General features: G+C 42.3%; 5 protein-coding genes across 13 annotated transcripts; 3 read left to right on the top strand and 2 right to left on the bottom strand.

The window, feature by feature from the left end:
• Window positions 1-24,534: 24,534 nt before the first annotated feature.
• LOC123998845 (protein phosphatase methylesterase 1-like) lies at window positions 24,535-39,852 on the bottom strand. 3 transcript variants are annotated; one of them, XM_046304043.1, is made up of 15 exons: window positions 39,578-39,852; window positions 37,434-37,527; window positions 37,141-37,233; window positions 29,788-29,845; window positions 29,629-29,680; window positions 29,394-29,540; window positions 29,024-29,178; window positions 28,746-28,836; window positions 28,574-28,639; window positions 28,329-28,455; window positions 27,961-28,090; window positions 27,784-27,828; window positions 27,540-27,604; window positions 27,308-27,375; window positions 24,535-24,962 (listed from the first exon to the last, which is right to left on the bottom strand). In XM_046304043.1, exons 1-15 carry the CDS (start codon window positions 39,661-39,663, stop codon window positions 24,959-24,961), a joined length of 1,281 nt encoding a protein of 426 aa, XP_046159999.1. In that variant the 5' UTR covers window positions 39,664-39,852; the 3' UTR covers window positions 24,535-24,958. The 3 variants fall into 3 exon arrangements, with proteins under 3 accessions (XP_046159999.1, XP_046160000.1, XP_046160001.1); XM_046304044.1 differs by lacking the exon at window positions 29,394-29,540 and having other exon boundaries at window positions 39,578-39,850; XM_046304045.1 differs by lacking the exons at window positions 37,434-37,527; window positions 39,578-39,852 and adding an exon at window positions 35,488-35,545.
• A 5,825-nt stretch (window positions 39,853-45,677) lies between these two features.
• On the bottom strand, window positions 45,678-61,232 carry dnajb13 (DnaJ heat shock protein family (Hsp40) member B13). 3 transcript variants are annotated; one of them, XM_046304049.1, is made up of 9 exons: window positions 60,373-61,232; window positions 59,734-59,840; window positions 58,935-59,038; window positions 58,650-58,811; window positions 58,376-58,533; window positions 57,886-57,999; window positions 50,792-50,905; window positions 50,393-50,469; window positions 45,678-49,514 (listed from the first exon to the last, which is right to left on the bottom strand). In XM_046304049.1, exons 2-9 carry the CDS (start codon window positions 59,748-59,750, stop codon window positions 49,361-49,363), a joined length of 900 nt encoding a protein of 299 aa, XP_046160005.1. In that variant the 5' UTR covers window positions 59,751-59,840; window positions 60,373-61,232; the 3' UTR covers window positions 45,678-49,360. The 3 variants fall into 3 exon arrangements, with proteins under 3 accessions (XP_046160005.1, XP_046160004.1, XP_046160003.1); XM_046304048.1 differs by having other exon boundaries at window positions 59,734-61,232; XM_046304047.1 differs by lacking the exons at window positions 59,734-59,840; window positions 60,373-61,232 and adding an exon at window positions 59,176-59,378.
• On the top strand, window positions 45,948-49,241 carry ucp2 (uncoupling protein 2). 2 transcript variants are annotated; one of them, XM_046304050.1, is made up of 8 exons: window positions 45,948-46,109; window positions 46,267-46,420; window positions 46,974-47,175; window positions 47,771-47,984; window positions 48,092-48,289; window positions 48,381-48,482; window positions 48,591-48,771; window positions 48,951-49,241. In XM_046304050.1, the coding sequence occupies exons 3-8, from the start codon at window positions 47,050-47,052 to the stop codon at window positions 49,063-49,065; spliced, it is 936 nt and encodes a 311-aa protein (XP_046160006.1). In that variant the 5' UTR covers window positions 45,948-46,109; window positions 46,267-46,420; window positions 46,974-47,049; the 3' UTR covers window positions 49,066-49,241. The 2 variants fall into 2 exon arrangements, with proteins under 2 accessions (XP_046160006.1, XP_046160008.1); XM_046304052.1 differs by having other exon boundaries at window positions 46,267-46,520.
• Window positions 61,233-64,886: 3,654 nt separating the features above from the next.
• Window positions 64,887-92,628, top strand: LOC123998854 (ras-related protein Rab-6A). 4 transcript variants are annotated; one of them, XM_046304060.1, is made up of 8 exons: window positions 64,887-65,172; window positions 77,423-77,481; window positions 82,073-82,126; window positions 83,238-83,343; window positions 84,416-84,527; window positions 85,583-85,676; window positions 90,375-90,441; window positions 90,654-92,628. In XM_046304060.1, exons 1-8 carry the CDS (start codon window positions 65,103-65,105, stop codon window positions 90,716-90,718), a joined length of 627 nt encoding a protein of 208 aa, XP_046160016.1. In that variant the 5' UTR covers window positions 64,887-65,102; the 3' UTR covers window positions 90,719-92,628. The 4 variants fall into 4 exon arrangements, with proteins under 4 accessions (XP_046160016.1, XP_046160017.1, XP_046160014.1 ...); XM_046304061.1 differs by lacking the exon at window positions 83,238-83,343 and adding an exon at window positions 82,967-83,072; XM_046304058.1 differs by lacking the exon at window positions 85,583-85,676 and adding an exon at window positions 85,137-85,230 and having other exon boundaries at window positions 64,899-65,172.
• Window positions 92,629-95,934: 3,306 nt separating this feature from the next.
• On the top strand, window positions 95,935-126,339 carry LOC123998850 (gap junction delta-2 protein-like). Its single transcript, XM_046304053.1, has 2 exons — window positions 95,935-96,389; window positions 124,674-126,339. The coding sequence occupies exons 1-2, from the start codon at window positions 96,313-96,315 to the stop codon at window positions 125,527-125,529; spliced, it is 933 nt and encodes a 310-aa protein (XP_046160009.1). The 5' UTR covers window positions 95,935-96,312; the 3' UTR covers window positions 125,530-126,339.
• The last annotated feature ends 17,840 nt before the right edge of the window (window positions 126,340-144,179 follow it).

The raw sequence follows: 144,179 nt of genomic DNA, 5'->3' as shown, positions 1-144,179 counted from the left end.
AATGCTCTTTAGGTTTTATCACTCGAAGACATCGTAAATCTCCTCTGTCAGTGCTATCTCATAGAGGCCAATCCTCAGTGGAACACACACACAATCTATTCTGTCAAATAAAACATCCATTATAATGCAATACAATCATTAAAACATAATCTTGCAATTTTCCACGACATGCCACGCTCAAAACAACTGTTAACCCGGAGGACCGCTGCACCACCTTCCTGTTCAAGTGAGCCGAGCACAACAATTTGAGTCCAAAAATGTTTTGTATGCTGCTTCAGAAATTATGTAATATGCCAGGGAGATATGTATACTGTAGGTAAGAAACTAATACTAAATGTATGTTGTGTAGTAAGATGTTAGTAGCCCATGTGCCTCACCCTAATAATCTGGTCTATTTACCCCTCTTAATTTCGCCTACTGTTCTGACTGTTCTACTGTAACCTATAACCTGTTTGAGAGAAATGTAATGATAAAATATTGTAAAAGCTTTCATTGTCTGCTTATATGTCTCCTTTATTTATCCTACTGTTCTAACGTGGTGTACAGGGAGAGCACTGTAAGAACGGCTCATGTTCTGAAATCCTTCGATGTACATTTCAAAAGTGTTCAACAAATAGTTATATTGACTAACGTTACGTCCATCCTAGCTCACTCATTGTCTTAATTGAAACTACAGATTGCCTCTTATCCTCTTGTCGTCCCCTTATGCCATAGTTGTGTACATCTCAATTGTCATTAGAAACCACATTTGTTTAAGCAAGTTAGCCATATCAGCAATGTTTTTTTTAAAGGCAGTAAATGAGGCTGAATGAATTGTTTTGCTGCAAGACAAGGCTCAGCTGATAGCCAGGTGTAGCAGTGATAAGATGTTGGGACTGCTTTATGTAAGCCCTAACAGTTTGTGGGTAGCGTTTGTCACCTTTATAGTGCAATTAATGTATTGTTTAGTATTGTGTTGTGTAGTGGCTTTGCTGGCATGCATTCAACTTGTTTTCTTTTGCCACCAAGATTTACATGCTGAAATCGCCACTTGCTGTGAGTCTTTCGGGGTAAGTCTGTAAGAGATTTCCACACCTGGATTGTGCAACATTTTTATTTATTTTTAATGTTACCTTTATTTAACCAGGCAAGTCAGTTAAGAACATATTCTTATTTTCAATGACGGCCTGGGAACTGTGGGTTAACTGCCTGTTCAGGGGCAGAACGACAGATTTGTACCTTGTCAGCTCGGGGGTTTGAACTCGCAACCTTCCAGTTACTAGTCCAACGCTCTAACCACTAGGCTACATTTGCCCATTATTAATTTCAAAATTCTTCAAACTCTGTCAAATTGACTGTTGATCATTGCTAGACAAACATTTTCAGGTCTTGCTATAGATTTTAAATTAGATTTCAGTCAAAACTGTAACATGGACACTCAGGAACATTCACTGTCTTCATGGTAAGAAACTCCAGTGTAGATTTGGCCTTGTGTTTTAGGTTATGGTTATTGTGTGTAGGCCAGTGACAAACAATCCCAATTTAATCAATTTTAAATTCAGTCTGTAGGGGTGTGATTACTTTCTGAAGGCACTGTCTATAATTCATTTTTAGTCCAAAAATGGATGTAGCAACTACAGATTCAAGCTTTAAGTATCAAAAGTAAAACTAAATTATATAATTAACTTGAAATTCCTTATATAAAGCAAACCAGGCAGCATTTTCTTGTTTTTAAAATGTACAGATAGCTAGGTGCACACTGCAACACTCAGACATAATTTACAAACAAAGCATTTGTGTTTAGCGAGTCCATCAGGCAGTAGGGATGAATGACTACGTGTTCTCTTAATAAGTGCCTGAATTGGACCATTTTCTTTTCATGCTAAGCATTCAAAATGTAACGAGTACTTTTGGGTTTCAGGGAAAATGTATGGGAGTGTCACGCCCTGACCATAGAGATCCCTCGGGGTTCTCTATGGTGTAATAGGTCAGGGCGTGACTAGGGGAGTTTCTAGGTATTATATTTCTATGTGTGTGTGTGTGTGTATGGTTCCCAATTGGAGGCAGCTGATAATCGTTACCTCTAATTGGAGACCATACTTAGTGTGTCCTTTTTCCCACCTGCAATAGGGGATATTGTTTTGTATGAGTGCCTATGTGCGCTACATATTTCGTTATATCGTTGTTGTTTTACTATCATTAAAACGTGGAAATCTACTCACACTGCGCCTTGGTCTAATGATTAATACGACGGCGTGACAGGGATTAAAAAGTACATATTTTATTTAGTAAAGAAAGGTAGTCAAAAATGTCTATAGTAAAGTATTGTACAGACACCCCCCAAAAAATACTTAGTACTTCAAGTATTTTTACTTAGTTACTTTACAAACTGTTTTATACTGGTTTCAAACCCATGACCTCTTGATCCTAGTTCATATCCATAATCTCAAATCCACATTACTGAATGTGTTTAGAAAATAGAGCATGAGCCTCTAAAACTATTGGTGTAAACCCTCTTTTAAAACATGCATCGTGTTACAGTTCCAGCGAAAAGCTGTCCTTTCTTAAAAATCATCATACATGTATCTAATTATTATTGCATCAGCCCATACTTATCTTAACACCAATAGCTGTTGGTGGCTGGCTCAGCATTCATGCGTCTCTATTTTGTCACCTGCACTTGTACATAGTGAACTCGTACAACTTATAAATAAATAAATAGAAAGCACTATTTGAGAATTTGACCTACCGCTTGCATGTCAATATCAGACTGGGAAGAATTGACATTCACTATCTCCCCCTATCTGCAAGCATAGCCAATGACATAACACCTTATTGACATCTGACTTGAACCAACCAATAGAAATGCATAAACAATGAATACATATTTCTGCAGTGGCAAGTAGAAACATAACCAACCCTGTTACACACATATAGAGCAGACAAGGTATTTTATGGTTGTTTATTATTTGAATTTCGGATACAATCCGTTTCCATAGAATTATGTTCACAGAGTTAAAGATGATATTGTGCAGTGACCCTGATGTCTGTGACAGAGGCCTATCTTCCATTTGTCTGTCCCTCTGAGCCCTAAGAGAGGTCAGCAGCCCCAGTGCCACAGAGGAGCTCTGGCTCCCAGTAAACACAAACACAGCAGACATTAATGATGTAATTATTGACAGAGCATTAATGATGGTATACACTTTAAATCATCACATTAAATATTAATATGTGGATTAATGAGGGTGCAGGGGAGAGGGTCAGAGGGGATATTTCTGATTGGCACCCTGGAGCTCTGCAGCAGTAGCAGCTCCCTCCCTCCTCTCACAGCACAGCATAGACAGACACAAAGGCCTGCTGCAATACATACTCTTGTGTGGCATCACACTCTCATGGTCAGGACTACAACTTCTTGTACTTTCACCTGCTTGGGTGCACCTCACTTTCCCGACCTATCATAAGCTCCGGTGCATGTAATTTACCTTTGACCTGCTCAGGGCACCACACTGTTGTGACCAATCAAACACACCGGAGCCTATGGAGCATTGCCTATGGTCAATCCTAGGATTGCCTATGGTGAATTTAGCCGAGGATCAATCATGTGGAGTAAATCAAGGCCCTCCTAATACCCATTAGTATAATATCATACCAGAAGACAGAAAGCATAACAATGAAAAGATCAGGCAGATATCTCTGCTCGCAGGCCTGCCTGCGACAGTGAATAAATCACTGAGTTCCATAGAACAAGGCAGTAGAGCCGCTTTTCTCATCCATGTAAAGTAGAACCAGGGGAGCTGATGATTATGTAGTTAGAATAATTATCTACTAATTTACAAAATTCAGATGGATGCTCTATAATTTTACCTCTGAGAATCTAAGTATTGTGTCTAATGCAGATAATACATTGTTTAATGAATAACAGAGTTAATTAAAATAAAGATTAAATGGATGGGAGTGACGATAAATGGTTACTATCCCAGCTATAGTCTAGGGAGAGATAATGTTCTTCTCATGTTACACATAATGTTCCCCTAATGTTTGAATGTCCAGATTTCTGTTAGTTAGGGGAACATTCTATATATGTTAGCAAAAACCCTCTGAAAAAACGTTTTAGCATTAGACTAAGGAGAACAGTCCCTTACAATATTAATGTATTTCATAAATGTAAATGCTTTCAGTACAGTTGTCTAATGTTGGTGGGGCATGTTAACCTGTTTTAATGATACTCCTGAATCACTATCATCAATAAAATAGTTTTTCTTGAATGTACTTTTAACAGAGCTGAGATTTACTGCAAATTGCATTCACCCTATTGCTTACATGTTACATCTAATCCTGCTCTCCGCCAGCCAGCATTCTATGTCCCCGGTTTACTAACCACCGGTCTTGGCAACCATCATTATGCGCACCAGCTCCTCATGTTGAGACACACCTGGACTCCATTTCCTCACTCATTACCAAATCAATGATGAGAATAGTCAAATTCACTGCTATCTGACACGGACCTGGTGACGTTGCGGGAAGATCGGAGTATCGTGAAACAAGAGGTTGTGAGTTCTTATCCCAGGCTCAGGTGAGGAGATGTTGAATAATAATGACTTTGCACAATGTTGTCAAATATGTATGCTCAAATGACTGCGTGAGTATCCCTAGCCAACAGACAAAGAGCTATGAACAAATCAGTGGTTCACCAATCAGGGCCTAGATTTGCTTGGCAAAAGTAACAAGGTATAATGAAACACATCTTTTGGGTTCAGAACGTTTCTTTGGGACCATCAGGCGACATCCTGACAACTGATACACAGAAATGTTCCTGCAACGTTCTCATGAAATGTGTCTAGAACATTAATATCTTATATTCTGAGAACATGGCAACCATGTTCTGTGTATGTTTGGTGGGATGTTGATAGAACATTCTCCAAACCCACATAAAACTGGACACACTCATGTTTTTACAATGTTCCCATGAAACATGTGTAGAGCATTAATATGGTAAATTATGATAATATGGTAACCAGGTTCTGTGTAAGTTCTATTTGACTTTAAAGGAATGGTCTCATGGAAACATTCCTGGCACATCACGGGAGCATTCCTATGGAAATGTTAGTTAATGACCTAATTAGATTCTTAATGGGATGTTCTCTAAAGTTGTGGGAACATTTGTTGTTAGTTAGGGTGGTCCGAGGGGAACTCATAGATCCTCCACACAGTGGGCCTCCGCAGATGGTTTCAGGAAAAGAGCACTGAATAAAGAACTGTGAAACTGTCAAAGAATGTCAAGCATACGAGCTGAACTTTACGTTTTACCAACCCAACCTTTAACTGCCCACTTAAAAAGATCATCAATACTTATACTCAGTATTTTGAGACTTGTCTTTGCCAGAACAGCAGTAGTGACCTTTGACCCAGAACCCGGAGTGGTAGGGGAGGCCTGCATTAGAAGTACAGAAGCAGACACACTTAAGTCTTTAGATTTTCATACTCTTTCCTTTTTCAAAAATTAATAAAATGTTTTTATTGAATATCCAAAACATACAATATACTTGCAGTGAAGCTGCTCAACAACTATACCATACCAGTCATCCAACAGACTCCCATTCAGAGCAACACACAGAAGCATCCAGGGTCAATGCCCTGCTCAAGGGCAGGTCGACAGATCTCCCACAAGGCCAAAAACGGGGACCCGAACCCTCCAAGAAATAATTCAAATGAAACTGGTATTAATTAAATACGAATACCAAAAGTGTTTTTCCGTGGTCTCAAACTGCTCTTAAATGCAAGTAAAACTAAATGCATGCTCTTCAACCGATCGCTGGCCGCACACACCCGTCCATCCAGCATCACTACTCTGGACGGTTCTGACTTAGAATATGTGGACAGCTACAAATACCTAGGTGTCTGGTTAGACCGTAAACTCTCCAGACTCACATTAAGCATCTCCATTCCAAAATGAAATCTAGAATCGGCTTCCTATTTCTCAACAAAGCATCCTTCACTTATGCTGCCAAACATAACCTCGTAAAACTGACTATCCTACCAATCCTTGACTTTGGCAATGTCATTTACAAAATAATCTCCAACACTCTACTCAGCAAATTGGATGCAGTCTATCACAGTGCCATCCGTTTTGTCACCAAAGCCTCATATACTACCCACCACTGTGACCTGTATGCTCCCTGTATGCTCTCTGTATGCTCCTGTATGCTCTCGTTGGCAGGCTTCATATTCGTCGTCAAACCCACTGGCTCCAGGTCATCTATAAGTCTTTGCTAGGTAAAGCACCGACTTATCTCAGCTCACTGGTCACCATAGCAGCACCCAACCTTAGCACGCGCCCCAACAGGTATATTTCACTGGTCACCCCCAAAGCAAACTAGTCTGGAGTCTTATATCTCCCTCACTAACTTTAAGCATCAGCTGTCAGAGCAGCTTACTGATCATTGCCCTGTACATAGCCCATCTGTAAATAGCCCACCCAACTACCTCATCCTCAAATTGTTATTGTTTGCACCCCAGGATCTCTACTTGCACATTCATCTTCTGCACATCTATCACTCCAGGGTTTAATTGCTCAATTGTAATTATTTTGCCACTATGGCCTATTTATTGCCTTACCTCCCTAATCTTACTACATTTGCACACACTGTATATAGATTTTTATATTGTGCTATTGACTGTATGTTTGTTTATCCCATGTGTAACTCTGTGTTGTTGTTTGTGTTACACTGCTTTGCTTTATCTTGGCCAGGTCTCAGTTGTAAATGAGAACTTGTTTTCAACTGGCCTACCTGGTTAAATAAAGGTGAAATAAAAAAAAATAAATAAATTACATGCTCGCTTACACATACACACCTGATCTCGCTCTCTTCTCGCACTCTCTTTCCTCTTCTCTTCCTCGCTCACCTCTCTCTCTATTCTCGAAAACTACTGTTTTATAATTTAATATGTTTCTTCTTTGTCTATATTTTTTATGTATTTGTCTACAGGTTGATATATGTTTACAACAAGCAAGGGGAAGATATCAGAATAGGGGCATTGGGGAATAATAACATATTGTACGGAATACATTTGTATTGTAGTGAAGCAGTCTCTATAGTAATGCAAGGTCTCTTTCATGATCATGTGAAACATCAATTGCTATTGTCGTGGAGGATCGTTACAAAATATAACGCTTACAAGAACTTGTGAATTCAATATAGGCTTTTAATACAAACATATCAGAAGCCTAGATGGTCCGCGGAACACACCCTTTTCCAGAGCACTGCCTCTGTATTTATACACATACAACATATGAGTCCATCACACATGTAAATGAAGTTACTTCCCTCAGTCCATCTGCCACCATTATCTTTCAATCTGTGCTTCCTGCTTGTTCACGCCCAATAACGCCCATATTAAGTTATAATGGTGACAGGACCTCTTCATGTCCCAAAAATAATACATGCCCATCTTATCCTATGGGCCCCTTATGTTTAGCTTGGTGTGTTCTTTGGTATGTCTGTCCTTATTAGGACTAGTAGACTATGTGTCTCTTCTCTTCCTGTCCTAAAAATATATGTCCTATGTCTATAGTCTATCCGTTGGTCATTTGGCTGACCCCCTCCTTTGTATGTCCCTCTGACCTTGGTATGTCCAGTTGTCCTATGCTCTCATGGCCTTACTTTGGTTTCCTGTCCTATACAATGGACAATGCATTTTACCCTAAACATAATGCATTATATGGCTTTGGCCATTACGTCATTTACATTACATTACATTTAAGTCATTTAGCAGACGCTCTTATCCAGAGCGACTTACAAATTGGTGCATTCACCTGTTATTTCTTGGTTTCCTGTTTTTACCAGAATTGCAAATGCACTCTGTGTATCTTCCTCTTGTGGTCTAATGTACACCTTTGCTCTACAGTATTATGTTTGTCCCTATATGTTCAGCTTGCTCCCACACTATGGAAATGCTGGGATGTGTTTTTCAATGATGTTAAAGGTAATTATGATGCAACTCTGACAGTGATACGATATGGATTACAATTATCATCATGAAAATTAAGGCTATACTCACTACATGATACACACAGACACTCATGCAAATTGGCAGAGTTATTACATATTTGGACAGCAAACATAGTCTTACTCCTATACAGACATTGTACACTCTCACTAAATCACATCCAATATCATACACATCAACCTAATCAGATTTATTACACACATAATATCTTGTCTCAATTTTCTAACATCTGTGACATGGGCTCACAGGCAAACAGGCAAGGGAGTAAAACAAATATTGCTAGAGCCTATGTCTTGAATTCTAAATATCAGACATTTGAAAGCTCTAATTTTGACCGTCATAATACCTCTCTTCACTGGGATTCTCTGCCTCTAACCCTATTACAGGGTCAGAGTCACTGGCTTACTGGTGCTCTTCCATGCCGTCCCTAGGAGGGGTGCGTCACTTGAGTGGGTTGAGTTACTGACGTGGTCTTCCTGTCTGGGTTCCCCCCCCCCCTTGGGTTATGCCGTGGCAGAGATCTTTGTGGGCTATACTCAGCCTTGTCTCAGGATGGAAAGTTGGTGGTTGAAGATATCCCTCTAGTGGTATGGGGGATGTGCTTTGGCAAAGTGAGTGGGGTTATATCCTGCCTGTTTGGCCCTGTCCGGGGGTATCATCGGATGGGGCCACAGTGTCTCTTGAACCCTCCTGTCTCAGCCTCCAGGATTTATGCTCCAGTAGTTTATGTTTCAGGGGGCTAGGGTCAGTCTGTTATATCTGGAGTACTTCTCCTGTCTGATCCGGTGTCCTGTGTGAATTTAAGTATGCTCTCTCTAATTCTCTCTTTCTTTCTTTCTTTCGTTCATTCTTTCTCTCGGAGGACCTGAGCCCTAAGACCATGCCTCAGGACTACCTGGCATGATGACTCTTTGTTGTCCCCAGTCCACCTGGCTGTGCTGCTGCTCCAGTTTCAACTGTTCTTCTTGCGGTTATGGAACCCTGACCTGTTCACTGGGATTACTATTATTTGACCATGCTGGTCATTTATGAACATTTGAACATCTTGGCCATGTTCTGTTATAATCTCCACCCGGCACAGCCAGAAGAGGACTGGCCACCCCTCATAACCTGGTTCCAATCTAGGTTTATTCCTAGGTTTTGGCCTTTCTAGGGAGTTTTTCCAAGCCACCGTGCTTCGATACCTGCATTGCTTGCTGTTTGGTCATTTAGGCTGGGTTTCTGTACAGCACTTTGATATATCAGCTGATGTAAGAAGGGCTATATAAAAACATTTCATTACATTTTTGATTTGATGGCAGTAACTTTACAAGCACTAATTATGGTCAATTTAGACTGAGAATAGTATCTAGTTATGGTAAGGGGTGAAATAATTATAGCCAGTTATAATTGTAACGGTTTACCAGATTATAAAAACATAAGATTGGTCTTAAGTGGTTAAAAGAAAAGGAATATAATGGTCCACTATTAGAAATAGTGGATATTTGGAACGATCTAAATGTTATCTATTACCATAATAAGTCAAACTGGATAGAATATGGGGAAAAAATGCAAACTTCTTCTTGAATCTCAAAAACAGGAAAGCTAACAAAAATAATTAGCAGAAACTCATTACTGAAGATGGAGACATCTATGATTCTCCAAATAATATTTTAAAAGAGGAAGCTAATTATTTTAGGCAGATGTTCTCTTTTCCGTTTCATCCTCTCCCACTGAATGAAGATTACGGTAAGGAATTCTTTCCAAATAATACAAAAAATGGAAAATTAACAAATATACAGAAAGATCAGTGAAAAGGCCAAATTACAGAGGAATAACTTTTTGAGGCTATTAAATCCTTTCAGTCTGGAAAACCCCAGGGCTTGGTGGCATACCGGTAGAAGTATATCAAGTCTTTTTTGATATACTAAAAGCTCCATTGTAAGATTGTTATAACTACTCCCATAGAAATGGTAGTTTGACAGTTACTCAGCAGGAAGGTCTGATTTCTCCATTTTTAAAATAAGACCCAGATGGCCAATATTTAGATAGACTGGATCTTTATAACTGGAGGCCCCTTACACTTCAATGTTGTGATGAAAAAATACTAGCGAAATGCAGAGCACTCAGAATTAAAATGGTTTTACCAGGTATTGTTCATCCTGATCAGACAGGTTTTTTACATGACTGATACATTGGAGATAATATACGACAACTACTAGAAATAATAGAACATCATGAAACATCCAAGAAGCCAGGCCTGGTATTTATAGCGGATTTTGAAAAGGCATTTGATAAAGTAGGACTGGATTTTATTTATAAATGCCTGTATTTTTTCAATTTCGGGGATTCTCTTATAAAATTTGTGTGAGCATTGAATGTGGAGTGGGACCAGAGGACTTACCTAGGATGGCGAGTTCACCATGGTCCGCAGCAGAGGCGAGAGACGCGGGACACAGTGGTGAGGACAACAGAGCAGCACCTGGGAGGGGTAGGCACCAATGGAGACGGTGCAGTGGTAGGATGGTAGTGATGCGAGGCGAGTTACAAGTGGATTGGAAATTCAGTGAGGCCTTTGGGAAGAAAGGTTTACATGTTGTGCACTTAAACATCTGAAGCCTACATGTACCACCGATGACTGAAGAGATACGCCTGTTGGTTCAAAAATCAGAGGTGTGTGTCTTGTGTTTTACAGAGACATGGTTGGATTCATCTGTTTGTGACTCAGAAATTGAGATAGGCAATCGATCTATTAGGATCGGAACGGTGGGGGGGATATGTGCCTTTGTAAGATCGGACATTGCTTATAACGTCAGATAGGATTTAAGCGATGATCTGGAGATTGTCAGGTTGGATATCTGCCTTCCCAAAACCAAGACGATTTTATTGGGGGTGTGTTACAGGCAATCAGAATGATTTCTATTAAGTTCTGAAAATTGTGTTGTCAAACTGTAATGATTCCCTGATGATGGAAATAATGATGTCTGCAAAAAGCATAGCCCAACCCACAATGTAAAAGATCCCACCAGGGTATGTGAAATAGTGCAAAGTACGATTGACTTAATATTGGTGTCTGATAAATCCAAAATATTGCAGAGTGGAGTAATAGTCTATGGAAAAAGTTATAATTTTATTACATTTTGCACAAGGAGGGTTTTTTAAGATACAGTTCCAGTCAAAAGTTTGGACACACCTACTCATGCCAGGGTTTTTCTTTATTTTACTATTTTCAACATTGTAGAATAACAGTGAAAACATCAAAACTATTAAATAACACTATTGGCATTCTCTCAACCAGCTTCATGAGGTAGTCACCTGGAATACATTTCAATTAACAAGTGTGCCTAGTTAAAAGTTCATTTGTGGAATTTCTTTCCTTCTTAATGTGTTTGAGCCAATCAGTTGTGTTGTGACAAGGTAAGGGTGGTATACAGAAGATAGCCCTATTTGGTAAAAGACCAAGTCCATATTATGGCAAGAAAAGCTCAAATAATCAAAGAGAAATGACAGTCCATCATTACTTTAAGACATGAAGGTCTGGAACATTTCAAGATCTTTTTTCAAGTTTCTTCATGTGCAGTCGCAAAAACCATCAAGAAACTGTCTCTCATGAGGACCACTACAGGAAAGGAAGAGCTCTGAGTTACTTCTGCTGCATAGGATAAGTTCATTAGCATTAACTGCACCTCCGATTTCAGCCCAATTAAATGCTTCAGAGTTCAAGTAACAGATCTCAACATCAACTGCTCAGAGAAGACTGCATTAATCAGGCCTTCATGGTCAAATTGCTGCAAAGAAACCACTACTAAAGGACATCAATAAGAAGAAGAGACTTGCTTGGGCCAAGAAACACGAGCAATGGACATTAGACTGGTGGAAATGGAGCCCGAGAATAAGGCAGATAGATGTCTTACGTGCCCCAAACCGATGGTGTTTTTTGTTTGTTTATTTGCGTTGCTTGTAACACATTTTAACATTTATTTTGTACATAATGTTGCCTCTTAAGACCAAAAATAAGTTCTGGACATCAGGACTGCGATTACTCACCATGGACTGGCAGAATCCTTTTTTTCCTTCAATGAGTGATGAGCCAGACGGGAACGATATACTGCTTTCTCGGGAACAGGCCCAGATCCTCATGATTTGCGTGAAGAGGAGGCAGAGAAAAAGGGGACAGAGGACGGGCTGCCTTCTGAGAATTTGTAGGCAATACAATAAACCCCCACTTCCTTCCATTCTGCTAGCAAACGTGCAATCAACAATAAAATAGATGACATACATGGAAGATTAAACTACCAACGGGACATTCAAAACTGTAATATCTTATGCTTCACGGAGTCGTGGCTGAACGACAAAACTATCAACACACAGCTGGCTGGTTATACGCTGCACCGGCAGGATAGAACAGCAGCGTCTGATAAGACAAGGGGCGGCGGATTATGTATTTTTGTAATAACAGCTGGTGCACGATATTTAAGGAAGTCTCGAGCTATTGCTCGCCTGAGGTAGAGTATCTCATGATAAGCTGTAGACCACACTATCTACCTAGAGAGTTTTCATCTGTATTTTTTGTAGCTGTTTACATAACACCACAGTCACAGGCTGGCACTAAGATAGCATTGAATGAGCTGTATTCCACCATAAGCAAACAAGAAAACGCTCACCCAGAGGCGGCGCTCCTAGTTGCCGGGGACTTCAATGCAGGGAAACTTAAATCCATTTGACTTCATTTCTATCAGCATGTTAAATGTTCAACCAGAGGGAAAAAAACTCTGGACCACCTTTACTCCACACACAGAGACGCATACAAAGCTCTCCCTCGCCCTCCATTTGGTTAATCAGACCATAATTCTATCTTCCTGATTCCGCTTACAAGCAAAAATGTAAGCAGGAAGCACCAGTGACTAGATCAATAAAAAGTGGTCAGATGAAGCTGATTTTTTTCATTTTAACTTTATTTAACCAGGCAAGTCAGTTAGGAACAAATTCTTATTTTCAATGATGGCCTAGGAACAGTGGGTTAACTGCCTTGTTCAGGGGCAGAACGACAGATCTTTTACATTGTCAGCTCTGGGATTTGATCTTGCAAGATGCTAAGCTACAGGACTGTTTTGCTAGCACAGACTGGTATATGTTCCGGGATTCCTCTGATGGCATTGAGGTGTCCACCACATCAGTCACTGGCTTGATCAATAAGTGCATCGATGATGTCGTCCCTGCAGTGATCGTACGTACATACCCCAAACAAAAGCCATGAATTACAGGCAACATCCGCACTGAGCTAAAGGTTAGAGCTGCCTCTTTCGAGGAGCAGGACTCTAACCAGGAAGCTTATGTCATGACGTTGCCCTGTTGGGGGAGGTTTATGACCCCATAAATACTTTCCCCCTTTCCTCTCGCTCTACTCTACAGGTGTGACTATTGGAAAGCCTTTGTTAACAGAGTCTAAAAACATCAAAAGGGTGGGGACCAGAATCATATTTCAGTAATCCAACCTGTTGAAAATATGCATTGATACTTAAAGAATATCATATCAGTTGTCATCTGAGACATTATTACTGATGATAGGATGACAAACTGTATATTGGAAAGTCTACACATTCTAGTTATCAGATTCAGATGCAATTGTTGTGCAATTTTACATTTTAAATATGAAACTATTTGTGAAAATATTAAATATAATTTTAGCTTCTAAATGAGAGAATTGTTTCCATAAGGTAAACTCTGTTCACTCAGTTGCCCCGCCCAAATGAACAGACATTGGTTGTGAACTATGAAATACGCACGCCCTGACCTTGGAGATCCTTTTTATGTCTCTATTTTGGTTTGGTCAGGGCGTGAGTTGGGGTGGGCATTTCTATGTGATGTGTTTCTATGATTTTCTATCTCTATGTTTTGGCCAGGTATGGTTCTCAACAGGGACAGCTGTCTATCGTTGTCTCTGATTGGGAACCACACTGAGGCGCCTTTTTTCCAACCTGTCTTGGTGGGAAGTTTACTTTCTTTATGACATTTTACCTTTGAGCTTTACGGTTTGTTTTTGTATTGTTTATTGTTTTGTCGGCATCATTTTGATCATTAAAAGATAATGTACTCTCACCAAACTGCACCTTGGTCCTCTCCTTCTAACAGCCATGACAGAACTTCCCAAAACCAAAGGACCAAGCAGCGTGGCCAGGAGAGACAGCCCCAATAATTTTTTGGGGGGTGTCACACGGGACGGAGTAGATCTATAGTAGATCTATAGAAGTAGATCTATATTTCTATGTCTAAGAATTGTATTTTCATCGACATTTATAATGAGTATTTCTGTAAAATGATGTGGCTCTCTGCAATATCACCGGATGTTTTTGGAACTAGTGAACGTAACGCGGCAATGTATACTGAGATTTTTTTATATAAATATGCACTTTATTGAACAAAACATACATGTATTGTGTAACATGAAGAGCTATGGTGTTAGTGATTCATTTTATCTATATTTGTGCTTTTTGTGACTCCTCTCTTTGGCTGGAAAAATGGATGAGTTTTTCTGTGAGTTGGTGGTCACCTAGCATTATCGTTTGTGGTGCTTTCGCTGTAAAGCCTGTTTGAAATCGGACACTGGTGGGATTAACAAGATTACCTTTAAAACGGTATAAAATACATGCATGTTTGAGGAATTTTAATTATGAGATTTGTTTTGAATTTGGCGCACCGCACTTTCACTGGCTGTTGTCATATCGATCCCATTAATGGGATTGCAGCCTTAAGAAGTCTCTCTTCCTATGGCAATAAGGGTACAATAATTTTTCTTTGGAGGGTTTCAGAGTAGTAATTTTGATCTGATTATGTTAATTGAAATGTTTTATCTTTTGACCAGTAGCAGTATATATTTATACAATAATCTCATGGAGAATTATGGGTTAAAAATAGGGTGAAGGTGGGTTTATAAACTGTCATAAGGTTATTTTGAAACTTCCACTATTTTGGCTTAAGTAATGTTTAGTAATATAGCAAAGTTTATTTTCCCTTAGGTAGTCAGCTGTTGTTGTATGCAGTGTAAGAAACACAACAAGGCTGTGAAATTGATATAATAGTATTACTATAGGTTGTTGTAGAATACGGTTATAAAGTTAGCAAGAATAATTTTAATGGTAGAGATGTTAAGTATTGTTAGGGTTGCGTCAATTTGAATCTGGTATCAGAACAAGTATGACACTGAGTCACCGATTGTATACTATTTTTTTAATTAGCTAAGCAATAAATGGTAAATGCAATTGTCGTATATACGGGCTCTCTGTCACACCTCGCAGGGCAAACAGAGAACTGACTTGTCCTGACAAAATGATTATAATATACTCTGACAGAAGTAGTTCCTGCTTCCGAGCCCGCCTGTCAGAGTAGAGACTGGGCGTGGATTAAACTCACTCAGCCTATCGTTGATTGTTGGCGCCCGAGCTGGTCCCAGCCCCTAGGCGCTTCAGCGGTCAGTCGTTGTAGTTGTGTAGAATATCTATGCGCCCATGCTCAATACAGTTATCACACACCTGGCTCCTGTTATCTAACAAAAGACCATTTGTTCTCACAACACTACGTTCTGAATGTGCCCCCACAACTCATTGCACAGTTCCTGTCTTCATGTTATTCTGTATTTTTCCATCATGAGAAAAAGGGCCCATGGCCCTGAAACTGTTAACAATGTCTCAAGTCAGCAATGTTGCATAACACATGCACTCACACAAGCCAACAGCAAATAGTATTCCATCACATATATGGTAACGGGCTATAGTGTATAATACAGAACCTCACAGTATTTAGGACATATTCTAAGTCAACAGGACAGGGATATATGACATCTGTGGTGATTCAGGATCATTGAGTGTATCGAGATAAACTTGATCAACTAGGTAATAATCTTAGAGATTACTACCATAGACATGTTGATTTTTCTAAAAATCCATGAGTGCAGACAGGGAGACAGTGAAACATTTAGTCAATATTTGGAAACAACCCATATTTGATACTGACTGTTATAAGAAAGAGTGACGGACAGATAGAAGGAAGGGCAGACAGAGAAGCCCTCCCCCGCACTGCTGAGACCTTGATGGTTTGGGAGTAGCAGGAGGAGAGAAGATAGAAGTGACACAGAATGGGTAGAACAGTTGCTGAGTGGAGACCAGCATAGTTAAATTATAAACAGGATTAGATGGCAGAGTGTAAGGCTCTCCCGAGAAATGGGGGACAGAAATAATACCGTGACAGACAGAAAAGACAGAATAAGAATAAAAGGGGAGAGAATTTGATTCGCTTAGCTTTAGGATATTAATTCATGGAGAGACTGTTAGCTCCATTGGTTTTAAAAATATGAAAAGTTAGGAGGGAGGCAGGTATTTTATTTTAAGTGGATGGTTAGTAATTTCGCTATGAAGAGATATGATTTTGTTGAAAGTTGTTGTTACCCTAACTAAAAGGGGAATGAAAGCTTAGTTGGTTTCAGGAACTAAGGTGTTAAGACACTGAACCATTGCCCAGAAATTATTCTGCACAGCAGGCCGAAATAGTAGCATTGACTAGAGCCTGCGAAATAAGAAAGGAGAGAGAGGTTACTATTTGCACATATGCATTTAAAATCATACATAGCAGCACAGATAAATCTTAAAAGTAGATAAGACACTTGACAGAGAATTGTTACAGGATAGCCAAGAACGAACACCCCAGGGAGAATTGGACAAGTGGAAAATGAAAGGGGAAATCCTACAAGATGAGGTCTGAACTAAGGATAATTGACTAATCTTACCAAAGACACTTTTTAGATATGCAGCAGAATTGACACATGGGCAGAACCATGTGCTAACAGGGAGGTAGGATGGTAGAGCAGGTTAGGAAACGCCAGGTGGTAGAGCAGGTTAGGAAACGCCAGGTGGTAGAGCAGGTTAGGAAACGCCAGGTGGTAGAGCAGGTTAGGAAACGCCAGGTGGTAGAGCAGGTTAGGAAACGCCAGGTGGTAGAGCAGGTTAGGAAACGCCAGGTGGTAGAGCAGGTTAGGAAACACAGCAGGTTAGGAAAGACTTAGTGGCCTAGAAGATAACTTTTTAAAAATTGGTAGAATATCCACTCCGACATTTGGAAATGGACTTCATTGAAATATTCCGAAGTGAGGGAAAGAAGGGGTGTTTAACAATAATAGATAAGTATATTAAATGGGTAGAAGAGTTCCCAACTTAAAATATTAGGTCAAGATATTATCCCTAGAGTGGGTTTACTAGGATCTATTTCTTTAAATAATGGATGACATTCTAGCTAATCAGGTAGAACAGAATAGAATGCCAGAATTAGGGACCAGAACAGGTAGACATAGACGTTGAAGATATACTAAAATAACACATGAGAAGACTGTTTGTTAACCAAACCCGTATGTCCAAGAGTTTGTGTCCAACAGGTGAATTACAGGAGAAGGTAATTCACCCAATCCAACCAGGAGATTGGGTGTGGATCCAGTCCCCGAGGAGAATAGACTGGAAGCAGCCCCGTTGGGAAGGCCCATACCAGGTTGTTAAACCACCGCCTTTGCCATTAGAATAGCTGAGAGGGTCACATGGGTCCACGTTACCAACTGCAAAAAGTTATGTACACATACAAGCACTGCTGATCACACACAAAGTTAGGAGAAGAACCGAGTACCAACAGGGTCTGGGGGTTACCTCTTTAACGAACATTCCCTATCCTGACCGTTCATCACTGTGTGTGTGCTCCTAGAGGTGTGAGTATGGGGTGGTACCTAGCAGACAGACTAAGGGCAGGAGAGGGTTGGCGGTTTTTGGGAAGAGTAGGGACTCTGAGCTGCATCATAGTCTTGGTAACCTTTCTGATACATCCAGATCCACCACCTTCCGGTACTAATTATATGACGCGGTTGTCATTGATAAGAAGTAATAGATAAACTATATAATACACTGATGAGTGACTTACAGAATAAGCAGTCAAAGAAGATCAAGATGTATGATTTAAGGTAAACATTAAACAATTCCCTAGGAAAGTAAATTACTTTACAGGGATTGGGTTGGCCAGATTGAAGTACTCGGCCAACCCACCTCGGTTCACTTTAACTCCTGATGAGTACCAGTGTTAGGTACAAGAATTGCACTGAGAGATTAGATGATTTTAATGGCTTTAAGGTAATCGTTAATGTGACTGATTTAGGTTTGGAAGTACAGGAGAAAATTCTTAACCTCACAGCACCTATAACTGATGTAGGGTGGGCTCGTACCAGCAATTATCATGTAGATGATAATACAAGTTATACACATGGAATTATAGATATACCTCTCCTTAATGCAACCACTGTGTCTGATTTAAAAAAAACTTTACGGAATAAGCCAGCCATGCAATAATCTGAGACTGCGCTCAGAAACATTAGTCACAATAGCCACCAAGTTGACATCAACATAAACAAGAATTTACATTATATATATTCCCTTATCTTTGATGTTCTATATCAGAAAGCACTCCAGGAATCCCAGGTCCACAATAAATGTTTGTTTTGTTCAAAAATGTCCGTTATTTATGTCCAAATACCTTCTTTTGTTAGCGCGTTTGGTATACATATCCAAACGCTCATTCTGGTCAGCATTACATCGGACGAAAACCTCAGTTATATTACAGGTCGATGAAACATTTCAAACTATGTACAGTATCAATCATTAGGATGTTTTTAACATATACCTTCAATAAAGTTCCAACCGGACTATTCCTCCTTGTCTTCATGAGCCATGAAACGCAAGTGACTACCATGAGGAACAAGCATGATCAGAAAATGGCTGACTGCCAGACACCTGACTGATTCTGCTATCATTCACTCCCACAACACCATAGAAGTCTCATTATAATTTATATTGATGGTTGACATCTAGTGGAACCCCTAGGCAGTGCAACATCATTAATATATCAAGGGGATTTCATTGGGGACTCTATACATCCAAAGCTCAGATTTCCCACTTCCTGTTTTGATTTCTCCTCCGGATTTTGCTTACCATATGAGTTCTGTTATACTCAGACATCATTCAAACAGTTTTAGAAACTTTAGTGTTTTCTATCCAATACTAATAATAATATACATATATTAGCAACTGAGACTGAGGAGTAGGCAGTTTACGTTGGGCAACTTATTCATCTAAGCTACTCAATACTGCCCCCCAGCCATAAGAAGTTAATTTTTCCCATCGTGTCCGATTTAAAAATGCTTTACATCTAAAGCACAACATATGATTATGTTAGGTCAGAGCCAAGTCACAAAAACACACAGCCATTATTCCAGCCAAAGATAGGAGTCACAAAAAGCAGAAATATAGATACAATTAATCACAAACCTTTGATCTTCATCAGATGACACTCATAGGACATCATGTTACACAATATGTATGTTTTGTTCGATAATGTGCATATTTATATCCAAAAATCTGTTTACGTTGGCGCCTTACGTGCAGTAACGTTTTGTTCGATAATGTGCAGATTTATATCCAAAAATCTGTTTACATTGGCGCCTTACGTCCAGTAACGTTTTGATTCCAAAACATGCAGTGATTTTGCAGAAATACTCATAAAACATTGATAAAAGATACAAGTGTTATTCACATAATTAAAGATAGACTTCTCCTTAATGCAACTGCTGTGTCAGATTTCAAAAGAACTTTACGGAAAAAGCATCTGAGAACGGTGCTCAGAATCTAAAACAGCCAGAGGAATGTCCGCCATTTTGGAATCAACAAAGTTAGAAACACCATAAATATTCACTTACCTTTGATGATCTTCATCAGAAGGCACTCGAAGGAATCCCAGTTCGACAATAAATGACTGATTTGTTCCATAAAGTTCCAAAATTTATGTCCAAATAGCCACTTGTTGTGAGCACGTTCAGCCCAGTAATCCATCTTCATGAGGAGCAGGCACTTCATCCAGACAAAAACTAAAAGTTCTGTTACAGTCCTTTAGAAACATGTCAAACGATGCATGGAATCAATCTTTAGGATGTTTTTAACATAAAATATAAAACATTTTCAAACCGGAGAATTCCTTTGTCTTCAGAAAAGCACTGGAACGAGAAGTAACTCTGTTGGGAGCGTGCGTCATGAGACCAAGGCTCTCTGCCAGACCACGGACTCAAAGAGGTCTCATGAGCGCCTCCTTTATAGTAGAATCCTCAAACCAGTTTCTAAAGACGTTTAACATCTAGTGGAAACCCTAGGAAGTGCAACCATATCTCAATGTGTATTCAGGAGGCCAAGCTTTGAAAAACTATAAACCTCAGATGTCCCACTTCCTGGTTGGATTTTTCTCAGGTTTTTGCCTGACATATGAGTTCTGTTATACTCACAGACATCATTCAAACAGCTTTAGAAACTTCAGAGTTTTTTCTATACAATACTAATAATAATATGCATATATTAGCATCTGGGACAGAGTAGGAGGCAGTTCACTCTGGGCACGCTATTCATCCAAAAGTGAAAATGCTGCCCCCTATCCCAAAAAGGTTAAACGTAAATCCAACAAGGTTCAGAAGAGATCTGTGTGTGTATGTGTGTGCTCAGGAAAATACAGAGAACAATTCAACTGTTTTTGACACGAACTAGCTAGAACTCTGAGAAGTTTATGATAGGACTGGGAGTCCTTCTCAAGTTTCCTCTAATCTCGGGGGAATGGAACTGTTACCTGGGTAGTGATAAACAGTAGTGAGAACTCTGGGGAAGGATACAACTCACCTACTGTTCGTGTGTATGATATCTACTGTTTGTGAGGAGGTATGTATGTGCGTAAGTGGGGAGCAAGTTATAAAATGGATGTCATTGTATTGTGGACTTCAGAATGTTCTCGTGAATAAACTGTATGAGCCTTTTGCATAAGCTGAGTCTTTGCCTAATTATTATTAAACCCAGGGTCTTACAAACTTTGGGGATTGGTCAAAGTTTGATTGTTAGTTATTATCATTGTGATTGAAAATTCTCGTGACACAAGTTTATCAACTTTCAAAGCAGAATTACTTTCCCATTGTTCCTCAACTGCTGTGGATGATATAGCATTTTCTAGTCTCTACTTTTATCCAATGTAAAAAACACGATTTTAAAAAATTGCTACATAAGACCGAATCGAGGCGGTCGGTCACAAATACACTATACTATTTAAGTTAGGGAATGTTGTAAAATAATTTGTATTACATTTTTAAGTATAGTATTTATAAATGGGACAATTCATGAAATAATAACATTTAACATTTACATTTAAGTCATTTAGCAGATGCTCTTATCCAGAGCGACTTACAAATTGGTGCATTCACCTTATGACATCCAGTGGAACAGCCACTTAACAATAGTGCATCTAAATCTTTTAAGGGGGGTGAGAAGGATTACTTTATCCTATCCTAGGTATTCCTTAAAGAGGTGGGGTTTCAGGTGTCTCCGGAAGGTGGTGATTGACTCCGCTGTCCTGGCGTCGTGAGGGAGTTTGTTCCACCATTGGGGGGCCAGAGCAGCGAACAGTTTTGACTGGGCTGAGCGGGAACTGTACTTCCTCAGTGGTAGGGAGGAGAGCAGGCCAGAGGTGGATGAACGCAGTGCCCTTGTTTGGGTGTAGGGCCTGATCAGAGCCTGGAGGTACTGAGGTGCCGTTCCCCTCACAGCTCCGTAGGCAAGCACCATGGTCTTGTAGCGGATGCGAGCTTCAACTGGAAGCCAGTGGAAAGAGCGGAGGAGCGGGGTGACGTGAGAGAACTTGGGAAGGTTGAACACCAGACGGGCTGCGGCGTTCTGGATGAGTTGTAGGGGTTTAATGGCACAGGCAGGGAGCCCAGCCAACAGCGAGTTGCAGTAATCCAGACGGGAGATGACAAGTGCCTGGATTAGGACCTGCGCCGCTTCCTGTGTGAGGCAGGGTCGTACTCTGCGGATGTTGTAGAGCATTAACCTACAGGAACGGGCCACCGCCTTGATGTTAGTTGAGAACGACAGGGTGTTGTCCAGGATCACGCCAAGGTTCTTAGCGCTCTGGGAGGAGGACACAATGGAGTTGTCAACCGTGATGGCGAGATCATGGAACGGGCAGTCCTTCCCCGGGAGGAAGAGCAGCTCCGTCTTGCCGAGGTTCAGCTTGAGGTGGTGATCCGTCATCCACACTGATATGTCTGCCAGACATGCAGAGATGCGATTCGCCACCTGGTCATCAGAAGGGGAAAGGAGAAGATTAATTGTGTGTCGTCTGCATAGCAATGATAGGAGAGACCATGTGAGGTTATGACAGAGCCAAGTGACTTGGTGTATAGCGAGAATAGGAGAGGGCCTAGAACAGAGCCCTGGGGGACACCAGTGGTGAGAGCGCGTGGTGAGGAGACAGATTCTCGCCACGCCACCTGGTAGGAGCGACCTGTCAGGTAGGACGCAATCCAAGCGTGGGCCGCGCCGGAGATGCCCAACTCGGAGAGGGTGGAGAGGAGGATCTGATGGTTCACAGTATCGAAGGCAGCCGATAGGTCTAGAAGGATGAGAGCAGAGGAGAGAGAGTTAGCTTTAGCAGTGCGGAGCGCCTCCGTGATACAGAGAAGAGCAGTCTCAGTTGAATGACTAGTCTTGAAACCTGACTGATTTGGATCAAGAAGGTCATTCTGAGAGAGATAGCGGGAGAGCTGGCCAAGGACGGCACGTTCAAGAGCTTTGGAGAGAAAAGAAAGAAGGGATACTGGTCTGTAGTTGTTGACATCGGAGGGATCGAGTGTAGGTTTTTTCAGAAGGGGTGCAACTCTCGCTCTCTTGAAGACGGAAGGGACGTAGCCAGCGGTCAGGGATGAGTTGATGAGCGAGGTAAGGGAGAAGGTCTCCGGAAATGGTCTGGAGAAGAGAGGAGGGGATAGGGTCAAGCGGGCAGGTTGTTGGGCGGCCGGCCGTCACAAGACGCGAGATTTCATCTGGAGAGAGAGGGGAAAAAGAGGTCAGAGCACAGGGTAGGGCAGTGTGAGCAGAACCAGCGGTGTCGTTTGACTTAGCAAACGAGCATCGGATGTCGTCGACCTTCTTTTCAAAATGGTTGACGAAGTCATCTGCAGAGGGAGGAGGGGGGAGGGGGAGGAGGATTCAGGAGGGAGGAGAAGGTGGCAAAGAGCTTCCTAGGGTTAGAGGCAGATGCTTGGAATTTAGAGTGGTAGAAAGTGGCTTTAGCAGCAGAGACAGAGGAGGAAAATATAGAGAGGAGGGAGTGAAAGGATGCCAGGTCCACAGGGAAGCGAGTTTTCCTCCATTTCCGCTCGGCTGCCCGGAGCCGAGCGGGCAGCCGAGTCCCCAAATACAAGGAACTGGAACACAAAAAGTAACCAAAGCCCAAAACGAGGCAGGAATCAACAAGGTAGAAAAAAAACCAAGAGGACATAAAAGGCATAGTATGTACGTGTGTATGTGAGGGGAGTGCGGGTGTGTTGGAAGATGTAAGGAAAATGGTTGCAAATGCCAGAGCCCATGTGTGTCTGTGAGCAGGAATGCTGACAGAGCAAGTCTTCACTTTTGCACAAATATAGGATATACATTTTAACATAAGTATCTAGTTTATTTTTTCCTAGCATGATGGAATGGTGCCAACCCTATATCCTAGACACCCACCTGAGCAACCCACCCACTAAGGAGAAGTCCTTATCCATTTTACATGCTTACTGCAAGTAGCCTAGGCATCCATGACAGAAAGGTGAACAAGGTCAGAGACCCACTAAAGCAGCACCGTCCCCTCAAAAGTCTGAGCCTGCCTGGCAGGGTAGGTCCAAAAGCACACAGCCAACTGATGAGTGAGCATAATATACAATTTTCTCAAAGCTGCTAATGAAAACCTTGACAACCTCGTACCAAACTGGAGAGAATTGTGGTGGAGTATGTCAAGAGTATGCAAACCTGTCAAAGGCAAAGGGTGGCTATTTTGAATAATCTGAAATATAAAATATATTGATTTGTTTAACACTTTTTTGGTTACTCCATGATTCCTGTGTGTTATTTCATAGTTTTGATGTCTTCACTATTATTCTAAAATGTAGAAAAAGAAAGAAACCCTTGAATGAGTAGGTGTCCAAACTTTTGACTGGTACTGTACATCACCATCATTGTAGCAGCCAGGTCTGCCTTTTTGACAAAACGAAAGCCAGTAAGGCCCACAAGACAGTGCTACTGCACATGGTTCAACTGGGCCTGTCCCTCTCTTTCCTGTACTGTATGCACCTTTAGAAAGAGCACTGGCCAGTGCAGGCAGTAGTGCTCTCTTTACTGACCTGCAGTATGTCAACTTCCTCATCCTGCTAAGACGTTTGAGCCCCCTCAAATATGGGCTGAGGGATGGCGCTGTACAACCGTACATAACTTGCAGGACTAGAAAAGTCAAGCCTGCTGTGATGGTACAATTGAAGAAAGCGTTGTTTCTTCAAGCCAATGAATCTGCCCATTTGGTTTTAAGACTATGGGGAGACCCCGTTTTGTACACTTGCAAAATACTCCATAATGGGTGTCTGTTTATCATGGAAATAAATAGTGCATATACCAGACATACAACAGAACTTAAAAATCGGGAGAAATATTCCTTTTTCATTTTTATTAATCATTCTTAAAATCCAACAACATTAAACACATAGCACAACAAGATGCAGCTGGCCAAAATGTAACAAGAAACAGGAAAGGCATCACAGGAAATTAAAATAAATGTTGAGTGGGATGGGTGAAACAAAATACCTGCTTTCAAAAAAAAGGGGGGAAAAAGGCAAAACCATAAGTGTTAATGTATAAGTAGTAATAATAACAATACATTTAAATTATATATTTTTAACAAGTTAAGTGCTGAGAATTTTGTATAGTGTTATATAGTGCTCATGAACATTATTTTATCGCAGTTGGGGGTAATTGGCAGAAGATGGTGTCCTTGAGGCTCCAGGCAACTCCTCCATGACTGCTGGATGGGTCCAGGGCAAAACTGGCACTCGTCTATGTAGTTGATTTGAGTCCCGTTAGCTGTTACAATAATACATTTTTAAAAATGTAAAAAACAAACAAATGCTTTTGTTTTCCTGTACCGGTTAGCATTCCATTTTGACATAAAAAGTATTACTTGTGTCAGAACAGACCTTATACAGTAACTACCAATATTGGTGGCAGCAATCTTTACAAAAACCTTATTGTATTATGTCCATAATTTGTTTATTTAAAAATATATATACACATACTGAGTGTACAAAACATTAGGAACACTGGCTCTTTCCATGACAGACTGATCAGGTGAATCCAGGAGAAAGCTATGATCCCTTATTGATGTCACCTGTTAAATCCACTTAAACAGTGTAGATGAAGGAGAGGTGACAGGATAAATAAGTATTTTTAAGCATTGTGACATGGGTTGTGAATGTGTACCATTCAGAGGGTGAATGGGAAAGACAAAATATTTAATTACCTTGGAAAGGGGTATGGTAGTAGGTGCCAGGCACACCGGTTTGAGTGTGTCAATAACTGCAACGCTGTTGGGTTTTTCCACACTGAACACACAACTGTGGGAAGCATTGGAGTCCACACTCTCACAGCTGAGGCTCTGCACATTCATGGACTGTATCCTATATGGTAGGCCGCTCCTACCAGGTGAAGTAGAGAGGATCTGTGTCTGCAGTACGTACTCACAACTGGTGTACCCCGGGGCTCGGTTCTAAGCCCGCTCCTCTTCTCACTATACACCAAGTCACTCGGCTCTGTCATATCCTCACATGGCCTCTATCATTGCTATGTAGATGACACTCACCTACTTTTCTCCTTCCTCCCTTCTGACACCCAGGTGGCGACACGTATCTCTGCGTGCCTGGCAGATATCTCAGCTTGGATGTCAGCCCACCACCGCAAGCTCAACAAGACGGAGCTGATCTTCCTCCCAGGGAAGGCCTGCCCGCTCAAAGACCTATCCATCACGGTTGACAACTCCAGTATCTCCTTCCGAGAGTGCAAAGAACCTTGGTGTGACCCTGGACAACACCCTGTCGTTCTCTGCAAACAAAGCAGTGACTCGCTCTTGCAGGTTCATGCTCTACATCATCCATAGAGTACAACCCTAACTCACACAGGAAGCAGCAGAGGCCCTAATCCAGGCACCTGTCATGTCCCATCTGGACTACTGCAACTCGCTGTTGGCTGGGCTCCCCGCTTGTGCCATCAAACCCAATAAATTTATCCAGAATGCACCAGCCCACCTGTTGTTCAACCTTCCCAAGTTCTTTCATTTCATCCCGCTCTTCCGCACACTACACTGGCTTCCAGTCGAAGCTTCCCTCCACTACAAGACCATGGTGCTTACCTACTGAATAGCAAAAGGAACTGCCCCGCTCTGCCTTCAGGCTTTGATCAAACCCTACACCTCAACCCGAGCACTCCATTCTGCCACCTCTGGTCTCTTGGTCTTCCCATCCCTACGAGAGGGCAGCTCCCGCTCAGCCCAGCCCAGGCTCCCGCTCAGCCCAGCTCCCAATCAGCCCAGGCCAAGCTCTTCTCTGTCCTAACACGCCCCTGAATCTAGGGCATCTTCCGAAAATATCTGAAACCCTACCTCTTCAAAGAGTATCTTAAATCATGCCACAGCACCCACTCACACCCCTTCCTCACCTGCTCGCACCCCCCCTCCACACCCTGACCCCCACAAAAAAAACTTTAAAAAGCCTTTCGTGAACTAACACTCACACTTTACTTTTTTCCCCTTCCCCTTATTAGCTAACTTTGCTGATAACTACTTTACTGAGCAAAAACGTACTTACTATGACGTGGTTGTCCCACCTAGCTATCTCAAGATGAATGCACTAACAGTAAATCACAAAAATGTCAAATGAGTCAACATGGGCTAGCATCCCTGTGGAATGCTTGACACCTTGTAGTCTATGCCCCAACAAATTGAGGCTGTTCTGAGGTCGAAAGGGACAGAGTTCCTCATGTAAGGACAGAGTTCCTCATGTAAGGACAGAGTTCCTCATGTAAGGACAGAGTTCCTCATGTAAGGACAGAGTTCCTCATGTAAGGACAGAGTTCCTCATGTAAGGACAGAGTTCCTAATGTTTGGTAGACTTAATGTATATTTTTTGGGGCTGAGAAGAGACAGTGAGAAAGATAGTCAGACATTCTAACCCTCGCCAACACCGGCAAGCATGTGTGCTTATAGGCGGTAGCACTAACCGCTAGTCCACAAATCATGTGGTTTTAACATTTAACAGTGCAGATAAGCGATATATGCTTATGTAAGTCTTCACAATGAGACTTTACAATGATTACTGGAGAAGCAAACTTAAAAGGTGATAAACAATGTGTTTCTATTCGTGCTAAATTAGTCTTACCACAGGAAACCCTCCTTAAATTCAGTGAACTTGTGACGGACCATGAACGAGGCCAGAGCATCTGCTACCTGGGGAAACAAGAGCAATGTCGGTTTAGTTCCCAGACATTGAGAATAGTATTTTGTGTGCAATATTACTTACATATTGGCCAGAAATTACTATCGCAACAAAATGGGAAACAACGACACATTTAACAAGCAGTTGTTCAGCCTCATACCCAGAACCCACTCACTTTTTCAGGGGCGTCCTCATGGACAGCATGGCCGCACTGAGGGAGCACCTGCATCTGGAACTTCCCTGAACACAAATGGAACACAAATCTTTATGTGCAATATGCTTCCATTGGATTTAGAAGATGTTACAGTAAAACCATAGGGAGTGGGGAACGATGTTAAGTGGATTGTCACAGTCACCATCAGAACCACAATTGTCAACAACAACCAACCTAACAAACATTAATCCGAGGCCGTCCTCACCTTGCATCTGTCCAATTGTGAGATCTTTGTCAAGCCTGTCCACACCTGTAAAGGGAAAAACGTTATACGCAACATTGTTGTAGTCCAATGTCAAAGACAAATGTATTTGAAATTATATTGAAAACACACAAGTGTAAAAATCATGTGGATTAAAATGTACTGAATTGAGGGACTCACCAGCGAGCAGGAGCAGTTTTGGCACAGGACAGGAAAGGAATAGGGCAGACAGGCCACTGAACCAGCCCTCCCAGTACTTCTCTGTCTTTGATAGATCAATCTGCCAGGTATAAAGGGTATCCTTCTTCACCTGAAGAAAGCCAAGAGACAGTTAACCTTAAATTTACTCTTCATGTACACACTACAACAGACTTTGTAAAGGTGGGAAATGACATACACACTCCCCCAAGATGACATATGCACCCAGATGTATACACCAACTACTAATGCCTAAGAAGACCCACGCATACAAACACACCCGAATACATAGGTATACAATATATTGTAAAAAAATAAACATTACCCCCCCCAATCATCCCATCCCTAACCTCTTGGTCATCCTCCTTCTTTCTTTTGTGGTTGGATTCTCCTTCCTCTTCTTCCTCCTCTTCCTCTTCAATGATGCCGTCTCTGATGCTCTTGGAGACGCCTGGACTGTTGAGGGGTTCCTCACATCTATGGAGGAGGTCAGAACTTGTGTTTAGTTACAGGTCCTGAAAAGTCACACCTTGAAGTTGATTAATTTAAAAGGTATTTTGCCCTCCGAGCCAGTTTTTCTCAGGTCCAGACGTACTTTTTCACCTGGCCTCCCATGGACACCCGGGCTGACTCAACGTTTCGGATCTGTCCACTCTTCACACTGATGGGGGAGGGACAAGATCAGAACACATGACTTGGAATATGCTCTATTAGTAAAGCATTTGCTGAGTATTTCTACACTTGTGTGTATGGACAGCATCTCACACCTCCACTCAATGGCATTCTCCACAGACTTAAAGGTCTTTGGCCGACTCCTGAGGAAATTCTGCATACTGTTTAAGGCATCCATTGCTGTGCCTGAAAAAACACAAGTGGAAATTTTATGAAATAATCACTCAATCAATGAATTAATAACACCGTGTGTCACATGATAGTTTAAAACAAATACATCAATTAATCTTCTGTCAGCTCCTCAACTGCTGCTTGTTTGATCATCAAATGACAAGTCCCGATCATGAGACAAACAAACAAACACCATAATCACCTTCCACAACATCAATCACACACAGGCCAAGTAAAGACGGCACGTGGTTTGCCGCAGCGGTATGAACTGCTATAGCTCCACCCATGCTGTGTCCAATCATCATGATCGGAGGTGGGTTTTCTCCATAGAGTGTTTCCACCACTTTGCCAATGTCCCTGGTGGAGAGATGAGACAAAACCAGCATAAATCAACTGCTAGAACAATCTCATCCATACAAACCAGCCTAATCTAGCTCCTCAAACAATCACACCCAACAGAAGATAGACAATATAGAAAGAGATGGAAAGAGATGTCAGTTTCTTCCCACTGGCACTTTGTCCATGTAAACAAGACTATTCTGGGGGTTGCAGCAAGCCTGTTCTCTCCTTGCATCAAACAGCAGATCAGTGTCTCAATGGGAGACAGCAGCAGCCGATAGCTCATCTGACTCAGTCCTCCTCGCTCTCCAACAGGTTCTCTCCACCCCCTTACAGTAATCCTCCAACACTGCCTCAGGTCCCGTCCAGTTTCCTCCCATCTAAACAACACAATACCTTCCCCATCACACACCCTGTTTAACACTCATCTCTGAATGATGACAGAAAAAAACATTCCTGACAACTTACTTGGCCATTGTTTCCGCTGAGAGATCGTCAGAATTCTTTACTTTTGTGTCACCTTTGTGGGAAAGAAAATAGTTTAAAAAATAATAATACTATTGAGACCATGAATATGAGGTAACCAGAAGGAATGTGTGTTATCATGAGGGAGAGTTAGCCACTCACCATGGGCCCGGAGGTCCATAGCCACCACCCGGCAGTTAATTCTGTTGTATATCACCGCCTGCAAACACAAACCCACTGTGTTAACTTAACTCTGGCCAGAATTCAGTGTCAGTCTGTGTTATTATAAGGCAAGCTCACAAACATACTGATCCATCTTGTGTGAATCCTGGTTTAGGAAGGCCACCAAAAATTCTGAAATTTCCATCCCCAACTACAACATTTTCCACCAACTGCCAAAGGGGATGGAGTTGCAATCTACTGCAGAGTTCTGTCATGCTATCCAGGTCTGTGCCCAAACAGTTCGAGCTTCTACTTTTAAAAATCCACCTTTCCAGAAACAAGTCTCTCACTGTTATTATAGACCGCCCTCAGCTGTGCCCTGGACACCATATGTGAATTAATTGCCCCCCACTTATCTTCAGAGTTTGTACTGTTAGGTGACCTAAACTGGGACATGCTAACACCCCGGCCATCCTACGATCTAAGCTAGATGCCCTCAATCTCACACAAATGATGAAGGACCCTACCATGTACAACCCCATATCTGTAAACACAGGCACCCTCATAGATATCATCCTGACCAACCTGCCCTCCAAATACACCTCTGCTGTCTTCAAGCAGGATCTCAGCGATCACAGCCTCATTGCCTGCGTCCGTGGTCAAACGACCACCCCTCATCACTGTCAAACGCTCCCTAAAACACTTCAGCGAGCAGGCCTTTCTAATCAACCTGGCCCGGGTATCTTGGAAGGATATTGACCTCATCTCGTCAGTAGAGGATGCCTGGTTGTTCTTTAAAAATGCTTTTCTCACCATCTTAAATAAGCATGCCCCAATCAAAAAATGTAGAACTAAGAACAGATATAGCCTTTGGTTCACTCCAGACCTGACTGCCCTTGACCAGCACAAAAACATCCTGTGGCGTACGGCATTAGCATCAAATAGCCCCCGCGATATGCAACTTTTCAGGGAAGTTAGGAACCAATATAAACAGGCAGTTTGAAAAAGCTAGCCTTTGCTTTCCTAACAGAAATTTGCATCCTGTAGCACAAACTTGAAAAGGTTCTGGGACAGTAAAGGGTTCTGTAAAGTCCATGGACCTCCTCCCAGTTGCCCACTGCACTGAGGCTAGGAAACACTGTCACCAACGATAATCGAGAATCTCAAGAAGCATTTTTCTACAGCTGGCCATGCTACCCCTACCCTGGTCAACAGCTCTGCATCCCCCACAGCAACTTGCCCAAGCCTCCCCCATGCATCCTTCACCCAAATCCAGATAGCAGATGTTCTGAACGAGCTGCAAAATCTGGAAAACTATAAATCAGCTGGGCTAGACAATCTGGAACCTCTCTAAAATTATCCACCGCAATGGTTGCAACCACTATTACTAGCCTGTTCAACCTCTCATCATCTGAGATGCCTAAAGGAAAGCTGCCGCAGTCATCCCCCTCTTCAAAGGGGAAGACACTCTAGATCTAAACTGTTACAGGCCAATATCTATCCTACCCTGCCTTTCTAAAAGTCATCGAAAGCCAAGTTAACAAACAGATCACCGACCATTTCGAATCCCACTGTACCTTCTCTGCTATGCAATCTGGTTTCCGAGCTGGTCATGGGTGCACCTCAGCCACGCTCAAGGTCCTAAACAATATCATAACCTCCATCGATAAAAGACAGTAATGTGCAGCCGTCTTCATCGACCTGGCCAAGGCTTTCGACTGTCAATCACCGCATTCTTATCGGCAAACTCAACAGCCATGGTTTCTCAAATGACTGCCTCGCCTGGTTCACCAACTACTTCTCAGATAGAGTTCAGTGTGTAAAATTGGAGGGACTGCTGTCCGGACCTCTTGGCCCGAGAATTGCCACTCTTTTCTCTGTATAAATCAATGTCGTCACTCTTGCTGCTGGTGATTCTCTGATCCAGCTCTATGCAGACAGCACCATTCTGGCCTCCATATACTTCTGGCCCTTCTTTGGACACTGTTAACTAACCTCCAGACGAGCTTCAATGCCATACAACTCTCCTTCCGTGGCCTCCAACTGCTCTTAAATGCAAGTAAAACTAAATGCATGCTCTTCAACTGATCACTGCCCGCACCCGCCCAACATCACTACTCTGGACGGTTCTGACTCAGAATATTTGGACAACTACAAATACCTAGGTGTCTGGTTAGACTATAAACTCTCCAGAATCACATTAAGCATCTCCAATCCAAATTTAAATCTAGAATCGGCATCCTATTTCACAACAAAGCCTTCTTCACTCATGCTGCCAAACATACCCTCGTAAAACTGACTATCCTACCGATCCTTGACTTTGGCGATGTCATTCACAAAATAGCCTCAAACTTTTGTCGTGGAAGGATCAGAATTTGCTCCCTCTAATGTTGTTTCTATCTTAACCTATAGCCTAACCTTTTTCTCTCCGTGAGTTTGTCCAGGAGTTTGTATTTAGAGTGGGTTGTATCTAAATGACAATTTGATATATGCCTGTTGATATGGAGGATTTGGTTTATGGTTATGGATTTTGGGAAAGGAGACAAAGCTGAACGATTAATTATGTCTATGTTGTCTGACTGTGTGTCTTTGCTATTAAAAGGAACTCAGTTGCATTGTAAGGGGGCTCTCAGAAAATTCACTGGGAGACACTGAATTTATCTGAGAGTCACAGGATTGTGGTAGAGCTTGTATAATTAAAGATGGACTTTAATAACTAACCCTGACGTGTGTGTGTGGTTTGCTCCCATGATTTGGTAAATAGAGGAAATTTCCACAACACTCTACTCAGCAAATTGGATGTAGTCTATCACAGTGCCATCCATTTTGTCAACAAAGCCCCATATACTACCCACCACTGCAACATTTATGCTCTCGTTGACTGGCCCTCGCTTCATATGCGTTGCCAAACTCACTTGCTCCAGGTCATCTAAGTCTTTGCTAGGTAAAGCCCCGCCTTATCTCAGCTCACTTGTCACCACAGCAGCACCCACCCATAGCACGCGCACCAGCAGGTATATTTCACTGGTCATCCCCAAAGCCAACTCCTCTTTTGGCCGCCTTTCCTTACAGTTCTCTGCTGCCAATGACTGGAACGAATTGCAAAAATCACTGACGCTGGAGTCTTATATCTCACTAACTTTAAGCATCAGCTGTCAGAGCAGCTTACTGATCATTGCACCTGTACACATCCCATCTGTAAATAGCACACCAAACTACCTCATCCCCATATTATTATTTATTTTTTCTTCTTTGCACCCCATGATCTCTACTTCCACATTCATCTTCTGCACATCTATCACTCCAGTGTTTATTTGTAATTATTTCACCAGTATGGCCTATTTATTGCCTTACCTCCCTAATCTTACTACATTTCCACACACTGTATATACATTTTTCTATTGTGTTATTGACTGTACGTTTGTTTCTCTCATGTGTAACTGTGTTGTTTGTGTCACACTACTTTGCATTATCTTGGCCAGGTCTCAGTTGTAAATGAGAACTTGTTCTCAACTGGCCTACCTGGTCAAATAAATGGATTTTTTTTATTTTATATATTTTTTTAAATAAAAATCTTCAACAGTCACTCAATACAACCTTACAGTACCCTTTCAGAAAGTATTCACACTCCTTGACTTTTTCTGAATGGGAAATGGATTAAATTTAGATTTTTATTTGTCACTGGCCTATACACAATACCCCATAATGTCAAAGTGGAATGATGTTTTTTGAAATTTTTACAAATTAATTAAAACATGAAAAGCTTGAATGTCTTAAGAGTCAATAAGTAATCAACCCCTTTGTTACGGCAAGCCTAAATGAGTTCAGAAGTAAACATTTGCTTAAAGCTGCAATAATGTAACCTTTTGGGAGACTGACCTAAAATCATAGAAAAGTGTGTTATAGATCTGCTATTCTCATCGAAAGCAAGTCTAAGAAGCGGTAGATATGTTCTATGTGCACTATTTCTATAGCTTCCAGTTCTTAAGCTTTGTTTTTGCATCTTTTACTTTCTATTTTGTACACCAGCTTCAAACAGCTGAAAATACAATATTTCTGGTAATGTAAATTTAATGAGAGTGAAGTAATGACAGTGAGTTTGAGACAGGTGGGAATTTTTGCAGAAAGTACATATTGGCTCATCAGATATAATTTCCCAAAACCAATGTTATGAGATCTTTGTGAGGATTTAAGACCTACTTTTGAAAGGGAAACACATACCATTCGAGTGCACATCAAGTGCTCGCTACCCTCGAGTATGGGCACTTTTCGGCGGGAGCTTGCCGACCGGCATTTCACATCCTTCAATGAGCAAATGTTTTTGGATTGAATCATCAGAAAAACAAGCTGAAACATACACCATGGCACAACAGGCTAAGAGGGGTTTCTTTGACATCACTGGGTTCCCAAAGAAAAAAAAACAGCTCCCATGTCACCATAAAAGCACCATTCCAAAACGAGTTCAACTAGGCTATGTTAACAGAAAAAGGCTTCCACTCTTAATGTGCAGGTGATTATGCAATGTGCAAAAAAGCACTACTGAATGTGGTGGCAAGGTTGCCAGGTGAAACTCAAGACTCGTTCATCCGCAGAAATAGCAATGTCGGCCTATACGCCTACCGGAGGGAGCTGTTGAGGATGGTGAGTGTTGCCTACTCATTTGAAGTATTTGCTTGTAATCAATCTGACACTAGCACCTCTATTCCAGTCTTGGAAAAGTGTTTATTTCATAGCTTTTTTTTGTTTTACCATTGTATTTCATCATACGGCCTTGTATATTCGCTATATGCTTAAAAGGGATGATTTTGCCCATATATGGCTAATTAGGGGCATTTCGAAATGCAAAATGTGCGCATGACGCTCGTAGGACTGTTTGATAAAACACACTTTTTCTATGCATACGAACATTTTAAATTCCATTCGTAAGTAGTATTTTATAATAGTGTCTATGCAATATTGATAAATGAGGCCCCTGGTTCGGTCTGCTTTCCATTAGACACTGGGAGATGAATTCACCTTTCAGCAGGACAATAACCTAAAACAAGGCCAAATCTATACTGGAGTTGCTTACCAAGAAGACAATGACTGTTCCTGAGTGGCCAAGTTACAGTTTTGACTTAAACATAGTTGAAAATCTATGGAAAGACTTGAAAATTGTTGTCTAGCAAAGATCAACAGCCAATTTGCCAAGAATTTTGAAAAGAATAATGGCCAAATGTTTCACAATCCAGGTGTGGAAAGCTCTTCGATACTTACACAGAAAGACTCACAGCTGTAATTGCTGCTTCTACAAAAGACTCAAGGGTGTGAATAACGTATTTCGTTTTCAATAAATTTGCAAAAATGTCTAAAAACGTGTTTTCACTTTGTCATTATGGGGTATTGTGCGTAGATGTGCGAGATAAGAAATCAATTTAATCCATTTTTAATTCAGGCTCTAACAACTAGGGCTGTTGCGGTGACCATATTACCACCAGTCATGACTGCAGTAAAATTCCAAGTGACCATTGAGTCACGGTAATCTCCTTTTATGCACTCAGGACATGGATTGGTAGAACCCAACTCGCTAATTGCCTAGTATGCAGGGCTCTGTTGTCCCTCTAACCACTCTGACATCAATGCAAATGGATTCGAAAATCACAATCAAAACAGTATCAAGCTATTAAAAAAATGTTTAAAAAAATAAAAAAATTAACTCACCTAACTGATTGATTTGAAGAAATAGAAGTGGAAAATATGGACGTTGTGCATGTTGTTCCTAAGAAAAACAACGAAATGGATAGCACTTTCTAAGGTGAGGATTATTCAAAACACACATATGCATAGGCCTATATATATATATATGAGCCCAAGACCCAAAATTTATCCTAAATTAAAATAATGATTCTGCTGTTATACAATATATAGCCTACCACATACTATGCACGGCAGAAAAATATTTGTAAAATTAAAGATTTCAAATGTGTTTGGTACATAATTGGTCTAGCCTTATTCCAAAAAAGTGTTATTCTAGTAAACACCTTTGAGAGTGGACTGTATTATTATGCATACTGGATGAACTTGTTTCCTCATGCTACGCTCCAAACTTTCTATCCATGAGTTTGGGAGCAAACGTATAGGCCTAGGTGATGCTGTTGGTTCATTGATTGTGCAGGGCGGCTTACAGAGCTAGCCTATAATTATAGTGAATTTGTGTTTGACTTTGAATAGCCTAGTAATAGGGCATTTTTATATTTTCATAATTAATAGGCTGACATTACCTTTAGCTACAGAATCTCACCACTGTGTATTTCCATCTCCTCCGCTCTCCTTAATTCTGTTCTCGTGTGCACAGAGAGGTTCTGTCAATAGTTTCATGAAATATGTTTTGTTGTAAAAACATGTTACTATCAATGTCCCCGAACAGATTTCCCTTGGTTTCCCAAATTAAGCACTGGGTAGTATGAGGATTCTGTGTTATGCACTATAGCCCGTTACCATATATGTGATTGAATATTATCTGCTGTTGGCTTGTGTGGATGTATGTATGTATGTGTTATGCAACATAGCTGACTTGAAACATTGTTAACAGTTTCAGGGCCATGGGCCTTTCTCATGATGGACAAATACAGAATAACAAAAACGGACACATAGAGAACGTAGTGTAGCAAACCACAGACTGTTTTTTGTTAGAACTCAAACTTAACAATAACAGAAACCAGATATGTGATAACGGTATCTAGGGAATGAGCGCATAGATACTCGACACAGCAACAGTTACATCTATCAACTGGAGCGTAACTAACAGTAGCTGCAGGAACAGGGTTGGAGATCCCATGGCATACAGAGTTTGGGCAGAAAATCCCCTGTTGCAAAGCAAGAGGCTGCATGTTCCTCAAACAGTGGTTGATAGATGGAGTGAAATATCCGGAGTAGCCTACCCAGCATAGGATTGAAAAACGAACCAGCCGGAGAAGCGGCTTCCATTCGCTATTGGAGTGCATAATGATGACATGTCTTTATCCCACTGCCCATTTGATAATGGGCCATTCTAAATATAGTTAAATAGATTTATTAGACTATATTAAAATGTATTTATTAGACTTGTTTTTTTTAAAGGTGCATATCAGTGGCTTGTATGCCTGGAGATGCTAAACATCTTTATGTTAATTAACGGTCAGGCTGGCAGTCTTTTGCATGAAAATAACCAGCTGACAAAATGTAATGACCGCCACAGCCCTAAACTCAACAAAATGTGGAATAAGTCAAGGGGTATGAATACTTTAAGGCTCTGTAAATGTAGGACATGTGATGGTAGTGTGTGTACATAAAACAGTATGAGTGCTCCATCTGGTATATGATAGTATTACTCACAGTGAACACAGCCCAGGAGAGAGCAGAGTGGCCTCCTCCATGGAGCAGGAGCAGCACAGGACCATGCTGGCCGCTGCAGTAGATTCTGAACGTGTGCAGAGTAGTCAAGGAATATAGAGTATAGACACATTCACAATGGAGATATGCTTATGATGCACTGGATCAGGAGTTCAATATTACACAATATAAAATTATCTTCAGTAAGTGTTTCAAAAATATGATACATCATTCATGGTTCAATTCCATGTGTAGATGAACATTAGCACACTTATGGGAGCCACAGTAAAGGATATATCTTTGCCGTTATCGTTTTCCACTTCTACATCTTCCATCGCTTCAAAGTATTCACTCCAGGAGAGTGGGGAGAAGTCTCTCTTCCGTCCAGGTCTGTGTGTTAGCCAAGTTGAGTATCAAACAGAAAGAGGATTTTAAACAGTGGGTAAATCCATTTGAATTCAATCACTTTTTGACAGCACCCCTTTTGATTTGAACAAAACCTTCCATACATTTGCCCAGTGTAGAAGTGCTCCAAAAGTGACATTTTGGACCTGAATGCCAAAACATTCAAGAGATAAGTGCTCAAAGTTGACCCATTTTGCATACCCCACCATACCATGAAACATCCATGTCTTCACCACTGGAAAGGATAAATGGTTGAGATTGATATAATTTCAATATTTTATCATTTCTTGAAAAAACTTTAAATAAAACTTGTCATTTTTTTAAACCTGTCAATTATCTAAAAATGCATGAAATCTTTTTCCCCTTCATATTTACATGTGTATTTTACATAATCTGAGGTTTTTATGTTGTGCCCGCCATTGTTTGAGACAAGATGCTCTTGGTGGTTGTCATGTTTTGGCTGATAAATGTACTAAAGTGGGAATAAAATTTAAATGTAAACTTTCAAATGGGACCACAAAGACGTTTAGAAGTCCACAAATCAGAGAACTTGAATGGGAATAGACGAAATTGAAATTATACTGTCAATTCTTTATAGGAAACCTATTGAAATCATAGAAATGTAGATAATAGATAGACATGACCATTTAAGTTGACATTTGACAGTGGTCATCTTTGTGGTAGTAATTAGAAGTAAAAATGTTAATTCAATTTACATTTCAATGGTGTACCAGCTAAATTGCTGTGATATGGAAGAATAGGTCCATTATATGAATTATATTTCTATGATTGAAATGACACCCACCCTGTATTCAATAGCATACTCAAGTGATCTCAGGGACATCAAAAACCTAAAATGATGTAAAGTAGGGTTTAAGCTACAAAATATGCAAATATGAAGAAAAAAATAGTTTAAGCATTTTTTGATAATTTACACTACAGGTGTAAAAACGTAATGTTTATATATTCAAAATACTAATTATGGCATATTTTTTAAGCCTTGTAGGCAAGCTTTTAAATTATATCAAACTAGACAGTTTATATTTTCCAGTGATGAAGACATGGATGGTGGGGTATGCAAAATGGGTCAACTTTGAGAACCTTTATCTAAAGAAAAAGTTACTTTCCAACCACTTCATTTATGGGCAAACGTGTATGGAAAGTTATGTAGAAATCAAAAGAGAGGCAGACAAAAAGGGATTTCATTTCAAATAAATTTACCCCAGTGTAGTCCTACATTAACCCTTAGCTCAAGCTGTAAATGTCATGTTATCTCATATACACTCAGGGGCATGCCATCAAATGTATGGTTAATTAATCAGTGGATGTTGTATACCAATAATTATGAAACCATTCAAATAAGATGAAGCAGAAAGACCTTATTGATCAAATAGGGATTACCTGTGAGAATGACTTAACTATAAAGTAAGAAATTGAGTCATGACCAGTGATTTAGATAATAAATCATTGGTCATGACACGAGAGGGACTATGACTGCAGCTCTGGTAACAGAGTGGAAGGAGGGATACCCACACAACAAAAAGGGTGGATTCATTTTAGCTATACCGGTTCATAAATTGGACCATTAACGACCCATGTGAAACACTAATATTGAAGAATATGGAGGCAGCATAATCCATAAAAGATTCGTAGCTATCAAGCTAACTTATTTCATAACACGGTAGCTTGTTGACTGATGATGCTCCTAATGTACTGACCTGTCATAACCAGCTGGCTTTCGCACTTGAATGGAACAATTAAACAACGTGAAGAGGAGCATTGTTCACAAGATAATAGGATTGAAAAACTATTATTTTCAGTACCTAATGTCAGCTGTCAGATATTTAACTGTCATCTAGTTAGCTAGACACGTTTTGAACTTAGCTAACTAGTTTTACCACAAAAGTTAAGAGGAAAAGACTGTTGTTGGCTCAGGTTAGTTACGCATTCACAAGTTGTAGGGTTTAGCAACAAGAGCCAGACAACTATCTGATTATAGCCTCGCCAACCATCTCAAAACTAGCTGTGAACTCACCCCATTCTCATTTTAGACCGCGACTGCAAGCCTCCTGACACGGGAGGTCTGGAAGCTAACACATTCAAATGCAACTGTTTCTCCATGCTGTCGAACGCGGGGCCAAGGCCGTTCAGTCAAAAGCAAATCTTCCCCCTCCTTCGAACCATACGATGTTCTTCCAGCACCAGTCAGCTATTAGCAGCTATAAATTGACAACCGCAAAATGTGTTTATCGTCCCACAACATTACCCGTTTGCCAATTGCCGCATTGCACTCTGGGATATGTTCGCATACTGCTCACTATTCTCAACTAAATCATCAAGATACATTCATAGAAAAACTATATTTCCCAGAAAACATGGTGTAAGTGTAGAACCTTAATCTTCGTTAAAAAAAGAAGAAAATGACGTAATCAAATAAAATAACATTTAATTGGTGCATACACATATTTAGAAGACGTTATTGTGGGTGTAGCGAAATGCTTGTGTTCCTAGCTTCAACAGTGCAGTAATATCTAACTACTCACAACAATACACACAAATCTAAAAGTAAAATAATTAAATTAAGAAAAATAGAAATATAAGACGAGCAATGTCGGAGTCCGGAATATACATATATATCTGTAGAATATATATATATATAATAATAATGTTTACATACTGTTTTACTAATTTCATATGTATATACTGTATTCTAGTCAATGTCATCCTATTCAACTATTGCTATATACTATTCTATCCTACGTATTCTACATATATATTGACAACATATATTGATATATATATATATATATATATATATATATATATATATATATATATATATATATATATATATATATATATATATATATATATATATAGACATTACATTACATTTAAGTCATTTAGCAGAGGCTCTTATCCAGAGCGACTTACAAATTGGTGCATTCACCTTATATAGAATAGTATATATATATACATATATATTCTACAGATATATATTTATATTCCGGGCTCCGGCATTGCTCGTCCTAATATTTATATTTTTCTTAATTGAATTATATATATATATATCTGTAGAATACGTAGGATAGAATAGTATATAGCAATAGTTGAATAGGACATTGACTAGAATACAGTATATACATATGAAATTAGTAAAACAGTATGTAAACATTATTAAAATAACCAGTGATTCCATGTCTATGTACACAGAGCAGTAGCCTGGTGGTAGCCGGCTAGTGACAGTGACTAAGTTCAGGGCAGGGTATTGGGTGGAGGCCGGCTAGTGATGGCAGTCTGATGGCCTTGAGATAGAAGCTGTTTTTCAGTCTCTTGGTCCCAGCTTTGATGCACCTGTACTAACCTCGCTTTTTGGATGATAGCAGGGTGAACAAGCCGTGGCTCTGTGGTTTATGTCCTTGATGATCTTTTTGGCCTTCCTGTGACATCTGCTGCTGTAGGTGTCCTGGAGGACATGCAGTGTGCCCCCGGTGATGCGTTGGGCAGACTGCACCACCCTCAGGAGAGCCCTGCGGTTGCAAGCGGTGCAGTTGCCATACCAGACAGCGATACAACCCGATAGGATGCTCTCAATGGTTTAGGGTTAAGGTTAGGGTTCAATCTGTAAAAGTTTGAAAGGGTCTTAGGGGAAAAGCAGAAATTCTTTAGCCTCCTGAGGTTGAAAATACACTGTTTTGCCTTCATCGCTGCCCTGTCTGTGTGGGTGGACAATTTCAGATTGTCTGTGATATGTATTCCAAGGAACTTTAAGTTTTTCACCTTCTCCGCTGCGGCCCCGTCGATGTTGATGGAGGCATGCTCCCTCTGCTGTCTCCTGAAGTCCACGATCATTTCCTTAATCTTTGTTGACGTTGAGGGAGAGCTTATTTTCCTGGCACCACTCTGCCAGGGCCCTCACCTCCTCACTGTAGGCTGCCTCGTCATTGTTGGAAATCTGGCCTACTACTGTTGTGTCGTCTGCAAACTTGATGATTGAGCTGAAGGCATGCATGGCCATGCAAGGAGTACAGGAGGGGGCTGAGCACCCGGTGTTGAGGATCAGCGTAGTCGAGGTGTTGTTTCCTACATCCACCACTCGGGGGCGGCCCGTCAGGAAGTCCAGGACACAGTTGCACAGGGTGGGGTTCAGTCCCAGGCCCGAACTTAATGATGAGCTTGGAGGGTACTATGGTGATGAAGGCTGAGCTGTAGTCAATGAACAACATTCTTACATAGGTATTCCTCTTGTCCAGATGGGATAGGGTAGTGTGCAATGCAATGGCGATTGCATCGGCAGCCTTGCGTGGGTTAACAAGCTTAAATTTCTTACGTCAGCCATGATGAACGAGAGCCCACAGTCCTCGGGAGGGGCCCATGTCGGTGGCACTGTGTTTTCCTCAAAACGGGCGAAGAAGGTGTTTAGCTTGTCCGGGAGCAAGACGTTGGTGTTGATTACTGAAAAATGTATTACAGAAAAATTATAATCATCATTATATTGCCAATGGCAATGGTTAATCATAGTTATAACAAGCATAACAATCATAACTGGACCCTAATCATCATCATCGTCCCATTCCCTTGGATTAAATCAATGTTTATTTATTGGTTGAGTACACTGATTTTTAGATGTTATCGCAGGTGCATCAAAATACTTGTGTTTCTAGCTCCAACAGTGCAGTACTACCTAGCAATACAAAAAGTTTATATAATACCTCTATCGGTACAAAGCATCAGTTCATTGCAAAGTGTGCAAGGAGCTGTGCAAGTGAGCAAGGTGAAGTATATTACATAGGAGCACTACCATAGAATAACCAATGGAGGCCAGTGTGAAGCAGGCCAGAGATGAACAGTTTCTTACTTTTTATACACAGCTTCTGACTCCTCAGTCAAATCAATTAAGAAATAGCCTCAATACTGACATGTGTAAGGATTTGTGTATGTTCTTGGGTGTCCGTGGCAGCAGGGGTTGTTTCACCATGACATCATCATCATTGCTTCAATCCCCCCATCATTGCCTTCCCCCCTGACCAGGCTGGAGTTTGATATTGCTGAGATTCCCCTTTGAGGTGCAGAATGCCACGAGCATACATATTACTGTATGTAATCATGAAGAACGCAGGCAATAACCCTGGTTGCTGCTATGTCATTGTGTTAACCTTCTACACTCTATCCTGATTCTTAAAAGTATGCAAACTGTCATTGATGCAAATAGAGTCATCCCCATACAGAGACAATACAACTTATATGGTCATCCCTCTGTGACATGACCTGAGTGAATCCTACTACTATAGAATATCCTTCCCTGCAACAAAGCTCCACTAGAGGGCAATAAAGGAGATAACATCAGAGCACAACTACATGCCAATATAACCCTGTAGAGCAGGGGTTGACAACAGGCGTTTTTTGTGAGGGCCCCAAAGGTTTTCAGTAAAAAAAAATATAAAAAAATCCGTTTTTGGTCATAAAAGACTGTAAATATCACCATGAATTCTGCTAAAAATGTATATTTTAATTGAGGAAATATGTCCCCAAGTATTCCCACAAATAAAAAGAGAGACAGTATGATTGTGTCTTATTGTAATCAAGGTATGAAATTGTTATTTTCAAATACAATCTATTTTTGGGTTTACTTGTGGTCAATTTGCAGTGTGCAAATTACTATAATTATGTTCAGGCCTCAACCATCCATGCGGACAAAAATCAACCCACAACAAGCTGGAGAGCTCTCTCAGGAACCAACTGACAGAGTAATGACAAATGATCATTCATGGTTCCCCACTACACTGCACATACAGTACATATAACACCCACTTCCATATAACATGGCAGACATACCATGTGTTGAAGTTTTGGCTCATTCGCATGATAGAGAGTGCAAAGTAAAGCTGTGGTTTGGATACTTCCTGGTACTGTTTACTTGACAGAGGTGGTTAGATAGTATTGTTGAGCACAGACAAACACATGCACGCTCACTTGCTCACTTCACACAAGAAGTCTTTCATCTGTCAGGTGTGATTATCTGCAGTGTTTAAATGGCCACTCCTCAAATGAGGAAGTTGTTTGAATAGGACATTCTGTTCTCTACATCTTGTCATAGTGTGTTATGCAGTTTTCATATCACTCAGCGGTGTCTGATGTTCAGACTAGTTACACAGAAGAAAAGCTTTATCAAGCTTATAGAATTGGAGTTTCAAATGGAAATTTCACATGGAACAAACAAATTCCTAACATGCCACAGAAGAACCCATTTCACAGTATTCCCTGTTACAACCTGGCTCAAGATTGTACCAAACAAGGGGAAACCACACACTCAGTAAAGGAATAACAAAATGAATTTATTCCATAAATAAAGTGAACACTCACAACAATAATCAGATGAGATATGAAAGTCAGTAAATTTCACATCAACTGCCAAAGCCACAACAAAACAACCAACACTATGCATGGAGAGAGGAATCTCTTGCTGAATGGGGAAGTAGTTGCTTTATGCCACAGCTGAGCTTTCACAGGTGTGCCCCATCAGCACTGACGACCCTACTCCGCCCACCAATCTCCTGCAGGAAGTAAGCGCAGCAAAGCCAAGCAAACAGAGCAGGGAGGGGCCGTCACATCACTTTTTTCTCAATGTACCACACGCATACTGTATGTAGGGTATGTTGAGACGTTTTTTATATTCAGCATCAGTACATCAAGGGAGATATAGTATTTTATCTAAGAAAGATATTTACATATATTTCAGGATGTTGTGTATCACAGGAAATAATCAGAATTCATATAAACAACAAATGTTTTGAAAACAGAGCATGTCCAAAAAAAGTGGTCTCTTGGCACAATTTACCCCAGATCAGATATGGAGTAAATTGAGCATAGGGACAGGGAGAGGAAAGTGGGGTAAGTTGAGCCATGTCTTACATTCAGCATCACTGGGTCAAGGAAAATACAATATTCTTTCTAACAAAGATATTCACACATATTTCAGGATGATGTGTATCCCTGGAAATAATCAGAATTCATGACAGATACAGGAAGGGAGAATCATCACGGAAGGGTTTTCATCTTTGCAAAGTACACACGGCATTTATGAAAAGCATGCATGTAAAGTTGTCTAGCATTCAATGCATGTCAGATCTAATGGGCAAATAGTAAGATTAACACTGCATATCTTCCCTTATTGTAAAGTACTCCTCAGTAAAAGGCACATGACAGCTGCTTGGAGTTTGCCAAAAGGACTCTCAGACCATGAGAAACAATATTCTCTGGTCTGATGAAACCAAGATTGAACTTTTTGATCTGAATGCCAAGAGTCACGTCTGGAGAAAACCTGGCACCCTACGGTGAAGCATGGTGGTGGCAGCATCATGCTGTGGGGATATTTTTCAGCAGCAGTGACTGGGAGACTAGTCAGGATCGAGGCAAAGATGAACGGAGCAAAGTACAGTGAGATCCTTGATGAAAACCTGCTCTAGAGCGCTCAGGACCTCATATTTGGGATGTCATGGTAAATGTGATATTTCAGTTTATTTTTTCTTAGCAAAAGAAAAAAACAGTTTTAGCTTTGTCATTATGTGGTATTGTGTGTACAATAAGGCTCTAACGTAACAAAATGTGGAAAAAGTGAAGAGGTCTGAATATTTTCCGAATGTACTGTACCACAAAAGCCAGTGGTGCCTTATTGCTATTATAAACTGGTTGCCAACGTTATTAGAGGAGTAAAAAAAACAATGCCAGATACCGGTGGTCTAATATGATATGATATTTTTTATTTAACCTTTATTTAACTAGGCAAGTCAGTTAAGAACAAATTCTTATTTTCAATGATGGCCTAGGAACAGTGGGTTAACTGCCTGTTCAGGGGCAGAACGACAGGTTTGAACCTTGTCAGCTCGGGGATTTGAACTTGCACCTGAATGCTGATATAATTCAGCTATAATTAAGCAATAATAATTCAGAAATAATTAAGCAATAAGGCCTGAGGGGGTGTGGTATTTGGCAAATATTCAAAGGGCTGTTCTTATGCACAATGCAACGCAGAGTGCTATGACACAGCCCTTAGCCGTGGTATACTGGCCAAATATCACAAACCCCTGAGGTGCCTTATTGCTATTATAAACTGGTTACCAAAATAATTAGAGCAGTAAAAATACATGTTTTGTCATACCCATGGTATATGGTCTGATATACCATGGCTTTCAACCAATCAGCATTCAGGGCTCGAACCACCCAATTTATAATAAACCACCCAGTTTATATAATAAAACACATTACATGTTTGGTTGGAAGTTGTGTGGAATGGTAGAGGTGTGGCAATTGAATGGGCCAATCACAAGCAACTATAAGGTCTACGCGAGAACAGGGCAGGGCCAGTTTGGCTCGTATCCACCAACCAGCATGTGCTGAGAACAAACACAGCTGCCTTCTCATGACGTAACAGGGTTTAATGGGTTATAAAAAAACTGCTGTTGTTCTTTTACAGCTGTATCGACTAGGAAGTCACGTGTTATCACGAGGTATCAGCACAAAAGGATTTCACCGGTTTTCCTAATCCAATTTTTACTATTTTATTTAAGGTAAACAAATTTATGTTCATAGGCCTGTCAAAAGTTTACTGATGGAGAATGTAAAGTTAAATTGTCACTCGTTATGCTTTGATAGTGTTATTTTTCTTGTATACTGGTTGGTGTTAGCATCAGATGTTGACTAACCTGTTGCCGTCTTGTTTTTCAGAATTTGTAGTATGTTTTTAGGATACATCGTTTTTGAACGTTTTTCTATGGAAGAAAAAGGCAATCAAATCATAGTTGAAAGTAATTTCGACCAGAGAGACGCCTTTAGAGAATCCTGATCTCTGTTTTCACAGTCCTGGTTCCCTTAAGTGACGGTAAAGTAGTCATAATATACAGGAACTGTATAACGTTTAACTTCAAGTTCTTTTGCCCGATCTCCAGATGTAATGACTACTTTTTTTGTTTAGATAAACAGTAAGTTGGAAGGTCTTCAACTTTTAATTGTATTATATTTCAACAATTTTAATATTGGCTTGCCTGTTACTTAGAAGTTCATTGTTTAGTTTTCCGGTCGCTACATTTTATCCCTGCACGCACGGTGTTGATCAAATGGGTTGCTCATTGCCTGCTTCAGCATAGCGTGAACAGGGTACAGCTCTCCCTTTGACTAGTTATTTCCTGTCAACCACTACTGAGTAGACCACAAAGTGAGGTCTGTTCCGAAAATTGAGTAGACCACAAAGTGAGGTCTGTTGAAACAAGTTTGCTGCCACTCCTGCATGTGCTTTGGCCCCTTAAGCCCAGTAGGTCAACTGTAGGCTCCCATAGTCTAGTCACTTGAGTCAACATACAATTGTGATTTGGCAACATGTCAGTGACAATTATGAATATTGCCATTGTAAAATTGTGTTGTCCCTCCTGTTTCAGAATTGGGTAGAGTTCCCTGTCTCGTCTTCACCTCATCAGTCTTCTTAAATCTTCACATTCCATTCATCTTGATAAAATGGTTGGCTTCAGACCTGCGGATGTGCCCCCAACCGCTGCTGTGAAGTTTATTGGTGCTGGAACAGCGGCCTGCATTGCTGACCTATTCACCTTTCCATTGGACACAGCCAAAGTCCGGCTACAGGTAAGCCTAAGGAGCATGTGTTTGTTGAAATGAACTGGTGGGGTCCTCTATTGTAGTATGATTTAATGGAGAATCCAAGCATTGCCCCCTTTAGCTGTTGGGGACCCAGGATGGTTACGACTGGTCACCGTTTCTCTGATGAAATCACCCAAAAGAACTCATTTGACAGGTCAAACGTGGTGAGCCATCATACTAAAAGGGATTAAGGGATGCTTGAGATTGCTGCTGCATCAATCATATTGTCTCTAACTCATTATTACTGTCTTGGGTCCACATTTGGGAACTTGGTTGGTCCACAAAATGATACCCAAATCCATTACTGACCCAAGATGACCCCTTTCATTTTTGGTTAATTGTATTCACCTCATTTTATTTTTCCAACATTAAAACTGACTTGTGCATTCTATTTCTTTCAATTTTGTCCCTCCTGACTTCCTTCCCCCAACTAAGTGGCCCAGGATGGTTAAGCCCTAGGAATTGGCAGGCCCTGGACCTAGCATTGTGGACTCTAGTGGCTGGATTCTCCTCCCACATCTGCCAGTGCTCCCTCCCCAGTGTCTGTTAAGTCTCTCCATGCCCCTTTCGTTCCGCACAGATCCAGGGAGAGGGAAAAGGTGCGGCAGCTGGTCATGGCACGGCAGTGCGGTATCGGGGTGTGTTTGGTACCATCACCACCATGGTGCGTACAGAGGGTGCCAGGAGCCTCTACAGCGGGCTGGTGGCAGGGCTCCAGAGGCAGATGAGCTTTGCCTCTGTCCGCATCGGCCTCTACGACTCTGTCAAGTCATTCTACACCAAAGGCTCTGACCGTGAGTACATGTCACATACTGTATATCAACCTCAACCTTTTTAAATTGATACTTATTCTCTATTGAATGTTACTCAAACTGTTCTGATTGCCCATTTCTCTCTTCAGATGTAGGGATTGGCAGTCGTCTGCTGGCGGGCTGTACCACTGGAGCCATGGCAGTCGCATTAGCCCAACCCACAGATGTGGTGAAGGTGCGCTTTCAGGCACAGACTAGTTCCTCTGGGCTAAACCGGCGTTACCATGGCACCATGGAGGCCTACAAGACCATTGCCAAGGAAGAGGGCATCCGTGGCCTGTGGAGAGGTGGTTGTTTGCTTTATCATAAGGATCATATGTGCCTTTGTCAAATGTTTTTGTCAGCAGTATTGCTAACATTTCCATCCCCACCTTGCAGGTACTGGCCCAAACATTGTCCGCAATGCTATCGTGAACTGCACTGAACTGGTTACATATGACTTAATCAAAGACCTACTTATTAGAAACACACCCCTGACTGGTGAGCCATTGCCTTGCCACATATTGTGCAGAATGACTGACTTTTAACTGTCATGCTTCCCTCTGGTATTGTGATGCCTCTCCTTAACCCATTCCATTCACCCAACAGATGACCTCCCCTGCCACTTCACATCTGCATTTGGTGCAGGATTCTGCACCACTGTGATTGCCTCTCCTGTGGATGTGGTGAAGACGCGATATATGAACTCTGCCCTCGGCCAGTACAGCGGCGCCCTCAACTGTGCTATTGCCATGGTGACCAAGGAGGGACCCCTTGCCTTCTACAAAGGGTAAGCCATGCGTTTTAGTTGCTACGGAGTAGTCTCCTGGCTTGGGTTGCAACACCTTCTCAATCAGTGGTTTATTCGGTGTTTCTGCTTGCTTTGTAACATTCATGAATGTCAAACAACCTGGTCCATTTATTTGAATTTTTGCCTGGATCTAAGTTGTCTCTATTCTCTCCCTACAGGTTCATGCCCTCTTTCCTCCGACTGGGCTCATGGAACGTGGTGATGTTTGTTACATATGAGCAGCTGAAACGTGCCATTATGGCTGCCCGCCAAAACTACACCACTCCTCTGTAGACCTGGCCATTGGTTGCAGTAGAGGGTGACCCTGTGCTGATGTTGTTGCTTTTTAAAATTTTATTCAACAACAAATGTGGCCCATGTAGTTTCCTTTTTAACTACTTTTCACTCACCTTTCACTCTAGTGTCTTTTTAAGTACTAACTTCTGACAATAAAATATATTTTTAAGTTGCTTCTCTTATGCAAATAACTTCACAATCTCACCTGTACCTACTGGCAAAGAACACCATTCTCAAATAGGGGTCCAAGGAAGGAGATTTGCAATTAGGCTGTATATAATGGCTGTTTTATTCAGAAAGCTAGAGCTTGGTTGATCAGGTGTTTCTTCTCCGCCGAGAGCTTTTGAGGGAAGTGAATGTCGAACTGGATGATGAGATCTCCTCTCTGGGAGGGATCCTGGGACAGAGGCATGCCTTCTCCAGACACCACTTTGCTGTATTTTGGACTGGGTGGGGAAGTGAGAATTTTAGCGTAGGTAATTTGAAGCTTTGACATACAAGAGCTGTACACTTGCACCTTTGTCAAATCATGTATGAATTACATCCTTTAATTACTTTATAAAACTGTATGATCATAGTTTAGTAATCTTACAACAAGCAGGGTAGTTGAGTATAGTAACATTTCCTAATCACAAATGGAATGGGCTTGGAACACTGCCAATTTGACTGGTACACTCAATGGCTGCCTGGTATTTTAATTTGGAATGTTACCAACTAATGCTTGATTGCCATGATAATGTAGACTTCATTCAAATGTATGGCTAAAATGTATTTTTAATGTCAGTTGGGTCAACATCTCATGCCTCATTGCATTAGCGGAAACAAGACTTCTCAGGGCAGGCCTGGTTGTAGTGGGATGTTTGTCAAATTAAATGTTTTGTTTACCCTTAACTTCTAACCTGCTACACGAGTCCCCAGTCAAAACCGGCAGACCTGCCCTGAGCAGCCTTGGTTCCCACTAATGTGATACAGCACAGAGCGAAGGGTGCGATTCCTGATTTTACTTCCTGGCATGTGTCTAGGTTCAAAATATACAGGTTAAAACATCCCATAACATTTTGCCACTATTCAAGGAACCAGCTTCTGCGTTCGGAATGACTGTGTGAATGGTAGCAGCACAAAGTGAAACTAAATCGTGGTGAATGTCAGTGAACAAATGGCATAACTGCTTTATTTAGTTATCTACGGCCATTTTATTGCTGGTCACGTTTTCAATGCTAATCCAGCCATGGCTTTGGTCTCTTGGATTTGTTTGTCTTCAACCTAGGCATGGGTACACTCTTTCCCCCCCCCCCCCCCCCAATACAGTAAAAGCACTACTCACTGCACAATGTCATTGATGGGGATACTGAGTATCCTGTCATCTAGTGTCTTCACTTCAACAGCGAATCCAGTCAAAGCCTGTGGGAAGAGGAATATTGTGCGTTGAAAGACCTCAATGCTGAAGTATTTCGGAAGAAAAATAGATCTTCTACTCTACATTGGAGACATTTTGCCTGAAAAAGTATTGCTGAGATAACATGCTTAAGACTTAGTAACCAAGTCGGAACACAATGGTTCCACAGTAGATCTGCAAGAAATGATTCTTTAGTGACCCATTTTGACCTGGACAAAGCATCAGGTGACTCTTTGTAGGGACTTGCAGTGAGTTAAACAAAGCAGACTATTGAGTGAAACATGTTCTCTGTACTTTCCCTCCAGGGTCAGACTTGGATTTTCTCACCTTCTCCAGAGAGATCTGGGCTGTAAAGACCAGGTCATTGTGTTGCCTTGCAAACCGGGGATGACTCTTCTGCCGCACAATGAACACAATATCTGCAGGAATACTGTTGGGTCCCTGGGAGAAACAACCAGCTAAATGTGTTTACAATTTTGCAATTAAACACTGGAGTGATAGATGTGCAGAAGATGAATGTGCAAGTAGAGATCATGGGGTGTAAAGGTGCAAAAAGAGATAAATAACAGTGTGGGGATGAAGTAGTTGGATGGGCTATTTACAGATGGGCTATGTGCAGTGATCTGTGAGCTGCTCTGACAGCTGGTGCTTAAAGTTAGTGAGGGAGATATGGGTCTCCAGCTTCAGTGATTTTTGCAATTCTTTCCAGTCACAGGCCGCAGAGAACTGGAATGAAATGCTGCCAAACGAGGAATTGGCTTTGGGGGTGACCAGTGAAATATACCTGCTGGAGCGCAAGCTATGGGTGAGTGCTGCTGTGGTTACCAGTGAGCTGAGATATGGCGGGGCTTTACCTAGTAAAGACTTATAGATGACCTGGAGCCAGTTCCTTTGGCGACAAATATGAAGCGAGGGTCAGCCAACGAGAGCATACAGGTCGCAGGGGTGGGCAGTTTATGGGGCTTTGGTGACAAAACGGATGGCACTGTGATAGACTGCATCTAATTTGCTGAGTAGAGTGTTGGATGCTATTTTGTAAATTACATCGCCGGATCGGCAGGATTGTCAGTTTTACGAGGGTAAGTTTGGCAGCATGAGTGAATGATGCTTTGTTGCGAAATAGGAAGCAGATTCTAGATTTAATTTTGGATTGGGGATTCTTAATGTTGGGGCGGCAGGGTAGCCTAGTGGTTAGAGTGTTGGACTAGTAACCTGGATGTTTGCAAGTTCAAACCCCCGAGCTGACAAGGTACAAATCTGTCATTCTGCCCCTGAACAGGCAGTTAACCCACTGTTCCTAGGCAGTCATTGTAAATAAGAATTTGTTCTTAACTGACTTGCCTAGTTAAATAAAGGTAAAAATGTGAGTCTGGAAGGAGAGTTCACAGTCTACCCAGACCCATAGGTATTTGTAGTTGTCCACATATTCTACGTCAACCGTCCAGAGTAGTGATGCTGGGCAGGTGCAATCAGTTGAAGAGCATGCATTTAGTTTTACTTGCATTTAAGAGCAGTTGGAGGCCACGGAAGGAGAGTTGTATGGCATTGAAGCTCATCTGGAGGTTAGTTAACACAGTGTCCAAAGAAGGGCCAGAAGTATGCAGAATGGTGTCATCTGTGTAGAGGTGGATCAGAGAATCACCAGCAGCAAAAGCGATCACTGATGTATACAGAGAAAAGAGTCGGCCCGAGAATTGAACCCAGTGGCACCCCCATAGAGACTGCCAGAGGTCCGGACAACAGGTTCTCCGATTTGATACACTGAACTCTGTCTGAGAAGTAGTTGGTGAACCAGGCGAGGCAGTCATTTGAGAAACCAAGGCTGTCGAGTCTGCCGATAAGAATGTGGTGATTGACAGAGTCGAAAGCCTCGACCAGGTCAATGAATACAGCTGCACAGTATTGTCTCTTATTGATGCCGGTTATGATATCGTTTGGGACCTTGAGTGTGGCTGAGGTGCACCCATGACCAGCTCGGAAACCAGATTTCATAGCAGAGAAGGTATGATGGGATTCGAAATGGTCAGTGATCTGTTTGTTAACTTGGCTTTCGAAGACCTTAGAAAGGCAGTGTAGGATAGATATAGGTCTGTAGCAGTTTGGGTCTAGAGTGTCTCCCCCTTTGAAAAGGGGGATGGCCGCAGCAGCTTTCCAATCTTTGGGGATCTCAGACGATACGAAAGAGAGGTTGAACAGGCTAGTAATAGGGGTTGCAACAATTTAGGCTGATAATTTTAGAAAGAGAGGGTCCAGATTGTCTAGCCCTGCTGATTTGTAGGGGTCCAAATTTTGCAGTTCGTTCAGAACATCAGCTATCTGGATTTGGGTGAAGGAGAAATGGGGGACGTTTGGGCAAGTTGCTTTGGGGTGTGCAGTGCTGTTGACCAGGGTAGGGGTGGCCAGGTGGAAAGCATGGCCAGCCGTAGAAAAATGCTTGTTGAAATTCTCAATTATTGTGGATTTATCGGTGGTGACAGTGTTTCCCAGCATCAGTGCTTCCCAGCCTCTGTGCAGTGGGCAGCTGGGAGGAGGTGCTCTTATTCTCCATGGACTTTACAGTGTCCCAGAACTTTTTGGAGTTTGTGCTGCAGGAAGCAAATTTCTGTTTGAAAAAGCTAGCCTTTGCTTTCCTAACTGCCTGTATATTGGTTCCTAATTGGTTCCTAACTTCCATGAAAAGTTGCATATCACGGGGGCTATTTGATGCTAATGCCGTACGCCACAGGATGTTTTTGTGATGTTCAATGGCAGTCAGGTCTGGAGTAAACCACGGGCTATATCTGTTCCTGTTTTTTTATTTTATTGAATGGGGCATGCTTATTTAAGATTGTGAGGAAAGCACTTTTAAAGAGTAACCAGACATATTCTACTGACGGAATGAGGTCAATATCCTTCCAGGATACCCGGGCCAGGTCGATTAGAAAGGCCTGCTCGCTGAATTGTTTTAGGGAGCGTTTGACAGTGATGAGGGGTGGTTGTTTGACCGCAGACCCATTAACGGACGACAAAAGCAAAAGGCAGTGACCGCTGAGATCCTGGTTGAAGACAGCAAAGGTGTATTTGGAGGGCAGGTTGGTTAGGATGATATCTATGAGGGTGCCTGTGTTTTTACAGATTTGGGGTTGTACCTGGTAGGTTCATTGATACTTTGTGTGAGATTGAGGGCATCAAGTTTAGATTGTAGGATGGCCGGGGTGTTAAGCATGTCCCAGTTTAGGTCACCTAACAGCACGAGCTCTGAAGATAGATGGGGGGCAATGGTGTCCAGGGCACAGCTGGGGCAGAAGGTGGTCTATAGCAAGTTCTCTCTCACGTCACCCCGCTCCTCCGCTCTCTCCACTGGCTTCCAGTTGAAGCTCGCATCCGCTACAAGACCATGGTGCTTGCCTACGGAGCTGTGAGGGGAACGGCACCTCAGTACCTCCAGGCTCTGATCAGGCCCTACACCCAAACAAGGGCACTGCGTTCATCCATCCATTATTATTATTATATATTATCCACCTCTGGCCTGCTCGCCTCCCTACCACTGAGGAAGTACAGTTCCCGCTCAGCCCAGTCAAAACTGTTCGCTGCTCTGGCCCCCCAATGGTGGAACAAACTCCCTCACGACGCCAGGACAGCGGAGTCAATCACCACCTTCCGGAGACACCTGAAACCCCACCTCTTTAAGGAATATCTAGGATAGGATAAGTAATCCCTCTCACCCCCCCCCTTTAAGATTTAGATGCACTATTGTAAAGTGACTGTTCCACTGGATGTCATAAGGTGAATGCACCAATTTGTAAGTCGCTCTGGATAAGAGCGTCTGCTAAATGACTTAAATGTAAATGTAAATAGCAAGCGGCAACGGTGAGAGACTTGTTTCTGGAAAGGTGGATTTTTAAAAGTAGAAGCTCAAATTGTTTGGGCACAGACCTGGATAGTAAGACAACTCTGCAGGCTATCTCTGCAGTAGATGTGCCTTGTTAGCAGCGCATCCATTCACCACTCTGTCCAGCGGGAAACTCTGCATAGTTGAAGTGTACCTATGATGAGAATTACAGGCCTCGCTCATCTTTTTAAGTGGGAGAACTTGCACAATTGGTGGCTGACTAAATACTTTTTTGCCCCACTGTATGTGCTCTTTACGACCGTTACGACACCATTCACCTAGACGGTAAACGTCCACTCCAGCTATCGACTGTGCAATCTCTTCAGGGCATTGGTCCTGTAAATGTCAAAGTCTTTGGAGAAGTTCACCTGTCCATTCAGGTTGGTACCAGCACAGTGAGTGTTAACACGGAGAACACCGAAGCCATCCTTGGTCATCCATTCCTGGAGCAGGTACAGGCACAGGCACGCCTTGATTTTGGCAGCCAGAGGTTTGTACTGTTTGGTGAGCAGGTGCCCTACTTCAACTCGAAGAACAGACCGAAGGTGTCTGTCATAAGAATAGCATGCACAGCCATCTTGAATCATGATGTGAGAACATCGTGCCGGGGAATGCACACTTCCGGGAACCTGTCAGAGGATGACGTGGTGCTGAGCCCAACTAAAGGATTCATTGAGAAGCATAGTCTTCTGGTGGCACAGGTTGTGGTTGACGCACAGGCCAATAATCAAATCCCCATCAGGCTCTACAACCCAGGAACAGAGTCTGTGAAAGTAAAGAAGGGTGCTATCGCCGGAGTCTTCCAGGCAGCAGATGTTGATCAGGCCACTGATATTTCTTCCATGTCACCAAAAACTAGTCTCGTCTCCCCAGCGGTTCCTGCTCACTTACAGTCGGTGTATATGGAGAGCTCTACTGTGCTAAGTACAGACGAATGTTGTCATGGCATGCAAAAAGGACCAGACATATCATCTATGTGTGGACTACAGGGCTCTAAATGAGTGTACTATTAAGGATGCATATCCACTCGTATCCAAGGCACTCTAGATACCCTGTCAATGGCCAAATGGTTTAGCACTTTGGACTTAGCGTCAGGCTACTGGCATCATCATCCTGGGAAGGGATGTCACAGAGATACTCCAACGCCTGGCACAAGTGTTCGATCGGCTACGCCAAGCCAAACTGAAATTTAAACCCTCCAAGTGCTGTTTCTTCCGCCGACAGGTGTTTTCCAAACACGGCATCGCCACAGATCCCAGAAAATTCTGAAAGTCCAAGAATGGTCACAGCCTACCTGTTTCAGAAGTCCGTCAGCCTGGCCTCGTACTACTGACGATTTGTCAAACATTTTGCTGCTGTAGCCAAGCCCCTTCATGAGCTTACAAAGAAGCATGCTCATTTCCGATGAACGCCAGAGTGCCAGGAGGCGTTCAAAGAATTAAATAAGATACTCACCACCACGCTCGTCTTGGGCTATCCACTCAATGGTGCTTTGCTGGTGACACTGTCGGCAATTTATTTAGAATTCAAGGCACACTTAACCAGCATGGCTACCACAGCATTATGCAGTGATACGCCATCCCATCTGGTTTGCGCTTAGTGGGACTATCATTTGTTTATCAACAGGACAATGACCCAAAACACACCCTCAGACTGTGTAAGCACTATTTGACCAAGAAGGAGAGTGATGGGGTGCTGCATCAGATGACCTGGCATCCACAATCACCCGGCCTGGAATTTGGAATGAGTTGGACCTCAAAGTGAAGGAAAAGCAGCCAACAAGTTCACAGCATATGTGGGAACTCCTTCAAGAATGTTGGAAAAGCATTCCAGGTGACTTCCTCATGAAGCTGGTTGAGAGAATGCAAAGAGTGTGCAAAGCTGTCATCAAGGCAAAGTGTGGCTACTTTGAAGAATCTAAAATATATTTTAATTTAATATTTGTTTGGTTACTACATGATTCCATATGTGCTTTTCATAGTTTTGATGTCTTCACCATCATTTTTACGATGTAGAAAATATATATTTTTTAACTTTCAAAAACTTGAATGAGTAGGTGTGTCCAAACGTTTGACTGGTACTGTATATAGTTTCTTATTAACTCTTATTTTCTGAAAATGGCATTGTTAGTTAAGGGCTTGTAATTAAGCATTGCACGGTAAGGTCATGTTGTATTCAAATAACATTTGATTTGAACTAAGGGCATTTTACACTGTCAGAATTCACTTTCATGTCATTATGTGTTGGAACATCATGGGGGGCCTACAATGTAGTGAAATATAAAGACAATTTGAATATAAAGACAATTGAATATTATGTACACTGAAAAAATATATAAACACAACATGCAACAATGTTAAATATTTTACTGAGCTACAGTTCATTTAAGGAAGTCAGTCAATTTAAGTAAATTAATTAGGCCCTAATCGATGGATTTCACATGTCTGGGCAGGGGTGCAGCCATGGGTGGGCCTGGGAGGGCATAGGCCCACCCACTTGGGAGCCAGGGATTTATTACAGACCGAAATACTCCTCAGTTTCATCAGCTGTCTGGGTGGCTGGTCTCAGACGATCCCGCAGGTGAAGAAGCCGGATGCGGAATTCCTGGGCTGGCGTGATTACACATGGTCTGCGGTTCTGAGGCTGGTTGGACGTACTGCCAAATCCTCTAAAATGACGTTGGAGGCGGCATATGGTAGAGAAATGAACATTCAATTCTCTGGCAATAGATCTGGTGTACATTCCTGCAGTCAGCATGCCAATTGCACACTCCATCACAATTTGAGACATCTGTGGCATTGTGTTGTGTGACAAAACAGCACATTTTAGAATGGCCTTTTATTGAACCCAACAGAAGGTGCACTTATGTAATACTCAAGCTGTTTAATCAGTCTCTTAATATGCCACACCTGTCAGGTAGATATATTTTCTTGGCAAAGGAGAAATGCTCACTAACAGGGATGTAAACAAATTTGTGCACAACATTTTAGAGAAATAAGCTATTTGTGCATATGGACAATTTCTGGGATCATTATTTCAGCTCATGAATGATGTGACCGACACTTTACATGTTGCGTTTATATTTTTTGTTCAGTGTAGTTTACCAAGCTAGCAATTACTTCACACTGGAAAAGGTTAAGCTACACTAAAGCTACCCTTTAGTGTAAAATAACATAGTTTGAAAAAGTAGTTCATGAAATGATATGTATATCGGACATTTCAAAGACAACTTTGATGCAAGAACAGATCAGTTTGGGGTCATATGTTAACAGAATGCCTATTAAAGACAAATAATGTTTCAATTGAGAATTAGGAATTAGGCAGGTCTGAAGCCAAAAAAGAAAGGAAATGATTGCCTACTAAACACTACCTAGATATGAATTGTGATTAACTACCACCAAGTTATCACTACTCCCCAACACTGGTGGCTAAGTTATATCTATAGAAGATAAACACAGACACTCCGCACACGACTAGATATTTACGTGTACAAACATTAATGTGGCAGGTTGGAGCCCCTGAGGAAACTAACGCCTGATGATTATCTTACCTGATCACCCTCCTTTGGGAATGTTATCCTAGTGTCTTCATTCCATCCTGGTTTTACAATGATAGTCAATATTTTGTCCTTGATACTGGATGTGTGTCCATCTTCATTCATGACCTGGTTCAGAGATTGAGCAAATTTACACTGAATCTGATACTGGTTACCTGAAGTAAGCAGTACGGCATCTGAGCAGAATAACAATGTTTAAAGTTAGAGCTTTTTTAAAAAAAATACTCAATATAGGCCTATAGGTACGTTGATTGAAGGACATCTCAACACTCATCAGGCAGCGTAGCCTAGTGGTTAGAGCGTTGGACTAGTAACCGGAAGGTTGCGAGTTCAAACCCCTGAGCTGACAAGGTACAAATCTGTCGTTCTGCCCCTGAACAGGCAGTTAACCCACTGTTCCCAGGCCGTCATTGAAAATAAGAATATGTTCTTAACTGACTTGCCTGGTTAAATAAAGGTCAAATAAATTATGATCCCATCTTACCCTACGAGATATTTTGATCTTTTTGGTACATCCATAGAAGAGGTCTTCCAAGGCCAAGTAAAGGTCCCTTTCAATGGGGGAGTCTTGTGTTTTCACTCCTCTTCCTCGCAGGCCTCCAAACCCAATGGCCACTTCATTCCCATCTTTCATGTGGAAGTCTGAAGAGGGAAGCATTATCATGCAAGATAAGAGTAGTCATTACTATGGAGATCATTTAGATAATTAAAATAAATAAAACTTATATAAAGAAAATACTGAATGTTCTTTTTCCTACCTGCGAATGGGTTGTCACCTCCAAAAAACTGCCTGAATATCTTGTCTGGGTTTCCATGGTAGATGTATCTTGATGTCCAAGCTCCAGTCTCCCCAGACTGAAGTGGGATACCTCCTTTCAGACCCTCTTCTCCAAACTTGTCATAGGTTGCCTTTTTTCGAGCTGAAAAATAAATATTGTGGACCTATCATTTTATGTGACCTGACGTCTCTGAAGATTTCCCCAAACAGCACCGAACTGATCGTGGCAGCGGCTACACTGATGATTGTTGTAACGTTTACTTACGGTCACTCAAAACATCATAGGCCTCGGCAAGTTGATTGAATTTTTCATAGGCACCCTGTTTGCTGTTTGTGTGAGGATGGTACTTCAAGGCAAGTCGTCGGTATCTACAGGGGCAAAAAAATACAGCTAAGCATTGTTGTTTTTATGAAAACGTATCTAGTAGGCTAGCTAATGTAATGTATGTAAAAATGTTTTAGCTTTTGTCATTTTGAGACAAAGATAAAAAAGTAACTAATCTTACGATTTTTTTATGTCTGCATCTGTTGCATTTCTATTTATCTCCAATGCTGCATAATAATCCCTCCCCATTGTCGATTAAAATAAAATGTGTAATATGAAAAGATAAACAAATATAGAAAGCTAACTAGCTAACTAGCTAACAGTAACTAGCTAACGTTACTGTTAGCTAGGTCTTACAGTAAGAAAATAAAAACATGGGATGGACAATTGTTTGCGGTTTGTGTATTTGGTTGCCATAGATGCGCGACGCTTTAAATGTATTTATTGGGAGTTGCCGATGGATGGCGCCAAATCAAAGGTTACAACCCCTGTAGTCACCGTGCACCTTCGCCTCTAACTCTTTCACAACACATACCGAAGCACTGTCAGCCAGGCCATGAACACGTCAGCCGCTGGTTGTGCTTTATCTACGCAATCAGGCAATAAACCACCGTTAATCCATTGATAAATAAATAAATTGATAACAAAATCCTTATCAATGCTCTAGAGTGAAAAGTTATATCATGCAACTGCCAAAAGTTCAGAGAACACATTACTAACACTCAAAACACTCCATTACCTGAACAATTCGCTCATGGGTATTGAGGATGGCGTCTACATACATCTTGGTCGGTCCCTTGCTCCGGCATGACCATGACTTCTGTGCTCTTAGTGGGCAATGCATAGCTGAGATGAGGAGAATAGTTAGTTCATCCCTTTAAGGTTTGTTAATTAATCAATAAATAAAATACCTTGGATGATGTAATCCCATGCTATGCAAGAGGGCCAAATATGTGCCTCCTATTGAAGCATTATGAACTTTGCAACAGACATGGATATTTGGGCCATAAAATCACTGAGCAAAAAAAGGCAAGCATGATGTAAAATGTGAACCTGGTATTACACCTGATTATAGGCTACTAAAGCCAACAACGTATCGCTGCACCACAGTTTTATTGAAAACAGTGTTAAAAAAACTGCTCTGATGTTCACATGCTGATATTTAACCAACAGATGTCACTAATGTGCATTGTGAACAGATAAAAAACCTCAGAGTAATGAACTCTTTTTCAGGCACAATTTGGTGAATGCGCTGAAAGCCTTCAGAAATCCTCAGTTCCCCATCACTAATATAATCCCTTCATAAGGCTTTCCTATAAAGTCTAAATGTATAATACACATAGTAGTACTTATTATTGAATTTTGGGGGAGGACTTACCCTGAATCTGAAGTTTATCTGATACCGATGCCCTTAAAATAAAATTAACAGACATCAAGAGGTAGCTAGCTACCACCCATAGTCTAAAAGTATTTGGTTTAGAATAATAATACATTATTTCAAATTGAAATAGGAATGTAATGAAGTAAAGAAAGTTGTCAAAAATATAAATAATAAATTACAGATCCCCCCCACCCCCGAAAATACTTAAGTAGTACTTTAAAGTATCTTTACTTAAGTACTTTACATTACTGGACAGGACCTTATGGTGCTTTGAAGACAAACGGGAACTTGAAAAAACGAGGTCAGTCATGACATCAGTGATCTCTATAGGTCGGAAAGTAGGAGCTCTAGAAAGATGGCCGAGTTTCCGGCTTAGAATTTCGAGTTGGATAACCATTCAAAACTATTTATTTTCCTGTCGGAGCGCATTTTCCCCCGAGTTCACGGTTGTCTTGAACGCACTTGAAGTCGGAGATTTACGAGTTTCCGTTGTTTTGAACACTGCAAGAGCCACTGCATCAACTCATTTACATTTTTTTTTAAGTCATTCAGCAGACGCTCTTATCCAGAGCGACTTACAAACTCCCCTTTCATCTGTGACAGAGACCTTCTCGGATGTGTATTTTACATTCCCATGGAAAAACTTCGCCTCTTCCTCCCTGGCCCAAATAATACATGGAATTTAATGAAATATCCAAAATTAGGACGCGAGAACTAAACACAAAAGCAGCAAGCCACGTTTTAATGTACAGGTTCCCATTACGAAATATATTTAAGCAATAAGGGCCGAGGAGGTGTGGTACATGGCCAATAAATATACCACGACTAAGGGCTGTTCATAAGCGCGACGCATCACGGAGTGCCTGGATACAGCCCTTAGCCGTGGTATATTTGTCATACACTACAAACCCCGAGGTGCCTTATTGCTATTATAAACTGGTTACCAACGTAATTAGAGCAATGAAATTAAATGTTTAGTCATACACGTTGTATACGGTCTGATACACCACAGCTGTCAGCCAATCAGCACTCAGGGCTCGAACCGCCCAGTTTATAATACCGGATATATCATATATTGGAAGGTTTGTGGGCCATAATGACATAATTTACACCACTGCATTGGATGCCACAATTGCATTGTATTGGTGGAGCCGTGTCTGTCGTCGTAAAAAATTAGGTTGTGACAAACTTCCTCTGAAACAGCTAGCGAGTGGGAGTGCTACCAGTGTGTTGTGAACAACTTTAGCGTGAGCAACAACTATTGAATCGGCAGTTCACCTTCAAAATAAAAGTAATCCATGGAAACTGATGCAAACGGATAAAACTAGTGGAATGATGCCACAACTGGACTAGATAATGCTAAAGGTTGGGATGTAAATGACAATTACTCGTTAATTTGACAAAAAAACATGTACAAATATTTTGCAATAAAAGTGGATGTATTTGAATTCAGAATTACATTGGGGCATACATATATGCGCTGTTCAGCCTAACCTATGGATTGTGCATCCATGAAATGGTTAAATGGTTTATCAGCCTATTCAGTGACAGCCACATAACATACATGTGAAGAGTTTCCACAGATATTAGTGTCTTAGCTCTTATTGCGGAATTCTAAAACCACTGAAATTAGCAACATTAAGCTCATTCTTTAAAAGTAACTTCCTCACCATTTTAGAGAAGCATGCTCCGTTCAAAAAATGCAGAACTAAGAACAGATACAGCCCTTGGTTCACTCCAGACCTGACTGCCCTCGACCAGCACAAAAACATCCTGTGGCGGACTGCAATAGCATCGAATAGTCCCCGCAATATGCAACTATTCAGGGAAGTCAGGAACCAATACACGCAGTCAGTCAGGAAAGCAAAGGCCAGCTTCTTCAGGCAGAAATTTGCATCCTGTAGCTCTAACTCCAAAAAGTTCTGGGACACTGTAAAGTCCATGGAGAACAAGAGCACCTCCTCCCAGCTGCCCACTGCACTGAAGCCAGGTAACACGGTCACCACCGATAAATCCATGATTATCGAAAAGTTCAACAAGCATTTCTCAACGCTTCCTCCTGGCTACTCCAACCTCGGCCAACAGCTCCGTTCTCCCCCCTCCCCCCCGCAGCTACCCGCCCAAGCCTCTCCAGGTTCTCCTTTACCCAAATCCAGATAGCAGATGTTCTGAAAGAGCTGCAAAACCTGGACCCGTACAAATCAGCTGGGCTTGACAATCTGGACCCTCTATTTCTGAAACTATTTGCCGCCATTGTCTCAACCCCTATTACCAGCCTGTTCAACCTCTCTTTCATATCGTCTGAGATCCCCAAGGATTGAAAAGCTGCCGCAGTCATCCCACTCTTCAAAGGGGGAGACACCCTGGACCCAAACTGTTACAGACCTATATCCATCCTGCCCTGCCTATCTAAGGTCAAGCCAAGTCAACAAACAGGTCACTGACCATCTCGAATCCCACCGGACCTTCTCCGCTGTGCAATCTGGTTTCTGAGCCGGTCACGGGTGCACCTCAGTCACGCTCAAGGTACTAAACGATATCATAACCGCCATCAATAATAGACAGTACTGTGCAGCCGTCTTCATCGACCTTGCCAAAGCTTTCGACTCTGTCAATCACCATATTCTTATCGGCAGACTCAGTAGCCTCGGGTTTTCTAATGACTGCCTTGCCTGGTTCACCAACTACTTTGCAGACAGAGTTCAGTGTGTCAAATCGGAGGGCATGCTGTCCGGTCCTCTGGCAGTTTCTATGGGGGTGCCACAGGGTTCAATTCTCAGGCCGACTCTTTTCTTGGTATATATCAATGATGTTGCTCTTGCTGCGGGCGATGTCCTGATCCACCTCTACGCAGACGACACCATTCTGTATACTTCCGGCCTGTCCTTGGACACTGTGCTATCTAACCTCCAAACGAGCTTCAATGCCATACAACACTCCTTCCGTGGCCTCCAACTGCTCTTAAACGCTAGTAAAACCAAATGCATGCTTTTCAACCGTTCCCTGCCTGCACCCGCCCGCACGCCCGACTAGCATCACCACCCTGGATGGTTCCGACCTAGAATATGTGGACATCTATAAGTACCTAGGTGTCTGGCTAGACTGTAAACTCTCCTTCCAGACTCATATCAAACATCTCCAATCTAAAATCAAATCTAGAGTCGGCTTTCTATTCCACAACAAAGCCTCCTTCACTCACGCCGCCAAACTTACCCTAGTAAAACTGACTATCCTACCGATCCTCGACTTTGGCGATGTCATCTACAAAATAGCTTCCAATACTCTACTCAGCAAACTGGATGCAGTTTATCACAGTGCCATCCATTTTGTTACTAAAGCACCTTATACCACCCACCACTCCGACCTGTATGCTCTAGTCGGCTGGCCCTAGCTACATATTCGTCGCCAGACCCACTGGCTCCAGGTCATCTACAAGTCCATGCTAGGTAAAGCTCCGCCTTATTTCAGTTCACTGGTCACGATGGCAACACCCACCCGTAGCACATGCTCCCGCAGGTGCATCTCACTGATCATCCCTAAAGCCAACACCTCATTTGGCCGCCTTTCGTTCCAGTTCTCTGCTGCCTGTGACTGGAACGAATTACAAAAATCGCTGAAGTTGGAGACTTTTATCTCCCTCACCAACTTCAAACATCAGCTATCTGAGCAGCTAACTGATCGCTGCAGCTGTACATAGTCTATCGGTAAATAGCCCACCCAATTTTACCTACCTCATCCCCATACTGTTTATATTTATTTACTTTTCTGCTCTTTTGCACACCAATATCTCTACCTGTACATGACCATCTGATCATTTATCACTCCAGTGTTAATCTGCAAAATTTTAATTATTCGCCTACCTCCTCATGCCTTTTGTACACAATGTATATAGACTTTTTTTTCTACTGTTATTGACTTGTTAATTGTTTACTCCATGTGTAACTCTCTGTTGTCTGTTCACACTGCTATGCTTTATCTTGGCCAGGTCGCAGTTGCAAATGAGAACTTGTTCTCAACTAGCCTACCTGGTTAAATAAAGGTGAAAAAAACACACACAAAAAACAGTCAACCTATGTGCATTGAACATTCATATTGTTTACTCCATGTGTAACTCTGTGTTGTTGTTTGTGTCACACTGCTTTGCTTTATCTTGGCCAGGTCGCAGTTGCAAATGAGAACTTGTTCTCAACTAGCCTACCTGGTTAAATAAAAAAATATTGCACTGTACAGCCTAATCTATGGTTTGTGCACCCATGAAAATGGGCTATCAGCCTACTGAGTGACACTCAAAACACAACAATGTAGAGTTTACACTAATATTAGTCACTTAAACAGTTTTTTGTCAAATTAACTAATAATGGTCTTTTTCAACCTTGTTTAGCATTATCTAGGCCAATTCTGGCATGATTCTACTCTTTTTTTTAAAAATCAGTTTGCATGATCAATTGGTGACTTTTATTTTGAAGTAACCGCCGATTCCACTATTGTTGTTCACGCCAATGTTGCTCACAACACACTGGGGGGAGTGCTGAGGTTTAGCTAGCCAATTACCTATTAAACTCACCGACTGCCAGTCTGGCCAATATACTGCACTAGAGGAGCATTGCTTAATGCTAGGTAGCTAACGAATTGGCTAGCTAGCGATTTAGCTAGCTCACTGAAGTAGGGCCCTAGTGTGTTTTTCCCAGTCTACAACTTGCCTTTGCCTGCCTAACTATACTGCAGTCATGACCGCGGCAGGAGATTTTGGAAACCCTCTAAGGAAATTTAAATTAGTCTTTCTTGGCGAGCAGAGCGGTAAGTGTACAACTGGAAACTATATGATGTAACGTTCGGCCAAGGTTGAAAATGAGACATAGTTTTAACACGGAGTTCGCTAAATAGCTAGCTATGTGATCAAAAGCTTGCTAACTTAGCTAGCTGGCTGGCTAGCTAGCTAATGCCAGCCCTGTTCATCTTGGGCGAGTCTCTTTTTTTAATCGATATCTACCGACTGCTATTATACAACTGAGACCATGGCGATTCAGTTATATAGCTAGCTACGATTACCGATCATTGATATTTAACTTAACCTTTCGGTGATCTCAAATGTTTACATTGCTAACTAATATATGGTTAGTTGGCTAACTATTTGGCAGCGCAAGCCAGTTATTCTAACTAATGTTTTCGACACAGGTCAGGAAGCTAGCTATTTAGGCTAGCAAGTTAACTAAACTAACAAGCTGTTGGGAGACTAATTGTTTCTAGTTACAGTCAGCAGTCGGTTTGTAACGTTAGCTAAAATAACGTTAGCTAATATCAATACATGAACCACTAACCTAGCTAGATGCTACATACTACGACTACAATAACTAGCCCCTATTGTATAACTATAGCTAGGGTTTGCTCTGGTGTGTGTGTTCAGTCAGATTTGTCTTTGGTTTTCAGAGCGGCTGTAGAGTTTCTGGTGCTAACCATCTCAGTCGTCACTCTTGCTAAAGACAGCCTCTGTGCCAAGAAAGACGTCTGTCTCATTGCATGTCAAACCAAGTATCAACGTTATATGGTTCATTTATAGGCGCCTGCCTGCCAGCCAGCACTGTATTTTTCTCTGATGTGGGGACTTCATATTGTACATTTCAACAGCTCTCTATTCTCATGTGGTGGCAATTGTGATTTTAAAAAGCATCACCATTCTTATGAAACAATCTGCCTATCTCTGATTCTGAGAATTTGAGCTATTGTATATGCTGGATGGATCCGGTATACCTGAAACCCAACTTTCCTACAACATACATTGCAGACAGAACCACCCTGATTTAAGGCCTGTGGTTTTCAGTATGAAAGTGCATTGAGGGAGAACCAAGGACTGGAATGCTGCATTGTGAAGCCTGGGTGACCAGCCTGATCACAGCACTGCTGAGGGGGTGGGCTGTACGTCAATCTGTTCCTCTCATCGTAGGCACAGCTATAAAGTAGGCTATCCTATATACCACTGTCAGCAACAAACATCCCCCTCCTTTAACCAGAACCCATGCTACGCTTCAAATATACAGTGGGGCAAAAAAGTAATTAGTCAGCCTCCAATTGTGCAAGTTCTCCCACTTAAAAATATGAGAGGCCTGTAATGTTCATCATAGGTACACTTCAACTATGACAGACAAAATGAGAGAAAAAAATCCAGAAAATCACATTGTAGGATTTTTAATGAATTTATTTGCAAATTATGGTGGAAAATAAGTATTTGGTCAATAACAAAGGTTTATCTCAATACTTTGTTATATACCCTTTGGCAGAGGTCAAATGTTTTCTGTAAGTCTTCAGAAGGTTTTCACACAGTTGCTGGTATTTTGGCCCATTCCTCCATGCAGATCTCCTCTAGAGCAGTGATGTTTTGGGGCTGTTGCTGGGTAACACGGACGGACGGATGGGGGGGATTGTGTGGAAGCCCATATGGGACTGGCCATCTATCCTCAACAGTTTAGCCCATAGGGATACAATGTGCTGTAGCCGCACAAGAAAGCAACCTCCATCTGTATGGCACTTCAATACAGTGCATTCCGAAAGTATTCAAACCCCTTAACTTGTTCCATATTTTGTAACGTTACAGCCCTATGGTCCTGTAGCTCAGTTGGTAGAGCATGGCGCTTGTAACGCCAGGGAAGTGGGTTCAATCCCCGGGACCACCCATACGTAGAATGTATGCACACATGACTGTAAGTCGCTTTGGATAAAAGCGTCTGCTAAATGGCATATATTAAAATGTATTCAATTGTTTTTTTCCCCCTCATCTACACACAATACCCCATAATGACAATTTTTGCAAATGTATTAAAATATACAAACTGAAATATCACATTTACATAAATATTCAGACCCTTTACTCAGTACTTTGTTGAAGCACCTTTGGCAGCGATTACAGCCTCAAATCTTTTGGGTATGACACTATAAGCTTGGCACACCTGTCTTTGGGGAGTTTCTCCCATTCGTCTCTGCAGATCCTCTCAAGCTCTGTCAGGTTGGATGGGGAGCATCGCTGCACAGCTGTTTTGAAGGTGAGCCTTTGCCCCCAGTCTGAGGTTCTGAGTGCCACGGAAAAGGTTTTCATCAAGGATCTCTCTACTTTGCTCTGTTCATCTTTCCCTCGATCCTGACTATTTTCCCTGCCACTGAAAAACCCCACAGCTTGTTGCTGCTGAGAGTCTTTAGGTGCCTTTTGGCAAACTCCAAGAGGGCTTTCGAGCCTTTTACTGAGGTGGGGCTTCTGTCTGGCCAATACCATAAAGTCCTGATTGGTGGAGTGCTGCAGAGATTTTTGTCTTTCTGGAAGGTTCTCCCATCTCCACAGAGGAAGTGTGGAGCTCTGTGAGTGACCATCGGGTTCTAGGTCACCTCCCAGACCAAGACCAGACCACTGTCAACTGTGGAACATTATATAGACGGGTGTGTGCCTTTCCAAATCATGTCCAATGAATTGAGTTTACCACATGTGGCTCCAATCAAGTTGTAGAAAGATTTGTAGGATGATCAATGTAAACAGAATGCAACAGTTCAATTTTGAGTCTCATAGCAAAGGGTCTGAATACTTATGTAAATAAGATATTTCAGTTTTTTTATTTGTAATAAATTTGCAAACATTTCTAAACCTGTTTTCGGTTTGTCCTTATGGGGTATTGTGTGTAGATTGAGCAATTTTTAAAAGTATTTAATTCATTTTATAATATTTACCGAATGCACTTTATTTTGTCCGTATCTCTTTAGTTCGCGTGGAGTCATTGTCTAAATCTCTTTGAACATAGGCAATATAATAATGAAATCCAATGCTCGGCAATAATAATGTGTTCCTTTTACCCAATTGAGGGGGTGTTCTCATTGTCTTGTACTGAGGGCAGTATCACAGCCATTGGCTACGCTGCGAGATTGTGCGTGGATCAGATTATGTGAGTGGAGCTGGTTTGACTGGAGGGTGGAGCGAGTTTCTGGCGGGAGCATCGCCCTTCAAATCAAATAAAAATCCATTTTATTTATTCTTTAAAATAAAATCTGCACCATTGAAGGTCCCCAAGAACATAATGGCCTCTATCATTCTTAAATGGAAGAAGTTTGTAACCACCAAGACACTTCTTCGAGTTGTCCGCCGGGCCAAACTGAGGAATCGGAGGTGAAGAGCCTTGGTCAGGAAGGTGACCAAGAACCCGATGGTCACTCTGACAGAGCTCCAGAGTTCCTCTATAGAGATGGGGGAACCTTCTGGAATGACAACCATATCTGCAGCGCTCCATCAATCAGGTCTTTATGGTAGTGGCCAGATGGAAGCCACTCAGTAAAATGCATATCACAGCCCGCTTAGTTTGCCAATAGCCACCTAAAGACTCTCAGACCATGAGAAACAAGATTCTGATGTCTGAAACCAAGATTGAACTCATTGGCCTGAATGCCAAGCATCACATCTGGAGGAAACCAGATGTAAAAACTGAAATATCACATTATGTAAATGTGATATTTCAAGGTAATTTTTTTTAAACAAAAATATATTTTGCAAGAAATGTCAACTGTTTTTGATTCATCATTCTGGTGTATTGTGTGTAGATTGATGGGGGGGGAAAACAATTTAATCCATTTTAGAATAATTCTGTAATGTAACAATGTGGAAAAAGTTGAGTGGTCTGAATGCTTTGTATCCACTTTAGAAGTGAGCAGTACAAGGGATTAAGTAGTTTTTAAATGCAATTCGAGGGCTGAGGTAATTTCCTCCCAAACAATCTCTCAGTATTGGCCAACTCTTTCTGTTGTCGGGTTTTGAGAGCCGGTATGTTCCCACAGGTATTTTATTTTAACTTTATTTAACTAGGCAAGTCGGTTAAGAACAAATTCTTATTTTCAATGACTGCCTAGGAACAGTGGGTTTAACTGCCTGTTCAGGGGCAGAACAACCTTGTCAGCTCGGGGGTTTGAACTTGCAACCTTCCGGTTACTAGTCCAACGCTCTAACACTAGGCTACCCTGCCACCCCAGGTGAATTATGAACGGACAGAATATGCCAGCTACTGGAGCGAAATACACCTGCTATTGTTCCTTGTAATACAGTGAACATCCCACACCTTAATTTGGTGTTCATATGTTGATAATTATTTCAAAATAAGTTGGGTAATTCATAGTTATTTTGCAAAAGAAAAGCTACTCATTTTGAATGCATGCCACTAGAACCGGTGCTAAAGAAGTTAATGATGATACTAACGAGTATGGAGATACTGATATCGTCCTGCCCCTACTGACCTCACCCCACATACATTTATGTAAATGTGGATTTCCGCACTGGCGTGAGAGATTGACACTGGATCAGGGTGACAAACTATCTACTGCCTTTTCATGTGCAGACATGGGCCTGGTCAGTATAAATCCCTCACCGCTGGGAAACTCACACACAATACATTTCACACTCCAGATTTTTGTTTGATATGTAATGTCCACAGACTCCCATTAAGCTGAGTATAGTGGGAAGACTCAGTGGAACCGGGTCCGGCACGTTGTTTAAATTGGTCTTGTTTGGTACCATTCCATTTATGCCGTTACAGTGAGCCCATCCTCCGATAGCTCCTCCCACCAGCCTCCTCTGCTTTACATTCCAGGTTTTTTTTCACAATTAAGTCTTATTAGTGTAATAACATGTTTGAGAGGATGGCCTGACTCTAAACCCAGACCCTACCAAGTTAGGCCTACCCTTCCCAATAATTATGAGATGTTAAATCGAGGTCCTGATAAGAGTAGGGAGGGAGTGTTTACCCTGGTGTCTTGGCTGATTCCCAAGATGGCCATCATATTACCCTGGCCACCTAATCATCCCTAGCTTCAACTATCATCGCCCCGGCAACTCTTTCCCAAGTTGTGTCTGTAAAGTGTTCCCACTTTTTAGACAACTGACCTGGTAAGTAAAAATGTGCTAACCAACAACTCTTGTGTTTATTAATTCAATGAAAGACCAAATACAATTTTGTATTTAGGAAGTGGTGGGCCTCTGCATTTTGGCTCATTTAAACATTCTTTTGAACTTTCCCAAATGCAGACTGCCTTTGTCTGCCCACTGGCACTGACTACAAAACAATAGGAGTGGGAACGGGTATTGGTGGGAATGGAGCTGACAGGAGACTTGTGTCGGGGGGGGGGCGGCTGGATGTCCTACCATGAGGGAAATGGGTGGAGGGGTGAACCTGCTGGTTTGGGAGGGGTCTGGGAAGGATGAGGGGTTTGGGAGAAGAGGCTGTGAGTTTTAGGATCGGTCATCTAAGGAAGATATTTGACCTGTTTAAAAAGAGGGAGGGCACAGACACTCACCCACACACTGAGGTACATAGATTGCCAGCAGAGCATATTAATAATTAAAACAGGTGTGAGAGAAAGGGGATCTTTAAAGCTGAGAATTGAGGCCAACTCACTTTTTTTTTCTTTACACATTCCTTTCTGTGTCATTTGTCTTCCACCCTCCCTTTGCTCTCGTATCCTCTCTTTGGGAGGTTAACAACATTCAGTGGGCCAGATGAAGGGCTCGCTATAGAGAAGGGGAATGGGTGGAACTAGCTCTCTTGATAAGTGTCGTTCTCACGCTGAAGTGTCAGTTACACCTTCCTAGTGGGTCAGCTTTTTTTCTGTACCCATTTTTACACGACAGTAAAGACGTCCACATTCTTCCCAGCCGAAACCGTCATCTTTTCTGAATGATTCAAGGGGCTATCATTGTTGAAGTTGCTATAGATAGATATCTATCTTTTTGGGAGACTTGACCAAATTCACATAGCAATGTGAGTTCTAGATCTATCATTCTCATTTGAAAGCAAGTAAGAAGTGGTAGATCTCTTATTTCTATGCTTCCCGCTTTTGTTTTGCCTCTTTTGATTTTGTACACCAGCTGAAATGTAAATATTTTTGGTTATGGAAAACATATTTCACAGCAGTTTAGATGACCATTTGCTACACTATACACTGCATTCAAAGTATTCAGATCCCTTGACATTTTTCCACATTTTGTTACGTTACAGGCTTATTCTAAAATGTATAAAATCGTGTGTTTTTTTTGCCCCTCAATCTACACACACTACCCCATAATGACAAAGCAAAAACCTTTTTGGGGGGTGGGGAAGAGGAAAGAAGGAAATGTCACATTTACATAAGTATTCAGACCCTTTACTCAGTACTTTTGTTGAAGCACTTTTAGCAATATTTACAGCTTTGAGTCTTGGGTATGACGCTACAAGCTTGGCACATCTGTATTTGGGAAGTTTCTCCCAGTCTTCTCTGCACATCCTCTCAATCTCTGTCAGGTTGGATGGGGAAGCGTCGCTGCAAAGCTATTTTCAGGTGTCTCCAGAGATGTTAGATCGGTTCAAGTCCAGGCTCTGGCTGGGCCACTCAAGGTCATTCAGAGACTTGTTCCAAAGCCACTCCTGTGCCGTTTTGGCTGTGTGCTTAGGGTTGTTATCCTGTTGGAAGGTGAACCATTGCCCCAGTCTGAGTGCTCTGGAGCAGATTTTCATCAAGGATCTCTCTACTTCGCTCTTTTCATCTTTCCCTTGATCCTGACTAGTGTCCCTGCTGCTGGAAAAACATCCCCACAGCATGATTCTGCCACCACCATGCCTCACTGTAGGGATGGTGCCAGGTTTCCTCCAGGTGTGACGCTTGGCATTCAGGCCAATGAGTTCAATCTTTGTTTCATTAGACCAGAGAATCTTGTTTCAGAGATGGTTGTCTTTCTGGAAGTTTCTCTGATCTTCACATAGGAACTCTGACAGACCTCCAGAGTGACCATTTTGGTTCTTGATCACCTCCCTGACCAAGGCCCTTCTCCAATTGTGAAGTTTGGCCAGGCTGCTAGCTCTAGGAAGTCTTGGTGGTACCAAACTTTTTCCATTTAAGAATGGAGGCCACCGTTCTTGGACCTTCAATGCTGCAGATCTGTGCCTCGACACAAGCCTATCTCTGAGCTCTACGGAGAATTCCTTCGACCTCATGGCTTTTGCTCTGACATACACTGTCAACTGTGGGACCTTTTTATATAAATGTGTGTGTGTGTGTGTGTGCCTTTCCAAATCATGTCCAATCAATAGAATTTTACCACAGACTCCAAGTTGCAGGAACATCTCAATGATGGAAACAGGAAGACCCTGAACTTGATTTCGAGGCTCATAGCAAAAGGTCTGAAATAATGATGTAAATAAGGTAATTTTGTTTCTTATTTTTAATACATTTGCAAGAATTTCAAAGCTTTTGTCATAGTTATTGTGTGTAGATTTGATGAGGAAGAAACCACTGCTACAAAAGCTCCATTAAAAAAGACAGACTACGGTTTGCAGAAACTTTTTGGAGAAATGTCCTCTGGTCTGATGAAACAAAAATAGAACTGTTTGGCCATAATGGCCATCGTTACGTTTGAGGGAAAAAAGGGGAGGCTTGCAAGCCGAAGAACACTATCCCAACAGTAAAGTACAGGGGTGGCAGCATCATGTTGTGGGGGTATTTTGCTGCAGAAGGCACTGGTGCTCTTCACAAAATAGATGGCATCATGAGGAAAGAAAATTGTGGATATATTGAAGCAACATCTCAACGCAGGAAGTTAAATCTTGGTCACAAATGGGTCTTCCAAATGGACAATGACCCCAAGCATACTTCCAAAGTTGTGGCAAAATGGATTAAGGACAACAAATTCAAGGTATTGGAGTGGCCATCACAAAGCCCTGACCTCATAGAACATTTGTGGGCAGATCTGAAAAAGTGTGTGCGAGCAAGGAGGCCTACACACCTGACTCATTTACACCAGCTCTATCAGGAGGAATGGGCCAAAATTCACCCAACTTAATGTGGGAAGCTTGTGGAAGGGCTACCCAAAACATTTGACCCAAGTTAACCAATTTAAAGGCAATGCCACCAAATACTAATTGAGTGCATGTGAACTTTTGACCCACTGGGAATGTGATGAAAGAGAACTTTCTTCTGACATTCATTTCACATTCTTAAAAGAAAGTGGTTATCCTAACAGACCTACAACAGGGCATTTTACTAGGATTAAATGTCATGAATTGTGAAACTGAGTTTAAATGTATTTGGCTAAAGTGTATTTAAACTTCAAACTTCAACTAAATGTAAACTCAGCAAAAAAAGAAACTTCCCTTTTTCAGGACCCTGTCTTTCAAAGATAAATCGTAAAAATCCAAATATCTTCAGATCTTCATTGTTAAGGTTTTTAAACACTGTTTCCCATGCTTTTTCAATGAACCATAAACATTTAATGAACATGCACCTGTGGAACGATCGTTAAGACACTAACAGCTTACAGATGGTAGGCAATTAAAGGTCACAGTTATGAAATATTGGGACACTAAAGAGGCCTTTCTACTGACTCTGAAAAACACCAAAAGAAAGATACTCAGTGTCTCTGCTCATCTACGTGAACGTGCCTTAGACATGCTGCAAGGAGGCATGAGGACTGCAGATGTGACCAGGGCAATAAATTGCGATGTCCATACTGTGAGATGCTAAGACAGCGCTACAGCGAGATGGGACAGACAGCTGATTGTCCTTGCAGTGGCAGACCACGTAACAACACCTGCACAGGATCGGTATATCTGAACATCACACCTGCAGTACAGGATTGCAGCAACAACTGCCTGAGTTACACCTGGAACACCAAATCCCTCCATCAGTGCTCAGACTGTCCGCAATTGGCTGAGAGAGGCTGGACTGAGGGCTTGTAGGCCTGTTGTAAGGCAGGTCCTCGCCAGACATCAGTCAACAACGTTGCCTATGGGCACAAACCCATTGTCGTTGGACCAGACAGGACTGGCAAAACGTGCTCTTCACTGACGAGTCGCGGTTTTTGTCTCACTATGGGAGATGGTCGGCTTTGTGTTTATCATCAAAGGATTGAGCGTTACACTGAGGCCTGTACTCTGAAGTGGGATCGAGGTGGAGGGTCAATCATGGTCTGGGGCGGTGTGTCACAGCATCATCGAACTGAGCTTGTTGTTATTGCAGGCAATCTCAACACTGTGCGTTACAGGGAAGACATCCTCCTCCCACATGTGGTACCCTTCCTGCAGGCTCATCCTGACATGACCCTCCAGCATGACAATGCCACCATCCATACTGCTCGTTCTGTGCGTGATTTCCTGCAAGACAGGAATGTCTGTGTTCTGCCATGGCCAGCGTAGAGCCCGGATCTCAATTCTGTTGAGCACGTCTGGGACCTGTTTGATCGGGGGGTAAGAGCTAGGGCCGTCCAGTCCCCGCTAGAAATGTCATTGAACTTGCAGGTGCCTTGGTGGAAGAGTGGGATAACATCTCACAGCAAGAACTGGCTAATCTGATGCAGTCCATGAGGAGGAGATGCACTGCAGTATTACATTCAGATACTGAATTTTGATTTTGACCCCCCCCCCCTTTGTTTAGGTACACACTATTCCATTTGTTAGTTACATGTCTGGGACTTGTTCAGTTTGTTGTTGAATCTTGTTATGTTCATACAAATATTTAAGTTTGCTGAAAATTAACGCAGTTGACAGTGAGAGGACGTTTTTTTGTGTGTGTGTGTAAACGTATCTATCTGCCACAGTTGCTGGTGGACCAAAACGTTAATTTCCCACCCTGGCCATAGGGCCACACATATTGACCTGGGTGTATTTTAGAGGTCACACAATGGGCAGGCTGACCTCTTCAGCTTTGTCTATTTGTTATTTGATTGCCTGATTATCTTCCTGATAACCAATAGACATAGAGATTAGGCATACTCTAAATTGATTGAGGAATGCATTGCAGAGAATAATTTTGTATTTGAATGAATGACGGGACCAAAAGGTCAGGCTGAGCCACTGTTTCCCAACCTCCCCTAGCTAGTAGGCCTATTAAATGTAGCAAAATATAGACTGCCTGTCCCTTGTGCTGAAATCCTGCACACATTCGTTCCAATGTTGTTTAGTGTAGAGGTCGACTGATTATGTTTTTTTCAACGCCGATACCGATTTATTGGGGGGTTTAATCGGCCTATTTTTTTTTTTTTTTAACTTATTTGTAATAATGACAATTACAACTACTGAATGTACACTTATTTTAACTTAATATAATACATCAGTAAAATCAATTTAGCCTCAAGTAAATAATGAAACATTCAATTTGGTTTAAATAATGCAAAAACAAAGTGTTGGAGAAGAAGGTAAAAGTGCAATATGTGCCATGTAAGAAAGCTAACGGTTCAGTTCCCTTCTCAGAACATGAGAACATATGAAAGCTGGTGGTTCCTTTTAACATGAGTCTTCAATATTCCCAGGTAAGAAGTTTTAGGTTGTAGTTATTATAGGACTATTTCTCTCCTATACCATTTGTATTTCATATACCTTAGACTATTGATGTTCTTATAGGCACTTTAGTATTGCCAGTGTAACAGTATAGCTTCCGTCCCTCTCCTCGCTCCTCCCTGGGCTCAAACCAGCAACACAACGACAACAGCCACCATCGAAGCAGCGTTACCCATGCAGAGCAAGGGAAAACAACCACCCCAAGGCTGAGCGAGTGACGTTTGAAACGCTATTAGCGCGCGCTGACTAGCTAGCCATTTTACTTCGGTTACACCAGCCTCAACTCGGGAGTTGATAGGCTTGAAGTCATAAACAGCGCAATGCTTGACACACAAGGAAGAGCTGCTAGCAAAACACACGAAAGTGCTGTTTGAATGAATGTTTATGCGCCTGCTTCTGCCTACCACCGCTCAGTTAGATGCTTGTATGCTCAGTTAGATTATATGCAACGTAGGACACGCTAGATAATATCTTGTAATAACTACACATGGTTGATGATAACAAGTGATTATAATTGATTGTTTTTTATAAGAAGTTTAATGCAGCTAGCACCTTACCTTGGCTTACTGCTCTCGCGTTAACCGGCAGTCTCCTTGTGGAGTGTAACGAGAGAGGCAGGTCGTTATTGCGTTGGACTAGTTAACTGTAAGGTTGCAAGATTGGATCCCCCAACTTGACACGGTGAAAATCTGTCGTTCTGCCCCTGAACGAGGCAGTTAACCCACCGTTCCTAGACCGTCATTGAAAATAAGAATGTGTTCTTAACTGACTTGCCTAGGTATAAAAAAATTGGATTAATCGGTCGACCTCTAGTTTAGTGTAGTGTTATATTGATGGTACAGATTGCTGTGTGTACTGTGATTCTGGACACTGCTCCCTAGGCTGTGTTTTTGAGAGCTCTGCTCAGGATACATGACTTGAGGCTACCCAGCCAGGTTCAACAGTGACACAGCATTAATATGATAGAGTGGCCGGGTGAGACATACATGGAAGCGGTAGAAAGGAGTAGGGAGAGGGAGGTTGTACTGGAAATGAATACTTGTGCATTCCACAATGTAGTAAACTGGACCAATGAAACAAAATGCTGTCCATTCTTCTTGTTTTGCCTCTGCCTCTTCCCTGTTTTTAATCCCCCTTTTAATTTCCCTTAGTGCTGTCACATGCCAGTGCAGGGCGAGGGAGTGTTGGTGTCAGAGGGCCAGGTCTGGGCCGGCACCGCCACTGACAATCTCCCAGCATTCCTTAGAGGGGTTTTTCCAAGTCTATACAAAAAAAAAACGTTTTATGATTTTCTTATGTCATTTTTGCTGGTTTTTCACTCAGAAATCCCTTGTTGATTTGCAGTTTATATTGTGGTGTTGGGTTTCTTATGGTGAGTATACAGACTCAGACAGCTCCTCCTGGACTCTTACTCCAGGCCTCTTGATGGATGGTTGGTGGAGTCAAGTCATACAGTTGTGCTGAGCTGTGGCCTGCAAATTGACTGAGGAGTTGCTGGAGATTTGATGCATCAAATCAGGCTGGAACATGTCAGTTCATAGAAATGGAATGATTCATTCTATTTCTGTGTTGGCTGTGTGAAATGAGACTTGTCTGTTTTGTCAGTATAATCTGCCAGCCTTACTGGTGTGTTACTTGCCCTTCACGACTGTAGTACATGTTTTATTACACAGATTAATGGGGTTATAAAAATGTTGGTCATAACATGAGCCTGTCTTGTTTTTCAGTGGGGAAGACATCATTGATTACCAGGTTCATGTACGACAGCTTCGACAACACCTACCAGGTGAGGCTAGACCACACATGCAGAGTTGAATCTGGATATGATAGTTAGGGCTAGGTTTATTACATCACTGGTCTCAATGTCTAACCCTAGTCCTGGTCCTACTACAGAGTGGGCAGGCTTTTGCTCCAGACAAACGCAATTGATTCAGCTAGTAAGTCTTTATGATTAGCCATTTGAGTCCGGTGTGGTAGTGCTGCGCTTGACTACGCTGTAAAAAAAAAAGTAGTTTAAACTAATATTATTAACTAACTGGTTCCACAGCCTTTAAAAAAAAGTAACATTTTGGCTAGTTACATGAATTTAACATGTTTAGTTGACCCAAACTTGGCTCCAACTTAAGAAAACTGAATTTTTGCCTGTTAACTTAAAATGTGTTTGCTCAACTTGTCTCATATCTTAATTCTACTAGAAATTATCAAATTTTATTGGTCGCATACACATATTTAGCTGATGATATTGCGGGTGAAGCTAAATGCTTGTGTTCCTAGCTCCAAAAGTGAAGTAGTGTCTAACCATTCACAACAATACACACAAATGTAAAAGTAAAAGAATGGAATTAAGAAATATATGCATATTAAAGATGAGCAATGTCAGTGGTATTGACTAGAATGCAGTGGCAAGAAATACCTGGATTTCTGCATATATTGGTCATAAAATTTGATCTGATCTTCATCTAAGTCACAACAATAGACAGTCTGCTTAAACTAATAACACAAACAATTATACGTTTTCATGTCTTTATTGAACACACCGTGTAAACATTCACAGTGTAGGGTGGAGAAAGTATGTGAACCCTTGGATTTAATAACTAGCTGACCCTCCTTTTGGCAGCAATAAACTCAACCAAATGTTTTCTGTAGTTGCGGATCAGACCTATACCACGGTCAGGAGGAATTTTAGACCATTCCTCTTTACAGAACTGTTTCAGTTCCGCAATATTCTTGGGATGTCTGGTGTGAACTGCTCTCTTGAGGTCATGCCACAGCATCTCAATTGGGTTGAGGTCAGGACTCTGACTGTGGCACTCCAGAAGGTGTATTTTCTTCTGTTGAAGCCATTCTGTTGATTTACTTCGGTGTTTTGGGTCATTGTCCTGTTGCATCACCCAACTTCTGTTGAGCTTCAATTGGCAGGCAGACAGCCTTACATTCTCCTGCAAAATGTTTTGATAAGCTTGAATTCATTTTTCCATCAGTGATGGCAAGCTATCCAGGCCCTGAGGCAGCAAAGCAGCCCCAAACCATGATGCTCCCTCCAGCATACTTTACAGTTGGGATGAGGTTTTGATGTTGTACTGTGCCTTTTTTTCCTTCTCTCCACACATGGTGTTGTGTGTTCCTCCAAACAACTCAACTGCCGTTTCATCTGTCCACAGAATATTTTGTCAGTAGTGCTGTGGAACATCCAGGTGCACTTTTGCAAACTTCAGATGTTTTTTTTTTTTGAACAGCAGTGGCTTCTTCCGTGGTGACATCCTATGAACACCATTCTTGTTTATTTTTTTACGTATCGGAGACTCATCAACAGGGATGCAATCATGTTCCAGAGTTTTCTGTAAGTCTTTAGCTGATACTCTAGGATTCTTCTTAACCTCATTGAGTATTCTGCGCTGTGATTTTGCAGTCATCTTTCCCTTACGGCCACTCCTAGGGAGAGTAGCAACAGTGCTGAACTTTCTCCATTTATAGACAATTTGTCTTACTGTGGACTGATGAACAAGTCTTTTAGAGATACTTTTGTAACCCTTTCCAGCTTTATGCAAGTCAACAATTCTCAATCTTGGTTCTTCTGAGATCTCTTTTGTTTGAGGCATGGGTTCACATCAGGCAATGCTCCTTGTGAATAGCAAACTCAAAGTTTGTGAGTTATTTTATGGGGTAAGGCAGCTCTAACCAACATCTCTAATCTTGTCTCATTGATTGTAATCCAGGTTAGCTGACTCCTGATTCTAATTAGCTTTTGGAGAAGTCATTAGCCTAGGAGTTTCACATACTTTTTTCCAACCTACACTGTGAATGTTTTAAATGATATGATAAATTGTAATTATTTTGCCAATATGGCCTATTTATTGCCTTACCTCCCTAATCTTATACATTTGCACACACTGTGTATATAGATTTTTCTAGTGTGTTATTGATTGTACGTTTGTTTATCCCATGTGTAACTCTGTTTGTGCCGCACTGCTTTGCTTTATCTTTGCCAGGTCAGTTGTAAATGAGAACTTGTTTTCAACTGGCCCACCTGGTTAAATAAAATAAATATTCAATATAGAAAAGAAAAATACAATTTCTTATTAGTTTAAGCACACGGTTTGTCTATTGTTGTGACTTAGATGAAGATCAGATCAAATTTGATGACTAATTTATGCAGAAATCCAGGTAATTCCTAAGGGTTCACATACTTTTTCTTGCCACTGTACATGTGAAATGAGTAAAACAGTATATAAACATTTTATTAGTGACCAGTAATTCTATGTACATCGGGCAGCAGCCTCTAAGGTGCAGGGTTGAGTAACCGGGTGGTTGCCGGCTAGTGACAGAGATAAATAAAATGGTTTTACTTGAGTGTATTTTTAACAGAGCTGAGATTTACTTTGAATTGCAAAGTGTAGCAATACAGGTGAAATCAGTCATTGACACATACATGCTGGCGTAACAGGAAGATTGGTACGCCGTGAGCCAGAGATTTATAAATCGACCGATTTTATGATTTTTCAACGCGATACCGATATTTATATATACATGCAGACTTTTATATATACATTTGTAATAATGACAATTACAACAATACTAAATGAACACTTTATTTTAACTTAATATAATACATCAAAAGCAATTCAGCCTCAAATAATGAAACATGTTCAATTTGGTTTAAATGATGCAAAAACAAAGTGTTGGAGAAGAAAGTAAAAGTGCAATATTTGCCATGTAAAAAAGCTAACATTTTAAGTTCCTTGCTGAGAACATATGAAAGCTGGTGTTTCCTTTTAACATGAGTCTTCCATATTCCCAGGTACTAGGTTGTAGTTATTATAAGACTTTATTGGACTATTTCTCTCTACCATTTGTATTTCATATACCTTTGACTATTGGATGCTCATATAGGCACTTTAGTATTGCCAGCCTAATCTCTGGAGTTGATAGGCTTGAAGTCATAAACAGTGCAATTCTTGAAGCACAGCGAAGAGCTGCTGGCAAATGCAAGAAAGTGCTGTTTGAATGAATGTTTACGAGCCTGCTGCTGCCTACCACCGCTCAGTCAGACTGCTCTATCAAATCAGACTTAATTCTAATATAATAAACACACAGAAATACGAGCCTTAGTTTCTGTATTTGTTCATATTATTAACCTATCATTTAGAAAACAAAACATTTGTTATTTCAGTGAAATATGAAACCGTTGTGTATTTTATCTAATAGGTGGCATCCCTAAGTCTAAATATTGCTGTTACGTTGCACAACCTTCAATGTTATGTCGTGATTCTGGCAAATTAATTATGGTCTTTGTTAGGAAGAAATGGTCTTCACACAGTTCGCATCGAGCCAGGCTGCATATACCCTTGACACTGCTTTCACAGAATGCAAGAGAAGTGACACAATTTCCCTAGTTAAAAGAAATTCATGTTGGCAGGCAGTAGTAACTAAATATGCAGTTTTAAAAAATATATACTTGAGTATTTATTTTAAAGGCATTGATGTTTATGGTTAGGTACACATTGGTGCAACGACAGTGCTTTTTTTGTGAATGCGCTTGTTAAATCATCACCCGTTTGGCGACGTAGGCTGTGATTCGATGATAAATTAACAGGCACCGCATCGATTATATGCCACGCAGGACAAGCTAGATAAACTAGTAATATCATCAACCATGTGTAGTTAACTAGTGATTATGTTAAGATGGATTGTTTTTCATAAGTTTAAGGCTAGCTAGCAACTGACCGTGGCTCCTTTCTGTACTCGTGTAACAAGTGATCAGCCAGTCTCCTCGTGGAGTGCAATGTAATCGGCCATAATCGGTGTCCGAAACATCTGATTACCGATTGTTATGAGAACTTGAAATCGGCCCTAATTAATTGGCCATTCTGATTAATCGGCCAACCTCTACAAGAGATTGTGAGTTCAAATCAGGACATGTTGAATAATAATTACTGTATAGTTGAATATGCACAATGTAATCATGTCTGTTAAATGTAAGGCTACAATTTTTCTACTATGTCAAAAGCACATTGTGTAACTAGTTCCACAACCTTGTTTAGTGATGATGCACAAATAATCATTTCTAGTTGAATGAACATGAGACAAGTTGAGCAAACCCACAATTTAAATTAGACTACATTTTTGCATACTTAAAAAAAAAATATATATATATATTTTTAAGTTGGAGCTAATTTTGGGCCAACTGTATATGTTCGATTCAGCGAACACTTTTTTTTTCCTTTTGATTGAAAATTTGAGTTAACTTTTTTTTAGGTGCATTGGCAATAGGTTTGTTCCTTCAGTTTAAGTACAGTACTCAAGCCTTTCCTTATCAATCTACCATCATAATTGTTAGAATGTTCTGTCTCATTCTCTTTGTTCTTTCACATTTCCAGGCCACAATAGGAATAGATTTTTTGTCTAAAACCATGTACCTCGAAGACAGAACAGTAAGTTTTACTTTCTCCTTTTTAAATTCCATTGAGTGGTAGCATGCTGATTTTGTCATAATATCTTGATTATGAGAGGAATTAGTTTGTTTTTAAGTGAGTCTGTTAGTCATGACTGGCATTGTGATTTGACTGAATAATGTTTAATTTCATTATGGTGATTTTGAAAATGTCTCCCTTCAATCCAGTTTCATTGAAATTAAAAAATGTACTCATTCAACTGGCACGCACGCACACACCCCCACCCAATCACACAGGTCCCTGAGTCCTTGCCACTGGTGGTTTCTGGTACTTTGATGATACTGGGTATCCTGTGACCTGATTCTGTCTGCTCTAACAGTGTCTTATCCTGTCCCAGGTTCGCGCGCACGCACGCACACACACACACACCAGACAGTGCACACACTAGCACCTTAAAGAAGCCAGAGGGCCGGCCTGGCCTGGGATTGGCGCTTACCTTGCATCTTCCTTCCTGCTAGCTTTCTTCTCCAGACACTCATTATTTTCTTCCCTTTTTCCCATCTGCTCATATTCTCTTCATTCTCATGTTAAAATTAAACATCAAGTTTGAACGAGGGAAGAACATTTCAGAAATGAGGCCTAGTACCCATGATTCCCTTGGCCCTCACCACCCCTCCTATGGTCACACACTCCCTGCATGCAGCCCTCTCCCTCCTTTTTTTTCTCTCATGAGTTGATTAGGTTTTGTTTTATTTCCTTACTCTTTATGGTTTCTTACCTCATGTTTTCCTTTGTTTCTGCACTCGTTTTCTCTCATTTTCTTTTCATCCTTTCTTTTTCCTTTTCCTTTTCTTTTATTTCCCCTCCCATCCGCAACAGATCAGGTTGCAGTTGTGGGATACGGCTGGGCAGGAGCGTTTCCGTAGCCTCATCCCCAGTTACATCAGAGACTCTGCCGCAGCTGTCGTAGTATACGACATCACAAGTAGGTACTCGCCTCCGCGCCCCGCCCACTCGACGTGCGTGCGTGCCCCTCCCCACCCCTCCTCAACCCTCGTCCAGTTCTCCCCTCTTACCACCACCTCTTCCTCTCCGCCATCTCTCCCCTTCTCCTTCTCTCCCTGTGTGCTGGTGCTAACGTGCTGCTCAGGTGAGACTGCAGCTTTGGGACACAGCCGGCCAGGAGCGCTTCCGGAGTCTGATCCCTAGCTACATACGAGATTCCACCGTGGCTGTGGTAGTCTATGACATCACAAGTGAGTGCGGCCCCTATTGATGGAAAAGTGATGGAACGATGCTGACCAAAACAAAAGATGTCCTCATTTTTCACCGCTGGCTCAAGTCCCTCTTCATTTTTTCTGTTTTCCCACCCTCTTTATCCTTCCAGATATCTTTCCTCCTCTTTGTCCCCTTTTCTTGTTTGTAGATGTTTTCACTCCCACTCTTTTTGTATGTGAGTCCACTTGGACAAGTGCGTAATTTTTTGTTCCCTTTTTGCATTTTTTTGTTGTCTGAAAGCTTCTGTTTCTGTAATAAATCTAAAAGGATTATGCTAATCTTACTACATGCAAACCCAATTAGGCTACAATATCAATCGGTGAAATCTGTAATACTAAAGAACCATAGACTTAATCCATAGTCTAGTGGTTTCTTAGATTTGTGGTCATGAATACATGGATGGCAGATTTATCATCTTGTTTTCCCCAACAGAGCAACCTATCACTTCTTTTCTATCCTTCCTTTTTATCTTGATTTCTCTATGCTATCTTTCTTAATGTCTGTTTTCCCCCCATTATGGCCACCAATTACTTGCTAGTTCTGTTGTCACATACGTACAAAAGAATGAAGTGTCTTATTGGTTTAATTAAAATAATTGGTATTGGCAGCTTTAATGTTGCTTCAGAGGCCTATTTTGCCCATTATGAAATTAACATATTGCAGCCTTTCTATGTAATGTTCAGAGATGTCTCCTTTTTCACGTCTCTCCTACCATGTGTGTTTGAGGACCGTTAGGGGCAGATACTGTATAAGGAGACATGGCACTGCAGCAGGGCTATTTAACTGGAAGAGGAAGTCTGTCTCTTCAGAAAAACAAACACCACATCTAGCTGGACAGACAGGAAGATAGAATACAAGGATATGGCTAAATAATAAGAGAATCCTAGATGGATAGGAAATGGGAGATGGATTTATGTAGTTTAATGATATGTTCTTATTTGTTGTCACTGTCTCTATATTTGCACTGTCATTCTGCTCCTTACCATAATTCAGTACTTGTCACAACTTTGAGATTAACATTGAACTCCCTCTCCCTCCCTCTTCTATCAGACGTCAACTCTTTCCAGCAAACCACAAAATGGATTGATGATGTCAGAACGGAGAGAGGAAGTGATGTCATAATCATGTTGGTGGGAAACAAGACTGACCTTGCAGACAAAAGGTGTGACATAATAACTAAAGGATGATGTCAGTAAGCCTGTAGAGTTCTTCAGTTCTCATCAGACCAGGTCCTGGAGGGCTCTCCATTAGAACATACTAATGAATCGACTGATTGTTACTGTAGAATGATTAAGACTGGTGCCACAGTGAGTTCCTGAAAGACCTTTAGGCCCTCCTGTGTTAAGCGAGAGAAACACTGCCCTCTAGAGACAGCTAAGCAGGGACTTATTAGCCTCGTCACTTGGTACAGGCTCTCTAGAGACAAATCTGGCTGGGTTTGAACAGTCCACACACAGAGACGGCCTTTGGAGCTCAGCATGGCCTAGAATTAGTTTAATTATTCACAGATTCAGATTGAGATTCACCCTCGAGTCTTATCCATTTGTGTGTTCAAACAATTGTGATAATGAAATAGACCTTTTTATTTTAACACATTGTTTGGCACTATAATCCTCAATGCTTTTATGCCTTTAAACAACTTCTTTGTACTATTCCCATTTTTTTTGTGATTTGCTTTCCGGCTGTGTTTTCAAATGATTGGCATGCTTTAGATTCTCTGAACTGACTGTAAGCTGCTGTTTTGCATGTTTAACCCTCTTATCTACCACAGGCAAGTTGCTATTGAAGAGGGTGAGAGGAAGGCCAAAGAGCTAAATGTAATGTTTATTGAGACTAGTGCTAAAGCAGGATACAACGTCAAGCAGGTAAGTGTATGTGTGTGGCTGAGTCGTTCTCTCCGTCCATGCTGCCACTGCTGCTGCCTCGGCTCACCCTTGAAAAGGTCACTCATCACAGTCAGAGGTTTAGGGTCAATTGCTACAATAATGAAGAGCCTTTAATTAGAATCATATGTGGTGTATTGAACCTGGAGTTACGCTGGTGCTCTGAGATGTTTTAGAGAGTCTGGCTGTATGGGCACTTTTAGACGGAGCAGAGGCTGCCGCAGTGGGTAGCGGGAGGAAACACGGCATGTTGATCCTTCACGATCTTCACATTTTCTTTTTCTTTTGTTGTTTTCTCGTTCATGTGTGTGTGTGTTGTCGTGGGACATTGCAGACAGATAACCACAGAGGAAGGGGAACAGAGAGCCAAAGAGCTGAATGTTCTGTTTATTGAAACAAGTGCAAAGACGGGCTACAATGTCAAACAGGTAGAGCACAGCATGCGTGTGTGCAGTGCTCACACTCTTAAATCTGGCTTGCTTTACACTAAATGGGGTCCTTGGATTATTTTCAGAACTCTTGCCCATCCATCCCATGTTGGCCATAATAACTAAAGACCAGAATGTTCCCCTGTGCACCCTGGGACAGACCATCCACTTTGGCCTCCGGTCTGGGACATGCAGTACTGTGCAAAAGTTTTAGGCAGGTGTGAAAAAATGGTAAAACATAGACATGTTAATAGATTATATTTATCATTTAACTAAATGCAAAATGAACAAAATAAATGTAAATCAAATTCATATTTGGTGTGTAGCAGAAGGCAGTTTGTTCGTCAAAGGGCTAGAGAGCGGTACACGAATGAGTGTCTGCAGGCAACAGTGAAGCATGGTGGCGGTTCCTTGCAAGTTTGGGGCTGCATTTCTGCAAATGGAGTTGGGGATTTGGTCAGAATTAATGGTCTCCTCAATGCTGAGAAGTAAAGGCAGATACTTATCCATCATGCAATACCCTCAGGGAGGCATCTGATTGGCATCTGATAATTTACATAACAGAATGCAGCGCAGCACGTGACTGAAGGAAGAAGAGAATGTGCTAGTTACAGCATTAGCGCGCTCTGGAATTTCATCTTGTCAGTTACAGCATTAGCACGCTCTGGAATGTCAGCTTGTCAGCATCAGCACACTCTGGAATGTCAGCTTGTCAGCATCAGCACGCTCTGGAATGTCAGCTTGTCAGCATCAGCACGCTCTGGAATGTCAACTTGTCAGCATCAGCACGCTCTGGAATGTCAGCATCAGCGCGCTCTGGAATGTCAGCATCAGCGCGCTCTGGAATGTCAGCATCAGCGCGCTCTGGAATGTCAGCATCAGCGCGCTCTGGAATGTCAGCATCAGCGCGCTCTGGAAAGTCAGCTTGTCAGTTACAGCAGTGCCTCCCCTGAACGGTAACATTAGGTAAGAAGTCTGACCACTGAGACGGGTGAGAAGGTGATTATGCGTGCTTAATAAGCTGTAACCAAAATCTACTGGCATTTGCAAAGTTTGAGGTGAGGGGGGAACAACTATTAGCATTGTTAAGTATCTTGCTAGCTGGATCGAATTCTCCGTTAGCTAGCCAGAGAAATTTTGACCAACATTAGCCAATTTATCTGATCAAATAATTGAGTTAATGTTGTGAAAATGATCTTGCTTATAAAGTCAAACAGCTAACGTTTGTTAGCTAACGTTTGTTTGTTAGCTAACGTTTGTTTGTTAGCTAACGTTTGTTTGTTAGCTAACGTTTGTTTGTTAGCTAACGTTTGTTTGTTAGCTAACGTTTGTTTGTTAGCTAACGTTTGTTTGTTAGCTAACGTTTGTTTGTTAGCTAACGTTTGTTAGCTAACGTTACAACATCAGATGAGCTAACATTAGTAACCTAACCAATTCGCTATAGTATTAACTGGTATTCGACTCCTTGCCGACCCTCAAGTTATAACGCGTTAGTCGCTTACTGGACCCTGGAAATCTGTGTGAAATGTTAACTAGCTCACGAACTAACCACTATCTGTTAAGTAATGTTTTCCATCTAAAGTATGTGGTTCATTTTCAGAATGAGAGAATTGGGTGAAAACGAGGCGTTGTTTGTTAAACCTGTTATGGCTGCAATCCCGATACCGGGATCGATATGACAACTACCAGTGAAAATAGTGGGCGCCAAATTCAAACCACAAATCTCATAATTACAATTCCTAAAACGTGTGTCTTTTATATAATTTTAAAGCTATTCTCGTTGTTAATCCCACAAGTGTCCGATTTTCAAATAGGCTTTTCAGCAAAATACTACAAACGATTATGTTAGGTCTCCACCAAACCACAATAAGCACAGCCATTTTTCAGCAAAATATAGCATTCACAAAACTGAAATAAAGATCTAATTAATCGCTAACCTTGCATTATCTTCATCAGATGCCACTCATAGGACTTCATGTTACACAATATATGCATGTTTTGTTTGATAAAGTTCATATTTATGTCAAAAAATCAGTTTACATTGGTGCGTTAGATTCACTAGTTCCAAAAACAAAGTGATTTTTGCATAGCCACATCATTCAACAGAAATAATCATCATAAATGGAGATGATAATACAAGTTATACACATGGAATTATAGATATACCTCTCCTTAATGCAACCGCTGTGTCACATTTCAAAAAACCTTTACGGAAAAAGAAACTCATGCAATGCAATAATCTGAGACGGCGCTCAAAAGTAAAAACACCACAGCCGCAAAGATGGCGTCAACATAAACAAGAAATTACATGATAAATATTCCCTTTGATGATCTACATCAGAAAGCACTCCAGGAATCACAGGTCCACAATAAATGTTTGTTTTGTTCGAAAATGTCCGTTATTTATGTGCAAATAGTCTTTTGTTAGCGCGTTTGGTATACATATCCAAACGCTAATTCTGGTCAGCGTTATATCGGACAAAAACTTCAAAAGGTGATATTACCGGTCGAAGAAACATTTCAAACTAAGTACAGAATCAATCATTAGGATGTTTTTAACAAATAGCTTCAATAAAATTCCAACCAGAGTATTCCTTCTGGTCTTCGTGAGCAATGGAACGCAAGTGAATACCATGAGGGAAAAGCGCTATCACAAAATGGCTGCTTGATGGACATCTGATATATTCTGCTCTCATTCACTCCCACAACAACATAGAAGCCTCATTATGATTTCTATTGATGGTTGACATCTAGTGGAACCCCTAGGCAGTGCAACATCAGTCATATCTCAAGGGGATTTCTTTGGGGACTCTGAATACATACAAGCTCAGATTTCTGACTTCCTGTTTTGATTTCAACTCAGGATTTTGCCTGCCAATATGAGTTCTGTTCTACTGACATTATTCAAACCGTTTTAGAAACTTTAGAGTTTTCTATCCAATGCTAATAATAAAATGCATATATTAGAAACTGAGACTGAGGAGCAGGCCATTTACTTTAGGCACCTTGTTCATCCAAGCTACTCAATACTGCCCCCCCCCCAGCCATAAAAAGTTAAACAAGTGGATTCAGGGATCAAGTGTAGCTGGAGCTGGGCCTGGCTTAAGCTGGATGCCACTAGAGGCGAAAGGACACCACACACTTTCCCTCTTTCTCACTTTAGTTGGCACATGGTAGAACAGTGTACACTTTCTGCCTGTGGACACATGTTATAGTGTGCAGTGTAGCCCAACTTTAAGATGTTTTTTTCCCAAGTGCAATATTTGTGTGTGGTCACGAGCGTTCTATTATAAAGGCTGTCATGGCTAACTGCAATATTAGTGTGTTTTTTTTCTCAAGACTTGATTGTAAAGTCTAAGCAACAAATAACATTGGATTGCTTTCTTTACATTCTTTTGCTGTGTTTTAGGTTCACATTAACCACTTTATTTTACACACAGACTGATCATATAGATCATATTCTTTGGTTAATTAGTTAAAACCTGCATTTCCCCCGGGCAAGGATTTTTGCATGTTTCAGTGCAACATAAAAAAGTGTCACCTTTTTGGGCCCTTGGCAGTTTTCATCCCTGGGGATTACATGAAGAGAGGGAAGCACCTGAGGCTGCCTAAATCCACAGAAGAACTGTGGTTAGTTCTTCAAGATGTTTGGGCCAACCTACCTGCTGAGTTCCTTCAAAGACTGTGTGCAAATGTACTTAGAGTTGATGCTGTTTTAAGGCAAAGAGTGGTCACACCAAATATTGGTTTGATGTAGATTTTTTTCTTCTGTTCACTCACTGCATTTTGTTAATTGATAAATATAATCTAACATGTCTATTTTTGAAAGCATTCTTACTTTACAGCATTTTTTTCACACCTGCGTAAAATGTTTGCACTTATAATTCTCACTCCAGGTTTGATTTGAAGTGATTTTCTCCGACTAGTATCAAAGGATTCTATTTAATACATCAGATCTGCATGATCTTAAACTCCTTTCCAGCAGGTATGGGATGCTTATTTACCTCTTGAGGAGGAAATTTATATGATTACTGCTGTCCAACTTAAACCAATTTACATTTATTTAATTCAATGCCTCTAGTTGTGATGGTCAGGGAATTTTGGATGACTAATTGTTCAGACAAATGACAGCGGTCATCGTAATAACTGCTTGAATAGCAAAAAAAGAAACATTTTCCCCTCTCCTCCACTCCTGACTGCATGTGCTGCTGCTGGAAGCTAGGAGGAAGATAACTTGTCCTAACCTTTGTCATTCCATGTGGAAGCTGTTTAGAAAATCAACTAGCATAGCTGGTCCCATTTGTGGGGTATTATAATCCTCTTCATCTTCAACCTAGGCTGCAGGGAGGGGGGTGTTGCCTAGGCAACCGCAGACTTTACAACATCTTGTTTGTTTCAGTAAGGAGCCACGTTGTAGAGTCCCATGTTACAGCAGAAACGGACTCAACCATGCAAACCACCCCGTTTTCAGTCAGCTGTTCATTCCACAAATAATAAGTACATTTTTTACAGTTAATGTATTTTCATGACAGTCTTCATTCATGACTGCCGGTTCCATGGTTATATGGTAATTGTCAGCCCTACCAATGACGACGTACTAAGAAGAACGAGAGCACACAGAGCTGCAGGCCTGGTGTCAAGGCAGGAAGGTTGGAGTGTTCTGACTCTGACAAACGAGGTCTGTTCTCTCCCCTGCAGCTGTTCCGACGCGTGGCCGCTGCCCTCCCTGGCATGGAGAGCACACAGGACAAGAGCAGAGAAGACAGTATCCTTACTCTACACAGAAACGTGTGTGTGTGACTGACTATGCATGTTTTTCAGTGGCAATAGTAGAAACAGATTGTACTCAAACATTTACAGCAATTGGGTAGCTTGTAAACCTATTAAAACATATTGAGAAGATGGGAAGTGTTTGAAAAGACTTCATGTGTTCCTGTCTGAGCTCTTTGAGTTGGTCCTTAACCCCTCCTCCCCCAGTGATTGATATAAAGCTGGAGAAGCCCCCAGAACAGCCCATCAGCGAAGGAGGCTGCTCCTGCTAACTCTTTCACTCATTCGCTCTCTCTCGTGTGCTTTGTTCTTGATCCTTCTCACCCTGGTTTATTCACTCCCCCTATGTCTCTCTATACTGCACCTTTTTCATTCTGCTTGACTGCTCTCCCTCTGTCTGAACCCCTTGAATCCTGACTCCTCCCCAGCCTGAAAGAGAAGAACACTACCTGTCCATTCTTGTCGTCGTGGTAACCCGCTCTCACTGAGATGACCTTAAGCTTAACAAGGCTATTTGTGAAGGCTATTTTATTTCAGTTGATCTTTCACTCTACTTTGGCAAAATCCCCCCAAAAATCAAGCACTGTATCCTATTTTTCTGTAGTACCGAAATGTTTGGTTGCACAGTTGTCAAATGATGGCAGCCTGTGAGGGACCTAGACCCATAGATACTGAGTGGAATGTTTCTGCCATAAGTGGGTCCTAAACGGATTATTACAGTTTAGCAGCCCCCAATCAATATCACTCACTGGGTGAAAGTTAAGCATAACAACCTCCCTTTCTAATGCCAGTCCCACCACAGAGCAGCCATACAGTGTCACTTCACAGAAACATGGCATGACGATACTATAGGGAAACCACAAGAACTCACACACACATAGTCCCACCACAGAGCAGCCATACAGTGTCACTTCACAGAAACATGGCATGACGATACTATAGGGAAACCACAAGAACTCACACACACACACACACACAGTCCCACCACAGAGCAGCCATACAGTGTCACTTCACAGAATCATGGCATGACGATACTATAGGGAAACCACAAGAACTCACACACACATAGTCCCACCACAGAGCAGCCATACAGTGTCACTTCACAGAAACATGGCATGACGATACTATAGGGAAACCACAAGAACTCACACACACACAGTCCCACCACAGAGCAGCCATACAGTGTCACTTCACAGAAACATGGCATGATGATACTATAGGGAAACCACAAGAACTCACAAACACATAGTCCCACCACAATGACGTGACATTATACAACACAAGGGCAGTCTCACTACCACTACACGACAGTCCTTAATTTGTCCCTTACTTTTCCTCACAAATGAATGAAGGCTATCTTCACCTTGGCTGCCATTTTTCTATTATCTCTTGGTTAGGTCTTTACTTTTTTCTAAAGAGTACAATTATTATCATAGATGAAAATATATTGCTTTGGAGAACAGTAGTGTTTACGAAAAGATTTTTGTATATTGAAATAAGTATCAAATTCAACACAAACCCAACTTCATAATATATGCAGACATGCCTTTTAAAAGTGTTAATTGTAGAGGGCTTCCATGGTTTAGGGTTTTCCTAGCTTTGTTAGGTTTGTTATAATATTGACACTTTAGAGTAATTTCTTTTCTTTGCTTGTTTTTGTTTTGATCTTTTGTTTAATGATAATTATTTTACATGTTCATTTAATAATGACTTGTAATATTTATTTCTAATAGATCATGTTTCTTCATTTGTATTATTGTTAATACTATTATTGTTGGGATGATCCCTAAACGGCTAAGAGTATTTTGTCAACCACCTGATTTTCAAACGTGTCCCAGCTCTTCTGGTGACATCACTACCCCTCTACTCCACCCCAAAATGCAAATTTAACTGAAGAAAAAACAGTGCAATGTTTGTATTTTTTGGGGAGGAAAGTCCACTTTTTTTTGGAAGTCTCTTAGTTCGTAACCTTTTTTCTTTGAAATGGTTTTAACTGGATGTTAGAGGTAAACTGTAACTGCTTTGCGCCGCCACGTCTCTGTGCAATGAAGCGCATAATTTGCACTGCTAGAATTCATCAGTGTCTTATCAACATCCCCAAGAAAGGTCTGCATTTAGTAACTGAAATGTTTTTGATGGTTGAATAATAAATTGATAAATACTAGACAAGGCAATCTGGAAAGACGGAGTTGTCTGGTTATTTCCTGTGAACTTAGTGGTGTTATGTTAGTGTGGAAAATATTTGAATTCAATATTTTAAGTCTAAATGTCCCCACAACATATATGGGGCAATGTTTAAGAAGTCTGACACATGGACAAAACTAACTGTCATCCTCAGACCGAGGTAGTGTGTTATGGTACTGTACATTTCAGACCAGAGTATTGACCTTCTGTCAGGTATGGTTAGATGTCAAGGGGAAGTTACTGGGTAGAATGTATACTCTGTATAAGTCAGAATGTATACTCTAATCTTGCCTGTCTGCACTCCCCATCAACACTGCATCCACTTTCTGACAACATCAATGTCCTACCAGTAAGCTACAAGCCCACCATTTGTCAGCTCTCATATCAGTTCGTGATTACAGCCTCCCAGCTATCACAGTGAATTTGACTTGGCATTTTCTTATTGGGGTTGGTTTAACTCACCTAACGTTGAAAGGGTAATGGTGTTGAGACATGCGTAAATCAACTAGGTCTCTAACAGGAGCCCAACCCTTTACTGTCCTGCTGTGAGCCTGTACAGCCATTAGATGGCAGCCTCTCCAAAGACTGGCCAGGGGCCCATGAGCAGAAAAATCCACAGGAGAGTGATAGTGTTAAACTTGGATCTAAATCTGCTCCCTGATGAACATTTCCGACACACACCTGAACGCTGCTTCACACCAAACCTTGCATCCCCCTCTCCCTTCAGAGACCCGATGACCTACGACTACGTAGTTAGTATACTATCATTCTTCTTTTGGTTAAGTGACCCCTGTTCTTTAGTAGCTGAATAATTCTCTCTGACTTCACACTTTGGGTTATTAAATGTCCGATCTCTTTTCATCTTATTTGATTCATACTCAACATTCAAGCTTGAGCCCTAAATATGGAGTATCAATACAGGATTTTGACAAGGGAATAGCAATGTCTATCATTAATGATCAGCAGAATTCCAGCTTTAAAATAGTCCTTTTGGAATATCCATTAATCTAAGATGTCCTTTTCCTGTTAATTAATTAAAGCAATTTGGTGTTACCTATTTGGCCATCCAAGGTCATTTGTGTATGAATAATCGTGTGTGTGTATTTGATTGTTTGCTTGTGTGTCTGTGTTTTAAGATGGCTGTTCCAGGTCACTGATGACACACCTGCGTCTCTCTCTCTCTTATGTGCCTTAGAGCTTTGAACTCATTCAGCCCTATCCCTGGCCAGCTGACAACAGCTCTCCAGAGCCTCTCTGTCACTAACCACTAAACCAGGTCCAAACATATTCCACTGATGCACCTCAGTCAGAGCTGTTGCATTGTCTGCCTGCCACAGGACTGATACACCATGCGTCCTGGATGAGGGTGAGACCGTAAGCCCCCTCGCCCAAGATGCTGAACACACAATGCTCCCTCCTTCCCTCCCCGTCTGCTCTCTCACTCACACACAAACACAGAGCTAGTTAAGCCAATCCTTGATTCACTGCAGATGTTGCTGTGTAAGGTTTGTGGTTGTGAACTTGCTCCCTCTAGCCTGATTGACTGCGGAAGCCGTGGCTGGTTTTATATAAGTGAATGCTATAACAATGCATGCACTGTTACCATGACATCACAGGCACATGTTCTACTCACCTCTCACAAACCTGCACGCAATCTCAACACCAACCCCCCCCCTCCCTCTCACCTCCCTCTATTTCTCCTTATGGTCCAAGACTCCATATATCTGTCTGCCCATCTTCCGCTTGATGGTGTTACTGTTGGCTATGCACAGGTGTGGTAGAGTGTGTGTATCTGTGGGTGGGGGTAACCTACAGTATATACAGTCTCACACCGTCATATTAATCTAATGAATGCAGTATTCAATGTCATGGCAGAATACTATACTGTACTCATCTCTCCAGAGAGAGAGACAGAAGGGGATGGAATGGAGAAGGGGAAATGGACAGAATGTGATTAAGTGGAGGGGAGGGGAGATGATAGGGCTCTTGCAGAGATAAATAGGTGTGGAGGAAGGGGGGGGGTTCAGAACCATGATTCACCTGTAATCCTCAACAGAAGCACTAGCAGGGTGATGTGTAACAGAAAGAACAAAAGTGAGAGAAAAGAAGAGAGACCATGTGTACAAGAGGATGATGAGAGACAGAGCTACAGTGAGAGAGGAAGATAGCTCTACCAAGACTCCACACTGAGACGGAGGATTACCGAAAAAAGCAGGGAAGGAGAGGTGGCGGTAGAATCGCTTATACCAATAGCATAGGGGGAGAGAACAGAGACGGCACAAGGGAGGGAGGAATTATTGCAAGCACAAGTGAAGCAGCGATCAGGGTAGCAATCCAAGCACATTTACTCGAGAAGGAAGGAGGGTAGAGCGAGAGAGAGAGAGAGAGTGAGAAGGTGGTGGGGGGTGTGTGGCATGCTTACGGAGTGTGACATTGATAGAGCGAAGCAAAGAGAGAGCGCAGAAAGGATAGGGAGGAACAGGAGGGTGACATTGATAGAGCGAAGCAGAGAGAGAGCGAGCGCGCACAGAAAGGAAATAAGTGATCACAGAGAGAGTGAGCTCAACACACAAACACAAGGAGAGGGGGAAGCGAGGAGAGAGAAAGAGCAAAGTGAGTAAGAGAGTGAAAGAAGAGGAACGAGATGATGGAACCCAGAAATAGTTTTACTATATAGCCACTCATCCCTGCTCTCTGCGATAGACCTGACTCCAGGCTGAGGACTCTGCTGGAATTAGCTAGAGGGATGATACCGGACAACAGGTCTGCAGCACCACTGCCTCGGTGTATGCAGCAAGGCCGTTGATTTGTTACTGAGGGAGTGTGTGTGTGCCAGCAGGCTTTTTACAGTTTCTTGTCGTGATTGGGGGAGGAGCCACCGTGTCTCATGACCAGATAATTCAGTAAGCAATACTGTGCATGCCAGGAGCTTTATTTGCAAATGTGCCTTTACATTCTAGCGTAGTAAATGCAGTAAGGATCCCGGGCAGTGACAGTTGGTCATAGAGTGTGTGTGTGTGTGTGTGTGTGAGTGTATCTACGGCTCTGCATGGAGGTGAGCAGAGGAAGGGTCAGCTGGGTGTAGTGTGCTGGGTCTGAGAAGGAATGTTATAGGGAAGGTACTGAACACAATGCAATGACAAGAGCTTCGCACTGATGGGAGGGAGTGCATATGAGGTACCAGGAGAGCCCTGGGTGTAGGGTGGAGGAAGGAGAAAGAGGGGGTAGGGAAGAGAGAGAGTGAGGGGGAGAAAAGGGGGAGGAAGGAGATATAAAGGAGGAGGGAGAGAAGGAGAGAGAGAGAGTGAGCGAGATCATGGCTGTCAGATACAGTGAGCTATAGTATAGATCTGAGTGTTGCGGCAGGGGGGGACAAGCTTCACTGCACAGGAAGGGGGAGAAAGGGAGGGAGTGAGGAGGAGAGGCAGACTGCACCGCTCTTCTGCCAGGAAGGGAAGAGCAGAACGGGACCGGACCGAGGGAGGACACACACGTTCACCCCCACACAGTCACTCCTACAGAGAACCATCGGCCAGGTCAACGAGTAGAGGGCAGGAGAAGCTGGTGTGGGACGGGGGCGGATGCGCCCCCTCTGGCTGGAGCGCTGAGCCCAGGAGGAGGGGAAGGAATCGGGAGAGAGCCCCAGAGCCCCAGTTCCTCTGTAGGTTGAACCTGTCTTTCAATGACCATGGGGGAGTGGACCATTCTGGAGCGGCTGCTAGAGGCTGCTGTCCAGCAACATTCTACCATGATTGGGAGGTAAGACTTTCCTGCCACTCATCACCTCGGTGTGTGTGTGTGTGTGTGTGCGTGCATGCATGTAAAAGTTTTTTATTCTTAATTATTTCATGTTTGTGTGATGATTGTGTTTTTCTGATTGAAAGTGTGTGTGTGTCTCAGCAGTAGCCTCTACCCTCTGCCTCCCCTTCCCTCCCCTGAAGTGGGTCTAGGGTTTCCAGTATGATGGTGTTGATGTGAGCCATGACCAGCCTTTTAAAGCACTTCATGGCTTCCGACGTGAGTGCTACGGGGGTAGTCATTTAGGCAGGTTACCTTCACATTTTTGGGCTAAGGGATTATGGTGGTCTGCTTGAAACATGTAGGTATTACAGACTCTGTCAGGGAGATGTTGAAAATGTCAGTGAAGACACTTGCCAGTTGGTCCGCGCATGCTCTGAGTGCACGTCCTGGTAATCCGTTTGGCCCCGTGGCCTTGTGAATGTTTAAAGGTCTTGCTCACATCGGCTACGGAAGCGGGATCACACAGTCATCCAGAACAGCTGGTGCTCTCATGCATGTTTCAGTGTTGCTTGCCTCGAAGTTAGCACAAAAGGTATTTAGCTTGTCTGTTAGGCCATCATTAGTTAAGGGACAAGCTAATTGAACATAATAAATACCTGGTATTACAAGGCATTAGGGTTAATTAATGTTGATTTCAACTATTGGCACTGGTATTGATGGAGGGGCATTGGGGGATCTCTAGTAGAAGAGGAGAGAGAGATATACCGAGACAGAGGACAGAAATGGACGTGTGGAAGAGAGCGGAGCAGCATGAGTTGGAGGAGTAGTTGAAGGTGGAAAAAATGAATCTCAACTTGGAGGAGATGAGATTGCTTTTTGTGTAATTTCTCTGGTTTTGTGTGTTCTCTAGTTACAGCAGTGTAGTGGCAGAAGGTCATGCATGAACAGATTGGAGTCCAATTAGCAGTGGAGACATGCATTGAGTACAAACATTCTGTAATAGATTATTTTTTAATCTGGGGTGTAAAAAATCTGCTTCATTGTCTCTCGCCTGTGTGATTAGTCAAATTCAAAGTGTGATTTTCCACCCATTAACCACAATGTGAGTTACTGGTAAACTGCACTCACCATCTGTACAGAATAATCACACACACACAACATTGCCATTTCCACATGCTTGCTTACCCAGAGAAATTTATAGCTGTATGATTTGAAGTACAGTCCAGTAGAGACAAAATCTAGTGTACTCTCTCTTTCTGTCCTTCCGTGTTGAGCTGGGGAGCTTGGCTACAGAGCTTGGCTACTTGTGTTAGCATGGAGGCCAACTGAACTGCTGTGCTCATTAACCTCAACGCCAGGTAGTCCCCTGCCGCTAGGGCAACGCCTGACCTTCTCTCCCATCCGCCTCTCTGTGTGTGTGTGTGTGTGTGTGTGTGTGTGTGTGTGTGTGTGTGTGTGTGTGTGTGTGTGTGTGTGTGTGTGTGTGTGTGTGTGTGTGTGTGTGTGTGTGTGTGTGTGTGTGTGCGTGCATAACGTCTATCAGAGTGTGTGGGGTAAGTCGTGCCAAAGGGTTAGTTGAGCCACCCCTTGTTTCTAGGAAACCATACACAAAATCAGTGACCAAATATTTAGGAAGAGGTTGTCATTTCATGGAGTCTGTGAAGGAAGAAGCCATAAGTGGAAAGTGGTAAGCAAGTTAGATCCAAAAAACAGATTTTCACAAAGTCAAATGAATGTATTGTGTAATAAGTTCATGATGCTTGTATGTAAACCAAAGTAGATAGTTTAAATAATGTTTTATACAGCAGTTGAGATCTCTATAAGCTACAATATGAGGTCCTAAACCTAGCATAAAAGTGCATCCTTGTAGATTTGTGGGCTAATATAGTAAAAATAGTTGCTTTAAGGTCAATTGTGCCATCTGTCCAGGGGAAAGTTGAGCCAATGGCTAATCAATATACCCCATACAAATGATGATTACATTTTGTCCGTTTTATGCATAGTATTTTGAAGACACCTCACATTCATGTGATTACTCAAGTTCGAATGATGTCAAATTCATTCTTCAGTTGGGTTCGCCCCCTTCTAGGCCACAATTGAAGTGTTTTCTTCCCAGGTGAAATGCAAGGCATTGTCACTGGGTTATGAGGTTACACTAGGGCCTGAGCTTATGTTGAAAGTGTTTTTTTTAAGTACAAAGTGTTAGAAATGTGTCCCCATGTTAACCCCATCACTATGCTCAATGTACCCAGACTCGGGGCAAGTTGTGCCATGAGACCACTTTTTTGCCAAGCTGTTTTCTAAACTGTTATGTTTACATATATTCAGATTATTTCCAAGGATACACAACACCCTAAAAAATATGCAGATATCTTTGTTAGAAAGAATACTACATTTCCCTTGATGTAATAATGCTGAATGTATTACTATATCATTTAACTTTAAACTTTTCTTCAACAATGTGCATTATGAAGATGCAACTATTTATGTATTGCTTAGTTTACTAAACTTCAGTTACATAATCACCTAAATAATCAAATCGGAGGTGATTTCACTTGAGTATTTCACTTGAGTTTACTAAACTGAGCAATACATAAATAGCCTCTTCATAATGCAAATTATTTAAGAAAAGTTTCAAATTAAATCACGTTGACAGATAATTATGAGGTTTTCACGTTGGACAGTGCTTTTGCACTATGAAGATGTCGCCCTCAACAATGTTCAAGGTGTTAAATGTAGGGTTGTGGTGTGGTATCACCATAGTAGTTTCTGTCATGTTATTCAGCATCATATGGTTTGGGGTCATGCTAGAGTAGATCAAAGTTCAGAAAGATACAAATGAAGTAGACCACACAAACAACAAAACCAAATAGGTGAGAGTGTATACCACAGGACGTTGGTGGCACCTTAATTGGGGAGGACGGGTTCATGGTTATGGCTGGAGTGGAATCAGTAGAATGGTATCAAATACATTTAAACACATGGTTTCCATGGTTTCCGTGTGTTTGATGCCATTCCATTTGCTCTGTTCCAGCCATTATTATGAGCCGTCCTCCCCTCAGCAGCCCCCCCTGGTGTATATATATCTCTCCATGTGTCTGAGTGCCATTCCATTTGCTCTGTTCCAGCCATTATTATGAGCCGTCCTCCCCTCAGCAGCCCCCCCCCCCCCCTGGTGTATATATATCTCTCCATGTGTCTGAGTGCCATTCCATTTGCTCTGTTCCAGCCATTATTATGAGCCGTCCTCCCTCAGCAGCCCCCCCCCCTGGTGTATATATATCTCTCCATGTGTCTGAGTGCCATTCCATTGATACACGGGATCTGAATTTTCTTCACATCTGAGATCAAACCTCTGTTTGGCAACTGGAATCATTGATAGCCTGTCTGGTGCAAAAGAGGAATGAACTAATCAGAGAATGAATCAATGAATGAAACAATTCAGAAGCAGAGACAACTCTCTCAATTTGTCTGCAGCGTCTGACAGAGAGCATTATTAATGCAGACATGGACTTCTGTTCTTGTCTTTTATACTTAATCTGAGCGCTGCTGTTGATCATGCATTTTACAGGCCCGACAAGAAAGGCTTTACCCCATATCAAACATACTTCAAGACTAATACTCCTCAAGCTAAATTTTGGTCAATCCTTTTATTAATTGTCACATCTTCCTCTGTAGCATCTATATGTGTGGTGTAAAAGGCATTGTGGTGTTTCCACATTCTATACCAGACGTGAGAAATAGCGAGAGACCAACTCTCTCGCTATCTCTCTCAGAATGATCTTCTTTACCCTAACCAATCAGGCTTCAAGACCGGTCATTCAACTGTGACTACTTTTCTCTGTGTCAAGGAGGCTCTGCCAAAGCTCACTCTCTCTCCTGTGTTCTCATCCTCCTAGATCTATACGCTGCCTTCGAAACCATGAACCATCAGATCCTCTCCACCATATCAGGGCTGGGTGTCTTAGGCTCTGCACACTCTTGGCTTCCATCCTATCTGGCAGGCCGCTCCCACCAGGTGACATGGAGAGGATCTGTGTCGGCACTACATACTCTCACGACTGGTGACCCACAGTGCTCGGTTCTAGGCCCTCTCCTGTTCTCTCTATACACCAAGTCACTCGGCTCCGTCATATCCTCACATGATCTCTCCTATCCTTGCTATGCGGATGACACTCAACTACATTTCTCCTTCCCCCCTTCTGACACCCAGGTGGCGACACGCATCTCTGCGTGCCTAGCAGATATCGAAGCTTGAATGAGAGCCCACCACCTCAAGCTCAACCTCGACAAGACGGAGCTGCTCTTCCTCCCGGGAAGGTCTGCCCGTTCAAAGACCTCTCGATCACAGTTGAAAACTGCACGGTGTTCCCCTTCCAGAGGAAAATAACCTTGGTGTAAACCTGGACAACACCCTGTCATTCTCTGCAAACATCAAAGCAGTGACTCACTCCTGCAGGTTCATGCTCTACAACATCTGTAAAGTACAATCCTACCTCACACAGGAAGTGGCGGAGACCCTAATCCAGGCACTTGCCATCTCCTGTCTGGACTACTGAAACTCGCTGTTGGCTCCCCACTTGTGCCATCAAACTCCTGCAACTTATCCAGAACGCTGCAGCCGCCTGGTGTTCAACCTTCCCAAGTTCACCCATGTCACCCCGCTCCTCTGCACACTCCACTGGCTTCCAGTCAAAGCTTGCATCCACTACAAGACCATGGTACTTGCCTACGGAACAGCAAGGGGAACTACCCCTTCCTACCTTCAGGTTATGCTCAAACCATACACCCCAACCCTCCGTTCTGCCACTTCTGGTCTCTTGGGCATCCCACCCCTACCGGAGGGCAGGTCCAGCTCAGCCCAGTCCAAGCTTTTCGGTGTCCTGGAACCCCAACGGTGGAACCAGCTTCCCCCTGAACCTAGGACAGCAGAGTCCCCGCACATCTTCCGAAAACATCTGAAACCCTACCTCTTCAAAGAGTATCTTAAATAATCCAACACCCCCCCCCCAAATAAAATGCCTTTTGTGAACTAACACTCACTTACACTTTATTTTAAGAGTGTCTGCTAAATTACTCAAATGTCAAATGTAAATAAGTGGTAATGTGAAATGGGTGGCCCTATAGTGCACCACAGATATTTGTCTCCTATTTGATGGCTGAGAGTTTGTACCTTTTGTCCCTCAGTAGCCTAGATAGATTCCTCTGGTTGCTCCAGTAGCTTGCTCAATACTGCTGATGTGGACATGAGGGTGTGTTGTAAATGATCCCTTAGTGTTTGGGCCATGTTCAATCTGTTTGGCCAACAGAACTGTCTGGTTAGCCTCTAGGCATTAGCGGTAACTGATATCTCTGTGCTGGTCCATTCTGCCTGAACTTAGATGCTTATAGCTATTACAGCTATGGGACTTAGTGTTTAGATATATGCAGTGCAATCGGAAAGTATTCAGACCCCTTTACTTTGCACATTTTGTTACGTTACACCATTATTTAAAAAATGGATTAAATAATAATAATAATAATAAAATCTTCATTAACCGACACACAATTCCACATAATTTTTTTTTTTTTGCAAAAATAAAAACAGAAATACCTTATTCAGACCCTTTGCTTTGAGACTTGAAATTGAGCTCAGGTGCATCCTGTTTCCATTGATCATCCTTGACACTTGGTCCACCTGTGGTAAATTAAATTGATTGGACATGATTTAGAAAGGCATGATTTATAAGGACCCACAGTTGACAGAGCAAAAAAAAAAAAAAAAAAAAAAGCAAGCCATGAGGTCGAAGGAATTGTCCATTGAGCTCCGAGACAGGATTGTGTCGAGGCACAGATCTGAGGAAGGGTACCAAAAAATGTCTACAGCATTGAAGGTCCCAAGAACACAGTGTCCTCTATCACTCTTAAATGGAAGAAGTTTGGGACCACCAAGACTCTTCCTAGAGCTGGCGGCTCAGCCAAACTGAGCAAATGGAGGAGAAGGGGCTTGGTCATGGAGGTGAACCCAATGGTCACTCTGACAGACCTCCAAAGTTCCTCAGTGGAGATGGGAGAACCTTCCAGAAGGACAACCATCTCTGCAGCACTCCACCAATCAGGCCTTTATGGTAGAGTGGCCAGACAGAAGCCAATCGTCAGTAAAAGACACATGACAGCCCACTTGGAGTTTGCCAAAAGGCACCTAAAAGACTCTCAGAATATGAAAAACAAGGTTATCTGGTCTGATGAACTCTTTGGCCTGAATGCCAAGCATCACGTCTGGAGGTAACCTGGCACCATCCCTACGGTGAAGCATGGTGGTGGCAGCATCATGCTGTGGGAATGTTTTTAAGCCGCAGAGACTAGTCAGGATCAAGGGAAAGATGAACGGCGCAAAGTACAGAGAGATCCTTGATGAAAACCTGTTCCAGAGCGCTCAGGACCTCAGACTGGGGTGAAGGTTCACCTTCAAACAAGACAATGACCCTAAGCACACAGCCAAGACAACGCAGGAGAGGCTTCGGGACAAATCTCTGAATGTCCTTGAGTGGCCCAGCCAGAGCCCGGACTTGAACCCAATCAAACATCTCTGGAGAGACCTGAAAATAGCTGTGCAGCGAAGCTCCCCATCCATCCTGACAGAGCTTGAGAGGATCTGCAGAGAAGACTGGGAGAAACTTCCCAAATACAGGTGTGCCAGGCTTGTAGCGTCATACTCAATAAGACTTGAGGCTGTAATTGCTGCCAAAAGTGCACCAACAAAGTACTGAGTAAAGGGTCTGAATAGTTACGTAAATATGACATTTCTGCTTTTTTATTTCTAATATATTTTAATATAAAAACCTGTTCTGCAGTCATTATGGGGTATTGTCTGTAGATTGATGAAAAAAAGAAACAATTTAATACATTTTACAATAAGGCTGTAACATAACAAAATCTGGAAAAAGTCAAGGCGTCTGAATTATTTCCGAATGCACTGTACATAGTGTATACAGGTTGCCTGGCTATCCAGACTCCTTGTTCCAGCCAAATGATATGCTCACAGATGTTTGTTTCTTCTCCGCAGTGAGTGTGAATCTGAGTACCTCCCCGACCCTTCCCCGAATGCGAACACATTCAGGGCCATCTGATTAGTGCAGAAACAGAGCCAGAACAAAAATACAGCAGTAATTGGCTTTGATACTCTGATTGGTTAGAGATGATCCTATGCCTTTGTTTTGTACAGTGCCCCACCACAAATTACTTCAATGATGGCAGTCTCAGACGAAAGTACTGTATGTAGCCAACGACGAAGCAGCGGAAGATTTAAGTGTGTCGTCGGGCTAGCAGGAGTCTTATTTAAACTACTGTAATGTGTTAGTGCATGGGAGTCAAACTCTGGCCCGTGGGCCAAATTTGGCCCGCGGGGTAATTATATTTGGCCCGCGAGACAATACCAAATTACTACTAGAGCTGGCCCGCTGGTATTATACAGCGCATTCACCACTAATACTACGAATCCCATAATGCTCTGCTGTTTTCGCGCGCCAATCAGGACAAGACCCAGAAACGCTCTCTCCTCTGTGACAGTAGTCATAGCAACATAGACGCTACAACTGTCAGCGAGCTAACCCTTCCCAAAAATGGCGAAAAGAAAGGCAGAAAACAGGAGCTTTCTGGACAAGTGGGAGGCAGAATATCTGTTTACATATGTAAAAGACAAACCTGTTTGTCTTGTTTGTGGAGTCAACGTGGCTGTAAGTAAGGAGTACAACATTAGACGACACTATGAAACGAAACACCATGACAAATACAAGGACCTGGACATGACTCAAAGGAGCCAGAAAGTAGAGGAGATGAAAAGAAGTTTGGTTTCACAACAGAATATGTTTAAAAAAGCCACATCACAAAGCGAGGCTGCTGTAAAGGCTAGTTATATAGTGGCAGCAGAGATCGCAAAATCAGCCCGGCCCTTTAATGAGGGAGAGTTCATGAAAAAGTGCATGATGAAGGTTTGTGACCTCGTATGCCCAGAGAAAAAACAAGCATTTTCAAATGTGAGCCTGAGCAGGAACACAATAGCTGATCGCACATGTGATCTTGCCACCAATCTGTATGACCAGCTGATGGAAAAGGGAAAAGATTTTGTTGCGTTCTCCCTCGCTGTGGATGAGAGCTGTGACGCATCTGATACTGCTCAGTTGTCAGTCTTCATCCGTGGAGTGGACTCAAATCTGTGTGTTACGGAGGAGCTATTAGGATTCAAATCAATGCATGGCACAACCACAGGAAAGGAAATCTTTGAGGAGGTTTCCAAATGTGTAACTGAAATAAAGCTGCCGTGGGATAAACTCGTTGGATTAACGACAGATGGTGCGCCAGCGATGTGCTGTAAAAAGAGTGGACTGGTAGGCATGGTTCGGGAGAAGATGCGGGAAGAGAACTGTGCAGGTGAGCTAACCCTAACCCTAACTGTTTACCACTGCATCATACATCAGGAAGCACTGTGTGCCAAAGCCCTAAAGATGGAACATGTTATGACCACAGTAACACAGGTAGTTAACTTTATAAGAGCCAAAGGTCTAAATCACCGCCAGTTTAAATCTTTTCTGGAGGAGTGTGGTTCGGAATACGCAGACGTGCCGTATCACACAGAGGTGAGATGGCTAAGCAGAGGAAAAGTACTGAACAGATGTTTCGAGCTGCGTGAGGAAATATGTCAATTCCTGGAAACCAAAGGGAAGGATACAGCAGAGCTCCGGGAGCAAAAGTTCCTGTGTGAGCTGGCCTTTCTCTGTGACATCTCGAGCCATCTCGATGCGCTGAACCTGCAGCTTCAGGGGCGGGGGCGCATCATCACAGACATGTACGCTGCAGTGAGGGCCTTCAAAACTAAACTGTGCCTGTGGGAGAATCAGATGCTGCAAGGAAACCCTTGCCATTTTCCCTGCTGCCAATCCATAAAAGCGCAGATCTCTACCGCCGTGTTCGCATGCGCACAGTTTGCTGAAAAACTCAGTGTTCTCGCCGCTGAGTTTAGCCGGCGATTTGCCGACTTCGATGCCCAGAAATGCAAGTTTGAACTGCTTAGTAATCCCTTCGCAGTTGATGTGGAAAATGCACCAACCAACATCCAAATGGAGCTGATTGAACTCCAGTGCAGCGACACGCTGAAGTCAAAGTATGATGCTGTGGGCGCCGTACAGTTTCCACGGTTCATCCCTGACACAATGCCTCAGCTCCGCACCCAAGCTGCTCAGATGCTCTCCATGTTCGGCAGCACTTTTCTCCTCGATGAAGATGACCAAAACAACTCACAGGAGACGTCTGACTGATGAACATCTTCGCTCGATACTGAGGATTTCTTCAGCTCAGAGCTTGAGCCCAGACATTGATGAACTAGCATCCAAGAAGAGATGCCAGGTATCTGGCTTGGGCACATCAGATTAGACCAGTGTGCAATAATTAACGTTTTCTTTATGCACTTTTTCTTGCTACAAGGCATGGGATTGAATGGTTGATTGATTTATTATCATTTTATTTGTAAAATTATTAGCCAGTGGAAAAAGTTTATTTTGGTATTTAAATCAGAAGGCTGCAAATAGAAAAGAGGCATACCATTTTTATTTAAATTTTATTTATTTAATAAATGAATGCCATTGATGTGTTTTTTCATTTGAAATGCGATTTTGCATGTCTCCACTATTAAATTATATATTGTATGGTAATAAGCGATGCTTGTTCCATATTCAATGTTAAAGCAAAACTTGTTTGGGTCCATATTAAAAGGTTCATTTGTTCAATGTTGGCCCGTGACTTTGTTCAGGTTTTACATTTTGGCCCATTGGGTATTTGAGTTTGACACCCCTGTGTTAGTGTAAGGCTGTGAAGTTGTGTTTCATGTGGTCAGACTGCTATTTCAGAGAAGTGTTTCTGGTAAACTCATTATACATCAGGGTCCTGTCACCTGTGCAATGTCACCTGTGCAATGTGGGATTAGAAGGTATGTATGTGACCGTTCTGGTATAATCCTGTTGACTAGATTTTCTCCTGACTTCAAATCAAGTCTCTGCCTTCCTCCTGCCCTCACTGTGGTGTATACTCTGTTTGTTTGTCCTAACTGTCCTCTTTAACCTTTCGTTCACCTCCCCCTCTTTCTCTGCTTCCATTTGACACACACACACACACACACACACACACACACACACACACACACACACACACACACACACACACACACACACACACACACACACACACACACACACACACACACACACACACACACACACACACACACACACACACACACACACACACACAACCACCTGTGATCTCTCTTACAAAGCTGTAATGCGCTTTTCCAGGAGAGAATAAGCCTGGGGGTTCTTGTATTAAATCAGATTTAAATACCTTGCAGGTAAAAGTGAAAGGAAGTGTGTTGATGCATCATTTTCACTGCAATGCTGTTATGGGGACAGTGCCAGAGAGGAGTGGTGCGAAAAGAGGGGATAATGGAGGACTAGTGGATCAGGGAGAGATGAAACAATGGAAACGAGGAGATGGATGGATGAGGAGGAAGGGATAAAGCTGCAGAGGCTGAGGAAAGAGAGGGGTTTGGAGCATGAATACACAGGGGAAGGAGGAGGAAAGAGAGGGGTTTGGAGCATGAATACACAGAGGAAGGAGGAGGAAAGAGAGGGGTTTGGAGCATGAATACACAGAGGAAGGAGGAGGAAAGAGAGGGGTTTGGAGCATGAATACACAGAGGAAGGAGGATGAAAGAGAGGGGTTTGGAGCATGAATACACAGAGGAAGGAGGAGGAAAGAGAGGGGTTTGGAGCATGAATACACAGAGGAAGGAGGAGGAAAGAGAGGGGTCTGGAGCATGAATACACAGAGGAAGGAGGAGGAAAGAGAGGGGTTTGGAGCATTAATACACAGAGGAAGGAGGAGGAAAGAGAGGGGTTTGGAGCATGAATACACAGAGGAAGGAGGAGGAAAGAGAGGGGTTTGGAGCATGAATACACAGAGGAAGGAGGAGGAAAGAGAGGGGTTTGGAGCATGAATACACAGAGGAAGGAGGAGGAAAGAGAGGGGTTTGGAGAATGAATACACAGAGGAAGGAGGAGGAAAGAGAGGGGTTTGGAGCATGAATACACAGAGGAACGAGGAGGAAAGAGAGGGGTTTGGAGCATGAATACACAGAGGAAAGAGGAGGAAAGAGAGGGGTTTGGAGCATGAATACACAGAGGAAGGAGGAAAGAGAGGGGTTTGGAGCATGAATACACAGAGGAAAGAGAGGGGTTTGGAGCATGAATACACAGAGGAAGGAGGAGGAAAGAGAGGGGTTTGGAGCATGAATACACAGAGGAAGGAGGAGGAAAGAGAGGGGTTTGGAGCATGAATACACAGAGGAAAGAGGAGGAAAGAGAGGGGTTTGGAGCATGAATACACAGAGGAAGGAGGAGGAAAGAGAGGGGTTTGGAGCATGAATACACAGAGGAAGGAGGAGGAAAGAGGGGTTTGGAGCATGAATACACAGAGGAAGGAGGAGGAAAGAGAGGGGTTTGGAGCATGAATACACAGAGGAAGGAGGAGGAAAGAGAGGGGTTTGGAGCATGAATACACAGAGGAAGGAGGAGGAAAGAGAGGGGTTTGGAGCATGAATACACAGAGGAAAGAGGAGGAAAGAGAGGGGTTTGGAGCATGAATACACAGAGGAAAGAGGAGGAAAGAGAGGGGTTTGGAGCATGAATACACAGAGGAAGGAGGAGGAAAGAGAGGGGTTTGGAGCATGAATACACAGAGGAAGGAGGAGGAAAGAGAGGGGTTTGGAGCATGAATACACAGAGGAAGGAGGAGGAAAGAGAGGGGTTTGGAGCATGAATACACAGAGGAAAGAGGAGGAAAGAGAGGGGTTTGGAGCATGAATACACAGAGGAAAGGAGGAGGAAAGAGAGGGGTTTGGAGCATGAATACACAGAGGAAAGAGGAGGAAAGAGAGGGGTTTGGAGCATGAATACACAGAGGAAGGAGGAGGAAAGAGAGGGGTTTGGAGCATGAATACACAGAGGAAGGAGGAGGAAAGAGAGGGGTTTGGAGCATGAATACACAGAGGAAGGAGGAGGAAAGAGAGGGGTTTGGAGCATGAATACACAGAGGAAGGAGGAGGAAAGAGAGGGGTTTGGAGCATGAATACACAGAGGAAAGAGGAGGAAAGAGAGGGGTTTGGAGCATGAATACACAGAGGAAGGAGGAGGAAAGAGAGGGGTTTGGAGCATGAATACACAGAGGAAAGAGGAGGAAAGAGAGGGGTTTGGAGCATGAATACACAGAGGAAAGAGGAGGAAAGAGAGGGGTTTGGAGCATGAATACACAGAGGAAAGAGGAGGAAAGAGAGGGGTTTGGAGCATGAATACACAGAGGAAAGAGGAGGAAAGAGAGGGGTTTGGAGCATGAATACACAGAGGAAAGAGGAGGAAAGAGAGGGAGAGGGAGGAAAAGAGGGGACGGTTCCATGTGCAGACGATCTGAGTAGGCAGCACAGGTTGTTATCATGATCAGTGGCATGCAGTGGTGGAAAAAGTACCCAATTGTCATACTTGAGTAAAAGTAAAGATACCTTAATTAATAGAAAATGATTCAAGTAAATATGAAAGTCACCCAGTAAAATACTAATTGAGTAAAATTCTAAAAGTATTTGGTTTTAAATATACTTAACTAAAAGTATAAAAGTAAAAGTATAAATCATTTCACATGATTTTTATTAAGCAAACCAGATGGCACAATTTTCATGTTTTTTATTTATTTACAGATAGCCAGGAGCACACTCCAATACTCAGACATCATGTACAAACAAAGCATTTGTGTTTAGTGAGTCCGCCAGATGAGAGATAGTATGGATGACCAGGGATGTTCTCTTGATAAGTGCATGAATTGGACCATTTTCATGTCCTGCTAAGCATTTGAAATGTAATGAGTACTTTTCGGAGTCAGATAAAGTGTATGGAGTAAAAAGTACATTATTTTCTTTAGGAATGTAGTGGAGTAAAAGTAAATGTTGCTTAAATAGCAAAGTAAGGTAGAGATACCGAAAACTATATAGAATATGGGATTTTAACCAGCTCAAACACAAATTGAGAGTGGGAGCAAGAGAAATGGGGGGAGATTGGGGAGAGAAAGAGGAGGAGCGAGGGAGAGACAGAAAGAGCGAGGAGGAGAGAGCAAGAGAGAGAGGGAGGGAGGGAGAGAGAGATGCATCTGCAGTGGGATAGCCATAGAGTTGTAATGTAATTCAGCTCTCTAATCTCTGTGCTTGGTCAAGTCTTCATTCATTATGTTCTGCCACCAGAAATGAGCTATGTCTTATTTTGGAGACATGCTCCATATGAGATTAAATGACATTTTCACTCTGGGTGTCCAGTATGTGTGCCTGAACATTATGTGACAGCTCTCTGTTTTTGTGCTCTTGGTGTTAGTGCACTGTCCATAACGTATATGTTACTGCTAGTTCTGTCTGTATGCATGCCTATTTGTGAGTGCTAGTATGTGTTTGAGGTGTGTGTGTGCGTGATGTGTGATGCGTGATGTGTGATGTGTGTGTTTTCCCAGTGCATCTGGTGTCAGTGCTCAGGGCCGGTGTTGCCCCTTGAGGCTGATGGCAACAGCTGCTGTGTGGATGAATGTGTGTGAGAGCCTCTGGGAGAGCCAGGGCCTGCGTGTCCAGCCAACACACCAGCTACTACATGAGCTACCATAGGATCTAACACTGGAGTTATGAACACACAGGTTAGGCAGTCTACACCGCTAAACTGAAATATACTGTAGAAGCAATACAGGACAGCTACAGAGCATTCAGAGGCTATACATCAATTGCATTGGATATAATGTCTTCAAAGCTATGCAATATTACCAACACACCATTTCAAGTATAAACCATTTTCACACTGCAGATATTTCAACAGACACCGGCTATACACTCAGTTTACTGGCTGTTTCTTCCTTTCAGCATAACTTTAAGAGCTCTAGTAGCCTGCTCCGATTTGTGATTATAATGTCATGCTGAATCCAAAGATAGCTTTTGAGACACAATTATCCACTTGGGCTGCAATCAGACATGCTCTTTAGCTGGATGAGCTAATTGGGTCTCCAGTTAGAGACCTGGCTGTGGTGGATCGCTAGAGGCTGCAGGGTGGTTCACATCACATTGTATACCAGCCAAGAACGCCTTCATCACTGGTACATTAATCTGGACTCACAACTGTGTATAAGCACACTGCTTGCTGTGTATGCTCATTATGAGCACTGATCAATTGCAATACATATGCAATGCAGATCTGGAGAAGTTAGACTTTGAAAGTATAGTTTCGTCATATACTTCGAATCCTGTGGCTTTCAAGAGCTTTGTTTATACCTGGCGCTAACCAGTGGTGCAAGGTATTTAAGTAAAAATACTTTAAAGTACTACTTAAGTAGTTTTTGGGTATCAGTACTTTACTTTTTATATTTTTGACAACTTTTGCTTTTACTTCAATACATTCCTAAAGAAAATAATGTACATACATTTTCCCTGACACTCAAAAGTACTCGTTACATTTTGAATGCTTAGCAGGACAGAAAATGGTCCAATTTGCACACTCATCAAGAGAACATCCCTGGTAATCCCTACTGCCTCTTATCTGGCGGACTCACTATACACAAATGCTTTGTTTTTAAATTATGTCTGAGTGTTGGAGTGTGAAGATTGTGCTGTCTGGTTTGCTTAATATAAGGAATTTTGAATTATTCATACTTTTTAATCTACTTTTGATACTTAACTATATTTAAAAACAAATACTTTTAGACTTTTACTCATAATGAAAATACACAGCAAGCAGCGTTACTATAGAAACAGCCTGTCCAGATTAATGTACCAGTGATGAAGACGTTCTTTGCCGGTCTCTTCCTGTATGCAAATTATTTGACAGATATTCAGGATGTGGACACAATCAGGACAAAGGACCCATGTTAGCACCAGGTATAGGACACACTGTAGGGCACTCAGTGGGTGCATTTACACAAGCAGCCAAATTATATTTTTTCCATTGATTGGTATTGTGACCAATCACATTAGATTTTTTCATATCAGATCTTTTTAAGAGCTTATCTGATTGGTCAAAATACCTATTAGTAAAAAGCATATCAGAATTGGGCTGCCTGTGTAAACATAGCCAGTGTGAGATTGACTGATGTAAGACATAATCATTTTTCAACATGTCTTGCTGTGAGGGAACTAAGGCTGGAGCTTTGATGCCTTAGTACAGCGCTGTGTAGATGTGGGGCCTGGATCCCCATCCTTGATCTTCTGGACCAGTTAAAACAGTTCAATCAATGGCCTTGTGTAAATTATGCCTTTGGCTTGATTGAAGAGGTTTCAAAAAAGCAGGCAAACTTCTAATTAAATATTTTTGATCATCTGCAGTGGGCATCGGATATTCTGCTGGTGAGGGCCCAAGGGCCTTCTTCCCTTAATTTGCTCTAATGTATGGACATTTCTCTCTCTGCAGGGTTTAGCAACACTGATGTTTCTAGATGACCTTCTTCCACTGCTTTCTGCTAATGCAGCAATCTACTGCATGCTGATTATCCTGTTCCACAGCAGAATACCACACACACACACACACACACACACACACACACACACACACACACACACACACACACACACACACACACACACACACACACACACACACACACACACACACACACACACACACACACACACACACACACACACACACACACACACACACACACACACACACACACACGGAATCCCAAACCATCTCACACCTACACCCAGACAGTCCAACACTTGCATAAACCAACAGTTCAGTACTGCAGTAAAACTCACACTGTGCACCATCATCACATAACCTCAGTCAAGCATTGCAGGAAAAGCAACAATGTGAATTCTACAGTCTAATAGATGGAAGGGAAACTTAAGAACCTGTGTCTTTCTAAGGAAATACAAAACATGGAAATATCCAACCATATTCAATACAATAATATATTAAACCATATAGATGTAAGCAGCAATGAACGGGGTCCACAGGATGACAGAAAGGACACAAGATCAGTTGGATAACAAAGCAAGCACTGTTATCATGTAGGAACTACCTTCCTTTATGTGCAATCAGTGAAAGTATTACTATGGTTTTCTCTCAATACCACAAGGATGACACAAGTGAAGTATAGTGCTGTATGGTGGTTTTGAATGTAGCAGGTAATACTTTTCAAAGTCAGTACTTAATTTATTGAGTTTATATATCAAATCTGGGGTCAATTTGACTAATGGTTTATGCTTCAGATTTGTGAAATATTTTCAGTGTTATTTCCGTGATATGTCCCATTGTTAATCTGCATATTTAAATCTCACATTCATTTTGAGGAGACAAAGTCCACTCGATCAATAGTTATTGCTCGAGTATCCTATGTCACTGGTGCCAATGGCATCTATAGTGCCACAAACTGATCTAGTGCAGTCATCTAAGGTTGCAGTGACTTTATATTCACACAGCTTCTAAGGATATATACAGTACCAGTCAAAAATTTGGACACACCTACTCATTCAAGGGTTTTTCTTTATTTTTACTATTTTCTACATTGTACAATAACAGTGAAGACATCAACACTATAAAATAACACATATGGGATCATGTAGTAACCAAAGAAGTGTTAAACAAATCCCAATGTATTTTATATTTGAGATTCTTCAAAGTAGCCACCCTTTGCCTTGATGACAGCTTTGCCCACTCTTGGCATTCTCTCAACCAGCTTCATGAGGTAGTCACCTGGAATACATTTCAATTAACAGGTGTGGCTTGTTAAAAGTTAATTTGTGGAATTTCTTTCATTCTTAATGTTTTTGATCCAATCAGTTGTGTTGTGACAAGGTAGGGGTGGTATACAGAAGATAGCCCTATTTGGTAAAAGTCCAAGTCCATATTATGGCAAGAAAAGCTCAAATAAACAAAGAGAAACGACAGTCTATCATTACTTTAAGACATGAAGGTCAGTCAATACGAAACATTTCAAGAACTTTGAAGTGCAGTCGCAAAAAGCATCAAGCGCTATAATGAAACTGGCTCTCATGAGGACCGCCACAGGAAAGGAAGACCCAGAGTTACCTCTGCTGCAGAGGATAAATTCATTAGAGTTTCCAGCCTCAGAAATTGCAGCCCAAATAAATGCTTCACAGAGTTCAAGTAACATACACATCTCAACATCAACTGTTCAGAGGAGACTGTGTGAATCAGGTCTTCATGGTCGAATTACAGCAAAGAAACCACTACTAAAGGACACCAATAAGAAGAAGAGACTTGCCATTCTGCAACTATATGCCATCACATCTGGTTTGTGCTTAGTGACAAAGACCCAACACCCCTCCAGGCTATATAAGGGCTATTTGATCAAGAAGGAGAGTGATGGAGTGCTGCATCAGATGACCTTGCATCCACAATCACCCGACCTCAACCCAATTGAGATGGTTTTGGATGAGTTGGACCGAAGGAGAAGCAGCCAACAAGTGCTCAGCATATGTGGGAACTTCTTCAAGACTGTTGGAAAAGCATTCCAGGTGAAGCTGGTTGAGAGAGTGTGCAAATCTGTCATCAATGCAAAGGGTGGCTACTTTGAAGAATCTAAAATCTAAAATATATTTTGATTTGTTTAACACCTGTTTGGTTACTACATGATTCCATATGTGTTATTTCATAGTTTTGATGTCTTCACTATTATTCTACAATGTAGAAAATAGTAAAAACTAAAGAAAATCCCTTGAACGAGTAGGTGTGTCCAAACTTTTGACTGGTACTGTACATAAAATTTGCATTCCATATTTCATGGCTTCATGTCCATAGGTTATTTTAGGCTGGGTTTGATGTGGTGCCATCTAGTGGTGTAGCGGGGCCATCCTTGAATTCAGCAACTAAACATTATCAAATTCATTAGAGGCTAATTTATTGAGTCTATATACTGTACCACATCTGGAGTCAATTTGACTTATGGTTCATGAGAAGAAGATTGAACGAGCATGTTTAGCATTAGCATATGTGCTAACATTCATCTATAGTGCAGCCATATTTGAATGCAGCAACTATTTATATATGGTTCATGTGAAGATTTTTTAAGTATTCTCAGCATATTTTAGCATATTAGCGTATGTGCTAATACACATCAACTAGTATAATATGGCCATCTTTGAATGGATCAACTTTAATTTCTCAAACTCCAGTGACTATTGTGATGAGTGCAAAGACCACATTTGTAGTGATTCTGACTTTTAGTCCATGAGAAGAAGATTTTTTATGAGTATTTTAAGCATTAGAGTTGCATAGTCAAAAAGGTTAATTGTTCATGGTGTCCTTATTTTTTATTTTTTTGATATCAATGCCAAACTTGACATGGTTTGTCACAGTAATGTCTCTGATGACTTCAAAAAGGTGAATGTTGTCAATGAAAATTAAAATAATAAGAATTTAGACAATAACAATAACTTTGCTGTGAACCCCTATTGAGGCCTAATGAACACATGTGTCATGTTGATTATAGGTAGGTTAGGAGATAGAAACCATTCAGTCCTATTCAGTGGGAGTTTGAACAGACAGCTTGAGTAGTGTAATGTAGGTGTGGATGCGCATGGCTGGGCATGGCCCGCTTCACTGATGCAGCACACAGCAGGTGTTTGAACGATCATGACAATCACTCATAGTGACAGCAGGACCTGGACCAGGCTGCACCAAGGGAACTGCTGCAAAACAAACTCACTCAGAGCATCTCTGTGACAACTTGACAGTGCAGAGACTCTTTCACACACAGACTCTACCGTTGTCGCGATATATATGGGAGAGTGGGATAGGTTGAGCCAAAGGGGTAAGTTGAGACACTATTGTTTCTTTGAAACCATACAGAAAATGTATAATTCGACCAAATATTTAGGAAGAGGTAATCATTTCATGGGGTCTGTGAAGGGAGAAATCACATGGAAAAAGTTAGGTTAAAAAAATTAAACTAATTAATTTATTGTGATGCTTGTATGTAAACCAATGTATATCATTTTAAGATGGTTCTATACATCAGTTGGGGTCTTTCTAAGCTTCTATATGAGGTCCTAAACCTAGTGCATCCTTGTAGCTGTGTGGGCTAAAATAGTCCAAATGTTTGCCTTGGGGTAAGTGGAGCCAATAGTTGAGCCAATGCCAAGTTCAGCAAATGTAAGTGTTTTCTTCCCAGGTGTAATGCAAGGCATTATTGCTGGGGTATGAGGTAACAACAGGGCCTGGCTTATGTTAAAGGTGTAAAAAAAAGTACAGTGTTTGCTAGGTGTTAAGCCTGTGTTAAAATCTGCTTTAAATGATTAAATAACAAAAAACCTGTTGTGATTGTGTTGAAATGTGTTTGGGAAATAACAATAGACATGGTAATATTTCATTCATTACAGAAATGTGTAGGTGGCATAACTTCCCTGGTTCTGTGGCTTAACTTACCCCATACCCGGGCTAGGTTGTTCCAATAGACCACTTTTTTTGGACAAGCTATGTTTTCAAAACTGTAATGTTCTATGAATTCTGATTATTTCTATAGACACTCAACATCCTGAAATATGATGTCTTTGCTAGAAATAATACTTTATTTCCCTTGATGGAGTGAAGCTGAATGTAAAAATGGCTCAACTTACCCCACTATCCCCTACAGAAGCTTGTCTTGTTCTATTATACATTCAATACATTGGCAGGACAATCATCTGCCACAGCTCTATATATTCTCACATTACAAAGCCCAGAGATACAGTAGGTATAATAAGGGTCTTTGCCATTGGCTTTTTGGAACAGGACACCAATTGCTTCTCATCTAGCAGTGTCTGTCAAATGTCTTGCTGAAAAGAAACACCAATACCCCTCACTTCATACAGACTAACCTCCATGTCCGGTCAACCCATCAACCATCTAGATTTGATTTGTGGTATTTGTATTTGGAATCTGTCGCTGTTAAACCTTAATATGAAGCCTGACGAGCTGTCACTGCCAGTGAAGCAAGCCATCGTTAGGCTGAAAAAAACCCATCAGAGAGATGGCAAAAACATGAGGTATGGCCAAATCAACTATTTGGTACATTCTTAAAAAGAAAGAAAGCACTGGTGAGCTCAGGAACACCAAAAGGCCCGGAAGACCACGGAAAACAACTGTGGTGTATGACCTAATAATTATTACCCTGGTGAAGAAAAACCCCTTCACAACTGTTGACCAGATCAATAACACCCTACAGGAGGTAAGCATATCGGTGTCAAAGTCAACAATCAAGAGAAGATTTCACCAGAGTAAATACAGAGAGTTTACCACAAGATGTAAACCATTGGTAAGCCTCAAAAATAGGAAGACCAGATTAGAGTTTTTTTTTTCAAGTCTAAAAAACACCTGTACAGTTCTGGAACAACATCCTATGGACAGATGAGACAAAGATCAACTTGTTCCAGAATGATGGGAAGAGAAGAGAAAGGAAGGAACTGCTCATGATCTGAAGAATACCACCTCATCCGTGGTGGTGTGGCAGATAGCCTAGTGGTTAGAGTTTTGGGCTAGTAACCGAAAGGTTGCTGGATCGAATCCCCGACCTTGACAAGGTAAAAATCTGTTGTTCTGCCCCTGAACAAGGCAGTTCCCCGGTAGGCCGTAATTGTAAACAAAAATGTGTTTTTAACTGACTTGCCTAGTTTAATAAAGGTTCAATTTAAAAACAAATCTGTGAAGAATGGTACAGGTAGTGTTATAGCGTGGGCATGTATGGCTGCCAATGTAACTGGTTCCCTTGTATGTATTGATGACGCGACTGATGACAAAAGCAACAGGATGAATTCTGAAGTGTTTAGGGCTATATTATCTGCTCTGATTCAGCCAAATGCTTCAAAACTCATTTGATGGCGCTTCACAGTGCAGATGGACAATGATCCAAAGCGTACTGCAAAAGCAACTCAATACTTTTTTAAGGCAAAGAAGTGGAATGTTCTGCAATTGCCAAGTCAGTCACCTGACCTGAATCCAATTGAGCATGCATTTCACTTGCTGAAGGCAAAATTGAAGGCAAAAACGCCCGAAGAACAAGCAGGAACTGAAGACAGCTGCAGTAAAGGCCTGGCAGAGCATCACCAGGGAAGAAACCCAGCATCTGGTGATGTTTATGGGCTCCAGACTTCAGGCAGTCATTGATTTGTCAAAGGATTTGCAAGCAAGTATCAAAACTCACAATTGAATTTATGAATGTGTTAGTTTGTCCAATTACTTTTGAGCCCCTAAAATGGTGTGTGTGTGTATTTATAATAATAATAATATATACCATTTAGCAGACGCTTTTATCCAAAGCGACTTACAGTCATGTGTGCATACATTCTACGTATGGGTGGTCCCGGGAATCGAACCCACTACCCTGGCGTTACAAGCGCCATGCTCTACCAACTGTGTGTGTGTGTGTGTGTGTGTGGTGGTGGGGGGGGGTGTACAAATTGTTGTAATTCCTACACGGTTCATACAATAATTTTGACCAATTAAAGATGAAAGTCTACACTTCAAGCACATCTTGATTGTTTCCTTTCAAATCCATTGGGGTGGTGGACAGAGCCAAAATTATGCAAATTGTGTCACTGTCCAAATACTTATGGACCTGACTGTACATGAGAAAACGGGTGTGTTTGTTTGCTTGTGTTATTCCCTACATTCACGTGTGTATTGTAAGAGCAGGAGTGTGTAACAGTGTACTTGGCATGCATTTCACATCTGAAACACCAAATGCGTAAAGATCTCTTCCATTTTATTTTCAAACACAATGAAAGGTAGTGTAGCGTACACACTCACAGCTGCTCCAAACGGCCAGACGCACATGCCATCTTGCACAAACAAGTGATATACATGGATTATACACACACACACACATCCAAGTACACACACATGCACATACATACGCAAACACACAAATACACACACAAACACACTTACGCAAACACACAAACTCACACACACAAAGGCCCAGGTGGTGTGAGAACAGTCCTGCAGCAGCATGCTGCTCTATTTAATCTGTACCACAGTAACACATGTTCTACCTTGTCTGCCTCTGCTACCCTGCTAGGAATTTGTTTCCTCACTATTTCCCTCCACTTCAGCAGATGTTTTCTTTAATGAGTCCAACGCGAAGGTACCCTCTGTGTTATTGGTCAACGTGTAATTACCGGAAAACAAACTGGATGATCTATGACTATCCTACCAACAGGACATTAAAACTCTAATATCTTATTTCACCGAGATGTGGCTGAACGACGACACAGGTCATATAGAGCTGGTCATACAGAGAGAAACAAATTATAGTCCATCTTTACTCCACATACAGAGACGCATACGAAGCTCTCACTCGCCCTCCAGATGACATGGATGCTACGTTACAGGACTGTTTTGCTTGCACAGACTGGAATATGTTCCGGGATTCATCCAATGGCATTGAGGAGTATACCACCTCAGTCACCTGCTTAATCAATAGCTGCATTAACGAAGTCATCGCCACAGTGCCTGTACATTTCCCAACAAGAAGCCATGGATTACAGGCAACATCTGCGCTGAGCTAAAGGCTAGAGCTGCCACTTTGAAGAATTCGGACACTGATCCGAACGTTTATAAGAAATCCCGCTATGCCCTCAGACGAACCATCAAACAGGCAAAGTGTCAATATAGGACTAGGATTGAATCCTACTATACTGGCTCTATGTGGAAGGGCTTGAAAAATATTACGGACAACAAAGGGAAGCTCAGCTGCGAGCTGCCCAGTGACGAGCTAAAATCTACCAGACAAGCTAAATGCCTTTTATGCTCGCTTTGAGGCAAGCAACACTGAAGCATGCATGAGAGCACCTGCTGTTCCGGATGACTGTGTGATCATGCTCTCAGTAGCTGATGTGAGCAAGGCCTTTAAACAGGCCAACATTCACAAGGCCGCAGGGCCAGATGGATTAACAGGACGTGTACTCATGCGCAGACCAACTGGCAAGTGTCTTCACTGACATTTTCAACCTCTCCCTGACCGAATCTGTAATACCAACATGTTTCAAGCAGACCACCATAGTCCCTGTGCCTTAGAAAGCGAAGGTAACCTGCCTAAATGATTACCGCCCCATAGCACTCACGTCGGTAGCCATGAAGTGCTTTGAAAGGCTGGTCATGGCACACATCAACTCCATCATGCCGAAAACCCTACACCCACTCCAATTCACATACCGCCCTAATAGATCCACAGATTACGCAATCTCAATCACGTTCCACACTGCCCTTTCCCAGTTGGACAAAAGGAACACCTATGTGCCCAAAAAGCTCATCACTAAGCTAAGGACCCTGGGAGTAAACATCTCCCTCTTCAACTGTATCCTGGTGGTCAGGGTAGGCAACAACACATCTGCCACGCTGATCCTCAACACTGGGGCCCCTCAGGGGTGCGTGCTCAGTCCCCTCCTGTACTCCCTGTTCACCCACGAATGCATGGCCAAGCATGACTCCAACACCATCATTAAGTTTGCTGACGGCACAACAGTGGTAGGCCTGATCACCGACAATGATGAGACAGCCTATAGGGAAGAGGTCAGAGACCTCCGAACAGTCACACATTAACATTGACAGGGATGAAGTGGAACGAGTCGAGGTTTTCAAGTTCCTTGGTGTCCACATGACCAACGAACTGTCATGATCCAAATACACCAAGACAGTTGTGAAGAGGGCACGAGAACACATTTTCTCCTCAAGAGACTGAAAAGATTTGGCATGGGTCCCCAGATCCTAAAAAGTTCTACAGCTGCTACAGCGCGAACAAAAAGGACATATTTGGACATAAATTATGGACATTATCGAACAAAACAAACATTTATTGTGGAACTGGGATTTCTGGGAGTGCATTCTGATGGAGATCATCAAAGGTTAGTGAATATTTATAATGCTATTTCTGACTTCTGTTGACTACACACCATGGCGGATATCTATTTGGGTTGTTTTGGTTTCTGAGCGCCTTACTCAGATTATTGCATGGTGGCTTTTTCGGTAAAGTATTTTTTAAATCTGACACAGCGGTTGCATTAAGGAGAAGTGTATCTATAATTCCGTGCATAATAGTTGTATCTTTTATCAATGTTTATTATGAGTATTTCTGTAAATTGATGTGGCCCTCTGCAAAATCACTGGATGTTTTGGAACTACTGAACGTAACGCGCCAATGTAAACTGAGATTTTTTTTATATAAATATGAACTTTATCGAACAAAACATACATGTATTGTGTAACATGAAGTCCTATGAGTGTCATCTGATGAAGATCATAAAAGGTTAGTGATTAATTTATCTCTATTTCTGCTTTTTGTGACTCCTCTCTTTGGCTTGGAAAAATGGCTGTGTTTTTCTGTGACTTGGCTCGGACCTAACATAATCGTTTGGTTTGCTTTTGCCGTAAAGCCTTTTTGAAATCGGACACTGTGGTGGGATTAACAAGAAGTGTATATTTTAAAATGGTGTAAAATACTTGTATGTTTGAGGAATTTTAATTATGGGATATCTGTTGTTTTGAATTTGGCGCCATGCACTCTCACTGGCTGTTGTCGTATCGATCCCGTTAGCGGGATCTCAGCCTAAAGAGGTTTTTAACAGCTTCTACCCCCAAGCCATAAGACTGCTGAACAATTAATCAAATGGCCACCCAGACTATTTACATTGATCCCCCACCCCTTTGTTTTTACACTGCTGCTACTCTCTGTTTATTATCTATGCATAGTCAGTTTACAAATGACCTCGACTAACCTGTACCCCCACACATTGACGCGGTACCGGTACCCCCTGTACAGAGCCTCGTCATTTGCTTGTTACTTTTTTTTGATTACATTTGATTTACTTTAGTTTATTTAGTAAATATTTTCTTAACTCTATTTCTTTGTTAGTTGTTAATTAATGGCTTCTAAGTAAGCATTTAAGGGTAAGGCATGTGACAAATAACATTTTATTTTATTTGACCTTTCTCATTTTAAGTCTGTCTGTCTCTGACCTTTATCTTGGTTTATTTCAATTCTCAACCCCCCCCCCCCACACACACAATTCTTGTTTCTCTTACTCCCTCGATCCTCATGTTCCCTTCATCTCTTGCGCTCTCCTCTCTCTCTGAGGAGGTTCAAAAGGTGGTTGCTGTGGTAACCGGCTATGAAGAATGGGTGTGGGGCTAATTTTAAAGACACACCAGGGTCTCCTTTGACACTGCTATTAAAAAACTAGAAGAGAGAGGGAGAGAACAGGAGATATGGAGCGGGAGGGAGGGAGGGAGGGAGGGAGGGAGGGAGGGAGGGAGGGACAGGGAGGGAGGGAGGGAGGAGGGAGAGAGAGAACAGGAGGGAGAGGAGGGAGGGAGAGAGGGAGAGAGAGAGAGAGAGAGAGAGAGAGAGAGAGAGAGAGAGAGAGAGAGAGAGAGAGAGAGAGAGAGAGAGAGAGAGAGAGAGAGAGAGAGAGAGAGAGAGAGAGAGAGAGAGAGAGAGAACAGGAGATATGGAGGGGGAGGGAGAGAGAGAGAGAGAGAGAGAGAGAGAGAGAGAGAGAGAGAGAGAGAGAGGAAAAATGACAGCACGTGTTCAGCAGTGCTACAGACTTTAATTGAACAGCCACTGGTAGCTGCCTATGGCACATAAATGGAGGCTATCTAAGCTGCTTAGCTACAGTGGAAATGGAGGTCTGCATCTTCTGAGGAACTCTACAGGCTAGTGGTCCAAATAAAGTGCACACACTCAATCAATGTCCCATTGAACACTTCCCCAATATTGTGTGCTAAATAATGAATACACAGAAAGGGAGGGAGAAAGAGCAGGAGGGACGGGGCATTGCTCCAGGGCAGCACTAGCAGTGGATTTTAAACATAGCTGATTTGGTTTCATTTGGTTTACATATCCACTGATGCCAGTGGAGCATATTGTAGTACATAAGGAAGCATAGATCAAGTACAGTAGCCTACAATATAATGCTGTTTAGATCTTGTATGTCTGTGTGTGGATGTAGTAGTTCTGGGTAGATTGAGGGGGTGTGGGATTAGGCTCTCCACTCATGTCTCGAAAGGCAGAACTGTAAGGGAGAGAGCTCATGTCTTATCTGTCTAATGTTGAAAAATGAATGGAAATGCTGGCTGGATAGGAGACAGGTGGGGTTACGCTCAGCCAGCAACATAATGGATATTCATGCAGGGACCCACATGTTCATTATTCACAGTAATGACTGAGACTCCTTCTCTCCATCCTCTCCTTCCTTCCTTCCTCCTTTGTGTCTTAAATCTCAGCAACACACACAAACACATGCATAAATGCACACACACACACACACACACACACACACACACACACACACACACACACACACACACACACACACACACACACACACACACACACACACACACACACACACACACACACACACACACACACACACACACACACACACACACACACACACATGCAAACAGACACAAACACACACACATTTTAACGTGTAAGTTTGAATAGTTTTTATGTGAGTGTGTTGTTCTCATTCAAGGAGTGTTGATGAGTGTGAAATGCCCTCTATTTGTGTGATATCCCTCATCTTGCATACCCACTGGGCACACACTGGTTGAAATGGAATCAACATGGAAAATTGGATTAGAAAAAAGTAATCAACCAGTAATGTTTTCATCTAATTTCAAATAGCGCTGTAAACATTGAAATTAGAGTTAAACTTCAATGTAAATACATTGACTTAATCTAACTATTAGGTTGTTACAGCAATCTCATTTCAATATAATCATCAGAACTATGAATATGTTGATATTACATTGAAAATTCCACATAAAATGTAAAAAATATTGTACATACTACATTATATATACAGTATATTATTAGGTGGTTGAAATGATGTATGTTGAATTTTAGATTTGATTATATATATTTTATTTACATTTACATCATTACATTTAAGTCATTTAGCAGACGCTCTTATCCAGAGCGACTTACAAATTGGTGCATTCACCTTATGACATCCAGTGGAACAGCCACTTTACAATAGTGCATCTACATATTTTAAGGGGGGGGGGGTGAGAAGGATTACTTTATCCTATCCTAGGTATTCCTTAAAGAGGTGGGGTTTCAGGTGTCTCCGGAAGGTGGTGATTGATTCCGCTATCCTGGCGTCGTGAGGGAGTTTGTTCCACCATTGGGGAGCCAGAGCAGCGAACAGTTTTGACTGGGCTGAGCGGGAACTGTACTTCCTCAGTGGTAGGGAGGCGAGCTCTATTTGACCTTGTTCAAATGTTGATAGTAAAATTGTATATTTAAATCAACATTATTCCAACGTCATGCTATCAACCCAAAAAAAGAGGTATATTTAAATTAAATGTGAAGGCACAATCCAAAGATTTCTGCCTGAACAGTGACTCCTACTGGTATATCAGGGGTAATGCACTTCAGTGAGACCATCCAGATGCTTACCTCTATATACCCTGCTTAACTTTGGAAACAACTGTGCTCATTTTAGCAGAGCTATCAACACATTTGGAACTTGATGAGATTCCATACTGATGACTTTAAAAAAAGTATATGTATTGTCCACATTGATTCCACGTCACAATATGTTGACAAATTACGTTGAAACAGAGTTGATTCAATCAGTGTGCACAGTCTGTAGTGTGTTCACGTGAGCATGCTATTTAGAGCGTAACAACTCCACCCCTCCGTACACGCTGCAGCAGCTGAGGGATTCGTCCACACGCAAGCACACACACACACACACACACACACACACACACACACACACACACACACACACACACACACACACACACACACACACACACACACACACACACACACACACACACACACACACACACACACACACACACACACTACTACACACATCTGATGAAACTTGTCTTTGGTGTGAGAGCTACTTTTGTCTCTATTGATTTGCTATGGTTGAGCTGAGGTACATAAGCACAGCCTTTATTGGCTTAAGACAAATGATGTCACTCTAACTCACACATAATAACAGTCAAATCCAAAATGCAAACACAGTGCCGAGGCACTTTTACTGAATTATATTAGACCAGTAACATCATACAGTATACTGTACTGTATGATGTATCACAGTACTTACAATGATTCTTTGTTCTGCTCTGTGACAAATTTCTTACAGGGAAATTTTACACTCCTGATAACACAACTGAAATTCTGTATTTTTCTTCTTCCCCCCTTCCTTCTCCCCTCTTTCTTTCTCTCCAGGATCCTGCTGACTGTAGTAGTGATCTTCCGTATTTTGATAGTAGGTATAGTGGGTGAAAAGGTCTATGAGGACGAGCAGATAATGTTCATCTGCAACACTATGCAGCCGGGCTGCAACCAGGCCTGCTACGACAAGGCCTTCCCCATATCCCACATCCGCTTCTGGGTCTTCCAGATCATCTTGGTGTGTACGCCCAGCCTATGCTTCATCACCTACTCCGTACACCAGTCCGCCAAGCAGCGTGACCGCAGTTACTCCATCCTGCACCCCTACATAGACCACGGTCACGCAAGTCACCACAGTCGTGGAGGCGATCACCACGCCCGCAAGCTGCGCAACATCAACGGCATCCTGGTGCAGAACCCCGACAGCGGCAAGGAGGAGCAGGACCTGGAGGTCAAGGAGATCCCCAACGTGTCCCGGGGGCTCACGCAGGCCAAGAGTGCCAAGGTGCGGCGGCAGGAGGGCATCTCCCGCTTCTACGTCATCCAGGTGGTGTTCCGTAACGTGCTGGAGATCGGCTTCCTGGCCGGCCAGTACTTCCTGTATGGCTTCAACGTACCAGGGATGTTTGAGTGTGACCGCTACCCCTGTGTGAAGGAGGTGGAGTGCTATGTGTCACGCCCTACAGAGAAGACGGTGTTCCTGATTTTCATGTTTGCAGTGAGCGGCATCTGTGTGCTGCTCAATCTGGCCGAGCTCAACCACCTGGGCTGGAGAAAGATCAAGATGGCCGTCAGGGGTGTTCAGGCCCGCAGGAAGTCCATCTGTGAGGTGCGTAAGAAGGATTTGCCGCATGTGTCCCAGGCCCCCAACCTGGGCAGAACTCAGTCCAGTGAGTCAGCCTATGTCTGACAGAGGTTCCTCCACATGGGGGGACGTGGACTTCTGGACCAAGCAAGCTTTTTCTGGGGAGGACAAACACTTAGCCCAGCTACCCCCACCCTAAGGGGCACTAACTCTATGTACACTGCTACATTATTCATGAGCGCAGAGGGACCTCGCATGGACATATTGGAGGATTATTGGAGAGAAGAGCTTTTTGGACTCTACAAGAGAGAGAAAGTACGTCAAGGGCAGTTTTGTTGCTGTTACTAAAGTTAGATTGTAACTGTAGGGGGAGTTGTGATCTGAGTTCTAGGTGACACTAGGTGCCTTCCAAGAGAACACACTGGAAAAAGAGGACATAGGACTAATTACTGTAAGAATATGAAATAAGGACAGTTAAATAAGAAATAAGTCTCACCTAAAAAGTGCTATCCTTTGCTTTTGCAACATAGTCCCTTAATTTCTTTATGTATGTGTGCATATGCAAGAAGGTATGCCTGCACGTGTGTGTGCGACAGATAAAGCAGTGTGTATGCCTTTGTTCTGCAGAGTCAGAGCAGGGATGATGGGCGAAGTTGAGTTGCTGAGGGACTGAAAATAACTTTCTTTCAGTTATTTTCCTTCCCTGCGGCAGCTCCAATGTAAGGAGGAGCCAAACAGAGGTGATGCACCTTTTAAAAAAACGTCAAAAATCAACACTAAAACTATACCTCAGCACAAACTGGAAACCTCCTCTACCCGTCCCCACTCCCCCAGTAGCACCCCCTTCCTCCCTCCTCTCCCCGCCCCCACTCCCCCAGTAGCACCCCCTTCCTCCCTCCTCTCCCCGTCCCCACTCCCCCAGTAGCACCCCTTCCTCCCTCCTCTCCCCGTCCCCACTCCCACAGTAGCACCCCCTCCCTCCCTCCTCTCCCCGTCCCCACTCCCACAGTAGCACCCCCTTCCTCCCTCCTCTCCCCGTCCCCACTCCCCCAGTAGCACCCCCTCTCTCCCTCCTCTCCCCGTCCCCACTCCCCCAGTAGCACCCCCTCCCTCCCTCCTCTCCCCGTCCCCACTCCCCCAGAAGCACCCCCTCCCTCCCTCCTCTCCCCGTCCCCACTCCCCCAATAGCACCCCCTCCCTCCCTCCTCTCCCCGTCCCCACCTCCTCCCCCAGTAGCACCCCCCCTCCCTCCCTCCTCTCCCCGATCCCACTCCCCCAGTAGCACCCCCTCCCCCTCCCTCCTCTCCCCGTCCCCACTCCCCCCAGTAGCACACCCCCTCCCTCCCTCCCTCCCTCCTCTCCCCCCGTCCCCACTCCCACAGTAGCACCCCCTCCCTCCCTCCTCTCCCCCGTCCCCCTCCCTCCCTCCTCTCCCCGTCCCCGCTCCCACAGTAGCACCCCTCCCTCCCCCCTCCCCGTCTGCCCACTCCCCCAGTAGCAGCCCCCTCCTCCACCCGCACCCCCATTAGCACCCCCTCATTTGCTCGCTCCCCACAAGCACCCCCTTCTTCCCCCCACTCCCCCACTAGCACCCCCTCCTCCCCCACTCCCCCAGTAGCAACCCCTCCCCCTCCGCTCCCCCACTGGCACCCCCTCCTTCGCCCACTCCCCCACTAACACCCCCTCCTTCACCCGCTCCCCCACTAGCACCCCCTCCGCCCTCCGCCCTCCACTCCCCCACTAGCACCCCCTCCTCCTCCCACTCCCTCAGTAGCACCCCCTCCGCCTTCCACTCCCCCACTAGCACCCCCTCCGCCCTCCGCTCCCCCACTAGCACCCTCCCCCCTCCTCCCACTCCCCCAGTAGCATCCCCTCCGCCTTCCGCTCCCCCACTAGCACCCCCTCCTTCGTTCGCCCCCCCCACTAGCACCCCCTCCCCCCCTGCTCCCCCACTAGCACCCCTCCTCCTCCCACTCCCCCAGTAGCACCCCCTCCGCCTTCCGCTCCCCCACTAGCACCCCTCCTCCTCCCACTCCCCCACTAGCACCCCCTCCTTCGTTCGCCCCCCACTAGCACCCCCTCCTCTCTTACTGTATTATGCATTCTTAAAGAACTGACTACAGTATGAAGCACTAAAGGAATTCATGGAATTCCAACAAGCCCTTCTTTTTCCATTACACAGGAAACAGAAGTATTTACTCACAGAACATTTTAACGTGTAACCCACAAGTTGTTTTCTTTACTACCAAATTTGGTGCCATATTTCCAAGTTACTGTAAATAGTTTAATGTAATAACAATTGCATAAAGTATGCTTTTTCAGCTATGAGGCTTAGGTGGGCGGGGGCATGGCATGCGTCAGGTTGGGTGCTGGGATTTGGGTGGCGCTGGAGATTAATCATAGATTGCCAGCTTTAAGAATATATCAAATTAATGTTCTCTTTGTTAAGATTTTGTTCTCTAATGGAAACTGTATGTTTTTTTCTCCTATGGACTTTGAAAAAAGCATGTTCCTGAAGCATTCATAGAATGGATAGATTGTGACATGACATGCAACTGTTTCATTTATTTGCATCCTGCTACTGTGACATGTAATAATCAGCATGCGTTAAGATGAAAAATGATGTATCAGATATGAACATAGCACCCTGTTATGGGGATATTGGGAGCGAATATTGGAATGGCTCCAGAATTACAGCAATAATATATATATACCTGTATATATGTATGTATATATGTATGTATGTATGTATGTATGTATGTATGTATGTATGTATGTATGTATGTATGTATGTATGTATGTATGTATGTATGTATGTATGTATGTATGTATGTATGTATGTATGTATGTATGTATGTATGTATGTATGTATGTATGTATGTATGTATGTATGTATGTATGTATGTATGTATGTATGTATGTATGTATGTATGTATGTATGTATGTATGTATGTATGTATGTATGTATGTATGTATGTATGTATGTATGTATGTATGTATGTATGTGTAAAAAAAATTACAAATAAATAAATATCAAAACGCCTCAGCTTTCTACCCAATGTCAGTATGCAGGCAATGAGAGGGCACAAGGTTAAATCACATCAAGAGGACAGTTCCATACATTGGGGAGCAGAAAGACTAGGATTTGTTTACAGAGTGGATACCAACATGCAGCAACTGAGTGAACTACTAACTTTAGATATACAGTAATGAGTACGCATGGACACTTTGAATTTCTGTGCAAATACTTTATGACAATGTTAGTTGTGTTTTAATAACAGGGTATGATTAAAAGTTGTGTACCCAGGCCAGACATGAACAAACCACAGGCAAACATGAATTACTTGGTAATGAAAAGGAAACAACATGAATGAGCACGCTAAACAAAGTCAGCCAGGCAGAGTTAGTTGCAATGGCCCCAAAATCCACTCAGTACACATCACAGGGCAGACCTATGAGCAGAGTCCATAGCAGACCAGAGACTTCCACACAGACAGGCTCTGGCTTTGATCAAATCCAAACATTGACCCAAGCGCTAATCACAAATCACAACCCAGGTGCTTTTATTTAGGCTTTCATCTAAGGCTCTTTGATGGAGGCTTATAGCCTGTGTCACCACTGGAGGATTCAGTGAGCTGAACTGAACTGAACATAGCTGTGTGTGTGTGTGTGTGTGTGTGTGTGTGTGTGTGTGTGTGTGTGTGTGTGTGTGTGTGTGTGTGTGTGTGTGTGTGTGTGTGTGTGTGTGTGTGTGTGTGTGTGCGTGCGTGCGTGCGTGCGTGCGTGCGTGCGTGCGTGTGCCTGTGTGTGTGTCTGTGTGTGCGTAAGACTATGATTCATGCAGTCCAGGAAGACCGACAGACAGCAGCACTTTCCTGTCCAACACTGATATTCCCAGGTGAGTTTATTCCAACTGATCTCACTCAGAGTCCTCTGAGTAAGAGATTAGTAACTATGCACATTTTGGGAGTGGCTGGCTATCTCTGGTCAGGTTTCAGAATCTGCCTATTGGTATGGTTAGGTGATTCAATAGCTTTCTGGCTCTCAGGTCAGTGGTCATGGATGGACAAGTGTCATTAGTAATCACAGGTCCAGCATGTGTGAAAAGTTTGAACCTCCTTCAAATGTACACTTTAACTGTACGTAGACTCTACTCATGCACTGACTGGCAACAGTAGCTCTCTATAGAGTGGGACATGTTTAAACTGTACTCCCTCCTCTGCTCTGCAGTTTATCTCATGTAATACAACTTAACAATCCATTGGCTTTTAGCTGCACAGAATTTCAAAACCTGAGTTAGCATCAATTATTAAAGAAACAAGAATGATACATCTCTCTCAGAGGTTAGGTTACATTATTGTGTATAGATCGAGTTTCTACCTATGAATCACTGATATTGCACCAGTTCAGTCTAGATATGAAAGTAAAACTCCTGACCTGAATGGTTTTATGATAACAGACTGAAACATTGTGTAGTCAGTTAGTCTGTTGTGTGTAATGTAGTGTAATGCAATGGAGTGTGTTTTACCTACACGTGATTCCCCCAGTCTCCCACTGACTCCTGCTGAAACGCACACACTGACTCCCAGTACACCACAGCTGTCACTTGCTTGGCCTCAACTCCTCCTCAAACGCCATCACATGTTGGATTAATATGGGTAAGACAGAGGAAGCAGACATAACCTGATAAAACACATGATTATTTCACCAAATAACAAAACTACATATTTTCAAAACAATACCAATATCTTTGAATAATCTATTGTAATCCCAATCTTACCTCTAATATGACATAGCGATAGGAAATAAGAGCGTTAGTGATCCTAGACCTAATGGCTTTGCTGATAAGAGTTTCTTTATTTAACTAGGCAAATCAGTTGAGAGGAAATTCTTATTTTCAATGACGGCCAAGGAACCGTCGGTTAACTGGTCTAGGAACAGTGGGTTAACTGGTCTAGGAACAGTGGGTTAACTGGTCTAGGAACAGTGGGTTAACTGGTCTAGGAACAGTGGGTTAACTGGTCTAGGAACAGTGGGTTAACTGGTCTAGGAACAGTGGGTTAACTAGTCTAGGAACCGTGGGTTAACTGGTCTAGGAACAGTGGGTTAACTGGTCTAGGAACAGTGGGTTAACTGGTCTAGGAACCGTGGGTTAACTGGTCTAGGAACAGTGGGTTAACTGGTCTAGGAACCGTGGGTTAACTGGTCTAGCAACAGTGGGTTAACTGGTCTAGGAACCGTGGGTTAACTGGTCCAGGAACAGTGGGTTAACTGGTCTAGGAACAGTGGGTTAACTGGTCTAGGAACAGTGGGTTAACTGGTCTCGGAACCGTGGGTTAACTGCCTTGTTCAGGGGCAGAACCACAGAACCACAACTTGTCAGCGCGGGGATTCAATCTTACAACCTTCCAGTTACTAGTCCGACACTCTAACCACTAGGCTACCTGCCACTACTTTAATAAGAGTGGTCCAGATAGAGGGTGTGGCGCCTTTTAGTGAGATTAAACCTTCAGCCAGTCAGTGGAGACAGCCATGTGACTGGGGCCTTGGGGAGGCCAGGAGGGCACTGGAAAAGAGTGGGATTGGAGGAGGGACAGTTAAGATTGAAGACGTGTGGACAATTTGATCCATAATAATATGAGGAGTAATGAATGGTGAGGTTATTTATTATGAACCCATTGACACGTGGCCAGGAGGAAATTAGGAGTGTGTGCAGATGCAGAGTACATGTGCTGAAAACCAACATGTAATCATCATATCAATGACAGCGGATGACAAGCAGCACAACCTCAGCAAACACAAATCACAAGTCATCCAACTCCTAATCAAAAGATGAATGTGTCACAGAAGCTAAGTTGAGTTTGATTTTGTTAGCAGTCTGGTTGCTGGGCCAGTTGCTGTGGAGATATAGAGAGGACAGTAACAGAGATTATTGTACTGAGGGATAGTACAGTATCAGCACTCAGACAGCAACACTGCCTCCTCATTCCCCTCTTTGTAAAACTCTATCATTAAATAATTCACTGTGTTCATCTTTACAATGATAGCTCTTATCCACACTGTTCTAAATATCAACATCACATTCGGAGTCAACAGTTATTCTCCTGACCCCAGTTCTGCACCTAAACTACAGATGTAGGATCTTAATTTGTGCTTGTTTGCTACAGCAGGAAAACATGTTTTACGTGGATATTACAAACTTCAGATGCCTTTTAAAATTCTGTTCTGCATGTTCGAGTATGTCACTGTATGCTGTAGCTTTAAGATTTTCCTTCACTAGAACTAAGGGGCCTAGCCTGAACCATGAAAAACAGCCCCAGACCATTATTCCTTCTCCACCAAACTTTACAGATGGCACTTTGCATTAGGGCAAGTAGCATTCTCCTGGCATCTGCCAAACCCAGATTCATCAGTCGGACTGCCAGATGGTGAAGCGTGAGAAAGCGTTTCCATTGCTCCAGAGTCCAATGGCAGTGAGCTTGATACCAATCCAGCCAACTGTTGGCATTGCACATTTTGATCTTAGGCTTGTGTGCTGCTGTTCGGACATGGAAAGCCATTTCATGAAGCCCCTGACACACAGTTGTTGTGCTGACATTGCTTCCAGAAAAAGGTTGTAACTGAGGACATGATTTTTACGCACTACACGCTTCAGCACTTGCCGGTCCCATTCTGTGAGCTTGTGTGACTTACAACTTCTTGGCTGAGTCGTTGCTGCTCCTAGATGTTTACACTTCACAATAACCACACTTACAGTTGCCCAGGGCAGCTCTAGCAGGGCAGAAATTTGACAAACTGACTTATTGGAAAGGTGACATCTTATGACGGTGCCACGTTGAAAGTCACTGAGCTCTTCACTAAGGCCATTCTACTGCACTGCTGTGTGCTCAATTTTGTACACCTGTCAGCAACGTGTGTGACTGAAATAGCCGAATCCACAAAATTTAAGGGGTATCCACATACTTTTGGCCATGTAATGTATATACCAGGATTAGACAATGACTTCATAAATCTTCGACAAGTCATCTGCACTGGTAACCAAATTACTGAAACGATTGGAACAGTTGGCTCCCATGTACACGTCTCCTTGTTGATCTAATTTATGAATATCTATATTAAACCAAGGTCTCCTCTATGACTTCCTCTCTGCCTGTCCCTGGTTTATATCACTCTACACAATTCCCTAAACCAGCGGGATACAGCTGTATGGTTCAGCTGTGGCTGGGTGACTGCCTACGGTAAGGGATGAGCCTTCCCCAATGTACAGATGCTAATTGTATTGAAAACAGTACAGCGCCAAAAAGCACACACACACACACACACACCCACAGGCACGCGCACACAAAAACACAAAAACACACAAACATGCCCAAACACACACAAGCATGTGCTACACCCCCCCCCCCCTTGGGTTGTGCCATGGCGGAGATCTTTGTGGGCTATACTCAGCCTTGTCTCAGGATGGTAAGTTGGTGGTTGAAGATATCCCTCTAGTGGTGTGGGGGCTGTGCTTTGGCAAAGTGGGTGGGGTTATATCCTTCCTGTTTGGCCCTGTCTGGGGGTGTCCTCGGATGGGGCCACAGTGTCTCCTGACCCCTCCTGTCTCAGCCTCCAGTATTTATGCTGCAGTAGTTTATGTGTCGGGGGGCTAGGGTCAGTTTGTTATATCTGGAGTACTTCACCTGTCCTATTCGGTATCCTGTGTGAATCTAAGTGTGCGTTCTCTAATTCTCTCCTTCTCTCTTTCTTTCTCTCTCTCGGAGAACCTGAGCCCTAGGACCATGCCCCAGGACTACCTGACATGATGACTCCTTGCTGTCCCCAGTCCACCTGGCAGTGCTGCTGCTCCAGTTTCAACTGTTCTGCCTTATTATTATTCGACCATGCTGGTCATTTATGAACATTTGAACATCTTGGCCATGTTCTGTTATAATCTCAGCCAGAAGAGGACTGGCCACCCCACATAGCCTGGTTCCTCTCTAGGTTTCTTCCTAGGTTTTGGCCTTTCTAGGGAGTTTTTCCTAGCCGCCGTGCTTCTACACATGCATTGCTTGCTGTTTGGGGTTTTAGGCTGGGTTTCTGTACAGCACTTTGAGATATCAGCTGATGTACGAAGGGCTATATAAATACATTTGATTTTGATTTGACACACACACACACACACACACACACACACACACACACACACACACACACACACACACACACACACACACACACACACACACACACACACACACACACACACACACACACACACACACACACACACACACACACACACACACACACACATACAAACAAACAGACAAATACATTATAAACACATACTGCAAAAGTGTACCTTAGAAGTCCATATTACTACTAGTTTACTCATTAAAGCATGTAAGTCGATTCTTTCTCCCAGTGTGCAGCCAGTGTGTTTATGCAACTGAAATGAAACGTGATGGAAATTGCCTCTGCCAGGGAGATGAACATTTTGATTGCCACAAATTCAATGAGGTAGCCCTCAACTTTCCTCAATCAGAAGATCAATGAAGGGAGAGCAGATGGCAAACGTGTAATCTATTTTCTGCGTCTGTAATCTAGTCATGCATCACAGCCTGTGGAATAAGTAATTGAATAATTATCGCACATTGTTAACCCTTCTTGGTAAGGGTGCTGTCGTGTTACAAAGAGATAGGCTTTTGGGTCTGAATTCTCTAGTGTAAGTGCAAGTGTTGGGCAATCAAATCACATTTGTTTACATGACATTAGAGTACAAAATGAACCTGAGCGTTTGGGAATGGGGCATTGATGGGAAATAGATTGGCACTAGCGATGTTATCAGATCCCTTCGCGAGAGGAGGAGAAGTAGAGTGGGAAGAGGGGGCAAGAACAAACAGATCAGAAGAGGAGAGGAACAGACAGAGTGCTGGAGGAGAGAGAAACAAAGCAGCAGAGCAGACGGTCTGTTTTACTTGGCTGCTCATGTTGCCTCCACATGAGAGAGTACGCTAGTCTCACTACATTATTACAGGTCAGTCTGTGTCTCTCACACTCACTAAATTACTACAGGTCAGTCTGCGTCTTACTCTCACTACATTACTACAGGTCAGTCTGTGTCTCTTACACTCTACTATATTACTAGCTACAGGTCGGCAATATAGTCTGTAATGTTGCATAACTCAAATTGTATTTGACATTCAGATGTTGGATCTTAATTTGAGCCTGTCTCCTACAGCAGGAAAATAATCCTTCAGCAATGGGAAAGGTGAATTATGTGGATTATAATATTGACATTTGTGTAGCGGGGGATACAATTTTTGTAAGGGAAAGTCAAGTCAATATGGAAATTACAAACTTTAGAAGCCTTTTTAAACCTTTAAATACATTACAAGTGTAAAATGTCCTGCATTGCAGGAAACATCTCTTGCAACAAGGTGATCGAATTAAGATCCCACATCAGTACAAACTGAGCGTAAAGGGCACATTTCTGGAACTAAACAGAAGTCATAACAGCATTATACAGCCCTGAGACAAGACATACTGTGACTAGTGGAGTATCCAGCTACAAGGATATTGCAAAGTTGTTTTAACCAAGATCTCAAATGACTGTACATGAACTATAAAATCTGATTAACAGTGAAAGGAAGACATACAAGAAAAACACACACCATCTTGCCTTGCATCTTGCAAAATCTCCATTATGAAACAGACGGGTGCACGGCATGCTGCCTGATAGAATATGCATGGGCATGCAATGGTGAAATAAAACCGAAGAACCATATGTTGGCTTCAGCTCAGATGATTTCCACTGGGGTTGATTACTTAGCGGAGAACTTCATTAGCTCCAACAGGCCATGGGAGGTCAGGCCACCACCACCGCAACTATCCACAATCTATAGTAAGGAATACTGACTCAATGTTCACTGCAGTGTTGCTTGCTGCACTGGTACAGATTACAATGTTTCAAACATTAAAGTCTTTACGAGGTTTAGTGCTGACCGCACATACCCATGTACAGTAAATGGAGTACATTCACCGCATATAGCCCACATTTCAACAGTGCTGTCATAGCGGGGGGGGGAGGGGTTCCTTGTGTTTGATGCCATTCCATTTGCTCCGTTCCAGCCATTACAGTGCTTTGAACAAGAGTACTGATGTGATGGCATTGATTGCAGAATTCCATTTCAGTTAGGGAATTAAATATCTGTGATATAACTTCTGAAATTAAATAAGAATGCTGGGGGGCCTCCCGGGTGGCCCGGGAGGACCGTGGGGCAACACACAATTGGCCTAGCGTCATTAGGGAGGGTTTGGCCGGTAGGGATATCCTTGTCTCATCGCGCACTGTGGCAGGCCGGAGGCAGTTCTCGCAAACCAAGGTTGCCAGGTGCACATGTTTCCTTCATGTGGCGACAAACACACACACGGAAACAAACACCCACAAACCAACAGTGAAAACCAGGCTCCTAAGTATGATTCTCAATCAGAGACAACTAACGACACCTGCCTCTGATTGAGAATCAGACTTAGGGAGCCTGGGTTTCACTGTTGGTTTGTGGGTGTTTGTTTCCATGTGTGTGTTTGTCGCCACACGGTACAGCTTCGGCTTTTGTAGATTTCACGTTATAATTTATTGTTTTTTTTCGAGTGTTAATTTTGTCTTTATTAAAATATCTTCACGAACACTTACCACGCTGCATCTTGGTCCGATCCTTACTCCTCTTCAGACGAAGAGGAAATCGGCCGTTACAGTGACTAGGAAAAACTCCATAGAAAAGGAAGGAACCAGATGTAGGATCTTATTTTGAAAATAAGAAATGGAAAATGCAAACTTGCCGTGTATTTGAGTTTTAAAAAGGCTTCTAAAATGTGTAATTTCCACTCTGAAATGTCAGAATTGATTTCCCCTAACGAAAAATGCATTATCCCCTACAACAATGTCCATGAATTATAATCCACATAATAATTCACATTTTATGTTGCTGCAGGATAATTTTCCTGCTGTAGCAAACTGTCTCAAATTAAGATCCTACATACGTAGGAAAAAACCGAGATAGGAACCAGGCTGGCCAGTCCTCTTCTGGCTGAGAGAGGGTAGAGAGTGATGATCATGGTTGTCAGTAATACTTTAGACAGTGAAGTGTTATTATTAGCCAAGATGTGTGACATTTAAAAAATGAGTAACGTTTGATATTTGAAATGGTACAGTGCACCTCCCCTTCTTCAAAAGAGAAGAGATATTCTCCATGGACCGCAGGATCAGTGAGCTCTCGCTCACCTTGGAGGATAATTGGACTTTAAAGCCAGCCAAAGACTGCATATAAGACCTGTCATTAACATCTAATGAGAGAATGAGATAGAGGGAAAGAAAGGGAAAGAAAACTATAGTTTCGGTTTAGAAGGAAGGAGAGATGGAGGCACAGGCAGGGCAGAGGAGGAGCACAAGGCTGGTGTTTGAGGGACAGAGAGAGGGAGATAGTGGAGAAAAATATTGAGAGAGAGGAGGGAGAGAGAGGGAGTGTTACGGAGAATGGCAGAGAGTGCCAGGGGTGTATTTTAACATTCATCACAGTGATGGTCTGTAGGAGGGCTTATCTATATTTTGTTTTTATTTTTTAGGGGCTAGATCACCTTTAATATTGCAGATAGATTGTGGCTTCTACCAGTGTAATTGTCTGCATAATTTAGAAATCCCCCATATTTTTTGGAAAATATATACAGTGGGGAGAACAAGTATTTGATACACTGCCGATTTTGCAGGTTTTCCTACTTACAAATCATGTAGAGGTCTGTAATTTTTATCATAGGTACACTTCAACTGTGAGAGACGGAATCCAAAAAACAAAAATCCAGAAAATCACATTATGATTTTTAAGTAATTAATTTGCATTTTATTGCATGACATAAGTATTTGATACATCAAAAAAGCAGAATTAATATTTGGTACAGAAACCTTTGTTTGCAATTACAGAGATCAAACGTTTCCTGTAGTTCTTGACCAGGTTTGCACACACTGCAGCAGGGATTTTGGCCCACTCCTCCATACAGACCTTCTCCAGATCCTTCAGGTTTCGGGGCTGTCGTTGGGCAATACGAACTTTCAGGTCCCTCCAAAGATTTTCTATCGGGTTCAGGTCTGGAGACTGGCTAGGCCACTCCAGGACCTTGAGATGCTTCTTACGGAGCCACTCCTTAGTTGCCCTGGCTGTGTGTTTCGGGTCGTTGTCATGCTGGAAGACCCAGCCACGACCCATCTTCAATGCTCTTACTGAGGGAATGAGGTTGTTGGCCAAGATCTTGTGATACATGGCACCATCCGCCCTCCCCTCAATACGGTGCAGTCATCCTGTCCCCTTTGCAGAAAAGCATCCCCAAAGAATGATGTTTCCACCTCCATGCTTCACGGTTGGGATGGTGTTCTTGGGGTTGTACTCATCCTTCTTCTTCCTCAAAACACAGCGAGTGGAGTTTAGACCAAAAAGCTCTATTTTTGTCTCATCTGACCACATGACCTTCTCCCATTCCTCCTCTGGATCATCCAGATGGTCACTGACAAACTTCAGACGGGCCTGGACATGCGCTGGCTTGTGCAGGGGGACCTTGGCTGCGCTGCAGGATTTTAATCCATGACGGCGTAGTGTGTTACTAATGGTTTTCTTTTCTTTCTGTGGGCCCAGCTCTCTTCAGGTCATTGACCAGGTCCTGCCGTGTAGTTCTGGACTGATCCCTCACCTTCCTCATGATCATTGATGCCCCATGAGGTGAGATCTTGCATGGAGCCCCAGACCGAGGGTGATTGACCGTCATCTTCCATTTTCTAATAATTGCGCCAACAGTTGTTGCCTTCTCACCAAGCTGCTTGCCTATTGTCCTGTAGCCCATCCCAGCCTTGTGCAAGTCTACAATTTTTTCCCTGATGTCCTTACACAGCTCTCTGGTCTTGGCCATTGTGGAGAGGTTGGAGTCTGTTTGATTGAGTGTGTGGACAGGTGTCTTTTATACAGGTAACGAGTTCAAACAGGTGCAGTTAATACAGGTAATGAGTGGAGAACAGAAGGACTTCTTAAAGAAAAACGAACAGGTCTGTGAGAGCCGGAATTGTTACTGGTTGGTAGGTGATCAAATACTTATGTCATGCAATAAAATACAAATTAATGAATTAAATATCATACACAAAAGCCGCGGCCCATGCAGAGCAAGGGGAACTACTACTTCAAGGTCTCAGAGCAAGTGACGTCACCGCTAACTAAGCTAGCCGTTTCACATCCGTTACACTAGTAAATGTTGCCATTTTTCAGCCATTCCTGAACCTGGGACCAAAAACAAACTACATACAGGAAGTACCAGAACAAGTGATCTAATGATTCTGTCTCTTCACAGCTAAATCTGCAGAGGTGGGATGGTTGTATCCCCTATATAACATTCTATTTGTTGCAAGAATTGTGTATAATAATTTGACTCATTTTGTATATCAATTTATAAACCATGAAGAGGGCTTATCTTTATCACATTGTCCTGCACCACCACCTGACTGCATGGCTTCACATCACAGGGACTTCTGGACAGGCATGGTTTAACCTTTACTTAACTAGACAAGTCATTTAAGAACACATTCTAATTTACAATGACAGCTTACACTGGCCAATTGTGCACCTCCCCATGGGATTCTCAATCACAGCTGCTTGTGATACAGCCGGGGATTAAACCAGGGTCTGTAGTGACATCTCTAGCACTGTGCTGCAGTGCCTTAGACCATTGCGCCACTCAGGAGCTGCACATCCTTACTGTACATCTTGATGTATGGACTCCATTTAGTAAAACACAGCCCTACAATCTCCGTTTACAGTTGTCAGATCTTAATTTGACCAGTTTCGTCGCAGGAAAAAAAATATCATGCATCAGGAGGATTTGAATAGCTGAAGAAATATTTACAATTACCACCAGAGGGCAGCTGGAATCGGTGTTTGTATACAATGCAGTACCATAGCTATTGTAATTTAGACTGTAGGTTCACTCGGCACCAGTTCAAGTAGCCTATGGCTGCGTTTAGACAGGCAGGCCAATTCTGATCTTTTTTTCACTAATTGGTATTTTGACCATTCAGATCAGCTCTGAAACAGATCTGATGTGAAAAGGTCTAATGCGATTGGTGAAAAGTCCAAAAATATCAGAATTGGGTTTCCTGTGTTAATGCAGCCTATGTAGAGTACACGCAGGCTACGTTTGTGCTACAGTGCATCTTGTGTGAATTCTTATGTGGATTATAATAAATTGTAGGGGGTAGATGTTTTTTCATTAGGGATATTTTTTATTTGTATTATTATTATTATATTTTCAAGGCAAGTAATATGCAGAATAATTTATTGATGGCCTCAGTAGCTGTGTGGTCCAGGGGTAACACCTGCTGACTCTGGCATGGGTTCAAATCACAGCTTAACGAAATTGTCTTTGGATAGGCTCCAATGCATAAACATCTTGACAGCTTTACGAAATGAAATATTAAAGTCACACAATACAGGTTTTGAAATCACAAGAAGGATGACTTCAAATAATGAAATCAAAGTACAGTAGGCCTATACTATTGTACCTGTAATATAACAGCTTAGCAATGGAAATCTCACCTATGTAAGGGCCATCCACACCAAAGACAAATTACACATAGCCTAACTATAAAACGTGGGTGAGCATCCACACGGGAGGAAAAGTTATCGTTCTACAGTAGGCCTACATCTGTCAAACACCTGATGACCCAAATCAGCCAGGAAAACACAAACAACAGCCTATTATCAGTTTTCAATTTGTAAGTCGCTCTGGATAAGAGCGTCTGCTAAATGACTTAAATGTAAATGTAAATGTTTTCACACCTTCCATTATGTGACAATGGCTAGGCTAACAGGTAGCATACAGAAGGTACTGCAATATAATCAAATAACAAGGGGCATATTGAAACGATCGGTGGCACTAGATTATCGCAATCTGATGTCTTGTTAAACCATCAATATGCTGTAAATTCACCCGCACAGCTGATCAACCATTATTGGTCACTTCATTGCTGCTCCCTAAAAGATGATGTCGGTGTTACCTTAGTCCTTACCTTAGTCCTGTTAAGTCTTTCAAAATATGTTCACACTCAGGATAACTTAGTCCTTTTTGAACAGACTAAGAGAGATGTCTCTATTTGACAAGCATTCTGTACAATGTAAATTAAGTATTTCCTCATTTACCAAGCATATCTACTGTGGCAATTTACCAGACACTTTGTATAAATGTATAAATGGAAAGTAAATGTTGATGTAGCCTACAGTTATTATTCCATTTGTTCCTGTTCGTTTTAAATACAACTGATTTCTTATCAAAGGGCGGCAGCGTAGCCTAGTGGTTAGCGCGTTGGACTAGTAACTGGAAGGTTGTGAGTTCAAACCCCTGAGCTGACAAGGTACAAATCTGTTGTTCTGCCCCTGAACAGGCAGTTAACCCACTGTCATTGAAAATAAGAATGTGTTCTTAACTGACTTGCCTGGTTAAATAAAGGTACATTTAAATATTAAAGATCAGGGCTAAAATATTGCTGAACTGTGTAACTAAATCAAGTCAATCAGGGGAATTTAGTTATTTGTGTCAGAAGGGCGTGGGTGCTGGAATGGTGACACAGTAGGCCTATACTGTATGTGCGCAATGACGGAAGCGCCCCTTACCAGCAAGACCACTCCAGGCCACTGTTGATCTCAATTTTGACAGTTGATTCGTTACCTTTGGTTCGCTAGAAATCCTTAAAGTGCCACTTTCTGTTGCTCATTAGAAAAACTAGATCCTGACCGAAGAACGAGATGGCACCGAAGAACATGGCTGACGTTTTACATTCTCCCAACCAATAGTGCAATTTTGTTATTTTTTTGCGTAACTTACATTTTTACTTATTGTGTACATAATGTTGCTGCTACCATCTCTTATTACCAAAAATAACTTCTGGACATCAGAAAAGCGATTACTCACCGTGGACTGAAATAAACTTTTTCCGTTAATGAGTCCGACGAGAAGGATATCCTTCTGCTTTCACTGGAACAAGCCCAGATCCACACCTTTTGCGTGAAGAAAAGATGCCGGAAAAGGGGACGCAGATCGGTGATCCTTCTGAGAATTTGGAGGCGAGTGAACAAACTCCCAATGCCTTCTATTCTCCTTGCTAACGTACAATTGTTGGAAAATAAAATTGATGACCTACTATTAAGATTATCCTACCAACGGAACATTAAAAACTCTAACATCTTATGTTTCACTAAGATGTGGCTGAACGAAGAAACAGAGAAAATAGAGCTGGCGGGATCACGCAGAACAGAGACGCTACCTCTGGTAAGACGAGGGGTGGGGGTGTGTGTATTTTTGTCAATAACAGCTGGTGCGCAATGTCGAATATTAACCTCTTCCTCCTACCCCCTAATTTTTCGAACATTCTGTTAAAAATCGCGCAACATTTCCTGCTACTCATGCCAGGAATATAGTATATGCATATGATTAGTATGTGTGGATAGAAAACACTCAGACGTTTATAAAACTGGTTAAATCACGGCTGTGACTATAACAGAACGTGCATTTCATCGAAAAGCACAGGAAAACCTGATCACTGAAAATGGAAATAAATATCCTTGCGCTACTTCCAGGAATTGTTCAAAGTGAACCGAATTACATGAGACCGGGGTTTCAGTGCCTACAGCTTCCACACGATGTCTAGAGTCTTGTCATTTGATTCAGCTTTGATTCTTGGTTGAACCAAATCAAGGGAACCACTTCCCTCCGGTCTCCGACCGGATGTTTTGGTCGAGCTCTCTCCGGACATGTTTTTCCAGACAACACCTATAGAATTTACATCGCCTCCTGATAAATTTTATCGCTTATTAACGTGTACTAATACCTAAAGTTGCATTACAAAAGTATTTTGAAGTGTTTTGTGAAAGTTTATCGTCGACTTTTTGAATTTTAAAAAATGACGCTATTTTTTCCGTTTATCACACACTCTACATAGAACGATATCTAGGCTATATATGGACGATTTAATCGAAAAAAAGACCCAATAGTGATTATGGGACATCTAGGAGTGCCAACAAAGAAGATGGTCAAAGGTAATGAATGTTTTATATTTTATTGTGCGGTTTGTGTAGCGCCGAATATGCTAATTATTTCGTTTACGTCCCCTGCGGGTCTTTTGTGGTGTTACATGCTATCAGATAATAGCTTCTCATGCTATCGCCGAAAAGCATTTTAAAAATCTGACTTGTTGCCTGGATTCACAACGAGTGTAGCTTTAATTTAATACCCTGCATGTGTATTTTAATGAACGTTTGAGTTTTAACTAATACTATTAGCATTTAGCGTAGCGCATTTGCATTTCCAGAGCACTAGATGGGACGCCTGCGTGCCAGGTAGGAGCAAGAGGTTAAAGAAGTCTTGAGGTATTGCTCGCCTGAGGTAGAGTACCTTATGATAAGCTGTTGACCACACTATCTACCAAGAGAGTCCTCATCTCTATTATTCTTAGCCATCTATTTACCATTACAAAGAGAAGCTGGCACTAAGACAGCTCTCAACCAACTCTATAAGGCCATAAGCAAAGAAGAAAATGCTCACCCAGAAGTGGAGCTCCTAGTGGCCGGGGACTTTAAAGCAGGCAAACTTAAATCAGTTTTACCAAAATTTTACGTGCAACCAGGGAAAAATGTGCAACCAGGGAAAAAACTGCACTGAAGTATGTACGAGAGCACCAGCTGTTCTGGATGACTGTGTGATAACGCTCGCGGCAGCCAATGTGAACAAAACCTTTAAACAGGTCAACATTCACAAAGCCGTTGGGCCAGACGGATTACCAGAATGTGTACTCAAAACATGTGCAGACCAACTGTCAAATATCTTCACTGACATTTTCAACCTCTCCTTGACCGAGTCTGTAATACCTACATGTTTCAAGCAGACCAACATAGTCCCTGTGCCCAAGGAAGCGAAGGTAACCTCCTAAATGATTACTGCCCCGTGGCACTCACGTCGGTAGCCATGTAGTGCTTTGAAAGGCTGGTCATGGCTCACATCAACAGCATCCTCCCGGACACCCTAGACCCATCCAATTCGCATACCGCCCCAAAAGATCCACAGATGATGTAATCTCAATCGCACTCCACACTGCCCTTTCTCACCTGGACAAAAGGAACACCTATATGAGAATGCTGTTCATTGACTACAGCTCAGTGTTCAAAACATTAGTGTACTTGAAGCTCATCACTAAGGTAAGGATTCTGGGACTAAACACCTCCCTCTGCAACTGGATCCTGGACATCCTGATGGGCCACCCCAGGTGGTAAGAGTAGGCAACAACACATCTGCCATGCTGATCCTTAATACTGGGGCTCCACAGGGGTGTGTACTTAGTCTCCTACTGTATTCCCTGTTCACCCACGACTGTTTGGGAAAGCACGATTCCAACACCATCATTAAGTTTGCTGATGACACAACAGTGGTAGTCCTGATCACAGACAACGATGAGACGGCTTATAGGGAGGAGGTCAGAGAACTGGCTGTGTGGTGCCAGGACAACAACCTCTCCCTCAATGTGAGCAAGACAAAGGAGCTGATCGTGGACTACAGGAAAAGGCGGGCCGAACAGGCTCCCATTAACATCGACGGGGCTGTGGTGGAGCGGGTCGAGAGTTTCAAGTTCCTTTGTGTCCACATCACCAACAAACTCTCATGGTCCAAACATACCAAGACAGTCGTGAAGAAGG

This window comes from Oncorhynchus gorbuscha, linkage group LG16, assembly GCF_021184085.1.
Source record: "Oncorhynchus gorbuscha isolate QuinsamMale2020 ecotype Even-year linkage group LG16, OgorEven_v1.0, whole genome shotgun sequence".
Classification (NCBI taxonomy): Eukaryota; Metazoa; Chordata; class Actinopteri; order Salmoniformes; family Salmonidae; genus Oncorhynchus; species Oncorhynchus gorbuscha.
This window is presented reverse-complemented; position numbering and strand designations above follow the sequence as displayed.

Bases quoted from the DNA above. Each gene is read 5' to 3' on its own strand.
- LOC123998854 (XM_046304060.1), top strand. From the start codon at position 65,103: ATGACCGCGGCAGGAGATTTTGGAAACCCTCTAAGGAAATTTAAATTA. The intron at 65,173-77,422 runs GTAAGTGTACAA...CTTGTTTTTCAG, and splicing joins CTTTCTTGGCGAGCAGAGCG to TGGGGAAGACATCATTGATT. The intron at 85,677-90,374 runs GTAGAGCACAGC...TCTCCCCTGCAG, and splicing joins CGGGCTACAATGTCAAACAG to CTGTTCCGACGCGTGGCCGC.
- dnajb13 (XM_046304047.1), bottom strand. From the start codon at position 59,243: ATGGGGAGGGATTATTATGCAGCATTGGAGATAAATAGAAATGCAACA. The intron at 58,812-58,934 runs GTAAGTAAACGT...TTTATTTTTCAG, and splicing joins CTATGATGTTTTGAGTGACC to CTCGAAAAAAGGCAACCTAT. The intron at 50,470-50,791 runs GTGAGAAAATCC...CTCTTCCCACAG, and splicing joins CCCAGATCTCTCTGGAGAAG to GCTTTGACTGGATTCGCTGT.
- ucp2 (XM_046304050.1), top strand. From the start codon at position 47,050: ATGGTTGGCTTCAGACCTGCGGATGTGCCCCCAACCGCTGCTGTGAAG. The intron at 47,176-47,770 runs GTAAGCCTAAGG...CGTTCCGCACAG, and splicing joins CAGCCAAAGTCCGGCTACAG to ATCCAGGGAGAGGGAAAAGG. The intron at 48,290-48,380 runs GTGGTTGTTTGC...CCCACCTTGCAG, and splicing joins CATCCGTGGCCTGTGGAGAG to GTACTGGCCCAAACATTGTC.
- LOC123998850 (XM_046304053.1), top strand. From the start codon at position 96,313: ATGACCATGGGGGAGTGGACCATTCTGGAGCGGCTGCTAGAGGCTGCT. The intron at 96,390-124,673 runs GTAAGACTTTCC...CTTTCTCTCCAG, and splicing joins CATTCTACCATGATTGGGAG to GATCCTGCTGACTGTAGTAG.
- LOC123998845 (XM_046304043.1), bottom strand. From the start codon at position 39,663: ATGGAGAAACAGTTGCATTTGAATGTGTTAGCTTCCAGACCTCCCGTG. The intron at 37,234-37,433 runs ATATCCTTTACT...ACTACTCTGCAC, and splicing joins AAAACGATAACGGCAAAGAT to ACGTTCAGAATCTACTGCAG. The intron at 29,541-29,628 runs GTAAGTTGTCAG...TGTGTTGTTTAG, and splicing joins TCAGCGGAAACAATGGCCAA to ATGGGAGGAAACTGGACGGG.